The following is a 110,445-nucleotide window of genomic DNA, read 5'->3' on the forward strand; positions in this document are numbered from 1 at the left end:
GATGAATTAGAACGGAGACTGAGAGCCAGGCCTTCTCGTCCAACATCAGTGTGTGACCTCACAAATGCGCTTCTGGAAGAATGGTCAAAAATTCCCATAAACACACTCCTATACCTTGTGGACAGCCTTCCCAGAAGAGTTGAAGCTGTTATAGCTGCAAAGGGTGGACCGACGTCATATTGAACCCTATGGATTAGGAATGGGATGTCACTTAAGTTCATATGCGAGTCAAGGCAGGTGAGCGAATACTTTTGGCAATATAGTGTATATCAGGCTTGTGTCTGTGTTAGTTTTTGAGATATAAAGTGCCTTTAAGTGGCTTTATGTGCTACAGAATAAGTTATAAAGTTAGTGCAGTATAACTTATAAAATAAAAAATCAACAGTTGTATATTTGCTAATTTATGGCCTGCTAAATTTTGGAATAATGATAACAACAAACAAACAAACAAATAAATAAATAAATCTGATTTAGAACAAATTTGGCGCCCTTTATCTCCTGACTAAAGTATAAATATATATATATATATATATATATATATATATATATATATATATATATATATATATATATATATATATATATATATTTATTTATTATTATTATTTATTTATTTATTTTCATTTTTGTTTAACTGAAAGAACTCAAACCTCCTGAACTATAAGGTGTTAAAAAATATTTTTTGCCCTTGTATTCCAAGGTCTACTTTTATACCACTTGAAAAAGAATGTTTAAATTAGCAAATTCACAAAATACGGAGTTAGTGCCTTGAACCAAACTATGTTTATTATGATATTTATTAATTATACAATGGTTTACTATAAAACTACTAAATGAAAATCCAAAATAGTGCAAAATGTCCTGGTCAGTGTACCCTGGATGATAACCTTGTCCATTGCAGGGCACCACACACACACGCACGCACGCACGCGCACACACACCTATTCACACAGGGGCAATTTAGATTAACCATCTCCCATCATATTTATGGGAGCTATAGGAAAGTCCACAAAGCATCATTCATAATGATTCCACATGAATAATGAAAAAAGTTTGTTTTTAAAGCATGCATTTGAAGCTACACCAGTCTTAGACAAATAAAAGTAATCCCAGGTCAAAACTTTACGGACTTTGTCCGGTTTGGAGTATAAACAACAGTGGGAGCTTGAAGAGTCGGCTCATGATTTGGTGAGTCAAATGATGTCACATGACTCACTGAAGTGAGTCTTCGTCACTAGAACGACACACGCATTTTCACTTCAATTAAACTTTAAATAACTCCCTATGCGTGCACGAAAAATAAAGACATATACACTACCCACACACTGTTCTAGGTCTGTGTTTGCAGACTGCAAAATACAATTCGAGATTCGAGCAAATTCCTGTTCTTTCGTGGCAGCATTAGAAGCATGCGCCAAGCCACGCCCACTCAGCGAATCATTGGAATACTCTGTGGCTTGGTGGGCGTGTCCACTCGACACTTCACACGGCAGGATGTTGTGAAAACATAGATGCCATGTTTTTGTGCTCAGCTGTGATAAACACGACGTGCTAGGCTTTTGGCCATTTTTGTAGACATGAGAAGCGGAGAGCTATGGAGAGTGATGTGTGCTGTTTAAAAGACATCGAGGACGGGACAACAGACTCTGGTCGCCGTGTGCAGATTGAGAGGTAAAGCACAAACTTGGTGACGTTTCAGACGTGCAACTCCAGCTAGGTGGCTATGCTAAACTGGACCAGACCCACGTTAGTTACATTCTAAGGCATTTCATGAGTGCTATTTAATGCTCGACTATATTTACTAGATAAGCATCGACAGGTTGCATTAGCTCTCACATGCAGCTGTCACAAATCTCTTAAACTGATCAAGCTTCCACATACTGCAGCATGCCTGCTTTTATTATTAGGTGAAGGATCTCTACTGCATGCTTAATCGTATGATAACAGTCAATATTTTCAATTTCTTATTATTAACAATAATGTAAAAAGAAAATTATGTAAATTAAAAAAAAAAAAAAATATATATATATATATATATATAGAGAGAGAGAGAGAGAGAGAGAGAGAGAGATTAAGCCATAGTTTACGTAACAGTAAAACGTATTATGTAACAGGAAAAAAAACAAGTTTTCAAACTTGACTTCCGGTCCTGGATATTTGTTTATATTTTGATTGGCCTCTTTTCAAGCTTCACTTAAATGTAGTTGAACCTTTGTAAGTTTTGGGGGCGGAGCTTGGCAAAAGTTTTGGGACACCCCCCCCCAAATCATTGAGTTCAGGGGTTGGGCTCGGCCCCTTAGATCCACTTAAAGGAACTCTTAATGCTTCAGCTTCATACCAAGACATTTTGGACAATTTCATGCTCCCAACTTTGTGGGAACAGTTTGGGAATGTCCCCTTCCTGTTCCAACATGACTGCACACCAGTGACCAAAGCAAGGTCCATAAAGACATGGATGAGCGAGTTTGGTGTGGAGGAACTTCACAGAGTTCTGACCTCAACCTTTGGGATGAATTAAAGCAGAGACTGTGAGTCAGACCTTCTCGTCCAACATCGGTGCCTGACCTCACAAATGCGCTTCTAGTGGAATGGTCAAAGTAAACACACTCCTGAACCTTCCCAGAAGAGTTGAAGCTGTTATAGCTGCAAAGGGCAGGCCAACTTCATATTACATTCATGTGCATGTAAAAGCAGATGTCTCAGTTTTGGAATGGCTCAGATTAGGAGTGTGTTTATAGGTATTTTTGTAGAAGTGCATTTTTGAAGTCAGGCACTGATGTTGGACGAGAAGGTCTGGCTTGCCGTCTCTACTCTAATTCATCCCAAAGATGTTCTGTCAGTTTGAGGTCAGGACTCCGTGCAGGACAGTCAGGTTCCTCCAAACCAAACTCACTCATCCATGTCTTTATGGACTTTGCTTTGTGCACTGGTGCACAGTCATGTTGGAACAGGAAGGGATCATCCCCAAACTGTTCCCACAGAGTTGGGAGCATGAAATTGTCCAAAATGTCTTGGTATGAAGCTGAAGCATTAAGAGTTCCTTTCACTGGAACTAAGGGGCTAAGCCCAACCCCTGAAAAACAACACCTGAATTCAATGATTTGGAGGGGTGTCTCAAAACCTTTGGCAATATAGTCTAGATGGAAATAGGGGCAGGTTCAATAAGTAAAAAAACATTCAAAACATGTCCAACTCCATCTGTGTAACCTACAAAAATGTTGGTGAGTAAACTTGCTAGCTAACTTTGTATTGGAAAAGACCCTTGGAGAATGATTTTATTGTCCTCACTGAATTAATCGGACAAAAGAAACATTGAATATTCAAGTTTTGTTTCCTGATTCATCTGAGTCAGAACTGTCAGTGATGATCAAAAATAAAAACGTCCTGTTATTTTGCATGCAAGGGGAAGTATACAACTGATATTGAGCATGATCTAATACGCTCAGTAATGATATTCTATTAATCACTTAATCACCTTTATAAGCTTTGGTCACAATAACCTCCCATTTTTAACTTCAGCATGACTTATATTTGTTGTCAGCACTAGAGATTGCTTGTTACTTTGGTGTAAATATGCTAATTCGTATGAATTTAACATTTCTACAGGACCAAAACCTTGATCGAAGAGATCCGTGCTTTGATCAAGAGCAATGAGCCGGAGTATTGCTCCTTCTGGAGGCCTGTGCTACCCTGGGGTGGCGTATACACAATACGGGCTGGACAGAAGGCCATCTCTTGCATACCCCTATACGTTAAAATCAATCTGAAAAACACCTGCACCATCGATGGCTTCCTCATGCTCTTGTACGTCATCCTGCGGGATAATCAGACCATCCGACGGGAAGTGGGTTTGTTCTTAGGGAAGCGTTTTGTGGAGCACTTTCTCTATCTGATGGACTCCTACGATTACACCACGGTCAAGATTTTGTGGATCTGGGACAGGATGTCTAAGCGTCAGTACCGCTCCGAGATCCACCAGGCCGCTCTTGAGATCGACCTTTTCGGCAACGAGCACGAGAACTTTACCAAGAATCTGGAGAACCTGATGTCTACCATTCAGGAGAGTTATTGCACCAACTGGTGCTGTCCGTCTCGTTTCCAGGAGCTCCTTCAGAACACCATAAATATCAAGTGAGAATGGGATTGTCAACCTTCAGCAGTCTATGATGGATACAATCTTTATGTAGAACAGGCTCATTTTCGAGGGTGGAAAACACAACCCATGAAGTATATTCCTCAACGGGCAAAATATAATTTTAGTAAATCCACCAACACTAACAGTACTAGCATTAACAATAATAACTGCAACAAAAATGTAAAAAAGAAATAAAATGCATGGCAACAAATCGAGTGCAAATTGCTACCTGGCTTTTATCGAGTAGATTCTTTAGGTTTGTTTTACACAGCATCATAATGCTTCATACATCCATTGCTCTTTGTGCTCAGAGTGCTTAGAAGTCGATACAGAAGATTTAATCCAAAGGGAATGATTAGTGAGACAGATTGCAGCAGGCATTTAGTGCTTAGAGCAGCTGATGGCAAAAAACAAAAGTACAGGGAGACTTAGATTTCAAAGATGAAGACACTGGAGATCTAAACAAACACATTCACATTGGAGCTGTTAGCCATTAAAAAAAATAATAGCCATTGCAATTTTTGTCACTGGATTTAAGGCCAGATTAAAGTATTTGATATAGTCAGAGATTTCATTCCTATTTATGAAATTAAAATTAAATTATTTTAAAAAACAAGAAGTTTTCATTTCTCATTTCGACGGAGAAAGCTGAGATTAGAGTAAGCAAAACTATAATTGATATATATATATATATATATATATATATATATATATATATATATATATATATATATATATATATATACATATACACAGGTTACTTCGTAAAAACAACAAATTTCTTTAGCCACTAGCAGAATGTCTTGAACCTGGTGCTAAAGTTCTCTAAGAAGTCGTTGTTCTCACTAAAGCCTAATTAAGCATACAGTGGAAAATACATGACTGAAACCTACCATGGCTTCTTTCCAAAAATAAGCTCTCTACCAATAACACAGCCTTACTTCTCTGATGGTCTGTACTTCATCTTTCTGCGGTGGTTTTCATTTCTTCCCTTGATACCCTGTCTGATGAAAATAATCCTCAGCTGTCTAGTCCTGATACAAAAAAAAGACCTTAAGGTGGTCTTCTAATGGTCTGCTTTGGCTCCTCTTCATGCTGGTTGTTATATTGCTCTACCTTCCTGTTACTTGGTGTCTGAGGGTAAATGTCAGGAGCTTCGGGTGTTACAGGAACACATGACTAGACTTTTTTGTTGTCTGGCTACAAGCCTCGATGTCATGGAGGTGCTAACACTTAAGCTTAAAAGCTACCCTATACGTACAGTATAGGTAATTTGTATATGCCAGCAGTGTCAAGTGAGCCGTGATAAGATTTCCAGTGTGTTTATATGCTAACTTTCTCTCTCCACAGCCCTCCACACGAGCTTCCTGATGGAGATCCTATCCAGTCTGCAGTGGATGAGTTCTTCTGTCCGAAGATAGTCCTCTGCCAAGAATATGGGTAAAATATTATTATTGGTCTTCATAAAAAAAATGTAAACCCTTGTCCTAATTAGGGAAATAACTGAATAAATAGAAGACACCAACCGAGTAGAAAACAGCTTCATGAAACGTAGAAACCTTTTATCATCTTCTAACAATATATAGTGATTTCATTTCATTTCTTTTCTTTTCTTTTTTTTTTTTTTTTTTTTTTTGCTATTTTTCAGATGTAAAGGGCTTAGAGAGTTCTCGCAGAGAGAGTTCTGCCACGGTCCTCCTCCCTTCATCATCCTTAACATGCAGATGTGGAAATCGGAGGACCTTTCCTACGTTCCGTACCATTTGGCTTTGTCCGATCACAGGTGTTCATCCTGATTTTTTTTTTCCCCTAACTCAGTCGTTTTTAAAAAGATTAACGTAACACCGAGCAATGTTACGTTATGAAGAAACAGCAGCCTAAAATAAGTATTCAAATGCTAAGAAATATAGTAAAGTATAATACTTTAGAAGCATGAAAGCAAGATCCCGACTAACTGAGTCTACTAGCAGTCTAGATGCAGGTCTGAAATTACCCCCATTTTCTCCCTAATTTGGTCTTGTCCAGTTGCTATTAACATAATGATATTAAACATCTGTGACTTTTTTTCACAGTTAAGGCAGCAATGATCTCTGTGGTGATGAAAATGATACCAAATGTGTTTGGTTTAAGCGAAAAGATCCAGAAACAAAAAAAAAAGCAGAGTAACTCCTGGTATTTTGCTTCGTATGAATTGGAAGGTTTGTTTAATGGCTTCACCTGAGAGAATGTAAAATGTCTTATTCCATTCTCTCTCTCTCTCTCCCTCCCTCCCTCCCATTTTCACTCACTCTACTTATGTTAATATGATTACGTAGTTATTTATATTCTGAATGTAACAAAAGCTTTAACAGATAAGCCTACATAAGATTTAGATGAAGCATGTTTGACTAATTCAGTCTGAATGAGAGCTCATTATCAGCTGCACAGGTTCATTACTTTTGGTTACTGGGTATAATATGTACACTTGTGTAGTTTACTGGTAGGTAGTTTATGGACTATGGATAGTTCAAATTCAATTGTGTGTGTGTGTGTGTGTGCGTGTGCATGAAGAACCAAGTCCGATTGTTCCCGAGTTCTTGGTGTTCAACCGGTTGACGACCCAAATGGCCCGCGGGAAGAAGCTAATGTGAAGGAGAAAGCTGCACAGAGAATGTGGCAGATTAAAGCCCATACTGCAACACAGTGTGAAGTTCATGTCTGGAACTATATATATATACAGTATATGACTAGATGTGTGGCACAGGGTGGCAGACGAGATTTACACCTTCTAATCTTTTATTCTGCCTATTTATCTAGTTGATGTTAATTTTCATACCTGATAATAATGAGGCTCCCTTAAGAGTTTTATAGTGATACGAAGATCCAGAGGAGTAAACAATGATCCCAATCCTGTATAAATTGAGAGGGTCCGGACCCCGAACCGGAAGCAGCCAAAGGACAACATTGTAGTAACAATGAAGCCATCATTGTGGTTTTGTTTCTTCCACAGGTACTCTCTAGAGGGCGCCACTCTCTTCAACAGGGAGGAGCATCACTACTCTGCAGCCTTCCAGATCGACGGGTACTGGATGCACTACGATGGGCTTCGGAGCGACAACTTGATCTTGTTGAACAAACCCCCGGAGCTGCTGCTTCTTTCCTCGCTGGTGTATGTGCGTTCTCATGAAAAATGACCCGCACAACATCTAGAGCAGAATCGGAATATCTATCCAGTAGCAAATTCATTCCAGCTCAGGCGCCTCGTTTACTCAATTTGCCTCAGCTTACAGATGAGCTCTATCAGGTGCCGGTGTTGATCGCCTGGAATGGAAACCTACAGAGGAAAATACTGCTTCAGAAGGAGACTAGCTGGCTGGGAAGATCACCACAAAGTCTTTAAACTCTCCTCTTTTCCCTTCCCTGTCACATTAACCTTGTTAATGTCCTCTTGATGATATATTTAATCAGCCAGTTAACTCACCAGCACTTTTATTACAAAACAAACTCTCTATACAGTATTTTGCATAATATGAATATTATACTCGCTTTTCCGTAATTATACAGACGGCACGGGATAAATGGTAGCTCTTTAAAAAATAACGCTTTCTACTTTTGTAACAAATGCTCCAATTCGGCAAAGCCGGGTTAAACAGCTTCACTTTTTTTTAGGTTGTGCTTGGAATCCAAGAAAATGCAAATGGACTGTAATAGTTCTGGGCTTGTCTGTGAAACCTGTAACACAAAAATGAATTGTGCTTAAAAAAACAACAACAAATTGTTTAAGACAAACCCAAATGAACCAGATCCAGGACATTAGGAGACATTTCTACAATCCGGGATTGATTTAAAAGCTTGATATTTTGCTGATGCATATGACAGCAATATTTTTTGTAAGAAGTGTGACTGCTTAGAGCAAGTGATTAATCAACACCAGAAAGAGGCGTTAACTTGCAGTTTTATATAATCGGTGTTGTAGAAAGTGCCAAATCCATTCCTCAGGAAGCAAAGCGAGACAATTTTTTGTTTTCTCCCTTCATCATGATATAACAGTCCTGACCCATGTTGTAATCTATTATGTTTACTCTATTTCTGTAAGAATTTCACTTTCCTACCCCCGCATACTGAATTCAGATGTAACTTTTACTGTATGTTTGGTTTATTTGTTAGCATCGCTGATTAAAGGCATGTGATTATATTTTGCTTTTCTTATCATTCTTCTCCTCATATATTCCTCAAGGTTTCTTAAACACACGTGTGAACCCGTACAGTGATATAAATTCGATCAATCGACATTTTAAAATCGCAACTAATTCCAAACTTTTGTAATGGTTTCTCCTATCTGAATTTCCACCAAAATGACTATATTTGTAATTATGACCTAATTCATTTTGCACTTAATTTTTAATAAAAACGTTTTTCATAAAAATGACTTCGGCGCTTTGGTTTTGTTTGTTTTTGCATTAACCATTAAGGATCGTATGATTCTTAGTCTTGAATGCAATAAATGGCTTTTTAATAAAAAACATTCCAAGCATATCTCATGCCTTCTTCTCATGCTACATCATGGTGCCAGGTTTTCCACAGGAAAGCGAGACACACCCTCACCTGTTTGTAGAAGATCCTTAGGTCATTCTTCCGTGTGATCCAATCCAACAGACGAGCTACTGTCGCTCAGATTACTGAAGAAGTTAATGCTGGTTCTGATAGAAAGGTGTCAGGATACACAGTGCATGATCGGTCAGGGCTGTTTCGGGAGCAAAAGAGGGACCTACACAATAGTCATAATGTTATGCATGGTCAATGTATAATTTTCCCTTCACTGGAACTACAAGTCTGTTCCAGGTTGTTGTTGTTAAAGAACTCGAGTGTCCTGCACAGAACTCTGACCTCAACCCTATTGAACATTATGAATTGGAACACTGACCATGTGCCCAATTTCTTTCAGGATCTTGTGGCCAAATGAACAAAAAATCCCCACAGCCAATTTCCAAAATCTAGTGGAAATCCTTCCTAGAAAGCATCTAAATCCTTTCAGCCATATAGTGTGTGTTAGACTTCAGTGATCCACAATATTGCCCAAACCCCTCCAAATTATTGAATTCAGGTGTTGTTTTTCAGGGGTTGGGCTCAGCCTCTTAGTTCCAGTGAAAGGAACTTATAATGCTTCAGCATACCAAGACATTTTGGACAATTTCATGCTCCCAACTTTGGGGGAACAGTTTGGGGATGACCCCTTCCTGTTCCAACATGACTGCACACCAGTGCACAAAGCAAGCCCCATAAAGACATGGATGAGTGACACTGGTGTGGAGGAACTTGACTGGCCTGCACAGAGTCCTGACCTCAACCTGACAGAACACCTTTGGGATGAATTAGAGTGGAGACTGCGAGCCGGACCTCCTCGTCCATGTGCGCTTCTAGAGAAATGGTCAAAAATTCCCATAGACACACTAACCCTAATAAACCTTGTGGAAAGCCTTCCCAGAAGAGTTGAAGCTGTTATAGCTGCCAAGGGCGGGACAACTCCATATTACATGTAAAGGCAGACGTCCCAAAACCTTTGGCAATATAGTGTATCTTGGTGTCATATATTGTCTACAACGGTGTTCGGACTGATTGTAGTGGCATCTGGCTTTCAGATCTTCTGTGTTTCTAGCTTAAAAGAGCAATGCTGTAGCACTTCCATCACAGAGATCACTATCCTTGACAAGTCTTTGCTGTAACTGGAGAATAATAATAATTTAAAAAAAAATGATAAGAAAAACAATACACACAGCAGATTGCCTTGTGAGGCAGGCGTTTATTTTTCCACTGGGTACAACTGCACCACACAGCTAAAGAAACTGGCAGAAATGTGTGCTCTCTCTCTCTCTCTCTCTCTCTCTCCCTTGATGCTTGCTAAACTGAAAAATAAATACTGCATCTATTGATTAAGGGTTATCTTTTTTTTCTTTTTTTTTACTTCCAGTAACAATCCACAGGTACATAAAAAAAAAAAAAATAAATAAAAAAAATCAAGATAATCACCTCACTTCAGACAACAACCAGACACCTATGGGGAAAAGAAAGAAATGAAAGAAACAAACCGGGTGGTTAACATTGACATCAGTTTCACACAACGCTCTTTACACATTGGGATCAAGTCCAAAACTCACACACACACACACACCCCTCTGATTTCGTCCAGCTTTTCATAAAACAAGCACTTTGGTGAGAGTGGTGACAAGACAGGAGTTCAGAACGCTAACGACAAAACGTCACAAATATCCCTTCATTTTGCAGTTTTCACGTGTTCAGATTACATGAGATGCATATATGGCCGTCGGCGTTCCTTCTCTGAAGCCAGACAAACCGCCGTAAAGAAAGAAGCATGGTTAGAAAGGTTCGGAGTCATTACTGCATGCAACGGACAAGACGAGACGATTCATAAACACATGGCAAATGCAAGATCACGCCAGCGTGATATAGATATATATTTTTTTTTGTTGATCCCCCCCCCCCTTTCTAGCTTTTAATGCACAAACAATGTTAATGAGATGACGTTATTATGACATCAATAGTACATTTATTATTAGCAAATAGTACGTGGTTCATTTCAGGTCCATAAATAAGAACCGGTTTCTCTGGAACTCTCTCTTATGCCTTTTTCGATCAGCTAATCGTGAATGGTCAATCCGCCCTGAATAATATTTCCCTTCAAATGATACAAGAATGGATTTCTTTCAGGGAACCGAAGTCAGTATTACTCGTGAATGATCCGTAGAATTATTGCTGATGCAAAGACCGTGCTGATCTTTTCGATGCTTCTCTATTGACTTCCTCATTTAAAAAAAATAAAAAATAAAAATAAATAAATAAAAATCAATTCTGTCTTCAGGCAGCATCTGTTACAGGAGGAAAAGGTGTTTAAGGTGGCATTTTATTTTTCATTCCTCACAAAACGAACCACTTTGAAATTAATTTCACGCCTTTTTGCTTTGGTAGTCCAAACCCCAAATGTTCTGGTCATAATTACAGTAAAAAAAAAAAAAGAAAAAAAAAAAGGATATTTGAGTTGGAAAAATAAGTTCAAGCACTCCGTATGTCAGCAACAGGAATAAAGGCAAAATTCTCAGTGAATGAAATGTGGTGAAGAAAAAAATCCAGCAAAAAAAAAAAAACACACACCAAAAATCAAAAGAAAAGAAAGAAGTTCAGTCACAGCATTTTGTTTTTCAACAACAACAAAAATATATATGAAATGGTCTTATTGCATCATTTAAATGCCTTCAACTTAAAAGTATTACATAGGTATCACACAAAGTATTAAAGTGTTTGATAAGTGCAATGCAGAGCTCCATTTGTAAGCAAACCCGTGTGCAAAGGTTGCTCCGGGGGAAATATGTTTTTTTTGGGGGTTTTTTTTTACAATTTATACAAATTGATCTTATCAGGTTTATATAGCTCTGAATATATGTTATAGGCTTTCGGATGATTTGTAGCAAAATTTCGGGACTACGCAAGCGCTTCTATTACATTTAGTCTTAAAGGTGCATAAGGTATTACGGTTAAATGGATGGATCCTCAAAGCTCCGCCCACAAAACGCGGGCTTGGACATTCAGCTAACAACTCTATAAAACATTCGACTTCTCCACTCTCCATGATTTAAGGATGTGAAGCAGTGTTAGGGGCGTGTCTATTAAATGATTGACAGGAGAACAAGCTAAATCTAAATCTCTCCGCTAGTGGGCGGATCTCTAGCATTCTTTAGCTAGAGACAATACTAGAATCGTTATAGGAAAAATGTTGATCTTTAAAATGTTTTATGGATGATCACGGCGACATCCATGTGGGAAATTAAGACTTCAGTCACGTCGCTTCACATGAAGACACAGATATGGGATACGGGTCAGAAAGGTCGACACTGGTGTAGATTAGTTGCTGAAGGCTTTGAAATGTAATGGATGAAACGCGTTATGATTAATGAGGAGTTGTTCATTTACGTAAACGGTTTTCGGTCAGATTTGTTGTATTGAATTGAACTCTGTTGAACGTACAGGACATAAAAGAAGTCAGGATTTGGATCCGAAAGTTGCACTAGTTTCAGTCTGCGTGTTCGCGATATGAAATGGTAGAACTGTTAGTGAATGAGGTCGTTGTAGATACGCATGCGCAGACGCAATCCTGTGAGGGGGGGGGACCAATACGTTCCAGGTGCTGGGGGATAATTAATCAGAGTGATGTTATTGCACAGGGCTTGATGGAGCATTTGTAAATGTAACAATAACAGAATACGCGCAAATAAAAAGAAAATAATAATAATAATAATAATAATATCAAATACACTTTTGTGAAAAGACAGACAAAAGAAATAAATCCTGAATTATTAACTAGCACCAGTAGAATTTTACTTTTAACTCCAACACCTCTGCAATGGTTAAAAAAAATAATAATAATAAAATCACATTCAACACTTGAAAGAGAAAAGGTGTGAAATAAAAGACATGGCATGGCAAAATAATATGTTTCCAACAAAACAAACAAATGTTCTACAGCTACCAAGGAAGAGATGTGTAGAACTTGGAAGAATTCTTAAGAGACTGCAGTGAAACATGAATATATTCAGTCCACACTCATACTCTCTCTCACACACACACACACACACACACCAGTGCAGATAACATTTACAGGCAATGCACTGGAGGATATAACATATATTCTTTAGTCAAACTATATACACGTTGAAAGAAAGGCAGCCCTTTTTAAGTGTGAATAAAGTTTTTTCCACTTTTTTGTGAAGCACTACTTTAGATGCAGACGTTATGAGCTCAGCCGGTGATTTAACCCCGAGCCTGAGCGCTTGTCCTGCGCATACACACACACACTCACACACACACACACAAATAATTCATCCCTTCCGTGACATGCATACACATCATCTACAGGCACAGACCTGCAGACAAACAGAAATTAAAGGTGCTAGCTGCACCAGTAGCTAAGTTGAAAAGAGTGCTCAGAGAATAAATGGCATTACCACAGACAAATGCCACCCAAGAACCCCCAAAGTGACTGACGTCTCCTGCCATTCAGCGCTGTCCAGTCCCTCGCAGAGCCCGTACAGCTTTGGATTAGTTTCTTTGCTCAGACGTCGTCCGGATCCACTGCCTCTGCTTCTTTAAACCCCAGAACCCAGCAAAGAACGGTGCTCTCTTTTTTTTCCCCCCTGGACCAGTATCCACACAGCTGCAGCGACCTTCTGAGGAACACGGTTCCAAAGATGAATGGGGAGTAGATAAAAGAAATGCAAACAAATTTTTGTCTTTCTTGCAAAATAAGTACCCTATGACTGCCCCAGGGGTCAAAGGGCAGTAAGGCCAAAGTTACAGCGACAGTACATCATGCCGCTGGAGTCCAGCCAGCTGTCCGAGATGGGGTCATAGCGCTGCACTGTGTTCAGGTAAGATGACCCTGAATGACCCCCCACCACATAGAGGCAGTTGTCTACGATGGCTGAGCCGACTCCTGTGTTAAGAAAGGCACAACGGAATTAAAGGGCCGCTATATGTACTACTAAAAAGTTAAAAGCTGGGAATTTGTGTAATGTCTACCTTGTCCAGGAGATCTTCCCACTAAAAAAAAATACATGACAACAGTTTGTGGACACCTGACCATTACAACCATGTGCATCCTGTTCCAGATTAAGTCCCGCCTTTGCTGTTATAATAACCTCTATTCTTCTGGGAAGGCTTTCCACTAGACTTCGAAGTGTGGCTCTGGGGATTTGCCCGTTCAGCCACAAGAGCATTAGCGAGATCAGAGACTGATGGGCCTATTAGTTCCAGTGATGGGAATTTATAAAGCTGCAGCAAACAAATTCTACACACTCGTGTGCTTACAACATTGTGGTAAAAGTCTGAGGAAGGAACACATACGCGTGTGATGGTCAGGTGTGCACAAACCATTAGCCATATGGCCATAGAGAGAGACCTTATTTCTCACCTGTTCGCGGTTCGTTCATGGGTCGACACGCTGTCCACTGGTTCTGGTGAGGGTCGTATCTTTCAATGCTGGACAAATGTGACACGCCATTATGTCCACCGACGACAAATATAAACCCTAACATGACGCCCACTCCAAAGTTTATTCTCTTGTTAGCCATGGATGCTACCATTTCCCAGGAATCCTTGCTGGGGTCGTAGCGTTCCACACTGCACAGAAACAAAACATTAATTAGTTACAGAAGAGCTGATCTGTAAACTAGTTTAGTTGTGATAAGCCTAAGGGAACAAAAACATTAATAATCCAACCTACTCAGAATCGGTGTGGTACCATTACTACAACACACCAAGATAAAAATGTGTTCCTAGAAGCAATTCCCAACCTGCAGAGACAGCGTGCTCTATACGTCTCAACATTATCTCATGAGGGAAATCTTGGTCAAGGAGACAGCACAACAAAAGATCTCTCTAGTGAGTGAAGGGGTCACAGGTCTCAACTGGAAAAGTCTCAAGTTATTTCAGACATAGAACAATACAACATGTTCTACTTCTTACCTCGCATGCTCTAGGTGTTTATAAGAAAGGATTTGCCTCTGGTGGATTTGTCTTTAGTGATCTAAACACTGTGAAGCTACTAAAACCACTTGACAACCAGCTCCTTGAGATGATCCTATATACTATTGTCCACCTGTATTTCCTGTATGTTTTCCTCTTGAGTACACCTACAAAAACCAAAACTCACAGACTATCGGCTAGACAAAAATCTTTGGAATGGGCAGACGCCATTAAATTTTTTTTTATGTGATTTATCAACCACCTCTACTCATTTCACATTATCCTGTCCGCTATCATAATTAACCTATAGGAAGCAAAGTACGCTCACTGAGCACTTTATTAGGAACACAATTCTAACTAACACCGGTATACTAATGGGGCCATGATGACATGACTGAATGATTTTTTTCGGGTGCACTTTCATGCTTCGTGAATTTCTGTAGCCTTTCTGTCAGCTTGAACCAGTGTGATGTCTCTCATCAACAAGGCATTTCCATCCACAGAACTGCTGCTCACTGGATGTTTTTTTTTTTTTTTACTGCACTATGGTTAGTAAACTCTAGAAACTTTTGCGGGAAAACCCCAGGAGATCGGACGTTACAGAAATACTGTTGCACCAACAATCATGCTATGCTAAAGATCACTAAGATCACTGAGATCACCCCCCCCCATCCCCCCATCTTGATGGTTGATTACCTGAAACCAGTAATTGCATGATTTTATGCAATGTGCTGCTGCCACATGATTGGCTGATTACATAATGCATGAATGAGTAGCTCGTGTTCCTAATAAAATAATACATGAGTGCATATTCATGCTGGTATTTAAATAGTCACTTTATAGCCATTTTAAAATGAATATATAGATGAATCATATATCTATTAACCATATCTTACCTGTTCATATGAGCAGGACCGTATCCTCCGATAGCATAAATCATACCGTTCAGCACTGCGGTGGCAAAGCAACTGCGTGATTTGGTCATGGGTGCCACAGGCTGCCACTCTTTCACTTTGGGTACATATTTCTCCACTGACTGGAGGTAGTACTGACCATCATAGCCTCCAAGTGCATAAAGCTCCCCTGCTAACACCACAACCCCTAGAGTGCTCCTGCACTCGGCCATGTGCTCCACCGAGGACCAGGTGTTGCTGTCCGGATCCCATCTCTCCACAGTGCTCTCATGCCGCCTGTAGCTGATGCCCTGGCGCATGTGTGTGGCAATACCACCCACCACGTACACCTTCTGGTCCAGAACAGCGACGCCGAACTCACAGCGGGGCATGCTGAGTGGGGCCAGGCCAATCCACGAGTCTGTCTGAGGGAAGTACATCTCCATACTGCCAAAGAGTGAGCAACAAATCATAAAGATAAATCAGAGTGATAAACTTCAGCATCCAGTTACCACCTAACAACACAGTATGGGATGGACCCATGCCTATCCTTAAATCCGATAACAATAGTACTTAGGGCTGAAAATTTGAACACGCTCACTGAACGAATGTTTACTCTGCTCACCTTTCCAAAGTGGCAAAAAGTCCTGCTTTGCCTCCTACTGCAACAAGAACCTTTGGTGCACAGCGTGGTCTGGTGGACAGCACCGTCTGGTAGGAAAGCCTGTGCTCTGGCATGAAATGATACTTAAGAGCCTCGTTGAGAAGATGTTTGCACGCGTGGTCGTCCCGGACGAGGTGATTGGCTTCGTAGAGGCGCGTCAGAAACTTGACACTGAGCAAAGGCAGCCGCACGCTGTGCAGTAACTGGGCCAGGTATTGCTGCCTCTCACTCAGATCATACTTGATCCAAGACTCAAGCGCATAAAAGACCGTCTCCTCAGTGAGCACTTTGAGGCAATCGCTGGACACAATCTCCTCCAGCTCCTCCCTGGTCAGCTCGAAGAACTCCTCTGTCCGGCAGACCTCCTCAAAGTTCTCGCAGATAAACTTGGTGGCTGCCAGACAGAGGTCATGGCAGCCGTATGTCTCAGCAAAGCGCGAGATGCCAATGCAGTTTGCAGCATCCAGCTGGCTCTCCAGGAAGCTGCAGCACTCGTTTAGCACGAGTTTCACCTGGAGGAGATTGGCAGCTGGGAGGAGTGACTCCACTGTTTCCTGCGAGATGAAAACTGTCCCCGTGTATGCGTATTCCACGATGGCCTAAAACCCAAAACACCAACATTTAAGGACTACACACTTTATAATCAAGTAATGATGCTACATCTGCAGTTTGTGCGTTACCTGTAGTGCAGCTTCATCAATGCACTGAAACTCAACCTCTGAAGTCTCCTTCTCAGACAGATTGCCTGTAAACATGGCCTTGAAGTATGGGCTGATGCTGGCCAGGACCACTTTGTGTGCGTGGATCTTGGCATCGCCCACACGTAGCACAATGTCACACAGTTCGTGATCTTGCCGTAACAGCTGTAGGCCTTGCAGCAGCTGCTCCGAGTGAGGCCGTGTCAGACTGGCAAGCATATAGGACTGGGCCTGCTGGTCCATCTGTTAAGAAAAACATATGCACAGCAGTATTTATCAGCTTTTGAACTGCTCAGCAGCCTCGTCCACAGAAGTCGAATCATTTCCGTCGATAAGAGCTGAAAGCAGGAACAATCAGACTACGTGGTTTGTAATATTTGTCACTCATAATTCTGACTGTTGTGTCACAGAGACGTTGTGACAGAGGGCAAATGAGGTGTCACTAAGGCCGATAGCGCACATGACAGAGTATGGACTTTATTGATATCTTCCTCTTTTTCAGCTTCTAGAGATAATAATGACCCAAGAGCCTGCAGTACTGGCTGATAACCAAACACTGATATTCTGGTAATAAATGAGCCTCTCTACAAACTTCTGTTCCCAATTTAAACAAAACACTCGAAATGGTAGACTTCTATGATTATGATTTTCGTGCAGAAATAAAAATGGACAAGCAGTAGAACTGGAGGTATTGTGCAAAACAGTTGATATCATGCAGCGTTTGCAGTTCCAAACTCCATTTAGATTTCACATGCCAAATAACTGCGTATACCAATATTATTGTGTGTACATTTTGCTCTGTCCCTCCCATACACACAAAGGGTGGTGAACTGGATTCAGCAATCTGCTGTGCATTACAGAAGATGAATATGATTTCCTCATGGATTTTCATTGGCTGTCTCTCAATGCTGTTCTTGCTACTAGTCACAGATTCGATCGTTCACATCGAACAAACAGAACATTGAAGCCTTGACCAAATCAGACTGGGGAACTGTATAGGCTACATGAGAAATAGCTTGAGACTGGGAAATCAGGGCTAATATTGCCTTAACACATGTACACAACAAAACATGCCACACTTTGTACCAAAACTGAAATTAAAAAAAGATCTGTGCATCCTTTATCTAGCGTCATCATTATAACTGTATAAAAATAGCTTCATTTACATTTCACGTCATTTGGTTTCTTTTTTTTTCTTCCCCTATACAGTGATCACAATAGGTTCTAAGAGCCGAGAACATAATAGTATAGACAGTATTGTTCGTGTGCTCCTCCTTTACCCAGCCCTGTGTATCAACAATGAATACTGGTGCAACAAATAGCAGGTTATTCAAAGATAAGTACATAAGAAAAAATGGTGACAGAAGAAATTCACATAATATGAATAAATATTAATCACATGCCTTATCTCTGGGGCACTTTTTCTTGGATTTCACTAAGCATAAAGTTTGTTTTTCACTGGGAGATTATTCATTATTAAGGTACGATCTTGACCAGATTTTATAACAAAACTGGGTGATATCACGTGCTCTCCAGAAGGTTTGTTTATATCTGGATGGGCTTCTTGTCAGTCATTTGACAGACACGCCCCCCGACGTTTTGGGGGCGGGGGCTTCGTGTGGATGAGTACATGATATAAGTGGGCGTGGGACAACACCCGTTTCCACTCATGTACACAAAGCTACGCTCCAGGACTTACAGTGGTTTTACAGTTAGCATGAACAAAGGTTAGACATTCACTACTGGACATTTTAACGGCACGAAAGCCAAATTACATCTCAATAAACATGCACCTTCTACTCATAATGAATGATGAGCATGTTGGGGGGCGTGTCTATGAAATGACTGACGAAAAAGGGACAATCCAAATACTGACCAAAAGGCAGGTTTAAAAACACGGATTTTATCACCTATTCTGAGACAATGGCTTTCCCTACAGAAGTTTCCACATGATTTGTACTAATAGGAACGGAAACATATTAAAAAGGATGCGAGCACAAGTAGCTGCTGTGATGTCATCTAGAACTTAGGAAACGTAATTAAAGCTAGCTCAGAAAAATACCAGCATGATGCCAAACGCTGCAAGATCACAACGTTTATTAGCTAACACCTCAGTTCAAAGTCATCGTAATAGTAATAATAACAAACCAGTAGCTATCTGCGAAAATTCACCTGCCGGAATTCTGAGCATGACACCCAAGTTAACTTAAGCTAGGCGGCTAAAATTAGCAGGCTAACATGCTAGCTGTTAGTGACTACCGTCGGCTAGCTACAAACTGTTGCTAAAAATAAACACTGCTAGGCTACATCCTCTAGCCTTAGCAACAAAGCTAGCCGAGCACTGTTCTGTACCACGGTGGCGTTATAAATAGTAAAAAATAAAAATAAAAAAAGGAGTATATAAGGTGCTGGTGAGTACCTGTATCCAGGGCTGCTCTCGGACGTGTGAGTAAGCGAGAGGTTGTATTGCGATAGTGGAGGTCTTACACGGCACCAGTGGAAGAAGAAGCCTCCAGCGTCTATCTGCAAAACAAACACAAAAAGGAGGTTCGCTCTGCGTCACTTCCGGGACTACGGAGCTCAAAAAAAAAAAAAAAAAAAAAAAAAAAAACCTCACGCGCCTGACGAAAACATGAGAACAGGCACTATCATCTCTTAACACGTGTCTGTTACTGATATTGATTAAATGTTTGCAACACAGGTAATCTAAACGCTTTCGATTTGATCATTTCTGGATACTCAAAAACAACAACAATAATAATTAGGTTTACATGCATGGCATTTAACAGACTCCCTTATCCACAGTGGCTTACAGAAGTGATAGGAAGTCACTATCAATAACTAGGTCAGGGACTAAGAGCACTATTAGTCTTAAAACAAGCCAATAAATCTAGAGTGGTAGGAAAAACACACATATTTTCTTTCAGCTTGAAAATTACAAAAAGTATAAAATGGTTCCAAGTGCATAAGGTAAAGGTTTGTGACCAGTGTCTGGGTAATTAATTCATAAATCTGGGAGGGTGTCTAGCACATGAACACAGTGTTTAGTATCAAGAATTGCAGCCCTTTTCTACCCTGTCCATTGGTGTGAAGCAACCACCATATATACAGTACAGCTCTGGAAAAAAAATAAGAGACCACTGTCCAATCTCCAGATTTGAACCCTATTGAAAACCTCTGGAATGTCATCAAGTGGAAGATGGATGGTCACAAACCATCAAGCGAAGCTGAGCTGTTTGCTTTTTTGCAAAAAGAGTGGTATAGTTACCCAATAGCAATGTGAAAAAACTGGTGGAGAGCATGGAGCCAAAACGCACGCAAATCGGGGTTATTCCGCCAAATACTGATTTCTTAATGTTATTTAGCCAAAGCATTAACACAATTTGTTTACAAATTATTTGCATTTTGTTTTATTCGAGTTATTAAAGCTCTGCAAATACTGCATGATCTTGGGTTATTTTGATGTGTTGTCATTTCCTTGAAATATACACTCTAAATAACAATAGTTATATTTTGAATTTAGGAGAAATATTGTCAGCAGTTCACAAAAAAATGAAACAAAACCCTTCATCTCACCAATACATGCACCTGTAAGAAAAAAAACATCAGAAACTGATTATTTTGCAGTGGTCTCTTTTTTTTTCCCCAGAGCTGTATATATGACCACTGCTGACCAGATATGATCTGACTGGTGCAGCATTTTCTGCACAGAAGTGACACCGACATGGCAGTGATATTTCTGTCAGTTGTGCAATCAGTGTAAATGGATCAGTTCATTCCAGCACCTGGGTGCCAGTACAGAGAAGACTCTTGATGCGTGACTTTATTAAGTTGTGCTAGAGGCTTGAAGGGAACATGGTGTCTTCAGGTACGTAGGAACTGGTCTGTTCTTGTTAGTTATGTATCAGGGTTCCTACATCTGATGTGGACAGGCACAGGAGGCCAATGGAAAGAATCAAGTAGACTTGGAGTGGAGAACACAGGGAGGTTGAGAACAGACTGTAATTCGGGAATCAGTGGTTGCAGTGGTCAGATGGCATGCTCAATTCTAAACAGTTTGAGAAGGTGACTGAATAGTCACAAAAATGGTCTCCATGCAGAGAATTGCCCAAATACTCCTTTTCATTTCATAAAAGAGAGCCCTGACTGACTGATATGCTGAAATCTGTACAATGCTGCTGGGTCTGATTAAATTATACCAGCCTTACTGGTATCATGTCACCTCCGTGTGCTAAGAATGGTCCACCATCCATGAAAAATCCAAGATCTTTATTTGTATGTATATGTATGAATAGTCCTAGGTGTTGTCCTGGTTAAAGGTCCAATGGCCCATGAGGAAATACTTCTTACCATTCTCTCCATATTGGCTTTCAGGGCCTGAAAGCATTTCTCTGACCACAACAGAGAAAAGAGAGCATTTAATATGAGTTTTACTATTACTGTTTTTCACTAGAGTTATGTGTGCAGTTTTCCCTGAACGATTTTTGCTATACACCTGGACATACTGTATACCTGATAAAATAAATCATTATCTGTATGCAAGTTCCTTTCTGTCACTTTATCTTTCTGTCTTTTTCTTTTCCACTGATAGTTGGTCACTTCACACCTTTGCAGTACCACAGTGCAATACGTTTTCAATTCAATTCAATTCAATTTTATTTGTATAGCGCTTTCAACAATAGACATTGTCTCAAAGCATCTTTACAGAATATAAGAAACATAGTACAAAAGTCCTCGATGTTAGACAAAATCATCCAAGGCAAGGAAAAACTCCCTTAGATGGTATGAGGCAGACTCAAAAGGGAACCCATCCTCATTTAGATGACACTGGAGAATGTGATTATAAATTATTATTTTTGTATAATTGTGTGTATAAATTAGGAGGTTGTTGTCATCCTCAAAGTCCACACAGGGTTGCCATCTTTGCTTTGAATACCCAAAATCTTCACCAATCCAACTGGAGCTGGTCCATGTCTGGATGCCTCTAGATGCCTACATTCCTTGTGAGGGGTAGAAAATGGAAACAAGTGGAAAGGAATTAGCATAGCTGCAGTTCATAATATTAACAAGCACTAGATGATAATGTGCATTTCATCAGATGTACTGGAGCACAAGGTTATGGGATGTATTATGTGTATGTCTGGCTAAAGAGATATGTCTTTAATCTAAACTGTGAGACTGTGTCTGAGCCCCGAACACTGTCAGGAAGGCTATTCCAAAATTCAGGAGCTGAATATGAAAATGCTCTATCCCCTTTAGTGGACTTTGCTATTCTGGGAACTACCAGAAGTCCGGAGTTTTGTGATTTGAAGGAGCATGACAGACTGTAGCGTGTTAAAAGACTGGTTAAATATGCGGGAGCTAAACCATTTACAGCGTTGTACATAAGTAGCAATATCAATTCTAAACTTAACAGGTAGCCAGTGCAAGGATGATAATATTGGGGTTATATGTTCATATTTTCTTCACCTGGTAAGAACTCTGGCGGCTGCATTCTGGACTAACTGTAGCTTGTTTATTGAAGATGCAGGACAACCACCTAGTAATGAATGACAACAGTCCAGTCTGTAGGTCATGAACCGTAAAATGTTTCTAAGCTTAGCAATATTTCTAAGGTGGAAGAAGGGTGTTTTTGTAAGACTGTCAAAAGACAAGTTGCTGTCTAACATTACGCCCAGGTCTTTCACAGTTGAGCTAGTAGTAATAGTACATCCTTCTCAATGCAAGTTTCCTCATGTATGCCAAAAATGTTTCCTTTCTTTTCCGCCACTTGCTTTCCAATCCCAGCAACCCACACAGGACATGATGCCAGTCCATCTCAGGGAAACCTACACACTCTTATTCCCAGCTACAGTCAAAGTAGCCTACAATGCTACCTGCATGTTTTTGGGAGGAAACCAGAGAGGAACATGAGGAGAACATGCAAAACTCCACACAGTAACCTTTGGAGCTGTGAGGCAGCAATGCACCAATATGTATATTGTTACACTTTTTTTTTTTTTTTTACCTAAACCGTGTATGTTTCATCATACTGAGTAAATGATGCGTATGAACTGGATTTAAAGGCAAGACTGTTATTTCACAAAGTGCACGCCTTTGCTAAAAAAAAAAAAAAAAATCCTGCAGCTTCATACAAATCCCATAGTTCTTTGCAGGAGTTGCGCTCTCGTGCTTCCAAGACTTGGCGTCACCATGGAAGCAGTTGGTTTGTGACCATGCTGCGCCATTTTGATTCCAAACACAGCACCAAGAAGCGTCGCGAAAAAAATCAACCGTGGACGGCGAATAAAACTGCAAACAAAGTCTCCAGGCTTGAGCACCTCGAGTCTGGTATTAAAAGAAGTGGGGGAAAAAAAAAAACCCCTCCTCGTGAGCTGATTACAGTAGGAGACTGCGCTCTTAACGTACCGAGGCTAATTCATAGCGACGCTGGAATGTGATGTACTGTATATAGCGGAGTGCTTGTGCTTGCTCAAGTTAAGAATCGGTGACTAGACGGAAAACGCACATCTAGCTTCTGTAAAAAAAAAAAAAAAAAAAAAAAAAATGTTTATTTTTCTCGTTTTAAATGCATCGTCGTGATGATTGTTGTAGGCTTGGCAACATGGCTAGCCAAACTCGGTTCGTATGTCAGCTGTTTAGTTCTTTTCTCCTCATCCGTTCCAGCATGGTCCTGGATGGTCCTAAAGATGAACCAGTTAGCTGGTTAACCTGGTTCCAGTAACTAGCAGGTTGCGTTGAAATGTGCTAACAGTAACCAGAAGACCGCAGTGCCTTAACTACAGGTCTAGAGTCATATGAGCAAAAGCTACAGGTTGATTAGACATATTTACGTTTAGTTATTTTTGCCACCACTCAGTGGCAGAATGTCAGTGCGTTGTTGTCTCTCCTCTCAGCTGTACTCGATCAGGGTGTTGATGTATTTGGCTTTTTTCAGCAGCTTAACTTGAGAGTGTGTTTACACACATGCTCTCACATTAGACTTCTTTCTTGGTGACCACTTTTACAGAAGCGTGCTCACACAAACTCCTGTCAGGATGAGCTTTATAAAATCCCAACAAGTCTATAGGCTCTTAGAAATAACCCGCAGTCACTCGGTAAGCTCGGCCTTGGCCAGACTCTGACGAGCCCACTCAATGATGATTTATGGATTAATACCTCTGGAGTTACACGAACAACTCCTTGATCACGAGAACTACCAGAACCGAACAAATGGGGTAGAAGAACTGAAAACCGTCCTGTCTGAGCTGGACCTGAAAGCTGTTTCCTTTGACAGTATTGTGGAATTCATTTGCTTTTTACACAAACTCCTGGATGACCCCAACTTTAAAGTCTTGTATGGCACTTTACAGGTCCTGAACCTCCTTGTTCAAAAGCTGGACAATGATGTGCACCCATATTACAGACAGATCGTGCACATGGCTCTCAAAACCCTGGGGGACACGCGCGCTCTTCCGCGGAACGAATACATGAACGTTTTTCGGCAGCTCACGAGGATCATAGGGCCACAGAAAGTACTGGAGCTTGTAACCGGGCACTTGAAGCACAAAAACTCAAGAGTGAGAGAGGATGTCCTCAACATCATTACAGCTGCCATGCTCACTCATCCCAGGAAAGACTTCAACATCCCACATCTGTGTTCTCTGGTTGCTCCTTATCTCGCAGACAGCAAGAAGAGGGTGCGACATGCAGCCCTGGAGCTCTTCGCTGTTTTTGATTACTGCCTTGACATGGGCAAGAAGCAGCCGATCATGAAGGCCATAGACAGGGTGGAGCTCACCGGTGATGCCGAGGGTCTTATGGCTGCCGTACAGGCGCGAAGGGCCAGACACATCCTTCCTCGGCTATCTGCAGACGGTACGGTGGAATACGCACTGGTTATCCCCAAACCCGGCCAGCGACGCACGCCTCAGTTCGGCTCTGGCGCTGATCTGGATTGGATTCTTAATGGAGGGAGATCGAACAGCGCGAGGAGTCACAGGACGGACGCGGACTCGGAAGGGCCGACTGCCTACAGTAGTGTCGGATCCCTGACTGAGGAGATGCCATTACAGAGGAGGATAGTGAGTGCCGGAAAGGGCAAAAACAAGCTACCCTGGGAGAGGTCGAGCCTTCCATCTGCGGGAAATCAGGAGCCCTGCAGTGCACTGAATGGAAAATTGTCTGATAAGGTGAGGGATTAGCTCATGCCTTTAATGTTGCATAGAAATAGAAGCTTGGAACATCAAATAGGCTCTACTTTTTTGAAGTTTATATTTGTCTATTAGGTGGCTGGGTTTATTGCTTCAAACGCTGGCACCAGCCACACAGAAACTTGTGAACAATGATCACAGCTGCCCCCTTAAGCTATCAGTTGGTGGATCTTTAAGTTGCAGAAATTCCCCACATTTATGTTTTAGAGCAATCATGATCAAGCGCCCTTGAGGGTTTAAAAAACTCTTAAGCCAGCACTGTTTCGTTTTAATGTACAGGAAAATATGTTGACGAAATGTAAAGGCAGAGAACAATGGTCTGAATTGTCACGCTGATATTTCTTGCAATGGTTTAAGGTGCCGATATGATGGCAGGTCTGTGGTATTTCAGCTGTACGAGTTTCCATACAGACCGGTCTGTCTCCCACCGAGATATTCATCTGGTTGGGTGCAAATTAAATATGAGGGTTAGACATTGTCTGCCGTTTTATGAGTCATGTGCCTGTCTCTCCTGTAAAATGATCAGATTGAATATCGAAATGGCTATGTACGTTTTGTTTTTTATAGGTGTAGTCCAGGTTTTTTCCCTCAACGTGTCCTTGGGTGCTTTTTAAATTTCAGCTCAATGTGAACTCTCAGCATAATTTCCTAATTAGGCTAATCAAAGGTGTGTGTGAGGGTGAGGGTGAGTGTGAGTGATGCATCAGCTGGAGGTGACGCTTTGGCCAAATGGTGGGTGTCGCATTATCCTGCTAAGTGTTTCTACCAAATTTAGAGGTGTTGGGAATTAAGCCTTTAACGTTAGGTTCAGATTAAATGAAAAACGTCCAAAGATAAGCATTATCTTAAAATGGGCAAAATATATTTCGATGAAAATTGAAACTTTTTGGCATAATCCATAGTAATGGTTAAAGCATTTATTTCAATGAAACTTGTTTAAAGATCAGCATTACATAAAAAAGCATGCTTTTTGTTGAACCAGTTACCTTTAAATATACTACAAAACCTGAAAAAAATCTGTTTTTGTTGTGATACCCTCCTTCTCAGCCTACCACATCCCCTTCTTGACCCTTCCGTCTGCTGACTCATGGAATCTGGTTGCCATGTTGCCAAGATTGTTAACAGCTGCTAAGAACTTGAAAAGATTGCTCGGAAAGGGTCATCTGTCACAGAGAGAGAGAGACAGTGCAGTGATCTGGTTACAGGCTCCCACAACGGTGCTAAAAAGGCTCCAACATATTTTGTTCACCTCACCGTGCTTCATGATACCTGAGCCGAGCTCTAAGGGCTTTGGCAAAGGCCACAACGTGGATCGTTATCACAGTGATGACTTTTTTGGAAAGAAAACAAATAAATAAAATTCCACCTTCGAATTCTCTGAAGCTGATGTAATCCTTAGTTCTTAGTACACAGGCACATGAGTCTAAGCCATTTGAGCGCATTTAGCATCGATTCAAGTTCTCAATCAGTATAGAATTTCATTTAGTCTCCCTTTAAAACCATCATCATGAAGGATTTGGGATTTTTTTTATGTATATAATGATATAGTTAAGTAAAACAGTCTCGTTCATTACTGTTTAGATCAAGGTTATGGAAAAGAGGAAGAGCTTTTCTTCTTGTTCTCAAGGCAGCAATGTTGATCGAGAATCTCGGCGTTCCCTGCGATGGCGACTGGAGTCGAGTCTAATTAACCACTGAGCCTTTGGGGAAATGTTTCCTACTTTCCACCAAGTGCGTTTCCTCAAAACTTAGAGAAAGAGTTTCTAGCGACAGAGGAATTAATGATAGCTGGAATTTGTCAAGGAATGGCCATTTGCTTGCATTTTATTGCTAGTTTTTGAGGGAAAATGTTATAAATGAAATCTATTTATCGATTTCATTTCTTAAATATCTATTATTAATTAAAGGAAAAGGAAAAGTAGTAGAAAATGTAAGAGTTACTCTCTTAAAGGTGACAATAAATCTGGAGTTGATTTTATATTAGCAAAAATGTTGTTTTTTTCTTCCAGCTGTTGGAGCTTTTCTAATATAAGGCATAAAACTTCGCAAATTTTTATTACTCTCGGTATGTTTCTGTCGGGTTGAGCGTGGTGAAGGAAGTTAAAAAGTCTCTCTCTCTCTCTCTCTCTCTCTCCAGTGGTTTGGCACAGAAATGTGTCTAACAACCATGTCTGTGTCGTGGCTGGGTTGTGGAAATGGAGCCCATCCCAGATGTATTCTGTCTTTGCTTTTATAATAACAGCCACTCTTCTGGGAAGGCTTTCCACTAGATTTTGGAGCGTGGCTTTGGGGATTTATGTCCATTCAGCTGCAAGAGCATTAATGAGGTCATGTGCTGATGTTGGCTGAGGAGGCCTGGGGCTCAGTCGCTGTTCCAGTTCATCCCAAAAGTGTTAGGCTAGGCTAGACAATCTTGAAAATATTCCACTAGTGTACAGGGACATCTGCCCAACGGTTTAGGGAAGAAACATGTATAAGTGTGATGGTCAGGTGTCCACAAGCTGTTGGCCAGTAGTAGTGCACGCAGTAATACCAGATAAACATAGCTCCTGTGTCTAGTCTCGGAAAGATGGATGACTATTTTTCTTTCTTTGCTTTAGTCAAGCCTTGAAGATCTCACTACCTCCACGAGGCTGAATCAGGAAACTCATGTCACCCACTCTGGTAAGTCCATGTTACTAGATCTCTATTACTTCAATCTCCCTCTTTCTTTGTCTGTGTCTTCTGCAGTATGTTTCATCATAATTAATGATATTTTAGATAATGTTGGCTTATCTTCAAGGTTAAGCCATGACGAGTTCAGTTAAACTTGACTAAGCGTTCTTTAAGTCCCAGCCCACTCTTTCAGTGCCATAGTGTTACCAGGTTCATTATTTCCCCCTGTTCTGATGCATTTCAGCTTGTTAACACCTTGATAACACATGATTATCACATCCTTTTACAGTTTTGCCGGGATGGAGCAGGGGAATATTGAGTGCAAGAGCTAGTTAAGGGAGACTGGAGGTAAACTTCCAGTCTCCATGTAATCTAAGCACAGTGATACGAAAAAAAAGAGGGAGAAAATTGATGCTCTTTGTAAGGAGATGTTTGTTTAACATTTATGGATGGAGACTCCAGTGCCAGTAAGTCGGTGCCATCAGGGCAATGGTGCTTTAGGTTTTCTTGGCAAGTTGTGTGTTTTGTGTTTAACTTCCAGAGACCGACAAAAAAAGAAGCCTCTATAAGTGATGACAGGAAATGCTTAAAAAGTCTCCTTCATTTGTAGATGGCAACCTGTAACAAATTGCTGTGATATAAAAGACATCAAACATTTTAAGTGTCCCTTTTACAAGAAACCTCGGATTGATGATATTAACTTACCATGATAGTAAAACTCAGAAACTTTTACATAGAAAGTGTGTGCGTGAAATCACTCTAACATAAACTCGATTTAGATCCTGGCCAATTGTTGAGTTATTTCTGTGTAGAGATCGATGACCATCCACATGTTTTTGGTTATATGAAATGCTAGTTGCGAATCGGTACAATGGAATTATGTGAATTTAGTGAAGTAGATAGAATATGCAGTAGTACAATCCATAGCACCATTATCACCCTGGAAGGATTTAGCCTGCTTGTAAAATTCACTCAAGACGCCTTTGTAGACGAGGAAAATTTATATCAAATGCTGTATTCACACGGGAGATTAAGATTAGACTCGTCATCTCCCCAGTTTGAACAAACACTAGGTTGTATTCGGGTCTGTAATCAGCCTTATGCTCGACTGATGCTTAACTCGGTGGATGGATGTTTTTGTAGATGTAGAGTTTTCTTTAAATGCATCTAGGGTGTTTTCTAACAAGCCTTAAACATTCAAGTAAAAAAAAGACAAATGACAAATATAGATAAATTAATTTGATATTATACAAAGTTTTAAAAAAACATCTGGTAGTCAGCAAATATATTGGGTTTGAATGTTATGAATGGTCCCAGTCATAAGGCAGCTTTTACATGCCGCTCGTCCGCATAGGTAGCAGGGGAACTTTATGAAGGGGTCTTTGTGCCTCAGCCTCGCATTAATGAAGGCACTAATGCACCCCTGTTTGTGAAACCCCGAGAATAATCCCAGAGGTTCTTTAAATAGACCAGATGAGCGAATGGAAAGTCTGTGTTACGTAGTAGAGCACAAATGTCTGTTGAAGTGTGGTTTACAGTCCTGCTTGTAGTATCTTGTTTGTTAATTGGTAACTATACTGCAGCTCCTTTAGTTAAATACAGTACTAATGTAATGGTGACATAGTTTCTCTTTTATGCTATTTAGGATTAGGAGAACCACTTCAGTCCAACTCCTCAGGCCGGAAAAGGGAAACTGCAGTCAGACTTCGCCGGAGCGGCAGCCTTGACTCGAACCCAGACATTTTCAAAGCAGTCAGCTCCAGCGATGCAGAGAGAGGTGACTCCCTGACGTAAAAATATTGTTGTGGTCACAGTTAGTGTTGCAGACACGATTTGTAGCACGGTTCATACCATTGTGTGCTCTCTCCATTACAGGTGTTCCCAAGACGTCGCGGTTGCAAGGGTCTGGAAATCCCAATGTGGAGCGTACTTTTTCTCTCCCGTCCAATCCCACTCCTCCTGGCTCCTTTCTGCTGCCCTCCTACCCTCTGGCCACTCTGCCAGGGGTTCAGTTAACTCCCACACTGTCCCGCAGATGCCATGCTGACTCCTCACTCTCCATGTCCAACACATGGCCCAACAATCGAGAGCTGAGCCCACGACACAGGGAACCCAGTCCGTGGAGGAATAATAATTGTGAGGACATAATAGGAAATTCTTATGTTTTTTTTTACAAATGTCTAAAATACCATAATGTGAAAGTATCAGTATATTGCCGAAGTTGTTATTAGAGAATTTGCATATATCTGAAGTCACCACTAGACACTAGACTGGCATTAAAACGGACACGGTTATGTAGTATTCCGGTATACTCGGTGACAAATTCTACAAAATCTGTATTGATATGTTTGTGTATGGTCATAAAGAACCCTAGGCCTAGTATCTTGTGATAATCTTCACTGCAGAAAACATAAAGAATATAGAAATACAGAAAGATACTGGTGCATAAAAGAAAAGCAAAGTGTGATATTGTTGGCATACTGTCAGATAATCTGGCAATGTCACAATAAACTTTTGATAATTGTAAGGACAGCTTTACTTGCGCTGACATTAAGGCACCGATAATGGAACTCGCCGGTGACCTCGTAACATCTCGACTATTATTCAGACGAAAGATGTAACATGATTGTAAAGTGATGTGATCTACCTGCTAAAGAATTAATGCATTTTCATCAACATTGGACAAAGTGGAGAAATTATTTCAAAGGCTGAAAACGTTGCCACAGCTTTCAAATGATTTTAGACATCCAAATGGTTTTATAAATGAGGCTCATATGGGATCATTTTAAATGCAGTGTTGTACTCTAGGATCCCCCACCTTGTTTTAAGTTTGTCAGTAAAATGGTTGATGCTCTAGCTGTATAAAAAGTTGACCTTTTTGTTTCTTGGATAAAATAATTTGTGTACCATAATATTCCTACAGCATGAATTTTCCACTTTGTAATGGATTTTATCTTGACAAGGGCATTTCTAATACTCAGTGTTGTCTAGGGTTTTAGACTGATGAAGACCGGATGCAACCACTAACTGTTGTTCTTTTAACTGATAATCACTTCAGTAAATGCTTGGTCATTTGATGGGGATATGATTTAGTAGATCCAGTGTATTGACAACCATGGATCTTTAATCCCTGATGCAGGTGAGGCTGGCTCCACCAGGTGTTCTCCAATGCACCCTTCTCGGACTAGCATTGCATCCTCCTCATCGTTTCCTCAGGCTCTGAACACAGTCAGGTCTTCTCCACCCATCTCGCCCATCACACAGCTGTCTGCGCAGGATGCAGGTAACCAGAGAGATCAGCGTAGCAGGAATCTCCACCTCGACCTGACTGTCATGAGCCTGCAGGACCCGGATGAGGAGCCAGTGGATAAGGAAGAGGTGTGTGGGCAAAATTGTATATATTTACATTCTAGGATACACCATTCATTTTTGATTCAACATATGCTGATAATACAATTATAAAATTCTGTTATGGTAGTGGTATTATCTTATTCCTCCTGCACCCCATCAAAGTTGTTTGGATTGGATGTATTGGGCTCAATGTGTGTTTTTGCAGATGATGAACTCCCTGCGCTCCTTACGTAACAGTGCAGCTAAGAAGCGGGCAAAGGCAAGCATGAGCAGCTCAGAGCCGGATCCAGACAGTCCGGACTCGGCCGTCAAACTTGAGCCAAACCTGGACTCGTCCTCTCAGACCTCTCCATCTGTTACAAGCCCACTGAGTGAGAGCGGACTGTCCAGCCTCTATTCTCCAACCACTCCCACCATCAATGGCACCAAAAACAGGTGCTCATTTATTTATTTTCTTATTTGTTTGGCATAGGTTAGTTTTTTGTCGAAACTTGTGAAACCTTGTCCAGCCCTATAAGATTATCATCTATATGCAGTTTAATCACAGCATACAACATCAGTATTGAATAAGTGGAACACCAAATAAAATGTCACCTCATTGTCATCGTCACACTGCAGCTCTGGGAACTCAGCAGCAAAGACGCGTATCACTAGAGTGCCATCAGGGAAAAAGAAAACTCCTTCCTCCATGGAAGCCAGTCCTCAAGGTATATTTATATACAACAGCCCGCCAAAGACACTCTATATTTCCAGTATCTAGAATGGGTTGTGTGAACGCATTACTGATCTGTGTGTGAAATGTACTGCAGGTGTCCAACAGCAGGAAAAGCTTCTTTCAGACGCGAGTGTCAGTGTTATTGGTCAGAGAGTATCTTACTCTAATGGAGCAGCAGCAGAAGAGAAGCACAGAGAAGCAGCTTCACCTCCTCATGTTAGACCTGCAGGTCGTGAGCCGCTCAGAGCTTTAAGGCCTGCGAAAGGTAAAATTACTGTCTAGATTTTAGGTGCTCTGTGTAATTTGAATAAATGTGTTTGTAGACATAGCATATATGTATGACCGCCACCATTTGTCTTTTAGAATCTCAGATACACAGCAGGAAGGCCTCCCCTGTCACCGACATGTCTGAGGGAGTAGTCGGGAGAGGTCAGTGCAACCTGTCTGCTATTATAAAAAATTTATTGTCATTTTTTAAAAAAATCTTTCACTTTTGACACTAAAAATTGACATCTCCTTTTGGCAGGAGTTTTTGGCTCCATGGTACTTCCGAGCCGCCCTGAAGTGACCACATGTCCTGAGCAGGATGAGTCCATAAATAAAGCCTCATGGGAGCCACCCGCTGGAGTATATGGCCATGCTGTCTCTGGGAGTCACGTGGATTCTGATGAAAACCCAGAACCTGACGAGGCAATGGTGAGTGAATCTGTCTTGGCCAAATAATACAAAAAAAAACTCTACATAAACTGATTCACTGATGAGAAACTTTTGCTCAGAATACAATTTAGCTTGATTTAAAGCTTTTCATGGGACTGGCTGTAATTAGCTTGCACTGTCATGATACATGCATGAATTAAAGCTGTTTTGGTATTTCATCACTTGGCCCAAACAGCATTCAACAGATTGTATAAGCTAATTTGTCATTTGTTTTTTAATCGTTTTTTTTTTCTTCACAAGTATTTCTTCAGAGAGACAGTAACAAATTAATAACTCCCAATGTACAGTTGAAATACTTTTGGGACGAAATTATGTTTGTGTACGGTACAGGGAAACTGTTCTCCACTGTTTTTCCAGAGTGTCATAATACAAGCCTGCTCCTTTAGACTCTACTACTGCTAGATGTTTCATTCTTCAATTACAGGAGAGGGTGAAGCTGTCCAAGTTTGCTAGGGATAAGATGCGCCAACATTGGTTAGAACAGCAAGAAGCCCAGCCTACACCGCGAATAAGGCAGAACCTTAGACGTGTAACAGCTGAAGTGAGCTCAGATGATGCAGCATCTCTGAAAGGTAAGAGATTTGACTCTCTGAAAGCTCCTCATCATGCTTGCAGAAATTCTGGGTTCACCCTAACTTCTCGCCTGTTTCCAGAGTTGCAGCTGAACGGTAGCATCCTACACTCCATTAAGCCTGAAACCCTCATGAGGGAATCACCTACCAGCCCTACAAGTGCACCGGGACCCCAGAATCCCCCAAAATGTCTCAGTCCTCATCATCAGCCGAGCCCCCCTACGGGCCTCCCTAGCAGACACACGCTGCCACGGCGGAGAAGAGCTCCCAGTCTGACCAGAGTACAGCCGTCTCTCTCCAACAGCTGTGGTAATGCGCCAGTTTATTTTAAATATACTTGCTGTTTTTCTGATTTTTGATTTCCCTCGACTTTATTATAATATCCAGGTTTATTATAGGTTAATGGACCGTCTAACTGTAATGAAATAATTTCTAGCATTATATAATAATCTGATTATTTTTATAAACGGAGACATGAATGAGAAATATCTTTAATCTGTATTCTCTGTTTAGATGAAATCATGCCTGTTACCCCGAAGAAGGATCCCAATGAACAGGTGGAGTTGCGACCATTCTCCAGACCAGAGCTTGCCCTCACTCAGAGCTTCAGACTGCTTAGCTCAGATGACTGGTGAGTCCAGTGCCTACAGAATGTAGTGAACTAGTTTACATCTCATTCAAGAAATGTTTTTTTTTTTTCTTTAAATCAGGGTCGCCTAACTCCGGTCTGGAAGGCTTCAGTTCAGCATTGTACTAAAGTGCATTAATACAAATCCTGTGTCCTCCTACAGGGAGAAAAAAATCGAGGGGCTCATGTTCCTGCGCTGTTTGGCACGGTATCACACCGATGTGCTTAGTAGTAGGCTTCATGATGTCTGCCTTGCCCTCATTCAAGAGGTCAGTAAGTCCTTCCTTTACTTTGCACTACAGGTGTGCACGGGTATTTGAGCTCTGTTAAGTGATCGATCCATGTCCTGTTATTTGCTCTTGTGAAACATTAATTCTCCAGCAAATAATTTGTGTTTTGCAGAGAAAAAATATGTTAACATGCACATAACACTGCCTCTGTATGATTAAGTCTAGTGTTGATTGTATTCAAGTTATATTGGTATTCGCATAATTGGGCAGTCCAGTTTTTATTAACACTTTCTGTGCTGCAGGTTCGGAACCTGCGCTCGGGAGTGTCCCGCATTGCTGTGGTGACTCTAGGAGAGATGTACTCTGGCCTGCAGAAGGGAATGGACCAGGAGCTGGAAGCCACAGCCAAAGTTCTGCTACACAAAGCTGGAGAGTCCAATGCTTTCATTAGGCAGGATGTGGATGCAGCACTGGACAGCATGGTGCAGAACTGCACACCTACACGCAGCATGAACGCCCTACTCACCGGAGGACTCTGGTATATTTCAGGAAGCTGTCTCTATCTGTCAGGACAGGTTTATATTCTGATCTAGGCATGTTGTTACTCTGGTGTCCCATAAAATGTCTATTCAATTTATTACACACTTTTTATACACTATATTTTTGAATTAACTAGAAGAGAAGTGACATGGCAGTCAATTAGAGAAAAGATGTTCTTGCAAGATTTACAAAGAATCCCCACAGTCCAAAATCTGGTGGAAGTCCTTCTCTTAAAAATCAAAAGCAGGAATGAAATACTAAATGAGATGTTCAAAAATCACATATGGGAGTGATAGTCAGGTGTCCACATACTTTTGCCTACGTAGAGTAATATATGAACTGCATCATGGAAATGACCCTAGACTCTTTGCTTCATAACTTTCAGATTGTCCTTTATTTGCCCAAAATAAAACTATATTCACTATATATTAAAAGATTCATGTTCTCTTCATGTTCAGTTTCCCTTTCTTTTCTGGTTTCTGTTCCCAACAGTCACTTAAATGCAGTCGTAAGGAAGTGCACTGCTCAGCACTTGACTACTCTGGTTGAGAAGATCAGCGTTGCACGCTTATTGTCTGGAACTAAAGATCTCACTGACCGAATCTTACCTGCTGTCTCCAAACTGGCGCAAGACTCTTCACAAGAAACCAGGTTAGTCACCCAGCTCATTACTACTTGATTATTTCATAAGCTTGCAGCCTTATCAGATCATTATTTCTCTCAGATATTTTGGCCGGCAGATGCTGCTGTTCTTGTCGTCTCACCGGGACTTTGACAAAATGGCGGAAAAGTACATCCCTGCCAAAGACCTGGCAACCATCAAGGACACTGTCGCCACTCTGAAAACCAAGGTGTCAGTGCATGATTGTCCACAGTAGATCCATTTGTGTTAAGAACCACAGCTCTTGGTTGCTTTTTAAGCTTGACTTAATAATTGTGATCTTTAGGGACTGGGTGAAATGCCTCAGGACACTCCTTCAGCTCGAGGTAGGCGCTCCATTTCTGGCGGTGGAATGGTGCGTGCCTCATCTCTCACTCGCGAACCTCAGTTTTCCAGCAGGTAAATTTCTAAATGTTCGGAATTATAAAATAAAACAAGTTTTGACTTTGTTTTGTTTTTCTGGCCCTGTAGGATAGTTTTGTCTTAAACTTCAAATGTAATTTGCTGCACACACAACCATATAGAGTAGGACATGTAGTGAAATGCTTTCACTGTCCAGGTCATGGAAATGAAGAATACAAATATATATATATATAAAATATAATACTAATAGAATTTGACAAAAGGACAGTGGAATAGAAGTTACTATACAGGTGGGAAAGGAAAAATATAGAACTGTGTATGTGAATGCGGATCAGTGGGAGAAGAGCATGACTGCTGATGTGTGCAATTATGTGTGTATTCCAGCAAAGACAGCAGCAAAACTCCGTTCCACAGCATTGCAGATAAGACCGAGTATGTCAAGCAGCTCAAAGCCATGCTCGCTTCAAAAGACTTCCGAGAACGCATCAAGGGCATCGATCAGCTGGTGGCTGACTGTGAGGAAAACACATACATGGTCATGAGCAACATGTTTCCGGTAATTTCTTCAGGCATCTTCGAGTGATTTTTAGGCAGCTTTAAGAAGTGATCTATATATGAGAGGATAAATTGGGAGAATAAAATGATCCATAAGCTCTAGGCTTTCCAGATGGGAGATTTGTGTGATGGTGGCAGCTCAGGGGTTTTTGCAGCCCGACTTTTTATATCATCAAGAACTAAAGAAAGTTTACACTGTTTCTGTCTTTCACCCAGGTGTTCGATGCATTTAAAGAAAGGCTGCAGGAGTCAAACAGTAAAGTGAACCTCTACGCGCTGGAGGCCTTACAGAAGATAATCACCTTACTTAAAGACAACTTGGCCCAAGTGGTTTATATCCTTGTCCCAGCTATAGTGGACAACCACCTCAACTCGAAGAATAACAGCATCTACACGGCTGCAACGGGTGCCATACACGCTCTGATCGATAACCTTGGTGGGTTCCTTTCTCTCCTGGCCTTTCGATATAGCAACATGTCATAATTTATTTATTTTATATTTATTTATAGTTACATTTAATGTGGAGGAACATGTCCGCTCAACAGCCTCTTGTTTTTCCTTTCATAAAGCACTGACTACGTGCTACTACGTCTTCTATTAAATTTTATATAGATGTCTCATGGGAAATTTCACTATTTCAGCAGTTACAGACTTTTCACTGTTGAATAAAATCTACTTGATCTAGTGAAACTGCAACCACAGGATCCTTCTTTTAAACTGCTACTTATATGAAAGCTGTGTTTATGTAGGATGCACATGACTCGGAGGAGGCTTTGGCTGAATGGGCGTTGTGATGACCTCACACAACGTGTCTTGGCCCAGATCTGTGGAATATCTGATGTAATTTTGACCAATTTCAAGCGATCACAAAATCGTGAAGTCCGTGAGGGAATGGATTATGTATCGCATCTATGGGAATGAGCTGTTTAGCTATTGAAATGAATGATGTATTCGAACCTGCACATTAATCTACAATAATGCCAAAGCTGGTGTTATAAGAGTAAGCAGTATCTTTAGACAAATTACATTCAAGGATTCAGTGTTGCTATTTTCTCCAAAATGCAAAGAAAATCCTGGTCGGGCTCTCTGTCTACACACACTAATCAGGCATAACATTATGACCACCTGCCTAATATTGTATTGGTCTCCCTTTTCCTGCCAAAACACCCCTGACACATCAAGGCAACAGATCCTTTAATTCGTCTAAGTTGTGAGGTGGGGCCTCCATGGATCGGACTTGTTTGTTCAGCACATCCCACAGATGCTTGATTGGATTGAGATCTGGTGAATTTAGAGGCAACACCTCAAACTCGTTGTTGTGCTCATCAAACCATTCCTGAACCATTTTTCCTTTGTGGCACGGCATATTACAGGACTTCAAGGACACTGACAGAACTTTAAAGGATACTTTTGATAGAAACTGACCACTGCAGACCGGGAACACCCTACAAGAGCTGCAGTTTTGGAGACGCTCTGATCCGGTCTTTTAGCCCATCACAATTTGGCCCTTCTCAGACTCACTCAAATCCTTACACTTGCCCATTTTTCCTGTTTCTAACACATCAACTTTAAGCACGAAATGTTCACTTGCTGCCTCTAATATATCCCACCCACTAACAGGTGCCATGATGAGGAGATCATCAGTGTTATTGTTATTGTAATTGACGCTTTTGTCGTTTTTGCCATTTGAATACGTGATTGCCGTGTATGTTGTATGATTCATGCAGTCTAGGATTATTTTGTTTGTCCTATGTATACCGATTTTTTTTTTTTTTTGTATTTTCCAGACAACACCCTACTACTTCAGCCATTTTGCACAAAGGCACAGTTTCTCAGTGGGAAGGCTAAACTGGACCTTGTCGATAGAGTTGCAGGTATGTCCACGGTGCTCATAGTGTCTAAAGAGAAGATTCTGTATGTTCTGCCTGCCCCAGTCATGTCCTGACAGAAATCTTATTATTCCCATGGATGTTTCGCTTGGAAAGAAATGCTTTCTGGATCATCTGTAATGCTTAAAATGCGTAATAACAATATCGTATTGTGTTTGCAGTGTGAAATTTCTGGGGAAGACGTATGGAAAAAACGATGTGGAGAAATTTAACACAGCTGTGTTTGTAATACTTGTTAGCTGTTGCAATTCCTTATTACTTTATTGATTTAATTTATAGACTGGAATTACGTGTAACAAAATAAATAAAGCATGAAATAAATTCATGGAGGGGGGGGGTTGGAGAAATTTTGGCCTATTCTTCTGTACTATATTTCCTACAGTCCATGTTTGTCAGAATTTATTTATTTACACACAGCTCTTGGAAGTATCTCAGTGGGGTTGAGGTCAGGACTTTGACTCCTTGATTTTTTTTCTCCTGGCATTTGGCAGACGCTCTTATCCTTATCCATCTCAGTTTTATACAACTGAGCAACTGAGGGTTTGCTCAGGGGCCCAGCAGTAGCATCTTGGGATTCGAACTCACAACCTTCCAATTAGAAGTCTAACACCTTTAACCACTAAGCTACAACATCCCCATTTTTCTCCACGTCTGTATAACATATATTTGTGCACCCTGATTTGTCTGTTTCTCAGAGTTGGTCCGAGACCTGTATCCCCGCAAGCCACAGCTGGTTGAGCAGAAAGCCCTCCCTCTGCTTTGGCACCTCCTGGGCTCGTCCTGTAAGAGCGGCACCGTCCACGGCAGGAGCGGCACCATGAGAGGAGCCACTGCCAACCTGTGCCAAGCGCTGCACGCTCACATGGGCCCCATGCTGCTAAACCAAGCTGCTTCACAACCTTCCAACATCTTTAAGAGCCTGAATGAGATTTTGCAGACGCTCACACCCCTCTGAGATCCGAGAACCTTTACGCGTTACGACTTTTCCCCGGCTGAGAAAAAAAAAAAAAAAACTACTTGAAAATAGAGTTCTCACAGTGCCTGCACTTTAAGAAAAAAAAAAAAAGAATAAATAAAAATAGAAGAATAAAACTTTTATCACTTTCGAATGAGCAAAAAATGCTATGAGTCCTTAAAAAGTCCCGAACTAAAGGAAGATAGATTTTTAGCTTGTGGTAAATCAGGTTTAAGATTCCCTGGAGCTCTGCTCTTATGGCACTTTGTACTAGTAACACTATCATGATAATGGTTGTCATGGTGACTTTAGGTATATATATATATATATATATTGTTCTGTGATTGTTGCTGTTATATTTTCTCTTGGTGAGTTTTACAAAATGTCGACATATCCCGAGGCAACGATGCAGAATGTCATTTTTGTGACACGTGACTTTTCTATGAGGAGTCTTAAACGGTTGTTTTAAACCTTTTGTGCGTTTATGATTTACGAACACTTTTGTATTGTATGGCTATGAAGTGTAATGGCACAGTATTAGCTTTATGTCCACTCTGTCATATTGCAGTATGTAATGTGACGTGTGTGAGTGTGTGTTTAGATGAAAACTCTATGATTCACTGATAAGTTGGACCTGTCCTACTCTCCTTTTTTTTTTTTTTTTTTTTTTTGCATGACCAAATATAGAGGTGGAGTGAAAAAAGAATATATTTCTAGTACAAAAAACATATATTTTGATGTATACAGAAATGAACGCTGGTTGTAAGCAGCCATATTTTTGGTGAATGGTAACAGTTAAAACAAAATGTTTGATGCTTCAGACTAATAGCTATATTTGTAGTCTACACATGAATTTATGCCCAGGTTCTGTAATTCAGTATGGTGCCAGTCTTTAAATACTTTTTGGAGCTCTAATGTTAATTTATATTGAATATGTTTCTCAACACGGTGTATGACGAAGATTGATCTATATAATAAAATGTTTTATTTCAGTAAACCTGGGTTTGCTGAATACTGTGGCGCCCTCTTGTGGCTATCCGGTGATCTGCAGCCCCAAGATTAAGAGTCACTGGATTAAGAATAGTTGGGACAAAGATCCAGTGTGGGAATAGGATCAAGAAATGTAGATAAAGGCTTGCATCAAGGGCTTTTTTAATACCCCACCCACATACATACACACACACACAAATACCCGGAAATGTACCAGTAATTTATACACAGTTATGATTTAAGAGATCGTAACTGCAATAAAGGATGGGCTTTTAACTACTAATGGATATCTCATCTGAGAAAAAATAAATCCAATGATGTTCATACTCAAGATCCTTTCAACATAAGTCGCAATATTTGATGCTATATTATTAAAATGCTATATAAAGAAAAACAAATTGAATTAAGGGGAGGCAAAGATTTTTGTGAAAAATAGGATTTAGATCCTTTTGGGGTTTAATTTAGACTAAAAAAATGCAAAATGATAATTATTAAAAAGAAAATAAAATAGTGCACAAAGGAAGGTCCATGGATGAGCGAGTTTGGTGTGGAGGAACTTCACAGAGTCCTGACCTCAACCTGATAGAACACCTTTGGGATGAATTAGAGCAGAGACTGCGAGCCGGACCTTCTCATCCAACATCAGTGCCTGACCTCACAAATGACGCTTTTAGAGGAATGGTCAAAGATTCCCATAATCACACTCCTAAACCATGTGGAAAGCCTTCTCAGAAGATTTAAAGCAGGTTTAACTGCAAAGCAACGGACAACTCCGTATTACATTCGTGTGCATATAAAGGCAGATGTCCTAGTTTTAGAACGACTCGTAGTCTCCGCTCTAATGCATCCCAAAGGTGTTCTATCAGGTTGAGGTCAGGACTCTGTGCAGGCCAGTCAAGTTCCTCCACACCAAACTCACTCATCCATGTCTTCATGGACCTTGCTTTGTGCACTGGTCTGCAGTCATGTTGGAACAGGAAGGGGTCATCCCCAAACTGTTCCCACAAAGTTGGGAGCATGAAATTGTCCAAAATGTCTTGGTACGCTAAAGCATTAAGAGTTCCTTTCACTGGAACTAATGGGCCGAGCCCAACCCCTGAAAAACAAAGCCTGAATTCAATGATTTGGAGGGACTTTTGGCAGCTCAGATTCCGCCAAAGACTTCAGTATTTATTGGACAATGCCTGAAACAATAAAAGCAAGATAAAGGCAAAGTAGTGTAATGTTCTGCAACGGCCTAGTCAGTCATCAGACGTGAATCCAAACGAATTGCAATTTTACAAAACTGAAAGCAAAACACTGCAAGAACAAGCAGGAACTGGAGACAGCACAGTATCTGATGATGCCTATGGTCAGATAGTCTTCGGTCAGATAGGCACCTCTGAGGCCCAGGTCTGATTTCAGGGCAATATCAGGGTTGCATCAAGAAGTGCGACATGTAGCAGGTGAAGGATAAAAAACAACACAGAAAGGGGACAACATACTCTATGGATGTAGACATCATTAAAAGTGTTCATTTTAAGTCGAATATACTGTAGCAGACCGCTAGCAATAGTTTTCATTTAACTTTAATGCTAAACGATTTATATTGCTTTTACTCCAGGCCGGTAGGTGGCAATAAAGCCACCTTTCCTCTTGATAGCAAAACCGCCTTTAATGGAAGAGGAAGAGCGTCACATATGTCTGAGCGCCACATTTAACCGTATAACAGATCAGCAACACGAGCTAGCGAAAACAATTCATTTAACATCGTTGTGATGTTTATTATCGTTTATGTTATCGCGCTCTACTGTCGTTTATTTTAAAGAAAACACACGGCTGTTGAAGAGAAGACGGTTATTCAGATACGAGTAGCATTAGCATAACAGATGCAGTATGTCGGGAGGGGTATGAGTGCTAACATTGTATCTGTCTCCAGATGTGTTATGATGTTCATGTCACGCCTGCATCAGATGACAGACACCTAGTCTGCTTTCACATCCACGATTTGCTTTAAACTAAAGTCTCATGCTGAGATCAACAGAAAGTCAGCCTCGGCATTCAGCCTGCTGAGGGTTGATGACAGAAACAAAACCATGAGCAGTGCAAATCAGAAGACTTTATTTCAGACCTGGGGCTCAGCTATTCCTAAGACCCTTTCGAATAAAGACAGGGGGAAAAAGTTACCCCAGAGGCGAAGAGCAACCACAAACAGTCAGGTAAAGGTGAAGAGAAAGGACAATGCCGTGCCATCACTTTGGGCTGAAGTTGGCCAAGGTTCTGCAGTCCAACCAGCATCAAGGCAGGAACAGGAGATGGACGAAGTCGATGATGACCTGATCCTCGTAGCTGTATACGAGGCTGAAAAAAGTCTGGAAAACCAACCTTTGGATTCCGCAGCAGTTTGCGCAGATCTTCCAGGCTTTGACGGTTCCTCGGGACGGATATGGATCTATCCGACCAACTATCCTATCCGAGATTATCAGCTGAAGATCTCGGAAGCAGCCCTATTCCAAAACACGTTGGTGTGCCTACCCACCGGCCTGGGGAAAACCTTCATAGCGTCAGTGGTGATGTATAACTTCTACCGGTGGTATCCGTCTGGGAAAATAGTCTTCCTGGCTCCTACGAAGCCGTTGGTGGCTCAGCAGATCGAAGCATGTTACAGAGTGATGGGGATTCCTCAGGAGCACATGGCTGAGCTGACCGGTAGCTCCTCTTCTATAGTCTACGCTGTCGTATTGTTTGCTAAACGTTTACTTGATCCTCTGTTCTCTTTCAGGGAGTACTCTGGCTCCACAGAGGAGGGAGCTGTGGCGATCCAGGCGTGTTTTCTTTCTCACGCCGCAGGTCATGGTGAACGATTTGTCTCGAAACACGTGTCCTGCCCCTCAGATCAAGTGTGTGGTTATTGATGAAGCTCACAAGGCATCAGGGAATCATGCGTATTGTCAGGTACTTCTGTCCTGCATGGAGGGTTTAGAAGTGTTCTTAAAACATCAGGAGAGCTGTTGTATGAATCCGGCACTATGTCGATGTCCTGCAGGTGGTGCGGGAATTATGGAACCAGACCAAACAGTTCCGCGTCCTGGCTCTCAGTGCTACACCTGGTGCAGACATGAAGGTTTGTTACTCTTTCTCTCTTGATCTCTCGCACACTTTCACTCTCACTGTCTGTCTCTCTCTCTTTTTTTTCTCTCTTTCTCTCTCACTCTCTCTCTCTCTCTCTCATTCACTCGTTTGCTCACTTCACTCTCTCTCTTTTCTTTCTCTTTCTGTCTCTCTCTCTCATTCACTCACTTGTTCGCTCACTCTTGCTCTCTCTCTCACACAAACACACACACATTTAGCTCGTTCACTCTCTCTCTCTTCTCTCTCTCTCTCTCTCTCTCTCTCTCTCACGCTCTCTATCAAAAACATTCATTTGCTCACTCGTTCACTCACTCTTGCTCGCTTCTCTCTCGCTCTCTCTCTCTCACTCACTCACTCATTCGCTCACTCTTGCTCTCTTTCTCTCACATAAACACACACATTTGCTCACTCGTTCACTCTCTTTCTCTCTCTCTCTCTCTTTCAGAAACACACATACTCACTTGCTCACTTACTCACTCTCTCTTTCTTCTCTCTTTCTCTCTCTCACACGCGCACACACTCATTTGCTCACTCGTTCACTCACTCTTGCACTCTCTCTGTTTCTCTCTCCCTCTCTCTCTCTCTCTCTCTCTTACTCACTCTCCTCCTTCAAATTCCATAAAACACCATAAACCCAGTCTTCTGTCATGAACACGTAAAATCTTTCTTTACAGAAAGCGCCTCTGTATTTTTAAAATGTTCATACCGAACCTCCACCTTACAAGTGTAATTTGTTAATGGGGAAAAAAACAAAACGCTTACATAATAGAACAAGCTCATTATTATACAGAATGGAGCATTCGATTCGAGTGGCACTGTGGCAGCAGAGAACACTGCAGAATGTTCCAGAGTCAGCGTTCATGATATGGTTATGTGCTTTATTCATTCTCTCTGTATGTGTAGGCTGTACAGCAAGTCATCTCCAACCTGCTGATCTCTCACATCGAGCTGCGCTCAGAGGAGAGTCCAGACGTTCAGGCCCACTCCCATCAGCGGAGCGTAGAGAAGATTGTTGTCCCTTTAGGAGAGGCGCTCACTGGATACCAGTCCCGCTACTTACAGGTAGGATGCAGGTGATCCCCATGTGCAAATGTTTAAGCAGCCTTTAAGCAAATGTGCCTGCTCAGGTATCACTCAGAGCGCCGCTCACTTTAATAGGAACACCTGTGCTGCTGCTCAGATTCAAGACTGTTATTTGTACACATTTATACTTCTTATAAATAAGAAGTAAGATGTGGTAATGGTACAGAGTGAAAAGTGGTGTATTAAATGTGTAGTGTGTCATTCATACAGTAGTCAGCAGCAAAAAAACTCCTCCTTTATCTTTATCTGTTTAGTTTTAATTCAGTTTTTTAATTCAATTTATTTGCATAGCGCTTTTAACAATGGACATCGTCTCAAAGCAGCTTCACAGAAGTATAGAAACATAAAGTTAAGTTACTATTTATCCCTAATGAGCAAGCCTATGGTAAGGAAAAACTCCCTGAGATGATCTGAGCAAGAAACCTTGAGAGGAACCAGGCTCAGAAGGGAACCTCATCGTCATTTGGGTGACGCTGGACAGTAAATAAGCGCTCATTGTAGCCTCAGATTCATGTTCTATGCTGCCAGGACTCGAACCTGTTGTCGTCGTCGTCTTCTGCTGCTGTAAGATTCACCTGAAGTTTTTGTGAGGCTTTTCTGCTCATCACAGTTGTATGTGGTAACTTCCTGTCAGCTTAGACTTCATTTTAAGCTGGACATCAATCTGGTCATTCTCCTCTGAATTCTCTCTTCAACCAGAACTGCTGCTCGCCAGATGTATTTTTTGTTTTTCTTCACCATTCTGAATAAACTTGAGCATGAAAATATCAGGTGATCAGCAATTTCAGAAACAGTCCACTGGAATTCACCAGGCCTTCTCACCTGACATTAATGTCTGTCATTAATGCTCTGAAATCCCCAGTGTGTAGTCATGTTGGAACAGGAAGGGGTCATCCCCAAACTGTTCCCACAAAGGTGGGAGCATGAAATTGTCCAAAATGTCTTGGTATGCTGAAGCATTCAGAGTTCCTTTCACTGGATCTAAGGGGCCGAGCCCAACCCCTGAAAAACAACCCCACACCATAATCCCCCCTCCACCAAACTTTACACTTGGCACAATGCAGTCAGACAAGTACCGTTCTCCTGGCAACCGCCAAACCCAGACTCGTCCAGTAGATTTCCAGACAGAGAAGCTACTCATGAAAACCCATTCCATGAAGCTATCTATGCACTGTTCTTGAGGTAACCTGAAGGCCACACGAGGTTTTAAATTCACTGAGTTCCTGAGAGCGACCCATTCTTTCACAAATGTTTGTAAAAACAGTCTGCATGCCTAGGTGCTTGATTTTATACACCTGTGGCCATGGAAGTGATTGGAACACCTGATTCTGAATATTTGGATGGGTGAGCGAATACTTTTGGCAATATAGTGTATGTCTACCCCCCCCCACCCCCACCCCCACCCACATACTTGCTAGGACACTAACATAAGGTGGAACCTGTATACAGTTCTTCACAAAAAAATATCCCCTCTGCTGGGATCATAAAGGTTCTAAGGCTCTGTTTCATTAATGTGTGAATAGGTTTATATACAAAACCTCCAGTATTTGAGGGACCAGGCTAATTTAAGAGAACTAGACACCAGACTGTGCGTTCAAGTCCTTCATATTTACGGGTTGGAAAGTCGTAATTACGACATCAGGTGCCTTCAGGTCATTTTGGTTGGAGGCGTAATTTTTCTTAATTAACTACAAAAAGTACAGCAAGGGTTTGTGTCTAGTAAATGAAGAGAAAATGTCTGTAATAAATTTATGAAGCAACTGTGAACTTTTTCGATATGTATTATATCGAAATATTGTACAGTGCTGTATTTTGTACAGGGAATTAGCTTGTTTTATTGTAAATAATAATAATAATAATAATAATAATAATAATAAAAAGCCTGACAAAGACATGTCACTGCTAAATACCCATAAGTAGCAAGGAATTAGTTTACTTTTATTATCTCCTTAAAATGTTAACAAGTTTACTTGTACTTTGCCACAACACTTAGTATCTGAAATATTTCAGTCTAAATAATCAAAAATCAAATTAATCGTCTGAAATGAGGAAATATTCACGTTTAGCCAATTTACTGTCAGCTTCAGACGTTGCATGCATTGATTCAACTATTTTTTTACTCACTCGTCCCTATCTAGAAACTCTGAGGTCAAAGAAAATCCAGTGTTTCCCATTCGTAATTCCGACTTTGTGGTGGCCATCGAGTCGTAAATACGATCTTTCCGACATGACCTGAACTCCCCGTTAGACCACACAGACACAAGTTAGACTGAAGTAGCTGTTTTACTGGTATTAACTGGTTCAATATCTGTTTATATTACACTTTGATTGTACTGTTTATTTAATTAATACAGAGTTTAGAAATAACATCTAAACTCAATCTCATCATAAAAACCCATTCACTAAAGCTGCATCCCAAATGATACATAATCCAATACACATATGCACTCTAGTGTCTAGTGTATGAATTATAGAAGGGTCATATCGTCTCAACTGGACCATCAGGGAACAGGAAGTAGAAGCCGGTTTCCGATCGATGGCGAATGACGTCAAACCTTTTTAATTGGTCACATATACATTACAGCACAGTGAAGTTCTTTCTTCGCATATCCCATCCTTGGATATAAAATATTTTACTTCCATAGCATTCGCTTTAAAGCCCCAGGATGAGTGTAACTGAAGCACTTTTCTTGTATTAACCTTTTATGGTAGGACGTCTATCGTTTGTGGTGCAAGCGTGGAAGCTAAACCTATATTTAATTACACTTTAAGCTCTTCTTGTACTGAAGATTCATTTCTTCTAGCTTTCTAAGGAACAGCAGTAATGCCAAAACACAGACAGCATTAAAACTTAAACGTGTTTTTTATGTAGAAAATTTGGTTTTATAATGCTTGGAATAAAAGCTACAAGAAAACACAGGCAACAGATCAGGACAGAAAAAGATCGGTCAAAACTTTACACATAATTTTGTGTAAAGGAACTTTGCATTTTAACACCGGAGTATATTATCCAAAAAAAAAAAATGCACAAAGAAAAAACGAGTCGTCCCCACCCTTCTTTAAAAAAAAACAAAACATGAGCCAATCACCTAGAATGACCGACAATAAACAGGAAGTCCCACCCCCTTCCCCTTGCCTCACATTAGTATTTTTTTTTGCTGTGAAGTAAAATCAGCTAACATTTTACATCACAAATATGCAGATTTTTCAGAATAATGCATAAAATTGGAACACACAGGCCTGCAACAGAGTATACGATTATTATAAATGTTACATCTTCATGATGGTCAGCTTCATTTCACTCAGAGCAGTGTGTTTGTACAAGCTGTAGCCCGGGGATGAATAAGCAGGTGCAGGGACGGGTGTTTCCGCTGGAATACCCTTCACTGCCTCTGAATGAACCATATCTCATTAACCCGGTGTGTAGCTGCAGGGTTGGTGTAGCCAGCCACGATGAAGGCGCTGGTCACATACAGCTCAGGAGAGTCCAGAATTTCGGCCAGTGTGTTGATCTGAGTCATGATGGTCGTCTCGTTTGTAGCACCCGTGAAGTACCTGGGACACGGAAAGCACCGTGATTGACACAAAGATATTTAACAGAGGGGTTTTACATGCCACTGGAAAAATCTATTGGCTGTACAATCGGTCAGCATTGTCATGTCCTTAATGTGAATATTAGGCTTTGAAACTTTTTGAATTATGAATATGAACTACTGTCTATGGCTGTGACTGTAAATGACTTCTGAAATATCAAACTACCAAAAGCACCTGATTATTGCTTTGTCTTATTTTTATGATATTTTTAATTTCTAGGATACAGTTTGAAATTAAAAAAAATGGTGAGGTAGCCATGTCGCAGTAACAGATTGAAAGTTTTTATGTGTCTTGTTCTGGACGCTGAAGCTGACCTGCTGTAGACCGTAGTGGCTGGCCACTCCTCAATCACTATGTCCGGGTCAAGAGGCTGTGGTGGCTGGGCTTGGTGGTTTGAGGGCAGATAGTACGCCACGGTGACGGCACTAGAAAAGGAGGAGTGCGCCTCCTCTGTTCGCACCACGGTCAGGATGGGTATGGTCATGCCCATGTAAATGCCTATAATGCAAAGCACAAGACACTCAGCCAACTGCTCATGTGATTCGAAAACCCTGGTGAACAAATGTTGCTTTATTATGTAGTACATTGTTCATGTTACCTAAAGAATTCTGCTGGCAAATGTATTTCATGATCTTCATGAAGCCGTAACCGATGCTCTGTTCGTATGTGTCCCCTTTGATGGTGATGCAGGCCCACCGCGCTTTATCATAGGAGCGCTTCTCGTAAAGTACCTCTCCACACTGCAAGACAATTCACATGTTTTTACTTAATATCACACTCATTTCCTCACTTTGGAACCAGTTCAGAACCATCCGAACAACAGGCATTCCTGTTTATCACGGCAAAACATTTCAGCCCTCAAATGCTGCTGCAGATCTCTTAATGCACCTTGACCAATAGCTCTCTGTGGTTCCAAACACGGGTTCATTTGGGCAGTTCAACTCCCAACAGAAAAGCGGACTTTTGCATCATAAGGAGACGAGAATTCAAGTCGCAGTGATCTGGGATCAAGGGAGCAAAATGCTGTCTGGGTGGGTGCCATTACTTTTACTCCACTGGCAGTCATAGCGGCACTGAGTTTGTGATCGTGTGTATAGGGAAGAATTCTAATGCTTTAAATATTTTATTAATTAATAATGCATAATAAAACTATATATATATATATATATATATTTACAAATGTTTATATATGAGATTTAATTAGATAGACAGATAGATAGAAAAAGCCTTTAAAGGCACCATGATTCATGTATTCCTACCTTCTCCTTGCATGATATAAGTGTGAAGGGAACCTTTTCCCGCTGGTGTGTGCCATTATTATTGGTTGCCAGCTGCTGAATAGGTTCTGCCATATCTGTAAAGCCACGAGAAATGTGAGCCACATGAACGACATGTAAGAGAATACCACACACACTTAAACGAAACAGGAATCAAGGCTCGCGCTTTCCATTTCACTGCCCGATGATGAAAGAGTACCTTGCCTCCCAGTAAAGTAGGGATTTAGGTTACAGCGAGATGAGTTCACCTCGTAAATGCATTTTGCGAAATCAACTTTAGGCACTTCTATAGCATTTCAGGCACAGTATGACCAAATAGTTCAGTGCATTTTTGCTCACTCAGCAGAACGGTTCCCAAAGATGCCACGGCTGGATAAAGCGTTGGGTGTTGCCATGCCAACGCACAGACTGCCTGACGTCCCATAGTGACTGTAGTAATTGTTTCAACATAGCCAAATACTGCTAGAATTAGAATTTTAGGTAGCAAAAACAGAGAGAGAAACTGTAAAATGTGTCAACATTGTAATATTAAATATCAGCATTCCTGGAACATCGCTTGTCCAGTGAAATTAGTGGACCCCAGAACTAATCGCGGGTAGAACACTTTGTTTGTAGCTTATAAATTTACAGTTGAGTTTCTCTCCATCATTAAGAGATCATGAGTATAAATCCTGACAATGCAACAGCTATCTGCAGGAATAAACCTGGCCATGATGTCTGGGTGTAATGGGTGGGTTTCTCTCTCTCTCTCTCTCTCTCTCATCAGTCACAGCAAAACTAACCGATCATAGGTGTCGTATGTGGACAAGGGCAGACAGCAGCTCAAAAAGATGAATCTGGCATGTATTAATGATTTACATTGAAATCGCTGTCCTCTTGCTTGACCTTCCCTAATAATTTGCAAATAATCCAAAAAAAAGATCATGCAAATACTTTTATCTGACCGCTCACTGGTCCCATGCATGCCCATTTTAAAGAGATTCAGTGTATCTTGCATATTTGTTTAATGACCAGTGTACAGTAAGACTCAACACTGTGGATATTATTAGGACACAAACATTCATTATACCGCAAGGAATCTTTACGCATTAGAGTTGGGATAAAAACAAACAGTTCATTCTTCTCACCGCCCTGAGCCCTGACATCTGAAGCTAGAACCACACAGTGCTCATAGTTTGCTGTTTGTGGTGTGATCATCCCTCATGCTACATCATGATATGAGCTATGGCCTGAATTTCATTAAAGCTTTTTTTTGATTGGGGAGAGTACCAGACAGGCCAAACAAGCATTTCAAGAAGTTTATTTAAAACATTCGTTAAAATGCTTCCTTTGTTGGTTGTGTATGACTTGTTGGTTCATGCACCAGCCAGTATATTATTATACGTTTTTGTGATTCATACATATGTTGGGACTGCACTGTCACCTATCAACTGTTTGCAAGTTTATAATTAAGAAGCCATGCATACAACAAAGTCAAATCTGCATTATATCTGTGTTCATGGCATTATATACCATGGTCCAGGATGAAATTAAGAAGAACAGAGTAGGTTGGAGAAAGTTCAAGAATTCAGGCATGCTGCCACACTAGCGAGTCGACTCATGCTAGACACGGCTTCTTATATCTAGTCTACATTCCCTTCAGGTTCCACTCAGAGGTTGCACCCTTTCATTTGCTGCACCCCCTAGGCTACATTCCTCTGGCACTCGAAGTAGGTCGGCACAGTTCGGCCTCGATTGCCAGTCTGATAGCAGATCACACGCATGACCGAGTATAAAGAGACCGCAGAGCCTCCTGTTCCACACCCTCCTTGTCAGAAATAAAGCAAATGGGTGACTTCACTCCCTGCCTTCAGGTCTTATTTGCATTCATATCTGATTATAGGACACTGGTCCTGTTGAATATTATTTTCTGTTTTTAGCTTGAACACAAGGGGTATGTTTTATTGCATGCATGTCAGGGAAGCTGTAAAAATTTCACGATGAGAACTAATTGCTTGTGCGTGTGTGTAAACAAAACAGTTGATTATCAGAGCTCAAAACACCAAGGACGCTACGGATATACAGTATATAGCTCTTGTGAGGTTGGACAAGCCGATCACAAAGATTTCTGTTCCACTTATACAGACCTCCTCCTATTCAGCTTAAGGGTGAATACTTTTTGTGTGTCGACAAGAAAGAATGCATAAAATCGCACAGGGCTGGGCGAGATGAATACAACACTGACGTCGTCACAGTATGCTTTTCTGAGGTTTTTGTGGATATCGTTTTATACCATCATGACTGTATATACAATAATATAACACTACATTTGAAGTCCAGACCTTTGTGGACATTTGACCATAACACCTAGATGCTCTTGTTGAGCTTTGCATTACAGATTTAGTACATTTAGTCCCTGGGAAAGACTTTCCATTCGATTTTGGAGCGCAGCCATGTGGGGATTTGTGCTTATTTAGCCACAAGTAAGGTTAGGCAAGAAGGCCTGGTGTGCAGTCAGCGTTCTAGGTGTTCAGTGGGGTTGAGGTCAGGGCTCTGTGTTCTGTGATTCGTGTCCTTCCTCTCCGTCCTCATGAAGCTCGCTATGTGTAAAGGATCATTGTCATGCCGGAAAAGATTTGGACCTCACAGTTCCAGTGAATGAAAATCTTAAGGCCACAACATATAAACAATCATCTTGTACAATTTGTGTGCGTCTTTAAGAATCATATGATTTTCTGCTCATGTGGTCATCATGATGATCTCTGAGTGGACACATTATTTATGAGAAGACGTGATGCAGGATTTAAGAGGTAGAGAGAGTATGTGCTTTTAAAAAGTTTGACCGCCTCTGCAGTTGTCAAGAGTTTGTTGATGCATTGCAGATGTGATTTAAATAAACCCAAGTGTCTGCTACAGATGATCAGTTTACCTCTCGGCACGTCTATTAGGTGTCCTCTCGCCACTTCCTGCCAGTAACCGAGCAGTCTGTTCTGCTCTTCATCCTCCATCATCTCCCTCTCTTCAGAACCGCCTGTGCCGGAGTCTGAGAGCTGATCTTCGGAGAAAGACTCGAGATCTTCAAGCGTGATCATGCCATGCTGAGGTCCAGACCCCCGACCCTCACGTCCACCGCCGCCGTTTAAAGGACAGCCCCCACCGTCCATCAGAAATTCGGCGATATCGATCGATATGTACGCGTGCAGTTCAATACAGCGGCGGGTGTCCGAGTTAACTTGAGTTAACAGTCGCTGGGGCTTGAAAATGTTTTCAAAAATAAATAAATAAAAAAGAAAGCCCTTTTCACAAAGAGATCAACTTCTTATGGACGATCCGTCTCGCGAGCTGCTGAAATCCATATTTATAAGCGCGCGAGCCATATCGCGTAATCGGACATACCACGTGATCCGGGAAGCGCCGCGGCTTAGACAAACCACGAAAAAGTTTCCCTTGCTTAATTCATGTATTGTAAATGTACTTATTTTTTGAATGAATAACTAATTAAGCCATGGTTATTAATTATAAACGGTTTCATTATTCATAATCAAAATAAAGACACGTGATTTTACTTTTTTATATCAAAGCGCTGTTGAATGCTCGAATCTGATTGGTCGAAAGATGTGCGTCGACCAGCGCAGGTAGTTAGTTCCGGCTGTGACATGGCCGAATGTTTTAATATTAATGCGCTCGTTTTTATTGTGCTATTGTTTCCCAGGGGACTCCAGATAATCTAATAGCGCTGTGTAAATTAATATTTTAAGTTATTTATTCAGTCCAGGCTTTTATTTTCTTCCATTTCTGAACTTTCCACGATTAAATTGATCATTAGCTCCTAGTTCATAATTGTAATGTATTTGAACACAGTTACAGTGTTCCTGTTGTGTCCCTCAGTTGAGGCTTACATTACAGCCATGGCCATTACAAATGAAAAATGATTAGCCCATTTAATTATGCTTATGATAATCCCGTCATCACAGCGTAAGACGAGAGAGAGAGAGAGAGAGAGACAGAAGGATGGAGGATGATGGGTACTCAACTCATGCTGTATACTTTACCCAAGCTCATCCTGGTAGACACACAATAAATCCTGAGGAGATTAAAGCCAGTGTGTTGCACACGGCCAGCACTCCGTGTCCTTGGAAAAAAACCCCTCAAAACAGTTGCTAGGATTTATTATAATCTTGTCTCCTTATGTGCTGTGCACTGTGTAGTAGCTAACCAATTCAATGTGTATGTGAAATGAATTCATTTCTGAATTGTAAACGGAGTGGGGAAATGGACTTTCAGAGAGTTTCTCTTACGGACATGCACGTTGCTCATAGCAGGACTAAGTCACTCAGCTCATGTCACTGTTTGGTCTTCAAGTTACCAAGCACCGCTGACTCGATCCAGGCAATTTAAGCTCTGTATATGGGTGGCTATATTTAATCTTTCTTTGGATTTAGTCAATTTAAGATTTTAGTCAATTTTTTGAGGTGCTTGTTAAATTAAGAACATGTTTTTTTATACCGTATCCAGATTTAGTCGATGATGCAGCTTTATATATAAGCGGGCTATGGTCAGGTATGCAGTAATGTCTTGTACGTCCAGTGGTGTGCAGTGGAGTTGTATGTAAAATTGAGCCTTCTAACTTCTAACACCAATTGACTCCAAACTTCTTCATCCAACGTCAGTGCCTGGTCTCACTAGTATACTTGTAGCTGAATGGACACAAATCCCTTTAGCCATGCTCCAAAAATCTATTGGAACACCTTCCTAGAACTCCTAGATGCTCAAAAAGCACAATTGGGTGTGATGGTTAGGTGTCCACAATCTTTTAGTGAATGTAGTTGATTTCAGACATTATTGCCAAGTAAGTAAGTAAGTATTTAGTATTTGTTGGCCCTGAACCGAAAAATCAACAAGTCACATTGCCCATCCCTTTAAAAAATGCTCACAGCCTTGCTTAGAAAGTGATGCTGACACTTTTTTCCTTTCATTTATAGAAAATACTAAGTAAGGTTATTGTAGAGTCTAATCTGAAAAAACATAAATTTCACTGTTTGTTTAACCCATTTAGTAATTTGGGGTTCATTATCCAGATTAAAGCATTACAAAGGAAAATAACTTTCTTAGATGTGATCTGTGGAAAATCTTTGTCTGAAACAGTTTTTGTCTAACATTTCTACTATATTATGTTGTCTAACATCTAACTGCCCATGTTTGTTCTGTAAAGGTTTTGGAAAGGTTTACATCGCGTCTGACCATGATGAGTGTGCTTAACCAGCGTGACCTTCGCTCCCTCACGAAGTACCAGGTCATTCTGGCACGAGAGCAATTCAGACGCAACCCTCCATCGCATCTCATGGTACAGCAGTTTAAAGCTGATTCGCATTACTCATCATGAGCTCACCAAAGATTATTGTATGAAATAGTAATCAATATTTTTACACACGCTTACTTTTGTCATCTTCATCATATTAAATCACCTGACACCATGGTGCTAAAACGCGAACGCTGCATGTAATATTGGACTTTTGTGCCCTTGTTTTGCTGACAGGGAGCACAGCACGGTGCACTGGAGGGGGATTTCGCTCTGTGTATTAGCCTCTACCATGGTTACGAGCTCCTGCAGCAGATGGGCCTGAGATCTCTCTTCCTTTTCGCACAGAACATTATGTCAGGCTCTAAAGGTACCTGAGAGACTGGGACAGATTTTTGTTAAAATGCATCACTGCTTTCTGAACTCCTGTATATTTCTAGTTCATATTTAAAAGCTTTTATACCTGCTTAGTAGTAAAATGCTTAAGATAAGATAAACTCTGTCATTTGCATTCTCTTTCATTTGTATCTCAGAGACTTCACGGGCCAGAAATGAGCTGCAGCGCAGCCCTGTCTTCATGGACCTGTACAGGGAAATGGAGGCCATGTTTCTAAGCCCTTCCAAAGGTACTTTACTGGAAAATTTCTATTTTAAATTTCTATTCTTTCTAAAATTTTCCTTCTGTTATGACAAATGATCTGTCTGGTGGATTTGCTCCCTATTCACCATATACTGCACTGTTTATGATTTTGTTGCCATTATTTAGTTCATTATAGTACACTACTAATGATCACTTAATGTAAATGCAATTGTAAAATGCTATTTAATGACCAGTAAATCCTTCAGTACTACTTTTAATGTGTTTGTGTTGTCATGTTTTCTGGATACTAGGTAATTTGTAATATGCCACAATGCACTGATTAAAAATGGTGGGTTTAAATGATATATTTCTGGAGCCCTCAGTAGTGTGTGTTGCTTGACTTTGCTCTGGTTTCTCCTTCAGTGCTGCATCTGATCTAGATCAATCTATAGTGCAAATTGTGTACAAGTGAATGAAAGAGCAATTTCAGGCACAGTAAAAGACCTACCATCCTTGGATAGTGGTTCTACAGTAGTATAAGACAGAACCCCAGTCAGTAGGAAGGATGTGCAATAGGTGACAAAAAGCAGAACAGTTCTGTAAAGAAACTGAATACGAATGACATCCTTCCCACTCTGCATAAATGCGTGAAAACGACTAACCAATTCATTTTCCAGGGCCTGAGGAGCAATATTTCTACAGCCACCCGAAACTTCAGAAACTGGACCAGGTGATACAAGAGCATTTCAGTACCTGGGGGAAGAGATCAGGTAGAGGACATTCAATATGAACGTTGACCAGTAGAGACTTGTACGCAGAGTAAATGACCGAGACATTAGCAAATCACATGTTTAGCTCTTTCATTGTTGCTGCACTTATTTACTTCAAGAGTGGGGGGGATAAAGAGAAGCTGGTCAGGGAATGACTGTTTATAGCAGTTGTAATGTAAATTATAAGTGGAAATAAGCAATTTTAGATGTTCTATGACATTAAACTTAGCTGTACAATACATTTCTCACAATTGTTTGTGCGTGTACAGTTTCTTGCACTTAACAATTAGTTTATATCCATGTCCTTGTGGTCTCCAGGCTGAAATTAAATTCCTCTCTTGATTACCTTGGTCTAGGCAGTGCTGCAGACTCTGGGGACAAGGCAGAGAGTACAAGAGTGATGATCTTCTCATCATTTCGTGAGAGCGTGCAGGAGATCGCCGAGATGCTTAACCGCCACCAGCCCCTCGTCAAGGTCATGACATTTATGGGGCAAGCATCAGCTGGGAAAGGGGTACGAGGGTTTACTCAAAAGGAGCAGCTCGAGGTAAAACCCTAACCATGAGTCTAATGACTGCGGCTATTGTCTGCATGTACAGTGTACATGATCAGACTGTCTGCTATCGTGTCTTCATCTGAGTTTTCCACACAAACTGGCATGTTCATTAAAACAATATTTTGATATTTGATCTAAATCAGGTGGTGCGGCGCTTCCGAGAGGGTGGCTTCAACACCTTGGTCTCTACTTGTGTGGGTGAAGAGGGTCTTGACATTGGAGAAGTAGACTTAATAGTGTGCTTCGATGCTCAGAAAAGTCCTATCCGTCTGGTGCAGCGAATGGGCCGAACCGGGCGCCACAGGCAGGGGCGCATAGTGGTCATACTGGCTGAAGGACGAGAGGAGCGGGTCAGTCCATTAAACGTTTGTCTCATTTTCTCTCTCTCTTTTTTTATTTAAAAATCATCTCCCTAATGTTCATGCTGATCTCATCTACTCCACAGATCTATAACCAGAGCCAGAGTAACAGGCGCAGCGTGAATAAAAGCATCATGGGAAACAAGCAGAGCTTCTCTATGTTTCCCTACAGTCCCCGCATGCTGCCTGCTGGTGTCACTCCCACCTTGCACAAGATGCACATTACATGTGGTCAGTTCGAGGCCAAAGAGAGCAGCAGGCGTTCCAGCAACGGCCGCCAGTCACTCGGCATGAGGAGGATGTCTCTTCTCAACCCTAATGCCCAAGGTACGACCTGAACATCCTGAGGTGTCATTGCTACTTGCATATTACTTTCTTTTTTAAATAATAATTAAATAAAATGGTGAGAATGTTTGTGTCTTAGATTCTCGTATGTTTCCAGATCTATACATTTCATTGTTGATATTTATGCATTAAAATCACATAGTATGTGTCAAACCTGTGATTAAATTAAAATCAGCTTGCATGACTTTACTTCTGTTCTGTCCTTTTTTTTTTTTTTTTAATATAAAGTGGATGGTGTGCATGGGCGTGTGAAGGAGGATGGCTTTCTCACCCCTGATGAAGAGGTTGAGTGGTTGACTACCATGAAATTGGGTGAGAATGAACCCCAGCCCAGACTCAGGCGCTCCTCTTTCCTGTGCTTTAACACAGAGCCGCAGCAGCAGGTGCGTTCATCTCACTGAATATCACAAAGTTTAATACGATTTGATATATCGGCATGTCGAACAACACGGTTTGTCATAAGGTAAGGCACGATTTTGGCACTATATTGCCAAAAGTTTTGGGACACCCCTCCAAATCATTGAATTCAGGTGTTTCAATCACTTCCATGGCCACAGATGTATAAATCCAAGCGTTTAAGCGTGGTACTGTGATTGGTTGCTACCTGTGCAAGTCCATTTGTGAAATTTCCTCACTACTAAATATCCCATGGTCACCTGTTAGTGGTATTATAACAAAGTGCAAGCAATTGGGAACAGCAGCAACTCATCTACAAAGTGGTAGGCCACGTAATGTGACAGAGTGTGGTCAGCGCATCCTGAGGTGCTGAGTGTACAGACCTCCAAACTTTGTGTGGCCTTCAGATTAGCTCAAGAACAGTGCATAGAGAGCTTTTCATGGCCAAGCAACCGCATTCAAGCCTTACATCACTAAGTGCAATGCAAAGCGCCGGATGCAGTGGTGTGGTGGAGGGGGGGATTATGGTGTGGGGTTGTTTTTCAGGGTTTGGGCTTGGCCACTTAGTTCCAGTGAAAGGAACTCTTAATGCTTCAGCTTCATACCAAGACATTTTGGACAATTTCATGCTCCCAACTTTGTGGGAACATGACTGCAGACCAGTGCACAAAGCAAGGTCCATAAAGACATGGATGAGTGAGTTTGGTGTGGAGGAACTTGTCTGGCCTGCATTAAGGTTCATGTGCATGAAAAGGCAGAAGTTCCAAAACGTTTGGCAATATAGTGTCTTTTTGAGTTCAAAGATTTAAACCTAATCAAGCCCACACTTCCTCATATCAAAAAAAGTTTTCCTTTTTATTTTGGATAAGGAGAGACTCAAGGGATTTAAAATTCATTTCCTGTTTTTCTCAAGCTGCTTATACTATAACACACACACACACACACAAACACACACACTCTCTCTTTCTCTCTCTCTTCCTGGTGCTCCTTTAAGACAGCAGTACTGCACTGATTCAGTGACTGTTAAAGAAATCATCAAGGTTGAGCTAGATAATTTGCTAACAGCAGAAATAAAGCAAACTTTACTATAGACAGGTCAGCATGGTTGCCAGGGTTGTCATTTTTGCACCACACTGGGATAACAAATTAGGAAGCATGTGCATCACGATAAACTACTTTTGAGTTTCTTGGTCTAGGTTCAGATTTTTCTGCATACTTTTTGTAATATAGTTGCAGTGCACATAAGTTAACTTTCACTGTGAAGTATAATACACACAAATCGTTGCAATCTGGAGCTACACTATAGTGCCAAAAGTATTCGCTCACCCATCCAAATAATCAGAATCAGGTGTTCCAATCACTTCCATGGCCACAGGTGTATAAAATCAGGCACGTAGGCATGCAGACTGTTTTTACGAACATTTGTGAAAGAATGGGTCGCTCTCAGGAGCTCAGTGAATTCCAGCGTGGAACTGTGATAGGATGCCACCTGTGCAACAAATCCAGTCGTGAAATTTCCTCGCTCCTAAATATTCCACAGTCAACTGTCAGCTGTATTATAAGAACGTGGAAGTGTTTGGGAACGACAGCAACTCAGCCACGAAGTTGTAGGCCACGTAAACCGACGGAGCGGGGTCAGCGGATGCTGAGGCGCATAGTGCGAAGAGGTCGCCAACTTTCTGCAGAGTCAATCGCTACAGACCTCCAAACTTCATGTGGCCTTCAGATTAGCTCAAGAACAGTGCGCAGAGAGCTTCATGGAATGGGTTTCCATGGCCGAGCAGCTGCATCCAAGCCATACATCACCAAATGCAATGCAAAGCGTCGGATGCGGTGGTGTAAAGCACGCCGCCACTGGACTCTAGAGCAGTGGAGACGCGTTCTCTGGAGTGACGAATCACGCTTCTCCATCTGGCAATCTGATGGACGAGTCTGGGCTTGGCGGTTGCCAGGAGAACGGTACTTGTCTGACTGCATTGTGCCAAGTGTAAAGTTTGGTGGAGGGGGGATTATGGTGTGGGGTTGTTTTTCAGGAGCTGGGCTTGGCCCCTTAGTTCCAGTGAAAGGAACTCTGAATGCTTCAGCATACCAAGACATTTTGGACAATTCCATGCTCCCAACTTTGTAGGAACAGTTTGGAGCTGGCCCCTTCCTCTTCCAACATGACTGTGCACCAGTGCACAAAGCAAGGTCCATAAAGACATGGATGACAGAGTCTGGTGTGGATGAACTTGACTGGCCTGCACAGAGTCCTGACCTCAACCCGATAGAACACCTTTGGGATGAATTAGAGCGGAGACTGAGAGCCAGGCCTTCTCGTCCAACATCAGTGTGTGACCTCACAAATGCGCTTCTTGAAGAATGGTCAAAAATTCCCATAAACACACTCCTAAACCTTGTGGACAGCCTTCCCAGAAGAGTTGAAGCTGTTATAGCTGCAAAGGGTGGACCGATGTTATATTGAACCCTATGAATTAGGAATGGGATGTCACTTAAGTTCATATGCGAGTCAAGGCAGGTGAGCGAATACTTTTGGCAATATAGTGTATCTCATGCTCGCTATAAATTTGAAATCGATTGATTCCACACACATCAGCATGTATTGCTGCACCCTAGTAATGCAATGTTTAAACCTTTCCTCATGTAAATGAGTGTGTTGATGTTTGTATAGGAGGAGTGTGTGAATGGCCCAGTGAGAGACTTGTCTCTCTGGGAATGGAGACACTGGCAGAATCAGCCTCTTCCAACACACAGAGTGGACCACTCAAGCCGCTGCCTCCATTTCACCGCCATCATGGATCTCATTGACCAGATGAAACAAGAGGAAGAGGAAGAGGTGAGAGATGGGGGAAATCTGGGAGGCTGTTTTGTTCATATGCTGCTGTCTTCTGTTGCCATTTTGTCTGTATATATCTATTGGTTGCTCCATATCCAGACTAAAACATCTTAACAAATCACTGTGTGGTTATGTGATGGTCAGCACTGACGAGTTAAAGCTGCCGTTGATGTTTGCAGTACGAAATTTGACTGAGAGGATGAAATTAATGGTTACATTTAGTTAATTACAGTGGAACCTCGGCATACGAATTTAATTTGTGCTGAAGGTGAGTTCTTAAGGCGAAGATTTGTACTGTTAAACAATAACGAATAATGTAAATGCAGATAATCCGTTCCAGCCACCCAAAAATATGACCAATACGAAGCGTATGTAAACTGTACGGCTGCATACAAAGAACTGACCCAGGCCAAGCGTTCCATGTCAAGGGTCCTCACAGGAAGTCGTGCCACCAAGCTTGGGCTAAAATAGAACAGATCACCAACACCACCAATCTGCCAACAAAAAAACGCCCGAAAAATCACCTAGCTTTTGAACGCATGCTGAAGGCAAGGTTGGTATTGTGGGAACTCTTTCCAAACAGCTTTCGCTGACTGAAAAAATGTGTAAAATTCGCTTTGCTTGGCTTTCCACTGACATTTTGAACAGCTATCCGATGTACACGCAACTTTCGGTTTGTATGCCGATGCAAATTTCTTGCCAAATTTCAATTCTTAAGGCGTAGAGGATGGCACTAGTATGCTGAGGTTCTACTGTATCATATATATATACACACACAGCCTGTTAGATCTACAAATCTGCCTGCTCTAAATCATACACAAAGAGATAAAGCAGTATAATAAGATTGTATTAATTTGAATGTACTGTAATCTATAGCTATTAGAGAATGTGAAAAAGTTGCGCTTTGTGTGAATTACCTGCATCAGTCCAAAATTTGCATCAGTCCATCAGTCCAAAATTTGCATCAGTCCAATACCTGCATCAGTCCATCAGTCCAATACCTGCATCAGTCCATCAGTCCAATACCTGCATCTGTCCATCAGCCCAATACCTGCGTCAGTCCAAAATTTGCATCAGTCCATCAGTCCAATAGTGGAAAAAGTCTTTGAGTGTGTTAATTGCCCATTTAGTTGTCTGTCTTGTTTTATCTTCATCCTTGTCTTCTGTTGTGTTAATTCCTTGTGCCGTTTTTTCCCCATCACTTTTTTAATTTAAAGTTACAGTATCTTCTCCAGCTTGTCAAATTCTTCTTGTGCCTCGGCCCATTTAGATAAATCTCCCAGTTCACCGTATAAGTTAAATGACATGCTAAATTCATCCATTAATCTCAGATAGATCATTAGGAAATGTCTACAATAGTTGGCTCACTATTGTTACTATGGTTCCAATTGTTTGTAGGCAGTGCTTTAATTTCGAGCGATGGTTAAACTGACTGGAAGTACTTGAGCATGCAACGTACAATTTCCAGCTAATCAGAATCAAGTGCTCCTTACATAACTGGCAGCTTTATTTCCCTTTTTAATAAAATGCATTCATCATTTTCATTCTTTCATCATTTTTTTCTATTCCTTTTTCTTCGTATGTTATTTTTAAGCCTTAAGCTAAGCCTAAGTGACCTACTTAAGTGTCTGAACCATAATCAGGACATTTAATTTATTTATCACTGCTCATCTCATCCTGCCTCTAGAGGATGACCTGAAAAATCCATAAAAAAAAAAAAATTTCCTTTGTACCCTCCTGAGTGGTCACTTGGCTTTTTTTTAAAAGCCTGCCTGTTCCTTACCCAACACTTCTGAGAACAATTATATAAGTGCGGGAAGCTGGAAGTAGACCAAATGACTTAGCTGTATGCCAATGACTACAGGAGAGAAAAGGTGAGGATTAAAGTCTGAGAAACTAATTCCGGGATCAGCCTTACTCTCAACGGATCAAAACAAAGCCCATTTCATTTACTGGCCATTGCTTTTAAGTATCCACAAGCAACCAAGGAAGAGTTAATAGCATTAATCAGGGTTGCCAAGTTAAACTGACCACTGGAAAAGGGAGTTTTACTTCAGTTCCACTCTCACTAGGTTTAATAATAACAATAACTCTTTGGAGCTAAATGAGGCAGTGAGCATGAAAGAAGTTATCTCCTGTTATCACTTGCATTATACTAGATATAAACTAGTCAGTTCCTTAAATTAAGACCACATAGTTATATCTGATCTGCAGGTAGCTCTCGTAAAGTTGCAATTAAAATTTTTATTTTCTGGTCCAACAGAGTGGCTGCAGATATGAATCTGAGGTCGGAGCATATCTACATAAAGAGGATGTTGTTGGTTGTGAGGAGGATGGCACAATAGCAAAAGCTATTCTACAGCGGAAAAGATCTAAACCAAGACTTGTTAGTCGAGAAGCCAGCCGTTCTGTCTCGGTTAAGATTGACCAAGCAGGACCTTCTTCACGGACTTTATTAAAAGTGTCTTCCGAGTCTGACTGTAATGCCTCTACAGAAGGTTTAAGTGTGTTTCAGGGTGACAGTGATGCTGATGCTGATAATGTCATGCAGACTGATGCAAGTGAGCACTCTGAGACTAAACGCTCAAAGAAAGAGAATGACCAGCTACAAAGTTCTTCTGAACCCACAAAGAGTCTCAAGGCAAACCCTGATACTTCCCTTGAACCTCTTGAGGAAATGTTCTATTTACCCAAAAGGGAGGCCTGTCAAAAACTCTACAGTGTCAGTCAATCTGCTGGAAGTTTGGAAATGATTCTCTCCAATGTCAAACATCTTCTGTCTAGATCTCCACCGAAAAATTTTGATCTACATTGCTCATTAATCCTCAATGAACCTGCTCACTTTGATGAATCGGATGAGATCTGTAGTAGTCTAAGGGAAGAGGTGGATCATTTCCAGGTCAATTTTGATCTTGAAGAAGATGAGAATTCATTGGACTCTGACTCTCTGGACTGTAACATAGCAGGAACCCCTCCTGTATCTGAAACATTGCCTAGCGAGAACGTTTCTGCTGGTCCGGACAGTACTGCTCACAGTCCTAGCTGGGATGAGGTTTTTGATGACGTTGTGGATGATGGGGAAGATGAAAACACTAATCTACCTTTGGAGTCTAAAATCCAGCCCACTAACTTGGATGAAAGTGTTGACTTGTTTGGTGATGATGATGATGATGATGATGATGATGCTTTTCTTCAAATATCATTACCAAACATTGTTACCCCCAACAGGCAGGACACTGACCAAAGGAAGCAGGTTACACAAAATGTTGGGGATGCATCAAATAGTTCTGAAAATGCTGAAGCATCTTCTAAAAGCTCAGACCAAAAACCGCCATCACAGAAGAGGTCTGAAGCTTTCAATTATTCTCAGGACATGTATTCTGTGAACTTTGACCTTGGGTTTTCCTTTGACTCTGAAGAGGAGGAACCTACAGAACCAGCCTCGGACATGACCACAGAACCCACCACCGATAGACAGAACACATTCACCTCCCTAACCCTGAACAAACCCAATACATCTTCCAACAACTTCACTCTGGGGCATATGTCAACACCCAGGGTGTGTCCAATGGACAAAAAGCTACCGTCTCTCATAGCCAAGAGTAACGTGTCACCCATAATCACAGAGCGAGAGAGCTTGATACGACCAAACACTTCTACCCCAACTCTGGCATTTGTGTCTCCAAAAAGCAGAAATCTAGGACTCTTTCCTAAAGTATTGAGCTCACAAGCACAGCCACATGGAAGAGGGAACAGATTTTGTCGGAGGTCTCTGCTTGATGCACAGAAACCTATTTATGAAGACCATGCTTGTTCAGGTAAGTTCATGGTTTTCAATGTTTGAGTGTGTTTGTTAGTTTGAACTGTACTTGGGTGTGTAATAATAAAATAATATTTTCCCTAACCCACGAAACAGGTGGTGGGCGGTACTGTAGTTGTGGGGAAACAGGATGACTTGATGCAGAGTTTTCAACAAGGCCCAAGCTATGACATTGGATTTAGGTGTTTAAAAGCCAGCAGTGGATAGTCTTGGGGTTACTAGGTGGTTTGTAGGAATGGTCAAGTTTATAAGTACATTATCTTGTTGTTTTTTATTAGTTTTGCTTATATGGTGGAGTTAGTAAATTTAGGGTTGAGATGAATGAGCCGTTGGAAGGAATTCAGGTTAATTTCAATAATAAGGTGAATCTGGTAATCTGTTAATGAAACCAAGCTGGTTAAATAAGTTCAGCAGCAGTGCCTAAATAACTGAACTGGGACGTCTGCTTTTACATTCACATGAATGTGATATGGAGCTGGCCCGCCCTTTGCAGCTATAACAGCTTCAACTTTTCTGGGAAGGCTTTCCACAAGGTTTAGGAGAGTGTTTATGGGAATTTTTGACTATTCCTCTAAAAAAGACTGTGCAGGCCAGTCAAGTTCCTCCACACCAAACTCACTCATCCATGTCTTTATGGACCTTGCTTTGTGCACTGGTGTGCAGTCATGTTGGAACAGGAAGGGGTCATCCCCAAACAAAGTTGGGAGCATGAACTTGTCCAAAATGTCTTGGTATGAAGCTGAAGCATTAAGAGTTCCTTTCACTGGAAAGGTGGGTGGGTGTCTGTGAGGTTGTGTATGTAAAAGAGTGGATAGTGCTTTCATCTGGGTGTTGTTTGTTGCTCTGTGGTGCTGCCCGAGTCGTTTCAAGAATATTGTTTGCCATGGAAATGGATTATCCAAAGGAAATATATGTCAGTTTTGTTCACAGCAAATTTTGTGATTTTGATTTGTCCAGAACCAGTGAACAGTGATAGTGAAGAGGAAGCAGTCATTAGAAAACCAGGACATCGAGGAAGAGCAAATCCCCTGGCATCTCCAGAGGTATGACACACTACACAACTTGTCGTGCACAAAATAATATGAAATTAATCAATAAATAGATAAATTAATTAAGTAATAAAATGGAGACTTTTGACTTATTAGTCTGCTGAATAAATGAATATGAAATAAATTGATTATAAAAAATAAAGTAGTTTTAAATAACATGAAAATTTGATGATGATAAATATTTAAAAACATTATTTGTTTATGCATATTTATTGAATTTATTTATATGTCGAAAAAATGGATTAATTTCTGCAGCTGAAGGGTTTTTCTTGTTTTTACCCTCTTCAGTCATGTCACCATTTGAGTCACTGTATCTTTGAACTTTACGGTTTTGTTTTCCCCAGCAATCAAAAATCAGCGATGTTGAGTCTCCTGTCCAGGCGCCTAGAAAACGCGTCGCTCGATTGAATATGGTACGTCTGAATTTTTACAGAAAAGAATCTGATCCTGCTGAAGTTCATCATGAAGGAATGACCTTAGCTTTACTTTTTTAGTCAGAGGAGAGCGACGGGGAAGCCGTGTCAGACGATGACTTTCAGCAGAACTCGCTTTGTCGGCCCAGAGCGTTTCAGCCTTCCAAAGGTTCCCGTCCTCTTAAGGCAAAATCTAAGGTAAAGACGGCTCTCCTCCGCTGCATGCGGGTGAAGAAGGTTACTTTAAATGTCATGGAGGCCAGAAATGTCACACACGTTTATCCACTCTTTTATCTCCCAGAAATCCGAGCACAGAGCCGGGAGGCAGTTCCTGGATGAAGAGGCAGAGCTGTCTGAAGACGGAGACTCTGTCTCTTCTGACGAATGTGATGCAGAAGAACTGGACAAGTCTTTGGAAGGTTTTGTAGTGGACACCACTCAATTCTCTCAAGCCCTTAATGGTAAGGAAAAAAGTCTGCATCCAGTTTTCTATTCAATTTTTTAAAAAAAATAAGACATTCTGGAAATGACATTTTGTGCCTTCTTTAGCACGGTGCCCTAAAACACTATATTGTGTTTAACCTCCACCTTTTTAAAGTATCGTCTAATAAAGTTGCTAATTAGTATTGGGATTTCCTTTGAGACAAGGGGAGAGTCTCAAATCAGTTCCTTAGTTCAGTGGTCAGGGCAGGCTCTCTCTCTCTATCTATCTATCTCAATCGCAAAATCACTCCATTTTGCTCGGATCTTTAGCCTCTAAAACAAAAATCCCACAGATCCAGGGAACACCGATGCTCACTATGTTCCCTTACTGGAAACTTAACGGAATTTGCTAATTTTTTTAAGCTTCTCAGGTTGAAACAAATGTCGAGGATGAAATCTCAGCTGTCATTGTCTTGTTGCTGCTGCGGCTGTAATTGATTTCTTACGGTATTTGACTTAAGGGTTAATATTAGGGTTCTTTTGAGTCTTTTAAGTGTTTAATGATTTTTAAAAATCCACTACGATCCTACTTGAAGCACCATGACAGAAACCTTTTTTTATTTTTTTTTTAAACTTTATTTTTTCTTTCTTTCTTTCTTTCTTTCTTTCTTTCTTTCTTTCTTTCTTTCTTTCTTTCTTTCTTTCTTTCTTTCTTTCTTTCTTTCTTTCTTTCTTTCTTTCTTTCTTTCTTTCTTTCTTTCTTTCTTTCTTTCTTTCTTTCTTTCTGTCTGTCTGTCTGTCTGTCTGTCTGTCTGTCTGTCTGTCTTTCTCAGATTCTGAGATGCATGGAATTTATCTGAAATCTGTAAAGAGTCCTGCCATTCCAAGCAGATTTAAAATGATGCACAGGCCCGTGCGTAACATGAACGTCTTCTCACAGGTGAGTGGATGAGATACTTAAAGAAACGGGAATTAAATGGACAGTGGTAGTTGATGCAAAGATATAAAAATTGGCAAGAGTGGAACCAAGTTAAACAAGTCTGCTGAGTGTAACTAAAAAAGGACAAATATTAGTTTAAGCCCAAGATGTTTTCTGCAGGAGGATCATGAGAAAGCATGATATTTTGTCATGTGGTTGTTTTATGACAGTATTTATCATTGGCCGTAATGTATAATGTGTTTGTCACACAATGTAGTCTGTAAATATAAATAAATCTAATTAAAAAGCCTCTAAATATGATCATCTACGTAACTAACAGGAAACCCTTGTTCCTCTGTGAGCAGGTCCCTGAGCAGGACGAGACGTACGAGGAAGACAGTTTTGTCGTCAGTGGCAGTGAAGTCGAGGAAGACTTTGGTAGTGCATCGGATGAGGAAGAGGAGGCTGGACTCGCGATCATCCCTGAAGACTCGTACGTAGACGGGAGACGTCAGTATGCCACGCGGCGCGGGGTCCGTCTCAGACAAACTAGGACTGCTAGAGAGACGAAAAGCCTCCAACCCAGAAAAGCCAAACGCTCCAGAATCGTCCGAGTGGAGGATTCGAGTGAAGAGGAAGAGGACAAGGATGAGAAGAAAAGGAAGATGCTATACGCACCCGTTTCAGGTGATGCGGCCGGGACGGATTTTAATACATCGCCTCAGTCCTGTTTGCCTAAATCTGATCGTACACGAGGAGGTGGAGAGATGAGCAGACAGGAGACTGTGCAGCACAAACAGGAGAGATTTAATAACCAGGCCCTGCTGTCTGATCAGCTGGACTTTCAGGAACCTCTGTCCACCTCTAGTGTTAAAACACAGGTGAGAGTTAGAGAAGGACCTTTTTTTTGGATTAATTTGGCAAAAGGGAAAAATCTTTTAAATGATTAACATTATTTGCCCACATTTTGAATATCAAGTTGTGTGTAAATGTTTGTCTAAGCCAAACCAAGCTACAATTTTCTTTCACCTGGTTTCTATACAAAAAAACCCTATATTATAACTATAAATACTTGAGCAGTAAATCTTCCTAGCTGAGGCCCAGCAAGAGTGTCACAGTAAGAAATAAGATCTAAGTGAGGCTCCCAGTGTTTGTTTTAACTAGGTGTCTGTTTGTTATAAGTAAATGCCCTACACCGATCAGGCATAAAATTATGACCACCTGCTTAAGACTGTGTTAGTCCCCCTTTCGCTGCCAAAACACCCCTGACCCATCATGCACTGTGTATTCTGACCCCTTTCTATCAGAACCAGCATTAACTTCTTCAGCAATTTGAGCAACAGTAGCTCGTCTGTTGGATCGGATCACACGGGCCAGCCTTCTCTCCCCAGGTGCACCAATGGCCAGGGGCTGATATTGTCACATTGATAGCCTTGGCCACCCATGACACTGCCACCGGTTCACCACTGTTCCTTCTTTGGACTACTTTTGATAGATACTGACCACTGCAGACCGGGAACACCCCACAAGAGCTGCAGTTTTGGAGATGCTCTGATCCAGTGGTCTAGCCATCACAATCTGGCTCTTCGTCAAATTCGCTCAAATCCTTACGCTTGTCCGTTTTTCCTGCTTCAACTTTGAGGACAAAATGTTCACTTGCTGCCTAATATATCCCACCCACTAACAGGTGCCATGATGAGGAGATCTATTTCACTTCACCTGTGGTCATCATGCTATGGCTGATTGGTGTATGTAAAGTGTGCCAAGATATGATTTAATACATTTATCATTTCTCCTTCATGTATCCAGGCAGCCTGTAGTACCACTTCTCTGACCGTTTCCAGTGAATCTGTTGATTATGGCCCCACGACTAATCCCACAACCAACCCGATCCCGGCTCGCGCGTGCGTGCTAGTGGACAGCCGTTGCATCAGCGCTGGTGCGGATGTGGTGTCCGCCCTCAGACTCAAACATGGCGCAGCTGTGCACATCTGCTCTCTGGTCAGCTGCGATTTCATCGTGAGTAACCGCATGGCTGTAGAGTGGCAGAGCGAGTCGGAGTTAGCCAGTCCTCAGAGTCGCAAGCGGCTGCAGGAGAGGATGCAGAGCCTTCAGGGCTTATTTGACCGTGTGTGCCTCCTGGTGGAGAAAGACCGCACTAAACTGGGTAAGGACTGTATATAATACCTTTATGCTTACAATACACTGACTTTCAATGAATGCATGATTAGTATACTACATGATTAGTACTATATTTGATACGTAGCCTCATTAGTCATTTTATTATGTACATCAGATCTATTGGGTAAGCAGTTACTAACTGTTGTCTTCAACTGTACAGCAGCATACTGTATTGATTTATAATCCCACTATCCATAACTTTATTTTGTTAATGTTCCTTCGCAGGAGAGCCTCTGCGTGTGTTCCAGCGCAGCCGTTATTACGACAGCACCGTGGCTGCGCTGGTAAGAGCAGGAGTCAGAATCCTGTTCAGCGTTGGTCCGGATGACACCGCCACCCTGTTGGCCCAACTGGCACAGGTGGAGCAAAGGAAAGGCCAGGCCATCAGCGTCCCCGTGGAGGTGAAAGGTCGTCGCCAGCATGCGCTGCAGTTTTACCTCACGCTACCATGTGTGAGCTACGTCAACGCACTTTACATGTGTAATAGATTCTACTCTGTGGCACATCTGGTCAACAGGTATCATAAACAGTCGTACAGCTACGACACTGCCTTTCACATTTCGGTTGTTTAAGCGCTTTTGGAGGCTGCTGCATAGTTAAAGCACATTGGTTCTTCTTGCATTGTATCAGAAGGTGAAATCCATATTTTTTCTTGTTTCTTCTTCAGCTCTGTGGATACACTGCAGGCAGGGATACGCGTGAGCCGCTCCAGAGCCGAGGAGATATACCGTTGTCTGCGCTACTCATGTGACACCACACTGATGAAGAGCAGCACCTCAAAGAATAACCTTTAAAGAATGATTCTTGTCCATAAATGCACAAAAAAACCTCTTGCACTTTGTGTTCATTCTGAACTATTGCCTTTGTCGCAAATAAGTTGTTTACCTCATCGATACACTACTTGAATCATTTTCCTAATGTGTGTGTGTGAGAGAGAGAGAGAGAGAGAGAGAGAGAGAGAGACAGAAAGAGATGGAAATGTCTTTGAGGACCAAATAATGAACATTGTATATAACAAACAATAAAAATATATATATATATATATATTCCTAACTGTTTTGATTGGTGTGAAATGACGTAGAAACAGTCCTAACAGTAATATAAGCTGAACCGATCTGACTGACAACAAAGGTTGCCAGATCCCCTCTGCAGTTCCCAAAACCTATGGAAGATACCACATTACATGAAGACCGTAGTAAAGCTTGTGAAGAGTCTACCCCGGAAGATTTGTTTGATTTCTCAAGCTGAAGTTATTCAGGTAAATAAATTCCGTTATTTTTGTCTTTGTCAAGGTATAACGTTGATTGAATTCTGATCTTATGTCAATAACTGGAGCATCATTATAAAAATTAAAAAAAAAAAAACTTTATATGTTATACAGGAATCTGGAGACATCGTGCTGGTGAGTTATTTTAATTTCTTGTATATATCCTCATGCAGTAAAAAAAAAAAAAAAAAATCCTCGTTTCTTTTCTTTGTAAATGCTGAAGGTGGCGCCAAAGAGTACATGACCCCATTTCTAATTTTTTGTCAAACTCTTTTCTCACCAATTTCCTGATTGTAGCAACCGAACCTCCACACTTCCTCACAACTAATAAATACATTTAAAGCTTAAAATAGAATTCAATGTTATAGCTTAAAACACACTTTCAGCATTATTACAGTGGAATACCGTTTCATTAAGTGATTAGTAGTTAAAGTTAAAGGTTCTGGATTACTGATCAGGTCAAGGGTCCTTGAGCAAGACCCTTGACCTCCTTGTAGAAATCTATTTATGTCAGAAACTGCTATTCTTTCTTATAACTTTGTATAAGACTCTGTGAGGCAGAGTATAAATAATGTGCGTTTGTTTTCTATTTGAAAGTCTCTGGATAGTAACATAATAATACACTTAATTTCATTTACTGGCATATGTGCGTCCGTAGTCCTGTTTATGTAATGGAAGAAACTAAACACTGTGTGAAGCTGTGTGAAACTTCTTAGCCATTCCACAGACTGTATCATTAAGTAAGTTCAGAATGTATTACCTGGTCATTCGAACACAAATCATGCCTATGGACATGAATATATTTGTCTCTTACAATCACTGGCAAATAATATACTACCATAGTACTTTGTGTATGTTTTGCACGCACTGTTTTGTGCGAGACTATTGTGAGAAATTTTTTTTTACAAATCTTCTTAACTCAACACCAAAAGACCTACTGAGAATGGGGCCGACTTCCCGTTGTTTAAAACTCACATACATAGATAATTGTGACATGTCGCCGGTGCCAAAGACAAAATACACTGACCGTGGCAGTTGCTGCCATTATGAGGGACCATTTTTATCCTACAAAGACTTAATCATAGGGAGTTCTACAGATTTGTCACTCTAAATAAGGGCACTTTTCTTTTAACTTTGATAGATTACCCTTATTATGAAGAAAAATCCACAGAGGTACGGCATTCTAGCAATAAATGGAGCAGTAGTGAAAACTGCATTGACCAAATAAACCAGAGAATGAATTAAAAAAAAAAAACCCTTTGTCAGCTCTGAGCATCTAAATCTGAGTTTAACCTGGAAAAGCTGCATGCAAAGCAAACAAGGGCCTTCACATATTTAGTGAGTTGAGAGGAGACGGTGAAGGACATGGTTTTTTTTAAATTTTTTACACTGATCAGCCATAACATTATGACCACCTGCCTAATATTGTGTTGGTTCCCCTTTTGTTGCCAAAACAGCCCTGACCTGTCAAGGCATGGACTTCCACTAGATCCCTGAAGGTGTGCTGTGGTATCCGGCACCAAGATGTTAGCAGCAGATCCTTTAAGTCCTGTATGTTGCGATGTGGGGCCTCCATGGATCGGACTTGTTTGTCCAGCACGTCCCACAGATGCTTGATTGGATTGAGATCTGGGGAATTTGGAGGCCAAGTCAACACCTCAAACTGATTGTTGTGTTCATCAAACCATTCCTGAACCATTTCTGCTTTGTGGCACGGCGCATTATCCTGCTGAAAGAGGCCACAGCCATCAGGGAATACCGTTTCCATGAAATGGTGTACATGGTCAGCAACAATGCTTAGGTAGGTGGTACGTGTCAAAGTAACATCCACATGGATGGCAGGACCCAAGGTTTCCCAGCAGAACATTGCCCAAAGCATGGCACTGCCTATCCATAGTGCATTCTGGTGCCATGTGTTCCCCAGGTAAGCGACACACACGCATCCACGGGATGTAAAAGAAAATGTGATTCATCAGACCAGGCCATCTTCTTCCACTGCTTCTTGGTGCAGTTCTGATGCTCACATGCCCATTGTTGGTGCTTGCGGTGGTGCACAGGGGTCAGCATGAGCACCCTGACTGGTCTGCAGCTATGCAGCCCCATACCAACAAACTGCGATGTGCTGTGTATTGACACCTTTCTATCAGAACCAGCATTAACATTTTCAGCAATTTGAGCAACACTAGCTCGTCTGTTGGATCGGATCACAAAATGTTCACTTGCTGCCTAATATATCCCACCCACTAACAGGTGCCATGATGAGGAGACACTCAGTGTTATTCACTTCACCTGTCAGTGTTCATTTTCTCAATTTTTACAGAAAAAATTTACAGAAATATATATATATATATATATATATATATATATATATATATATATATATATATATATATATATAAAAAAAAGAAAATCTAAATGATGTTTAAAATTCAGTTTATATTTATCCATAATGAGCAAGCCTGAGTTAAAGCCCAGAGCCTGGAGGTGGAGGTCACTGCACCACTCTTTAAAAAATGCTGCCATTACTGATATAAAAGACCACTTACTTGGGTCCCCCATGCCTAATTTTGTGTCATTCTTGGTCCCTGCCACCTTTAAAGTTGATCTTAAAACACTGCTGACTCTAGTAAGACACTCGGTATAATTACACTGCATTATCATTAGGAATATCCGAGCCAGACGTGGCAAAAAGCCTGTAACACACCGGTGGGGTAAAAACAGAGGCATGAAGAAAGAGAAATACAGACTAACAAGGGCTAGGGAAACACCTGCAGAAGTCAAGGGGAGTGTTGATCTTACTGGGGATATTATTGAGCAATGGAATGGACACTGCTATTGTTTCCAGCAACCTTCTGGAGATTTTTTTTTTTAGCTAGTCATTTGGATTCTGTGGCTGAACGTACTACACTTGTTCATCGTTGCAACACCGATCAAGAGAGAAAGAATTAAGAATTGATCGGAAGTTTTAACGGCACCAGACAATAATGTTGTGTGGTTTAAAAAGCCTTTTTGAATGGCATAGACACCAGAGACTGCTCCTGTTCAAATAGACTCCAATTATAGGCCCTCCAGCCTTCCAGGAAAATCTATATATATATATATCAGAGTGCTGAAAAGGACACTCTGTCCAACCAGTGACCAGGAAGAATAATGCTTGCATTGCTTTGTGCAGGGTTATGAGAGTATGTCCAGTCCAATCGTTTGTGCATTTTGTGGATTTGGAGGATGTAGAAGTGTATATGAAGGTGTATCTTCAGTCTCTCTGTCTTACTGTTCAGGAGGATAGTAGGAGTCTGGTTCTATACACAACTTGACATTCAGGTCCATTTAATTGTCCTCAACAGCCATTAGTAAGAATGCTGGTTATATTTTTCCATAGTGGATTAGAAGTGTTTTTCTACTTCTAGATTAGAATTGTTTTCCAGCCACTGATTAAGTGTCTTTTCTTGCCATTGGCCTATTTGGCATCTGGTTTTTCAGATTCCTTTAAAGCGTATTACTATGTACTCATAATAATAATAATAATAATAATAATAACACACAGTGGTAATTCCATTACCCTTTACTTCATCAATAAATACCATTTTGTACAATCATGAAAGTAGAAATGGTTTTCACAATTTCATTTGCCATGTAACGTAAAAAGACAGACCAAAAAAAAATAAAAATAAAAGATGAAAAAATGAATTATAAACACGAATGTGTGAGACCTTTTATTAAAAATATTGAATTTATATTAAAAAAAATTTTAAATGTTGATTTTATTGCCTTAGTGTTAAACATAAAAAAAACAAAGATAAACAAAAATGCATCACTAACTACACGCCTGTAGGTAAATCACTGCAGAGCTTCTCTAAGGTAATTGAAACCAGACGTACTATTTAAAATGATCCTACAGCACTAAAATAATGCACCAGCAATTAAGAAGCTGGTAAACCGTATCCTAGAGTAATAAAAGGTAAGAGAGTAATTGATATTAATTAAGGTGCAGACATCAGACATTATCACTGAGCTTTAAAAAGAATATTGTTGAACTGTGTAATGATTTCGAGACGTGTTCCCTGTAACCAGTGCTGCTGAGAGCTGGGAGGTGTCTTTTTCTTCTCCTTTCTTTCTTTTTTTTTTTTTTTTATTTACTGCTGTACAAATTCAGCCAACGATCCATCTGATGCGATATTTTTAATACATTATATACATGACCTTTACACAGAGGAGGTTTGTCTTATTCCTGTTATTTACGTCTTCTCACTGAAAACCTACAGCGGTGTGTTGTACTGTACAGAAAATGCTGTAGGAATATTTACGCTTGCTTTGCTTTTGACATTTTCAAGATTTAACTGAATTGCGATTTTTAAGCTACAGTTTGATATGCTATGTTAAAAGCATTAAAGCTTACCGTCAAATCAGATTCCATTTTTTCTTTGGAATGCCGAGAGAGAGAGAGAGAGAGAGAGAGAGAGAGAGAGAGACGGACAAAGCAAAAATCCAAGTTGTTTCGAAGCTCAGCAGCACCGTTTTCTATATGGACTGAATTACTCCAGAGCAGATGCACTACATGGGCAAAAGTACGTGAATAGCAGGTCATCACTCCCTATTGTGGGGCTTTCCCAAATAGGTGCCACAATGATGGAAGCATATAGCTGTTGAAACTGTATGAAACTATATATGAAATCTGATGACCGGAGATGCATTCATAATGCCAGGTGTGGACGTCTATGGAGTCTCAGCTGTCCACTTCTGATCTGATCTACAGGCAGGATCTGTCTATGCATCTCAACTGTCCACTTACACCAATCAAGCATAACATTATGTCCAGTGAGAGGTGAAGTGAATAACACTGATGATCTCCTCATCATGGCACCTGTTAGTGGGTGGGATATATTAGGCAGCAAGTGAACATTTTGTCCTCAAAGTTGATGTGTTAGAAGCAGGAAAAAATGGACAAGAGGATGGATTTGAGCGAGTTTGACGAAGGGACAAATTGTGGTGGCTAGACCACTGGATCAGAGCATCTCCAAAACTGCAGCTCTTGTGGGGTGTTCCCGGTCTGCAGTGGTCAGTATCTATCAAAAGTGGTCCAAGGAAGGAACAGTGTTGAACCGGGCGACAGGGTCATGGACGGTCAAGGCTCATTGATGCACGTGGGAAGTGAAGGCTGGCCCGTGTGATCCGATCCAACAGACGAGCTACTGTTGCTCAAATTGCTGAAGAAGTTAATGCTGGTTCTGATAGAAAGGTGTCAGAATACACGTAGCATCGCAGTTTGTTGCGTACGAGACTGCAGGGTGCCCAGGTGGTCATAATGTTATGTCTGGTCGGTGTATGATCTAATCAACTATAGTTTGCAGAAGCTGGAGTAGAAACACTTGAGTGTCCTGCTCAGAGCTCTGATCTCAAACCAATTGAAAACCTTGTTGCCTGAATGAACACAAATCCCCAGAGTCAAAATCTAGTGAAAAGCCTACCTAGAAGAGTGAAAAAACGTGGACCAACTAAATATTAATGCTTGCTGTAAAGCTGGGATATTCAGCAAGCACATGTAGGTGTGATGGTCGGGTGTTCACATACTTTTGGCCATATGGTGTATGAGTGACCAGCACATTTTTTTAAAAACAGCTGGAGAGATTGTGTCATTTCTGCTGAAGAACTTGACGGAGTAATCCTATTTTTGGACCCATATCTTTCTGTCATTCTAATGAAATGGCCACCCCCTGCCCTTCCCCTTGACCTTCAGTCAGTTTAATACAGTTTAGCATTAACAATTTTGCTTGCACATATATTTCCCCACACCAACTTGATTTAATCCAAATTCCTGGATTATAACATACCTCCTGAGGACATTCAGTACAAAAACAAATCATAGCAGCATTAACCCTATCTCACTGTAGAGATAAACTTAGCAAAACACGCTTTGAGTTTCTTTCAGAAACTTGGGTCAAAAAAAAAAAAAAAAAAAAAAAATATTCCCACAGTGTTACTCTTTATAAATAAAACGTTAAAACCTGGTACAATTTTGCTGATAGTGTTTTCCAGTATAATTGATAAAAAGGGAAATAAAATTCCCAACAGGGTACGTACAGAGGGAAAAATACAGGCATTGTATAATAATTCTGTGTGAAGAGCCTGAATACGAGATCCAATCCCCTTCACTCACAGGCTTGTGGTCTGGAGCTGTGTTTGCTGTACAGACTGAGGCTCAGGCTCGCAGTCTTTTACACCGCCGTCATTTCGCATGTACATGAGGAACAGAGTCACTGTGGCGAACGTGGTGGCGTTGACGGGGAAAGCTCTGAGAAGAGTAGAGGTTAGACCTCGGGTAAAAACCCTCCAGCCCTCCCTCTGCCAGCTCTGGTGGACACAGTCCATAATTCCGTTGTATTTATGAACTCCGCCTATGCCATCTGCCTGGAGGCGGGACTTAATAACGTCCACTGGATAGGTAGATAACCAGGAGGTAATCCCAGACATGCCCCCTGCGAAGAGCAGCTTGGGAATGATGTAGAGGTCGTCTGCTTCACATCCCAGTGAACGCGTCAGGACGTCGTAGGACAGGAAATACACTCCGAATCCTGGTGTTTCGCGGATAATGGTGGTCAGCATGCCACGGTTGATGCCCCTAATGCCTTCTTTCTTGTAGATGCGAACTAAGCAGTCCAACGAGTTCTTGTACATCTTCCTGGAAGACTTCTTCTCTCCCGTGCCTTGCATCTGCATCCGAGTCTTGGCTAGCTCCATTGGGCAACAAATGACGCACTGAATAGCCCCAGCTGCTGCGCCTGCCAGAAACTGATTAAGAGGGGTATCTTTGCCAAGCATACGCATTGCGTTGCCCTGTACACCGAATACAATGGCGTTGATGAAAGTCAGGCCCATCATTGGGGAACCAATACCTTTGTAGAGCCCAAAAATCTGTAATAAAAGAGAGATTAAACAAACGGGAAATTAAGTGTGAGAAGATAAATATAACAGACCTGGACATGATCTTTTAACAACTCGCACAATCGGCCCTAATGAAACTAATTCAGCATGGCAACGGTTGGCCATATGGCTTTTTCTCATGTTTCAATCAGGTTAAGGCTTTTATCAAGCCTTATCTACCATAAAGAAACCACTAAAATATTAACGACAAACAAAGCAGACTTCATGATGCAGTTCTTTATTATCTGCATTCAATTCCTGCATCAAGATATTCCTCAGATCATCATTCCTCGGATCAGCGTGGCATGTTTATCCTGGAGAGTGAACAAGATAGCACGACATCAGAGCTTAAATTTAGCTCTCTGCATGTTGTCCTTGCTTACCCCTGCCTCCTAAAATATCAGCCGTAGCAATGTGCAAACCTCCGCTGCCAATGTCGGACCTTGCTGGAAGACTTTTCTCCAATTTAAATTCATAAATTCAAGTCATACTCACAGATTCTTGATGAACAATAGACTGGAAGCAGTGGTATGTTCCACGATACAGGGGCTTGTCCACATTTTGTACCTGAAGTCTCACCTAAGAGTTGGATTTTCACAATTATAACCAGACCTTAAGAGTGTTCATAACACACACACACTACACTGCTGAAATGTACAGACATGTAGCATATGAGCAACATTAAACTGAATCAAAAGGGGGGGGGGTGTGAAAAGAAAACAACAAAATACAACGCAACATTTTATACAGCATGAAATTTAAGAGTCTGCAGTGTAGTGAATAAAAACAGGGATTATTGAGTGCTATGTTGTAGCTGAGGGATGAAAATAAATCAGTGAAAACCCAAAAAAAAAAAAAAAGAAACACGCCATGTTTTCGAATGGAAATGAAGAAATTCACCTTGACTGTACTTACTAGGTAACCCATCCGTGCAGGGGTTGTAAATCCCTCACCCTCATCTACAACAAAGTAACACTTATGCCGTGAAAGACAGCCCCTGTAGCAGGGTTCACAATGAACACAGGATAAAAAGAAAAAAAGAAAAAAGAAAAGAAAAATAGGCAGCGGCTATGAAACACATTGTATCTCAAAGCTCTGAACCGAGTCTCTGCGACCTTTAGAATCTTCAACAGTTTCATTTCATGATAATCATCATAATACCGAGCTAACATCTTTATAAACACTCTTTTCAATAGATATCACACTATTTCCTGTATTTACTATCCAAACTGATATATGATTGATTGGCATGATCCTAGAATTAAGATCGAGCTTAAAATTCCAAGCTCAAGATTGTACTAATGTTAATTGTGCCCTAAAAAGGACACACACGCACACACACACGCACACACACACAAAGAAAATGGACCAGTGTACAGTTACTCTCTGAGCCAGAGCTGAGAGTCTTTCACGTATATGTTCGTGTGTGTGTGTGTTCATTTTCTTCTATGAGAAAGGTCATACTTTAGAGAGCATTCACAAAATGATCATGACATCTAATCTGTGGTTGGAACAAGCAATACGTTACTGTGAGAACACACTGCACAGCCAAAATATGAAAAGAGGTTCAGCTACTGCGTGCTTTTGCATGCGACACTGTAACCCGCAACCAGACCCTCGAGCCAACCTGTGTGATGGACAGGTTGTTTTGTTTTGTTTTAAATAAAGGAAACCCCAGAACAATGTTGACCTAGATTCAATACACGGTTTTGAACGCATCATTTTCTTGTTATAAGCTCATTCTGGAGCTTTGTTCAATTTTCTTCCATAACAAATAGTCGCATACATCAACTATACACATTATCAATTAAAAATACATATTTAACTCACCTTAACAGTATCAAAAGGATGTCCGACCAACACACCAGCAGCACCTGTAACAAGACTTAAGCAATGAATATTCTGCCCAAATAAAGAAAAAAATATAAAGTAAAGCTTTTCTGCCATATTACGTATATACCTGTGACCATATATAAGTCCATATACCTCTAACAAATGTCAGAATGCAATGAAATTAAAGAAGATCCCTCTCCTAACGGTACGGCCGGGCGTGATCAAATTGTCCTCTCTAGGTCCCGGGTCCCTGGGACATTTGAGACTTGCATGATGCTCCTCGTTCTGCCCTCTATGTCTAATGCTATTGACTATCAAACACATCCTACTGAACTGCAAAGCCTTTGATTACGATCACACAATGCTTCTATTCACAGACTTGTTTGTTGGAAAACTTTAGCCCCAGCTGAGCGTGTTTTGGAATTTCTGTCTTGTAAGAAGCTTTGGATGGTTTTGTAACACGTAGGCTTATATCTGGTCTCGCTGTGGAAAGCCTTGTTGCTTAAAAAGCAATAAATCAATCAATCAGGTTGTGCTGATAGAGGCTGGTGTTGGTGAGAATTACGCTTTGTCATCCCTCTCTGTGAAGAGAAAATACGTCGGTCATAAGAATTCGGTTGTGTACGATGGACTCGTCACTGATATCGTCATAATGACCAAGCCAGAGGGACAGTGGCGGTGAATCCTTGAGAGGAACAGAATTCACAAAGGGAACTCGTCCTCCTCCGTGTGAAACCCGATAACGGGATTATAAATCTTTCAACAGTTCGACACTATCAGGACAGCCGTACAGGACTGAATGTGTTAAAAGGATTTCAGTATTTATGTATACACTAAATAAACGATGCATCTTAAGCCACAATATTTACGATATCCATATGGGATGATATACAGTAATCTTTAGTATATCAAAGTTACGGTAAATTAGCTACACACTTAACAGAAATATCCAAAATGTTCGATTCGCTGCGCAACGCCAGGGTGTCCTTGGCTAACACAAACAAGTGAGTGTGTGGCAGTGTGAGCACACTTTAGGCTTCACAGTAGGCAGATAAAAGGACGGCATTTTGATTGGCTGGTTCGAGATCAGCAGAGAGAGAGAGAGGACAGATCTGTGTAAATCAGTGCTATTCAGTATATGATTCTTAAACCAGTGTCACAAGCATTTTTACACACCGGTATTTCTCTGGCATTTGTGCTCTGATCTACACATTTGAGAAGAAAAACATGATGATATTGCAGTAGGAGAGCATTAAGAGAGCATTCTGCTCAAGTGTGAACAAGTTGTAAAAATAGGTTGTGTTGTCCTGAGAAAGCGAGGGTGTCGAGGCATCCACGGATATTGTGGAAGAGACCTGAGGACCAAGTGTAGCTCATGAAATTTTCTTGCAAGCTTGGATATGTCAGTCCTGGGGGAAAAATTGACTATGTTGCAAAGAAAGTTGCATTCACAAATATCCACAATTTAATCCTGTTTCATCAGCAATATTTAATATATATATATATATATATATATATATATATATATATATATATATATGTATATATATATAATATATATATATATAATATAATATATATATATATATATATATATATATATATATATATATATATATATATATATATATAATGTCCATGTCATTACATTTCATAGCATTAAATAGAAGTCCAGCTGAAATGGAAAATAACCAGATGGCTTCATTTCACTGCTTTGCTGCTCTTTAATAGTTTGTGATTCACACTTCTGGGTTTTTAACACTTACCTCCGATACATCCTGCTGCAAAGTCCAATGCCATTCCTTAATTTCAGTTTCAAGTGACTGAAAAAAAATGGAAAACGATTTTTTAAGACTGAAATCTAGACGCAAACCGCACTGTTCTGGAGCTGAGTGATGATGTGTATAGTGGCTTGGCTAGCTAATTAGCCAGCTTCCTCTCTGGAGCCGTTCAGTAAACCTGTATGAAGTGTTTAAGTCTGTTTCACGATCTGTAACTTAACAATCAACTCTCTTTTCAACCCAAAGATGCTCGGACTTGCGTTTCATGCCTGTCTCAAGTAGCAGTCTATTCTAGTACTTTCTTGAATGGAGCTCTCACAGTGAGGAGCCGAGTCCATATTTAAGGAAGCGTTTGGACCAATAGACTCGAGTGAACGCAGACAACACCCCTACTGCCCACTGGCGCGTGCGCCCAGGGGTGTGTCTCAAACCGAGGGGCAAATATTTTCACACTGGGATTACAGCCATATGTTTTAAACGTGCTTTCACACCTATAGCATTACAGCAAAGCTGATTCTGTTGGGTTTTTTTTTTTTTTTTTTTTTTTTTTATTATTATTATAACAACAGATATGTTGGCTTGCATGTAGGACAGTTATCTTAACGTATTTTCTTGGTGTCAGAAAAAGGTAAACAAACCTTTGCCAAGTGCACACAGAAATCACAGTGTCCAAGCACAGAGAACACAGAACTGGACACTATATTGCCAAAGGTTTTGGGACACCCCTCCAAATCGTTGAATTCAGGCGTTGAGCTCGGCCCCTTAGTTCAAGTGAAAGGAACTCTGAATGCTTCAGCATACCAAGACATTTTGGACAATTTCATGCTCCCAACTTTGTGGGAACTGTTTGAGGATGACCCCTTCCTGTACCAGTGCACAAGGCAAGGTCATGGATGAGCGAGTTTGGTGTGGAGGAACTTGACTGGCCTGCACAGAGTCCTGACCTCAACCTGATAGAACACCTTTGGGATGAATTTCTGGTCCAACATCAGTGTCTGACCTTACAAATGGGCTTCTAGAGGAATGGTCAGAAATTCCTCTGAACTCACTCCTAAACCTTGTGGAAAGCCTTCCCAGAAGATTTGAAGCTGCAACAGATGGGCCAACTCCATACTAAATCCATGTGCATGTAAAGGCAGATGTCCCAGTTTTGGCCTGGTTCACAGTCTCCGCTCTAATTCATCCCAAAGGTGTTCTATCGGGTTGAGGTCAGGACTCTGTAAAGTTCCTCCACACCAAACTCACTCATCCATGTCTTTATGGACCTTGATTGGTGCACTGGTGTGCAGTCATGTTGGAACAGGAAGGGGTCATCCCCAAACTGTTCCCACAAAGTTGGGAGCATGAAATTGTCCAAAATGCCTTGGTATGCTGAAGCATTAAGAGTTCCTTTCACTGGAACTAAGGGTCCAAGCCCAACACCTGAATTCAATGATTTGGAGGGGTGTCCCAAAACATATAGTGGCAATATAGTGTCTAGAGTCTAACCTTTATTACATATTTATTATTATTTTTTATTGTATTATTATTTATTATTATAAATCATAATCACTGACTGGCTTTGGGGAAAACTGGTGATCAGGGATCGGTGAGTTGACTCTAAACTCGTATAACCAGCAGTTGCAATCCGTGTACATCAAATACATCCAGAAATATATTCATATGCTCATCACAGATGATCCCCAAACTCTGAGTCCAAAATTTTCACTCTTCTACACTACTCACATGATTTTGAACGTCACTGAAATATTAAATAAGAGCAAAGCTCTTATAGCATATTACATATTTGAGGAAGGGCCACATATGGATGTGGTGATCAGGTGTCCACAAACTTTTGGTTACACAGTGTAATTACACTGCCAGCGCCCTCGCATAATGTGTGCATTAGGATGTCCTAGTAGTCATTTAATCCCCAGTTAGTGCTCTATATGAAGAACAAGTGGTCAAATTGACACTCGCCCAGTTGTGTGCAAAGACGGAATGCGCGTTTGGCACCTGCCCACGCGCTTCAGCCCTGACCAGTGCGCTCGTGCTGCCAAAAGATCATTTAACACGTTTCATGGAAAAAGGAAGTTTACCAAAAACAAAGTCTTATTTGCTCCCACTTGTGGGGTGAAATAAAAGCTTTTATCCTGGTCACAACAATTTACAACAGTAACAACAACTACTACTACTACTGCTAACTAGTACTACTACTATTAATAATAATAATCATAATAATAATAATAATGATGATGATTATCATAATGCACATTGTTCTAGAGAGTTGACGGCTAAAGCACACGAAATACATTTATATTTACTTAATTTTAAGCCTTGGAATAAAATAAAACCTGGGGAAATATTGTGTGTCAATATTATAACACATGTTTCAGCAGCTGAACAACTTAAACATGGGGTACTAATAATAATAATAATAATAATAATATTATTATTATTATTATTATTATTATTATTATTATTATTATTAATAACACCAACAACAATAACTTAATAGACAATTCTTAGAAATAAAATCCTCAGATATTTCTGTGTGCCATTCAAGGTTTTGCTAGTTAGTCAGCTAGCTAGCTACAGTAGTGGTGCTAATGTATCTGTCTGTGAAGAGGAGATATGCGTGTAGCAGACTTCATTGCCGGCTCTGTTGGAGGTAAATTAATATTTTATACACGGCCTGCTTTATAGGTCATTTTTACGGAAATAATGTAAAAAATAATTTTAAAAAATGTTGTCGAGGCGGTGACAGTGTAATGGTTAGCATTTCCCTTACTGGACATTTATCTGGACTGTTTCCATTAGCTCCGCTAGCTTAGCGGTTTAGAAGATAACAATATGGCGATGGGCAAGCTGTTTGAAGTCATTTATATGTCTATAGATAAATGGGATTACTTGTCATTATATTTACATATATGTATATAAAATGTAACCCAAACGCGTGTGGTGTTTGTGTCCGTCATGCTTCTCTCCTGTTTTGTGGTGTTCAGGAGCTTTTGGGGTGGCAGTGGGTTATCCCCTGGACACCGTTAAGGTAATATTGAGTCCTTCTTTAAAATAATATCATCACTACATTACTGCTGCTTGATACTGTATTTTATTTTTTATTTTTTTTATTGTATTTTATTCAGGTCAGGATACAGACACAGAGGAAATTCGTTGGGGTTTGGCAGTGTATTCACACCACCTGCAAGAATGAAGGGGTATGAACGAGGTGTAAATAGGTTTTATTTCTTTTATACTGAGATATATAAGCCTTACTGTATATTCACAGGTGTATGGATTCTATAAAGGCATGTCCATGCCCATCACTACAGTCTCCATCAGCTCGTCTGTGTTGTTCGGCACATACAGGAATACACTTCAGGTGTTGCACCACCTGCGGGGTCAAAGGGCAGATGCCCCCAGTGCCAAACAGGATATCTTTCTAGCAGGCTTCGCCGGAGGGATTGCTCAGGTACCAGTTTATTTTTTGTCCTATCAGACACCCAGATTTGCATGATATTTCTATACTGACGGTTCTCACAAATCTGCAGTGTTGTGAATGAAGCATGAAATACAGGAGCTGTGCAATAATATTGCAGATTTTGTGATATTTTATATACCACGGGTATACATTTTCTGAACTCGTGAATTTGATTGGATTAATTTTCTGAAAGTAGCAGCAGTAGTTCTCGCTTTCATTCAGATCACAAGTTGTTTCTAATATGATATTGTTTGTATAATAACAGCTCGGTGTACGGTGAACACTAAACATAAACAAAACCAGTCAAGGAAACATGATTCCATTTGCATTATAAAGGTGAATAGGTTTTCTACCATGGGGAAAGTCTTCCTTTTTTTATTGTAGTACTAACTTCAAGAGAATGAAAAAAGAATTTCGGAGATGATTGTTCAGAGTTGATATGATTCGAGTTATAAGAGGTACAATTTTAGGATCGTTAAAATAAGAGGTCGCTTATTAGGAAATAAAAAATGTAATCATTGGCACATTGCTGTAATATGAGATGGTTAATATAATTCATGATGGCGTCCTTATTGAAAAATGATCATCATGCAATATCTTTCCATATAAAAACGTATGTACACTGTATTGCCAAAAGTTTTGGGAAATCTGCCTTTACATGCACATGAATGTTATATGGATTTGGCCCACCCTTTGCAGCTATAACAGCTTCAACTCTTCTGGGAAGGATTAGGAGTGTGTTTATGGGAATTTTTGACCATTCCTCTAGAAGCACATTTGTGAGGTCAGGCACTGATGTTGGACAAGAAGGCCTGGCTCACAGTCTCCGCTCTAATTCATCCCAAAGGCGTTCTATCAGGTTGAGGTCAGGCCAGTCAAGTTCCTCCACACCAAACTCGCTCATCTGTGTCATTATGGATCTTGCTTTGTGCACAAAAGGCTAGTTTTACATTTTGTGTGTTCCAGGTTTCAGTAATGTCTCCAGCAGACATTGTGAAAGTGCGTCTTCAGTGTCAGACCCAAATATATCAGGGATCTGACTTCAAATCCAGGCCTAAATACCACGGGCCTATACACTGTGTCTTAACCATCGCCCGTGAAGAAGGAGTGCTGGGCCTTTACAAGGGAGCCGGAGCCTTGGCACTAAGAGACGGCCCGTCTTTCGCCACATACTTCCTCGTCTACAACACTGTCTGTGATTGCCTGTCTCTGGACAAGAACTCTAAGCCAGGTAAAAGATTGCTGATTGTCTACTAATTGAAACTGTCGATAGTTTAGGGAGTCATTTGATACTTTAAGATTAGGAGGATTTGTATAATAGACCAGGTAATAGAAATAGTTATACCTTTAACATTTTACTAGTGTATATGACTGTGATGTAAGAAAACAGATTTTTTGCTTTATGATAAACAATTAAAGACTTTATTTATTAGGTTTATTTAGACAAACAGTTTATCCGCGTACTTAAACTGGTGTAAAAGTAATGTCATCTTCAAGAAACTATGTGGACACCTGACCATATGTGCTGTATGAACATCCCATTCCAGCTTTAGTCCTGTCTTTACTGATATCATCCACTCTTCTGGGAAGGCTTTCCACTAGATTTTGGAGTGTAGCTGTGGGGATTTGAGTTACTTTAGCCACAAGAGAATTCGTGAGGACAGGCAGTGATACTGGGAAGGAGGCTTGATGTTTCAGTTCATCCCAAAAGTGTTCAGAGGGATTGAAGTCAGGGCTCTGTGCAGGACACTCGAGTTCTTCCACTCCAACTTTATTTAAACATGTCTTCATGGAGCTTGATTTATGCACGTCATCCTGGAACATGTCCTTTAGTTCCAGTGAAGAAAAATCGTTTTCTTATACAATTGTGTTGTGCAACAGTTTGGGGAAGAACCAAAAATGGGTGTGGTGATCAGGTGTCCACAAACTTTTGGCCATATAGTATACCAACATATTTGCTTGTACAATTGAATAATAATAAATAATAGTGTCTAATACGGTACCATATTCCCAAACACATTGTTCCAGAATGGAAGGTGGTGATGCTCGCTGGAGGATTAGCAGGAATGTGTGCCTGGACCGTCGGGACCCCCATGGACGTGATAAAGGCCCGCTTACAGACTGACGGTGTGGGCCAGAAGCACTACAGAGGATTTTTTCACTGCATAACCGAAAGTGTCCGAACTGAGGGAACCTCTGTTCTTTTTAAAGGCCTTATGCTGAATTGTATACGTGCCTTTCCGGTCAACATGGCTGTTTTTGCCATGTATGAGCTGACCATCCGCTTCCTACAAACAAAGTCATAGGTTGTTCTGTTTATTATTATGTGTAAACAGTGCCATGGGTGAGAGTTTCAGGAAAATCATTCCTGTGTGAGAAAGCTGGTTTGGTGGTTTATTTAGTATGTTAACTAATTTGCATTGAATTGCAGTGACTACCTCTATTGAAAGTTTCATCGAATTTGATTCATATGTTTATTTGCATTTGTTATTCCACAGTGATCATTTCCTGGTGGAACTAACACTCTACAGCGTCATGTTGGACATTGTATTACATATCATAATTCATTTAAACACAGTTCATGTGACTCTTGAAAATGGGATCATGACTCTTGAAAATGGGATCATTCTTGTTTTAAGCTAATCTCTGTCTACAGAGTCTGTGCTTCGGTTAATACGGTGGTGGCGCGTTACTAAGGTTTATGTCTGATGAATACCACAGAGCCTTAGGGGAGAGTGAAGCAACCACAACAACCACTAGTGTTTTGGAAAGTTAAGACTGATCATGGTATGTTTAGGGAGCTCATGAGATGATGAGAAAGTAAATGTAAAAACTTCACTCAGATGATTCCAGCAATCAGGATAAAGGACAACAAATGTTTGTCCTCTTTGTGATTTAATAAGAAAGCAAATATATACACTGGTCAGGCATAACATTATGAACACTGACAGGTGACGTGAATAACACCGATGATCTCCTCATCATGGCACCTGCTAGTGGGTGGGATATATTAGACAGTAAGTGTACATTTTGTCCCCAAAGTTGATGTGTTTAGAAGCAGGAAAAATGGGCAAGCGTAAGGATTTGAGCGAGTTTGATGAAGGGCCAAATTGTGATGGCTAGATGACTGGATCAGAGCATCTCTAAAACTGCAGCTCTTGTAGGGTGTTCCCGGTCTGCAGTGGTCAGTATCTATCAAGGTATCCTTTAAGTTCTGTGAGTGTCCTTGAAGTCCTGTAATGCACCGTGCCACAAAGCAAAAATGTTTCAGGAATGGTTTGATGAGCACGAGCGAGTTTGAGGTCTCAATCCAATCGAGCATCTGTGGGGTGTGCTGGACAAACGAGGCCAGATACCACAGCACCCCTTCAGGGATCTAGCGGAGTCCATGCCTCGACAGGTCAGGGATGTTTTAGAGCAAAAGGGGGACCAATACAATATTAGATAGGTGGTCATAATGTTATGGCTGATCAGTGATACAGATAAACACACACACAAACACAGATGAAGTGGACGGAGATTACTAGTATTTCCTCTTTAACAAAGAACAGACTTCATTTCCTTGAAATGCTTAGTTTATTTTTAAATTAATATATAAATGATTAATCTGATCAGGTGTAATTGAGACAGTTGTAATAATTTTATGAAGCGCTTAACCTACCCAGGGTCACAAGGTGTCCAGCCGATAAGGATTGAGGCACAAGGCGGTGGACACTGCTTCACGGGGCATAACATTCACACACACAAGTGACAATGTAGAGATGCCAGTCAAGCTACAATACACCTCTTTGGAATGGGGAAGGAAACCGGAGTTCCCAGCGAGAAAATCCCATCATGACAACATAAAAATTCTGAGCAGATCTCTTGTATATCACGTTATAATATTTTTAATTGATTTATATTTATTCTACATCAAAATGTAAACATATGAACAATGTCTCTTGCATTTTTACAACCTAAGACCTGGACATACTGAATTATTGTACAGATCATTTAAATAAAATGGATTAAATTTGATGGTTAAATATCGGGTGAGTGCTGCTGTTATTCATCTGCCTTATTCGTGTGACTTCTTGCTGGAAAAAGCGTGATGCTTTTTGAAACATCATTGTATCGTATTGTCATCTTTGCTTTGATGAGAGTGGACCTGGTGTGTTGTGGATATTAAGGTGCTGTAAAAATGAGCCTGGACATAATTTATATCCTGACAGGTGACAGTTCCGTTTTATTCCTTCTACTAGAAACTGAAGTCTAGCTTGCGTGGAGTCATAAACTGCTCGACTACGTCGTCGGTGATTTGTTTGCGTCTCTCCTGGTGAGCTGCGATCATTGGCTGGAGGGTTTCGATTAGACATTTCTTTAGCTCGCCAGTCAGGAGTGCTCCACTGGAATAATCCTAAGAAGAAAAACAATAGTAGCAATGATTTGGCTTCTTAGAAAAGTTTGCTTTGTGCTAAGAAAGGGTTGGCTATGTGCAACGTTTACATACCTGTCGGATTTTCTCCAGCCGTTCGTCATCCTCAAGGAAGAAAGTCAAGTACATGAAAGACACGTCCACATCTGGATTTCCTCCGTATTTCCTGTGCTCCTCGATCGTGTCTTTCCCTCCTGAGAATGCATGCTTGTTGATCTGTGTGAAGCAGGTACAGGTTACGCATCAAGAGAGAGGTATGGTGTTTATTTGTTTCGATTATATATATATATATTTTTTTATTCTAGCCTAGACGATTAAATTTTTACTGTGATGAGACTTGTACGGTACCTTTGTTTTGATCTGTTTGGGAGTGTCTGTAAGGAAGATGGAGGAGTTCGGGTCGCTGGCGCTCATCTTGGTCTGAGCTCCTTGTAATGCGGGGAAGAACGTGGAGTGCATGAGAGCAGGTTTGGGGTAGCCTACTCGAGGAGCGACGTCTCGCGTCATGCGGAAGTATGGGTCCTGATTTAATTAAAAAAAAAAAAAAAAGGTTTATTTATATAACTCCTTTCCAGAGCTCAAGGACACTTTACATACCCAGCTCATAGACGTGGTGGAGAACAACAAGAAACGGACGAAAATGCCGAACGAAAACAAAACCAGAGCTAGAGATGAACTATCAGGCAGAAGCTCACTGACCTGGTCAATAGCGCATGGGATGAGGCACTGCAAATCCGTCCTGCCGTTGAAGATCTGTGGGAAAGAGCCGCTGAAGGAAGGAGCCGCCTGTATTGCGGGAAAACTGATCTTTCCTTCAGATAAATAGAACAGATGTGTTAGCAAACACATCTGAAATCTGACACAGTAGTAGTCCGGTTTTAGGATGGCTTACCGATGCAGTCACTGTCTGTGAATCCGAATATGCCTTTAACTTGGTTAAAAGTGACATGCTTCTGTATTTTCACCACGTTTCTATAGAATGATGGACTCGTGCTGCAAATCACAAACGTATATCATGATTATAGTCAAGATCTCAAAACTGTACTGTGGAACATACACATTCATTACTCAGCCTTTAAAAGAGAAAGACAGAGAGAATAATGGTTCTTTCAGAGCACACAGCATTACATAACCATCTTGTAAAAATTCCTGTTTCATGGATTTATAAGCCAAATCAATAAAAAGGTCTGTGAAAAGACTGGCCCCAAAAACCACAACAGCCAGGCAAAAAAATCTTCCACTCTTATACCTGTATCCCACTCTGTTATTTACCCCATATAGTCTAGATCGGAGAAAATGAAGGTCTTATTGACGTCGAATCCGCAGGCGATGATGTCCTTGGCGTTCTCCACGGCAAAGCGGTGGCACTGCTCCTGCGTCAGGTCCTTCCACAGATACTTCTCATCGTCGGTCAGCTGGACCACCAGAGGTACGTTAAAGACGTCCTGAAGCCACCTACAAGATGCGTGCGAATATTAGACCTGAACACTAAAGCAACGTATGAAACGTAAAGCCTTCTGTGACTGACGCAGTGGCTTGGACACTTTCTTCTCTATTAACTGCACATGTATGAATTCCTCTGACTGATGTATCAGGCAATGTGTTTACGGATAATTGGCCTCATGAGCAAACGTTCGAGTCTGACTAGAGAAAAATGTTGTCCTGGCTATTATTTGACAGTGTTTAAAAAACTACTTGATATTCAGTTGATTTGTGGGTCTTCATCAAGCAAAGATGGAGGATGGACATGACCAGATCCACCACCAGTGCCATAAATTACAGTAAACTTGATACACCATATAAATGACCATTTAGTATGAACACTGAATGAATGACTTATTTATCCAATCAGAAAAAAAAGGTCATTTAACATAATGATGTACAGATGCTGGAAGTGAAAAAAATCACAGCAACACAACAAACTCAACCTCAATAAATCTTGGCCTGAGATACTGGGGAAAAAAAAGCACCACCATGGTTGTAAGGTCCTGAGCTTGAACAATACTCACTTAGTGAAGATGAAGGGAATAAGGTGGCCCACATGCATCGCTTCTGATGAAGGCCCTCTGCCTGTGTAGAGAAAGAAGGACTTCTTGTTCTCATAGGCGTCCAGGACCTGATGCATGTCCCTAAAAAAAAACAAACATGAAAATATTGTAACCCTGCAGAAAGAAGACATTAATATTTATCACATTCAGACTTTTAGTCAAACCTGTGAGAGAAGAAGATTCCTCTGCGGAGGAAGCGGTGCGGTGTTTGCTCTGTGATTCTGCCTATCCTGTCGATCAGCTCCTGATCGATCTTACTGCTTCCGAACCTCACTGTGAACAGAAAAACGCCCTGTCATTTAAAGCTTTCCTAATGATCAGAGAGCTCTTAAAACTAATCAAACGACAGGATTGCGAGATTTCATTCCTACAGCAATTTGTCAGTGACTAAAATCTTTGAGTGTGTGATGTGTCACTTTAAACCACATCTAGTTACACGTAACGTTCTAGCTGATGGTCCATGAGACACACATCAGCTCCTGATATCGCTGTTAAGACTAAGTTGCAGCTTAAACCAAAAAATGCCTGCTTCTGGTATTTAAAAAAAATCTGAATCAAGATTTCAACAGTTTACAAGAATCTAACAAATGAATACGAATATTTAAAACAAAGCAGTGAGGTTTCTTTACATAGATCACCACAGAATCATCTACGCTTTAAGACTGGCACAGTATGAACACCAACCTATGAGCTTGTCATAATCCACTCCTTTAGCGCTGCTGGTGGACACGTTCCAGGGGTCCACCTGGTCGTCTCCGTCCTCTACAGCTGGTCCATTATTGCTTGATGAAACGTCCTCAGTGGGGGGACAAGCAGCATTGTATTCTTGCCCTGTCTTTTTTTTGTAGTGAGACTTCAGCTTCAGCAGCAGCTGTACAGCAGAATCAATCTCGGCCTGAACAGACACGATAGATTCTACAATTACCAAATCTTTAGCTAACTAAACAATGTGTTACCAGTAATAAAAACGTGACGCAAAGTTGACTATCGGAAACCGAAATTATCAGTTATTATTAAATTGTTTTACTTACTTTATCAGCCTTCTTTGACTTTAGGACTCGTACTTGGTCTCCTTGGAGATTCAACATCCCATAAAGCTCCATGGGGGTCAGGGTACAAGCTGTGTCTGCCATATTTGACCTTCGTCTGGTCAAGTAAAAGAAAAAAAACGCGTAATATTTAGTTTAACGTTGCAGGATAAGAAAAAGTCTCTATGGTCAACTAGTTATGGGAATTTTTCCAGATGTATTGGGGCCCCTGCCATTTTTTATTTTTTTTAAACCACCACTGGTCTAGATATTGGAAAGCGGACACTGTATTATGTTCATGTCAACAACACATGGGTGTTTATTTTATATATGCATGTACAATAATCCAAAACGAATACAAATAAAACAAAATATCCACAAAACAGGATTTACAAAAACACAATTACATTTTAAATCATCAAAAACTAAAATATTAATCCACGTGTGTGTGTGTGTGTGTGTGTCTGAATGTTTTCATATTGATTAATTAATTGTTGAATCTGCGTTTGCAAATCGTCACGTGGGTAAATATCTGTAAATTTTCCACGTTTGGGAAGCGGATTTTCAAAACATTAGTTTTTAAACACGTATATCCCCATACAAATGTGCGAGACAGCCCTACTCCAGCATTTCTATTTTCAGGCGAATGTATTTCTTTACGTCCTCAAAATAAAACGTGAATCATTAAATCAACATAGCAGCGTTAACCATGACGCCTGTGCTACAGTATGGTACACAATCTTACCCATGTGAATTCAGCATACAGCCATAAGGTCACCTACCTTAACTTACTGCTAGTCGGTTAGGTACAATAATCAGAATCACAATTAAAACTCTTTATAATGGAGTGCGGGATCGTTTCGTGTTTGATGAGCCGGCTTTTTCCGTCAATACATACCACTTGCATCAGATTTCCCAACGTGAGTGCGGACAGAAAAAGCTTCCGTGTGAAACATACAAAACCAACATAGTTCCGGACAAGCAGAACTAGACTAATAGCCAAAATTACATACGTTTGAGTGCATTTCGGATCTTAGTATTTCCATTGTATTCAATTGTTTCTAAATGTGACCGAGTCTAAATGAAAAACATAATGCGACTAATATTGTGTTGGTCCCCGCTTTTGCTGCCAAAACAGCCATGACCCGTCATGCACTGTGTATTCTGACACCTTTCAATCAGAACCAGCATTAAGGAATTCAGCAATTAGATCACACGGGTCAGCCTTCACTGCCCATGTGCATCAACTGAGCCTTGGCCGCCCATGACCCTGTCGCCGGTTCACCACTGTTCCTTCCTTGGACCACTTTTTGATAGATACTGGCCACTGCAGACTGGGAACACCCCACAGGAGCTGCAGTTTTGGAGACGCTCTGATCCAGTGGTTCTAGCCATCACAATTTGGTCCTTCGTCAGACTCGCTCAAATCCTTACGCTTGCCCATTTTTCCTGCTTCTAACACATCAACTTTGAGGACAAAATGTACACTTGCTGCCTAATATATCCCACCCACTAACAGGTGCCATGATGAGATCATCAGTGTTATTCACTTCACCTCTCACTGCTCACAATGTTATGCCTGATCTGTGTATTGTACACACTACTTATAATCACATGCTACAGTTTGAACATTCATGACTCACTGTATTCCCCTGAACACCCCTGTAAGGTGCTCAGTGAACCATTTTATATATTTTAACTAAGTGTTTTGCATTTGTTGTAAATCGTCCACATTTGAAAATGCACTTCTGAGAGCTGCATTTTATATCTATTGTTTCTCATGCTTCTATTGCTGTTCATCACCTGTATTTGATAAATTAAAGAAATTAAACATTCATTGAAATTTCATTGTTTTTTTTTTTGCTAGATTTGTGGTCTTTATTATAGTATATTTTGCTACACAAATTATAACATTATCACAAAAACAAATGTCAGTTTCATTGTTAAATGTGATCCAGTAACTACAAACCTTAATATACAAGTGTCATCTATACTGTTTTGGATTAAGATAAAGACAATATGTGTAAATGACTTCTTCCTCTTCTTTCGGCTTTTCCCTTCAGGGGTGGCCACAGCGAATCATCTCTCTCCACCTATCCCTATCTTCTGCATCCTCATCACCTGCACCCACTAGCTTCATATCCTCATTTATTCCATCCATATACCTCCTCTTTGGCCTTCCTCTTTGCCTCCTGCCTGGCAGCTCCATGTCCAACATTCTCCTACCGATATACTCACTCTCCCTCCTCTGAACATGTCCAAACCATCTTAATCTGGCCTCTCGAACTTTGTCCCCCAAACGTCCAACATGAGCTGTCCCTCTGATGTACTCGTTCCTAATCCTGTCCAACCTTGTCACTCCCAAAGAGAACCTCAGCTCTTCAGCTCTGCTACCTCCAGCTCTGATTCCTGTCTCTTCCTCAGTGAAAATGACATTTATGTATTTTATTCTGTAGTGCTTTAAAACCCCTAATATTGTCCCGTGTCAGTTTGACACTAACAGTACCAAAGGGCCCAATGAATGAACATAACAGAAGGGTTAACAATAAACAATGTTAACTATTTACACTATATGACTAAAACGTTCTGCCCCATCCTTTTGTGACAAATTTGGAAGCACATATTGATCTAACTTAAAAGTATTTTATTCATTTATTTAACTATTCACGCCCCACCCCATTCCCCTAACCCCAAAGCAGTCACGTCATTATGCGGCCCGCGCTACTTATTACGTCATTGGTCAAGTGTTTATGGCAGAACGGTACTTACTTGGTGTTTTTTAAATACAATTTTATCTTAAATATCTTCCTATCACACATTAAAACAAGAACGCTGGTAATATACCTATTATATTTATAATACTGTTGTTGTAATACTACTAATAATATAATGCTGTAATGTGTCGTCGGCAGCAATTTCACGCATGCGCAGAACAAAAAAAAACCTGAGTTGCGCAGTACAAATCGTGTTTCCGGTACGACTCGAGTTGTGACAGGTATAAAGTATGACGTCACTATACAAGAATACATGGTCATCTCTGCGAAATGGTCCCAGGTCCTCGTGTCCTATAGTTTAGGACACGAGGTATGAACGACTAACCAATCCGAGCACAGGAGGTCAGAATACGGGTGGGGAGTATAAAACGTACTGCACTGCAATCATATGGCTACTGCAGTCGAAACCACTCGCATTTTGCTACTTAAACCGAAATATAGCGTGTCCTAGACATGCATAAATATGCGCGGATGTACTTACGGGTCTTTGCAAATAGCTATAAACAAGCGGTTCGGTTTAATTATTGCTTTTTAAATCTGCAGCCGCAAATCCTCTTCATCTGACTTATTTTCTTGGGTGTTATACTGCATTCATGACCAAGCCGGAACTCGTAAATTCCCGACTGCGCAGGTTCTCCGTCTCGTAATTCCTTCTTGGGAGATGCTCGGAGAGCTACCTCCTTTCCTAGTTGCGATTCCGTGACGTCACTCCAACATGGCGGCGCCCATGATGAAAAGTAAGGACAAGAAATAACAGCGCGACTGTGGTTTTTAAGCAACCTTTGGGGGTATTAACCGTGAATTTAATGTAACAATAAATTTCGCACGCACTCTTTAATCCCTATAGTTTTTTTTATAGACGGCTTACAGTAATATTCCTTTATTTCCGATTTCCGAGTAGGAGCATTCCGCGTTCCCACTTGTTGTGCACGCAGCAGTATTGTAAATGAAACAGGAGCGTTCTTTTACATCGTCTCCAACAGATGGCGACATTCTCTGCGCGGAAACAAGACTTCTAACTGCACAGATTTAGTTGGCTGAATTGTATGTTCGTATCGCACCGCACCATGAATTCATTGGTGGATTATGACTGTGACAGTGAGGACAGTTTAGATCCAGAGGAGACCCTTCCAGAAAAGAGTGGCTGTTCAACTAAGACCGAAGAAACCATTAGAGCCATTCCATTGCCTGTAACTAGGCTGATTTCAGATCTCCATCACCACAAGTCAAAATCAGAAGAGTATAAAACCCCATCAGGTTCAAAGTGGCTTGAGTCAGCATGTCCTGTAGTACAAACATCTGTGGGTTCAAAAAGACCCCAGGATATTCCAGGTGGACTGAGACCGTATGTGTCAAAGAGACAGAGGATGTTCACGCAGTCCGAGTCAGCTGCACTGGAACACACAGAAAACTCACCTGACCTGCAGGCTACAAACTCGCGCCTTCTCTCAGAAGTGTCTGAGAGAGTGCAGCCATTCCTGGGCAGGAAAATGGTCAGAGGCGAGCTGCCCAAAAGTGTTCAACATCAGCTTCATGCTCATCAAGGGCCAGTGAACACGGTGCAGTGGTGTCCAGTGCCACATCTCAGTCACCTTCTGCTCTCAGCCTCCATGGACAAGACTTTTAAGGTGAGAGTCTTAAGGTGACTTTGCACTAATGAGGCTTGGGTTCAAGGCATCTATGATCCTTTTTTTAAGATCATTTTTAAGGTTTGACACAAATAAGTCTGTTTACACATTCATCTTTCCACTGTGGGACATTTTCTTGCCTAGTTTCCAGATACAACCTAACAATTTTCTGGTGTGAGTTCAATATACACTATATGAAAACAGAACACAGCTTATGGTATACTATCATGCCTCTGTTGTTTTAAGGAACTTAAATTTTGCATCAAGCTGGGGATCAGTATTAGGTTTTGTCTAAATACTCTTTATCTTATTAAAAATGTTACAGCTGTATCCATCCATCCATCCATTCCATATATACTTTTACTGCTGTATTGTCTAATTGATTTATTACTGTATTAATGTGTGTGTATATAGACTTTTTCAGGTAGCTTGTGCCTGAATGCAGGCAAATCCTTTCAATATGACCTAATTTCAACATTCCGCAGCCATCCATCATAGTCTGAGTATCTGTATGAGTACCCAAGCGATACCTCCACCCTGTGACCCCTTATTTATGTATGGTGCATAAACACCACAATGTGGGGTTTAATTAAAATGCAGGTTTGGTAGATGTGTGTGTGCGTATTTACATACAGCGTGTGTCCATGCATAGGCTATGCAAAGAGCCTAGAGGGTAAAAACAAGGCAACATATAGGCTAAAAAAAAAAAGATGCTTTATGTAGGATTGCATTCTTACTTCACCACTAATGAACTGAACGATTCAACTATGAAATTCATCACTGCTTTTTAGTGAAATGTAATTGTTGTTAAATACAAACAACCCGTTTGCGGTTCATCCTAAATCCTGTAAAAGGGTAAGAGTTTCAGTGTGTTGAAGAACGCGACATGTCTTGCTGATGATGTCGCACACGGTGCCTGAACATGGAGAATGTGTTCAAGGGACTAGACCGATTTCCTCGTCGCACAGACAGCTACTAATACATTTATAGCATCAGATGGGACAGGACCTGTTTATTTATAAATGAGGCCCTGGGAGTGTGAGTCTTGCTTGTGTTGAGTCTTACTCCTGCTTTTCAGGATGCACAGGGTCAGTGATGCAGGCTCACACTCTTTGGCATGCATTGCATCCTTTTTGTGGTTTAGAAAAAGTGCTGCGTGACCTTTTTGCGTAATTACAACTCGAAATATTCATGAGCATTTTTTCCCCCCAGTATTAGTATTACTCCCACAGCGCACATGTTCAGACAGCTGGCTGGGAACGAGAAGAGCAGATGGCGTGATTTATGTGCAAGGCGCTGGTGAGGTGCGAGATCATTTGCAGTCGGTGTGACTCCTCCGATTTCTTCTCTTTAATCATTTCAACTTCGAACTATATTAATTAGTTGTGCAGTCTGATTAGTCCTAAATTCCCAATCCCATGTTTCCTACTAATGGATTTAACACTATGTGCACACACAATACTGACTGAATATGACACACAGGAATTTTTATTTTATTTTAGCATTCTATCATCGTTGGTTCTCCGATGCAATTGTAATAGTTTGGAGTCAATTTAAAGTTGTTATGCTGATGTGTTCAATTACGTTAGGTCCAAATGACCAAGGCAAGGTCGGAGGTAACGGACAAGACTCGCGCCGATGAAGAATTATTTTCTGCATTTCCGTTAACGAGGTGCTGTAAGTCATCACGAATTCCATCATTAGAAACAGGAAGCATTACATTCACCATGGTTACAGAGGGTCCTTCATAATTGATGGGGGAAAAAACCCCTACTAATTTGCTTTCAACTACTTCAAACACATTAGCAAGCTGATGAAAGAGAGTGTAATGTACCCAAAGCTTTACCCAAGACCGTCCATGTGACCATGGAAGGACAAGAGGACAGTTCTCCATTTGGATGTGATGCTAAGGTTGGTCTGGGTTTCAACTACAAAAGGCTTTTCAGAGACCTGAAATATATATATATAATTTTGGAGTTTGCAGTTGTTAAGGCAACACTTTATGTTGGCCACAGAAGGGCAGTGTTCCTCCAGTGCACATTTATGGCTTGGTTTGAGCCACAGCCAGATGAAGGGTGAGGAAGGTTCAAGATGTCGATGAGTAGTGCTTTGTTACCTTACAGACCACCACTGCTGCAGAGGTAGAAAGTAAAGAAATTTTTTATTAATTGTAGAAAACTTATTCGGTCTAAATTCTTCTACCCGTCTCCATCTTGGTTACAGATTATACACTGACATCTGAGTGCTTATTATGTGAGCGTCATTTTGTTTGCTTTGCGTCTCAGATGCCATCAAGATCTCATTTGTTCCTGTCACTCTTGATATGAAGCTTGCCACACTCTATGAGGCTGCTTCTGTGCTGTGCAGTGTTCAGTAATGAAATTCGGGGGAAGAACTGGATCAGTCTCTTAGGGAGCTGCAGAGTCGCATTCTGCTTGTTAAACGAGTGCACATCATTAGATGGGCCTCTGTGTCTGACAATATGGCCCCGCCGGCCCGCGCCCTGCAAAAGGACTGGCAGGAGAAAATTGGCCCTCACTTCGCTAGCCGTTGTCCCTTGAGTGGTTTGGATACTGGGCTTTTTTTTTATTGGACTGCAGATAAACCCACTTGAAAGCCTCATGGTTAGCTCAGGCTTTAATCTCTTCTTTGTGTTTTACATTAGACTTCTCAAATACAGAGAAACTGCATCAGTAATTTGATAGTCATTGTATAGAAAGTTCATGCTTATGAAATTATTTGGAACTGGAAATCAGGCTGCATAGACTTTCCTCTTTAACGTACATGTTAATAATACCAACATTATAAACATTTATTAACCTATATGGCCAGAAGTTTTTGTAGACACGTCACCATCACATTCGCTTTTTTGAGTATCCCATATTAGATTTATTCCCTATTTGCTGTAACCCTCCACTAGGAAGGCTTTTCATTAGACATTGGAGTGTGGATGTGGAGATTTGCTCATTCAACCACAAGAGCATTAGTGAGATCAGGTGCTGATGTTGGGTGAGGAGGTTGCTGTTCCAGTTCAGTGGGGTTGAGGTCTAAGACTCTGGGCTGTTGATTGGAGGATCAGGGCTCAATTCCCAGCACTACCAAGCTGCCACTGTTGGGCCCTTAACTCTTACTGCTCCAGGGATGCTGTATCATGGCTGATCCTGCACTCTGGCCCTAACAACATTTGGGATATGTGACAAAATAATTTCACTGTTCTCTAATGTATATATGTGACAAATTGAGTTCCTCCACTCCGACTCTGGCAAACCATGTTTTCATGGTGCTCGCTTTGTGCACAAGGGCTTTGTCATGCTGGAACATGGGATATTTGTAGCTCAGTGATTCGGGCATGGGACTAATAAGGTTGTGAGTTCAAATCCCAGGACCACCAAGCTGCTACTGTTGGGCCCTTGAGCAAGGCCCTTAACCCTCAATTGCTTAGTTGTATGTGAGTTAAATGTACATTGCTCTGGAAAGGAGTGTCACTTCCAGCTAAGTGAAATTGTACGCTACAGCATACAAATACATATTATACAACTGTGTGATTCCATCTTGGTGGCAACAGTTTAGGGAAGAGCCGCATATTAGTGTCCACAAATCTTTTGCCATATAGTGTATGTACTTTGAGTGTTTAACACGGGTTAAAGAAACCTTTTTAACCATTTTGTCACTGAATAGTTTCAGCTCAGAAAGTCAAAAAACTGTTCAACTAGATCCCCAATATGGTCATTTGTCAGTTCCTACTTATCAGTGAGTCCTCAGCCCTCAGGGAGGGTTAAGGCTATCATTGGCTTCCTCAGAGATATACAAACCCCATCTTTTTGAACGGCTGCTTGTGCTACATCACCGAGCATCTGGACGAAATCTGAGCAAAACCTCTAACTGCCCTCTTCCGAATACATGAGCTGAGCTTGAGCGGAGGAACCAATTCTGGTAAACATTAAAAATAAGTATCAATAGCATAAATCCATATCTTGAGAATGGACTTTTACATATTTCTGGCATGCACAGGATTATATCATCGCCGTGTCAGCCCAGGTGATGAAAGAACTTAGATCTAGCCTGGCGCAGAACGAAACAGTGTAGTCATGGTAACCATTTACCTCAACAGTGGGAAAGCGGCTTTGTAGGTACACCTCTGTAACCGTGACAAACGTGCGCTTTGCTCATTTTTATGGAGTATTAGCAAATGAAATTGAAAATATGAATGAAGCAACACTGCCGCTACCCAGAATGTCCCTTCTCCATGAACATAAAGCATTTGTTCATTACAGCTGCCTAAATTGATCTCTGCTGCTCTACAGCACTTCTGTATTCTGTGTAAGAATAATGGATGAGGATTCTGTCAGAGAGCAAAATGATTTACGGTGTAGTTAGCCAGTTTGTCAGTGCAACCGATTGACAGGCAGAAAACAAGACTGCACTATTGTTGAAATTTTGAGATCTGTATTAAATTGATTGATGCAAATTTAGCTCTTAATTAGAAGCAAAACCTTTAGTTTGCATATCCAGAGGCATATCTCGTTATTTTTAAAGCATGATACGACTGTTTAGGACTGTGTAGGATACAGCCACAGGCCAGATTTGATGAAAACCCAGGAGCAATTGCCCATCAGTACAGCAACTCGCTTTGCTTAATCATCTCAGTGACCCAGCAGTCAGCATGCACTCAGCATCAGTCACGTCTGTCTGTGCCATGCGGGATTTGTGTTCAGGCTGTGCATAGAGATGTCTGATCCGACTCTCTTATTTGGTCCAGATGGGATGTACTGGACATGGGATGAACACACAGTACAGCCTACAAAAGTATTGGAACAGCAAGGCCAATACACTGGGTCAAAAGATGAATATGAACTGATGGATCCGAACTGAGCTTTCATTCACAACTTACAACTTGAGACCTTTTGTCAGAACCCACCCATTTTTTCACATGATCAAAAATATTGGAACATCAACTGCTTGAACAATAGCCCTGAATGTCTACTCTTGGTTTGAGCCCCGGGTTTCCCCTGTAAAGACTGCATTTGTTGTTTAAAAGAATTAAACCAACATGAAGAACAGAAAGCTGTCTATACGAGAAAAGCAAGCTAAGAAAAGAGGTCAATTGTAAGGGCAAAGCCATTACACAAGCATCGGGCTTAGCCAATACAACAGTCTGGAATGTCCTGAAAACAGAACAGGCAATGGGCCGGTTGTTCAAGACAAACAATAGCAGAAACAATGTGAAAGCTGTGACAAAAAAACACCACAACAAAACAACAATCAGTGTCATCACCAGCAACTTACACAGGGCAGAGGTGAAGGTGTCATAATCCACCACTCAATGAAGACGTACAAAAAGATTCACACCAATCAGAAGATTTGCATTCACAAATATATGCAGAAAAATTCTGAAAACAACCTGGAATATTAGCAGAATATAGTATGAATTCTGTAAATATACAAATTGACCAGTGTCTATATGATATAAGGACCCCACTTATTTTTTTGCTCTCATGAACGCAATGAAAAGCTTTTGGGTACCTAAATTTAGACAGAGAATAAGTTAAATCACTAATAGCAGTGCTTTATTCAAGATTCAATTATTATATTGTATACTGTTAAGTCACAGAATTCATGCTATATGAACGTGACTAGGGAAAGATCAGCAACATGTCACTTGATGAAAGACCTACACTGGCTATGGATGAGACAGCGAACAGAGCGTTCAGGTAACGTCTGATCTACTCTGACGTCTGGTTGAAGACAGGATGTTATATTCGGTACAGATCAACCCATTTTGGTGTGAAATAGGCTCAATATGTTGAAGTGCTGCAGACGCTGAGGAAATGCCTTGAACAAACGTGTCACATGTAGCAATTAAAAGCTGTGATGTTACCCTGGTCAGATAACATCCTGGCTATCAAACATCCTGCTGCAAAACAACACCGGATAAAATCAGAATCTAGCAGTACAAAGTCAATCGGTCGAGGACGTGGACAAATGTAGTATAAAACCAGATTGTCAGTCTCTTGGACACACTCTGAAGTGTGTGTAGAATATGTGAAGAGCAACGTGTATAAAATAGGTTGGAAGCAAATTTGGTCATAGAGCATTCAGCAAAAGAAGTCTGATGATTTACCGATGTGTCCCAAACAGGACGGTTCAAAAAGTCTGTACATGTATTGAATTTGTTGGATTATACACCGATCAGGCATAACATTATGAACACCTGCCTAATATTGTGTTGGTCCCACATTTGCAGCCCTGACCCATCGAGGCATGGACTCCCAGAAGGTGTGCTGTGGTATCTGACACCAAGATGTTAGCAGCATTTAGCAGTTGTGACACCGCAACTTACAGGACTTGAAGGACACCTAAAGGATACTTTTGATAGATACTGACCACAGACTGGGTACACCCAACAAGAGCTGCAGTTTTGGAGATGCTCTGATCCAGTGGTCTAGCCATCACAGTTTAGCCCTTGTCAAACTCGCTCAAATCCTTACGCTTGTCCATTTTTCCTGCTTCTAACACATCAGCTTTAAGGACAAAATGTTCACTTGCTGCCTCTAATATATCCCACCCACTAACAGGTGCCATGATGAGGAGATAATCAGTGTTATTCACTTCACCTCTCAGTGCTCATAGTGTTATGAAACGCTAGGTGAAACACTAATATAGGTCACCACAGACCTATTTCAGTCCAATTTGTGTGAGGGTTGACCCATAGGTGACAAATGTGACTAATTACTTATATCTGGGACGCATATCATTTATCAGCCACACAGAGCTTGTAAAATGTTACAGAATGTATCTAACTATTGTATCTCTGGGGTTGAAGGTTTGGGATGGTGCAGGCAGTGGGCGGTGTCTTCAGACTTACTCCACCCACCATGGGGCTGTACGAGATGCATGCTGGCTGCCATGTGGGCGACGCCTCCTTTCTGGCTCCTTTGACAACACGGCTTCTGTGACAGATTTGGAGACTGGTAAGTAATTTGAACTCCATGCTTTGAGAACTACTACAGTGACATTTTGACATTTTCTAGAGTCACTGAAAATTGCCTGGAAAAATTCACTCTTTAAAGCTGTTACAGTGAAGAATGTTATCCATTGTTCAAATGTATTAAAAGAAGAATCTCATAAAATATTAGCTAGTGATACAATTATGTGTATACAAATGGTTGAAGAGATACTCTATAAGTGGTATGATAATTTAGTCAAATCAACAATACCTTAATGTTTATGTACTATTTAATACTGACTGCTTGATTAGAATTTAATGCACAGTTTTCTGTGACTACTGAGAGGCCAAAGAATATGTACACAGAGGACGATGGCCCAGTTCTGGCCCACATTTATCACTTTCATCAAGATAGCATGATGCCATTAAAGGACATCTTAATAAATTAAATATCACCTACCTAAGTAAAGCAGTAAACTAAGTAGACTTAATTCAGTGTGTTTAACCTGCTGTATGTGTGTGTTAATGAAATTGCTCATTACTGAATAGCTTGTGATCAGTGGTCCTGAGTTGTGGGAGTTAAACTCACATTTCTTTACACAATGTATGCTGTAACAGTAGATTGTATTGATGCACCAGGCTTTTTATTGCGTCCCAGTCAGTGGATTACGGGCAGTCCTTATACATTTCCATTACTTCGAGCTGATGATTGTGCTGCAGGTCCAGTGTACTTCTTGTTGTGGGTATGATCATAATCATAGCATAAATGCCTCTGTTGTATAAACGCTCAAGGGTCCGAGTGATGGTGGTCTTATGGAAGGTCATGTCTCAAAGTGCTGGAAATAAAATCCCTGTTGTTGGGGAACTGTTTCCTGAACATGCTCAGCCAATTCTGAGGGTGGAATCCAGGCTCCAAGCATGATGATGGAGTGAAATCCTCTTGGTAGGTAGTACAAAGGATGTACAGTGATTTAAAGGGGCTTCCAGGTCCAAGGAGTAGTGCAGTAAAATGGCAGAGACTTCGGTGCACCAGTAGATATCAGCCAGAAGCATCCTATGGTAATTACAAGTGGCATAATATGGAGTATTTCTGATTTATAATCCCTTTGTCCCTTTGATTGTTACGCTACTAAATATAAAGTCGTTAAGAGAATGAAGGCACTGTATATGGATCCAGTGGATCTGAACAAAATGCTTATAAAAATTAAAAATGGAAAGACCTCAACCTCCTGTGTTTTGAGTTTCTAATTCCAGATTTAATTTCAATTCATCAATAGTACATATGTCTTGTTTGTCTCTACCTGATGAATATGTTAAGCAAACCTTGGCACATTAATGAAGTGTAATGTATTTCAGTCTGATCTGTTTCTTTATGGACTTTGTTTTCTGGGGTCAGTTTGTTTGCATGTATAATATAGTAGTCAGACTCAACATAGAAATATTCCCAATTGCATTGTGTTTTATTTTTGTTTTTAGGTCAGGCGGTTGCCAGGGTGGACAACCAATTCAAGGTCACTTGTCTGGCTTTTCAGCCCTCAGATCCTGCTCTCTTTCTGTGTGGGGGATTCAGCTCTGAGGTCAAGGCCTGGGACTTCCGAACCTGTAAGGTATGATTGATTTTTTTTTTTTAATTGTTATTTTGAGTAATTTAGTACTAATTTTAATAGTAGTGTTTGGCCTAAGAAATGAATATGACAGTAAATATGAGATATGAGATTCTATTGCCCCAGTTACATTTAGAAACCATGCGACGGCATAAAAGTCGCTCATTATCGTCGCCTTTTCTGTTGCCATATTCGGAAACGTGGTATTGCAGCACGGCTGATATGAATGTGTGAAAGACGTGTCATTATTCAGCTCATAGCTGCTTGGAAAAAATGCCAGACCTGTCTGCAGTTTCTTGTTGAAGTGTGCCCATGAGACAGATCAGCCACTTGTCACTCTTCAGAGCTCCTTAAAAACACGATCCCCGTTAATTAATAAATAACAGTCTATGCATAGAACTGTGTGTCTACTCACAAAACTAAGCCTGCACATAAATAGTTGATCAATGAAACCCCTGGGTGCTTCTGCTTAAGAAATGTTTAACAAGATTATGACTCCAAATCGTCCATGTAGCATACATCCAAATGGTTGCCGGAAAAAAAATGTTTGGTTTGTCATCTCAGGTTCCAGATTTGAACCCTATTGAACCAGATAGTGGTCTGAATTAATGATTACAGCCCACACACACAACCCTTTGAATAGAAATGATCTTGAAATCCAGTGTCCTTCAAAGCATGTATACAGTCAAAGCTTCAAAGCATGTATGCATATAATCCAGTAAGAATCCATATCTGATAAAGGTTAAAGGAATTGTATTATAAAATGTTCTATATTTCCCTGTATTTCATTTTTTCAGATGGTCCGAGTGTACAAAGCTGGGATTCAGCAGACACTGGACATCCTGTTTCTGGGTGAAGGGAAGGAATTTGTGTCCAGCAGTGATGTTGTCAGTCGAGACTCTGCGGATCGCACCCTTATTGCCTGGGACTTTCTGACGTCTGCCAAAATCTCCAACCAGATATTCCATGTAAGAAAGTATATATTATCATTATCGTTAATCTAACGTTAATGTGTTGATTTTTCCAGTCTCAGTGTTCTATTGTTGACAAGTGAAAACTCGACCAAAAACTAATTCATGATTAATCCTTTTACATCCATTTTTCAAGACTACCAACAAGAGCCTGATTTCCCCTATTGCTTCTGCTAATCCTTTGAACCTTCGTTTCAATTGTAGTTTACGTGTATTGCCGCTTTTATCTATGGACAATATGGTGGCTTCCTCCCCAATCATTCCCCATGCTTCAGTATTTTTACATAATCCTCCTTCCTGATGATGCTCTCTCTTCTCTGATGTCCCTTTTCTAGCAAGACACATCTACAATATGATGCAGCCGCCCCAATACTTAACAATTGGGACAATGTTCTTTAGCCTCTCACTTTTTTTTTCTCCATAGCTAGTGCAGATTATTAGAACCAGTCAGTTATTTTTTTAATCTGACCAGAGAACATTTCTGCTAAAATGCTATTTGTACATATCCTCATGGTCCATTCACTAGTTCCTAAAGAGGAACTGGACTCGCAGAAGCCCACAGATAATTTTTTTTCTGAAGCCTTTGCTGAGTCGCTTGGATTTTCATCATGGCACACTCGGAAATCCAAACTGACCCCTAATTATGATCACTGGCCAATCGGATGTTTCAGTACATCAATTTCTGGAATCTTCCAGACTGATTAAAGAGACAACCTTTTGAGCCTACTGAATTCTGTTGTAGTCAGTTAAAGCTGAAATAAATCTGTTTCTGAAATAATTTGTTTTACAATGATCTCTGATGCGATGCCTGAGTAGATGCCCTAACTGAACTACCATAAAGAATGTATGGAGATGTGAGTTGTGTGAGTTGAAAAATCTGTAGCCTTGGTGTGCGTCATCTTCACCTTGGCCACAACTATATACTTATTATTATTATTATTATTAGTGGTGGTAGTAGTAGTAGTATTTTAAGAACAATAGCCGTGTCCCAATTGACTTACTAAACACTATACACTAAGATGTATTGTAAGATTGTAAGATGCCTTGTCCACCTTAGTGTCGCCGGATATCTTGAAATTTTTTCCTAATCCAGTGCCAGTGCTTGGTAGCCCCACCCCCTCTTCTTGTAAAAGTTGCATTACAGTAATCCCCCATTATATCGCGGTTCATATATCACAGTCCCGGTGTATCGCGGATTTTTATTTGGAACATTTTTGGAAAAATTTTTATGTGGATTTTCCTGGTATATCGCGGTATCTGCAAACCTTATAGTGAATTGTTTTTATGTTGAAATAAGGTAATTTATTAATAGAAATATAATTATCAATTTCAAAATATCAACATTAATTAAAAGAAAGTAACATGTTGATAATATATGTAATTATGTACATCGTAGCGTTGGTTAGGAAAGCGCGGTGCGGGGACGCTGAAAATCAAAATACAGTACGGCTGGAGGAACGAGTCTGGCCAATCGGAATGCCCTATTAATTTAATCACGGTTGTGATTGGCTGCTGGCTATGCGTGCAGTTTGGGGAAAGGGAAGCAGAATTCTCCAGCATCCCAGTTCTTCGCGTGTCACTGTCCAGAGTGTTTTGTTTTGTTCTGTGTACGCTGTATTTTTAAGTTTTTTTCTGCAAGCTCTATTATGTCGCCCAAACGCTCTGCACCTTCTAAGGCTCCTGGCAAGGAACATACATACATACATACATACAGTTCTCACTATAAATGTGATATTTCTACGAATTTACCCCAAATCCATCTCGCTATATGCCTGCAAATGATTTCTGTGTGTGTTTAAAGAGTGTGGGAGGCTTAAACGATAAAAAAAGTATTTTGGGGTGGCGTCCGTGTATCGCGGATTTCCGTTTATCGTGGGTGGTTTTGGAACGTAACCCCTGCGATAAATAGGGGATTACTGTATTTGTACTACACCCTCATGTAGCATAGTCCGTAAGTATGTGATCAGGGACACGCCTCATATATTAAGCCAAAAATAAACCTCAAATCTAGAGGTATTTGAATAAATTCTTTTCTTTTATGGTGCAGGAGAGATACACCTGTCCTAGTCTGGCCATGCATCCACAGGAAGACTCCTTTGTTGCTCAGACCAATGGAAATTACATAGCACTCTTCTCAACCCAGAAGCCATACCGGATGAACAAGACGAAGAGATATGAAGGACACAAGGTTAATAAGTTCTCAGTTTTTTTTCTTTTAATATCAGTAATTCATTGATATTGTTTAGTCTGTATCTGTTTTTAAGCAAGTCAACCTTTTTTTTTTAACGCTTTAGGTGGAAGGTTACGCAGTGCAATGTGAGTGCTCTACAGACGGCACCATACTGGCGACTGGTAGTTCTACAGGCTCTGTGCACTTCTATGAGTTTCAGAGCACACGAAGCTTGCTAACCCTCCGTGCTCATCAGCAGGCCTGTATGTGTGTGTCCTACCATCCTGTAATACCTGCCATGCTTGCCACATGTGACTGGGGAGGAGAAATCAAGATATGGATCTGACAACCTTAACCACTTCCCTTTGTATCCCAAGACTTTTTTAAAAAGACAATAAATTGGTGAGCATGTACATATAATACTTTTCCTTTTTTCTGTGGCCTCTGGCTTGGAATCTAGATCCACATCTGGATTTCTGTACAGCTGCTTTGTGATACTGTCTTGTTAAAAACGGTGTGAATTAAAATTGACTTAACTGTTACAAAATGCACAGCTTCCCACTTTATTTTTCTACAAAATTGGTTATTAATTTTATTAGTTAGGACAAAAAAAAAGATTAAATGTGTGGAAAATGAAGTAGTAGTAGGTGCACTGCTAGCCATTGACTTTAGCTGCTGGTTTGGGGAGTAAAACAGCCAGAGTGGAGGTAGTAACTCTTGAGATTCTATAACATTTTTGAGGGTCAGTTGTAAAAACCATAATATTGTGTCATACAAACCATAGCAGCTCATCGGTCAAGCATAGTGGAGGTAGTGTCATGGCTTGGGATTGCATGACTGCTTCTGGAACAGGCTCGCTAATCATTATTGATTTTGTAACTCGTGATGGTAGCAGCAGAAGGAGTTCAGATGTCTAGAGAAACATTCTGACTGCATCCGATCTAATTGGGAGAAACTTCATCATACAGCAAGACAATGACCTGAAACACACTGCCAACACAACAAAGGACCTCATCAGGGGAAAATGGTGGAAGGTTTTAGACTGGCCAAGTTAATCACGAGATCTTGACCCAACTGAGCAGAATTTCACCTCCTGAAGAGGAGACTGAACGGAGAAATCCCTCAAAGCAAAAAACAACTGAAAGAACTGTGGTGCAAGACTGGGATATTATCTCAAAAGGTGAAGATGTGTGTGAGTATCTAAGTATGCAAGTAAATTAAGCAAAGTTTAATAAAATAAGTTAAATTAGTTTAATTAAGTAAGTTAATTTAAGTCTTTTAAATTAGTTTAAGTTAGTTAAGTATGTAAAGTAGGTTAAATTAGTTTAAATGAGTAAAGTTAATTAAAGTAAGTATGTTGAATTAGTTTAAGTAAGTAACGTAAGTGAGTGAAGTAAAATTAGTTAGCTTAAGTAAGTTAAGTTAAATAAAGTAAGTGACTTAAGTTAAATAATATTAAGTTAATAATAAGAAGCAGTTTGTTCTATTAAAAAAATCACACTAATAAATATTAATCCTTTTATTCCAACCTGTAAAAAGATCTGGAGAGGGCTTTTTTAAGGCATTTCCTCTGGTCATGCCTACAGTATTTCCTACTAACAATTCCAGTAATAATTTCCAGAATTGTTTTTTTTTTTTGACAATAAATCAGACTTGAGCATTGAAATACAGAGCAGACTTGACATGGAAGGATCTGGCAACTATCCTTACCAATTATTGTAAGTGTAAAGAATGAACTGTTCAACACATTTTAAAACATTCTAACGAGTTAACTTATTTATTCATTTTATTTAGTTCTCGTAAGAACTTTAAACGATCTACATGATGAAGCTTTATGGTCAGGTATTCCTGAATGTTTTGAACTTGGGAATAACTTAAGAACCCTTACAATAGGACATATGGCATGGTAATCATTATGTATTGGTAAATCCCAACAGTCCTGCATTGAATGTTTTGTTTTTTGAGAGTTTAGTTCAGTTTAATTATGTCATTAACTTGCAGAAATCTTATTTGGAAATCTCCAAACGATTATTAGGATAGACAAATTATAATATCAACAGGAATAAAACAAGTCAGTCTTTGGCCTTTTACAGGGTTCTTATTTTTTAAAAACTTTACTGGGAAGATATCTTGATAAATGCTGCCTTAACCGACCCACTGGAAAAATATAATGCTATGTTGATGAACATTACAAAATAAATATATTAATAGGTCTACATCGTAAATACCTTTATGTAAAAGACTGTAGAGAAAGTCGCTGCAGAGGTGGGTGGCCAGTTTGGACACTTTGGAGCTTGAAGGTGAAGAATCACACCCTGCCATCTTCAAGATGCTTGTCTGGGAGCTCACCTGTCAACCTTTATGCACTTTATGCACTGGTACCACTCAAAAATATGTCCAGTGGATGAAAACCTACTGTATGTTTGACTTGGTTAACATTCATCCATCCATCCATTTTCTGTACTCCTTCTATGACACAGGGTCAGGAACCTGGGGTCTATCCCAGGGGTGTCAGGGCACAAGGCAAGGGACAGTCTGGATGGGGTGCCAACCCAATCCAGGGCACAATCGCACACACACACTCACACACACTAAGGACTATTTTGAGATCCCAACATCTCTTCTTGTATTGAGGAAACCCTCAAAGCACTGGGAGAACATCCGAACTCCACACACAGGGTGGATGCAGGAACCTAAC

General features: G+C 40.7%; 9 protein-coding genes across 20 annotated transcripts; 5 read left to right on the forward strand and 4 right to left on the reverse strand.

The window, feature by feature from the left end:
• The first annotated feature begins 1,467 nt into the window (after positions 1–1,467).
• On the forward strand, positions 1,468–8,534 carry lg09h14orf28 (linkage group 09 C14orf28 homolog). 2 transcript variants are annotated; one of them, XM_058399799.1, is made up of 5 exons: positions 1,469–1,671; positions 3,607–4,131; positions 5,486–5,575; positions 5,784–5,918; positions 7,125–8,534. In XM_058399799.1, the coding sequence occupies exons 1-5, from the start codon at positions 1,595–1,597 to the stop codon at positions 7,306–7,308; spliced, it is 1,011 nt and encodes a 336-aa protein (XP_058255782.1). In that variant the 5' UTR covers positions 1,469–1,594; the 3' UTR covers positions 7,309–8,534. The 2 variants fall into 2 exon arrangements, with proteins under 2 accessions (XP_058255783.1, XP_058255782.1); XM_058399800.1 differs by lacking the exon at positions 5,784–5,918 and having other exon boundaries at positions 1,468–1,671.
• A 1,377-nt stretch (positions 8,535–9,911) lies between these two features.
• Positions 9,912–19,444, reverse strand: LOC131359734 (kelch-like protein 28). Of its 2 annotated transcripts, XM_058399810.1 has the most exons (7): positions 19,322–19,444; positions 16,885–17,145; positions 16,166–16,803; positions 15,544–15,987; positions 14,094–14,302; positions 13,434–13,616; positions 9,912–13,350 (listed from the first exon to the last, which is right to left on the reverse strand). In XM_058399810.1, the coding sequence occupies exons 2-6, from the start codon at positions 17,143–17,145 to the stop codon at positions 13,453–13,455; spliced, it is 1,716 nt and encodes a 571-aa protein (XP_058255793.1). In that variant the 5' UTR covers positions 19,322–19,444; the 3' UTR covers positions 9,912–13,350; positions 13,434–13,452. The 2 variants fall into 2 exon arrangements, with proteins under 2 accessions (XP_058255793.1, XP_058255792.1); XM_058399809.1 differs by having other exon boundaries at positions 9,912–13,616.
• Positions 19,445–23,092: 3,648 nt separating this feature from the next.
• On the forward strand, positions 23,093–39,259 carry LOC131359759 (TOG array regulator of axonemal microtubules protein 1). The gene is made up of 22 exons (XM_058399844.1): positions 23,093–25,073; positions 27,695–27,758; positions 29,395–29,526; positions 29,625–29,885; positions 30,889–31,127; positions 31,306–31,535; positions 31,719–31,807; positions 31,910–32,080; positions 32,179–32,244; positions 32,342–32,511; positions 32,957–33,104; positions 33,186–33,413; positions 33,618–33,735; positions 33,896–34,001; positions 34,265–34,500; positions 34,995–35,153; positions 35,227–35,353; positions 35,450–35,562; positions 35,911–36,082; positions 36,298–36,517; positions 37,869–37,955; positions 38,666–39,259. Exons 1-22 carry the CDS (start codon positions 24,039–24,041, stop codon positions 38,923–38,925), a joined length of 4,431 nt encoding a protein of 1,476 aa, XP_058255827.1. The 5' UTR covers positions 23,093–24,038; the 3' UTR covers positions 38,926–39,259.
• A 2,319-nt stretch (positions 39,260–41,578) lies between these two features.
• Positions 41,579–69,906, forward strand: fancm (FA complementation group M). The gene is made up of 23 exons (XM_058399645.1): positions 41,579–42,603; positions 42,677–42,849; positions 42,941–43,018; positions 43,930–44,088; positions 54,172–54,303; positions 54,496–54,628; positions 54,792–54,884; positions 55,516–55,608; positions 55,965–56,155; positions 56,308–56,514; positions 56,610–56,850; positions 57,097–57,251; positions 59,936–60,100; positions 62,364–63,918; positions 64,878–64,963; positions 65,314–65,382; positions 65,464–65,580; positions 65,684–65,843; positions 66,639–66,745; positions 67,090–67,605; positions 68,534–68,891; positions 69,131–69,422; positions 69,573–69,906. Exons 1-23 carry the CDS (start codon positions 41,991–41,993, stop codon positions 69,697–69,699), a joined length of 5,820 nt encoding a protein of 1,939 aa, XP_058255628.1. The 5' UTR covers positions 41,579–41,990; the 3' UTR covers positions 69,700–69,906.
• soul3 (heme-binding protein soul3) lies at positions 46,458–52,385 on the reverse strand. Its single transcript, XM_058399660.1, has 5 exons — positions 51,889–52,385; positions 48,963–49,057; positions 48,302–48,443; positions 48,018–48,201; positions 46,458–47,664 (listed from the first exon to the last, which is right to left on the reverse strand). The coding sequence occupies exons 1-5, from the start codon at positions 52,121–52,123 to the stop codon at positions 47,493–47,495; spliced, it is 828 nt and encodes a 275-aa protein (XP_058255643.1). The 5' UTR covers positions 52,124–52,385; the 3' UTR covers positions 46,458–47,492.
• Positions 69,907–70,022: 116 nt separating the features above from the next.
• slc25a47b (solute carrier family 25 member 47b) lies at positions 70,023–86,681 on the forward strand. Of its 2 annotated transcripts, none has more exons than XM_058399659.1 (6): positions 70,023–70,163; positions 70,287–70,307; positions 83,689–83,732; positions 83,830–84,155; positions 85,131–85,395; positions 86,193–86,681. In XM_058399659.1, the coding sequence occupies exons 4-6, from the start codon at positions 83,994–83,996 to the stop codon at positions 86,468–86,470; spliced, it is 705 nt and encodes a 234-aa protein (XP_058255642.1). In that variant the 5' UTR covers positions 70,023–70,163; positions 70,287–70,307; positions 83,689–83,732; positions 83,830–83,993; the 3' UTR covers positions 86,471–86,681. The 2 variants fall into 2 exon arrangements, with proteins under 2 accessions (XP_058255642.1, XP_058255641.1); XM_058399658.1 differs by lacking the exons at positions 70,023–70,163; positions 70,287–70,307 and adding an exon at positions 83,219–83,354 and having other exon boundaries at positions 83,830–83,901; positions 83,973–84,155.
• LOC131359642 (mitochondrial basic amino acids transporter) lies at positions 73,720–81,066 on the reverse strand. 7 transcript variants are annotated; one of them, XM_058399655.1, is made up of 5 exons: positions 80,690–81,066; positions 78,921–78,964; positions 78,006–78,049; positions 77,586–77,669; positions 73,720–77,081 (listed from the first exon to the last, which is right to left on the reverse strand). In XM_058399655.1, the coding sequence occupies exons 3-5, from the start codon at positions 78,015–78,017 to the stop codon at positions 76,323–76,325; spliced, it is 855 nt and encodes a 284-aa protein (XP_058255638.1). In that variant the 5' UTR covers positions 78,018–78,049; positions 78,921–78,964; positions 80,690–81,066; the 3' UTR covers positions 73,720–76,322. The 7 variants fall into 7 exon arrangements, with proteins under 7 accessions (XP_058255638.1, XP_058255635.1, XP_058255637.1 ...); XM_058399652.1 differs by having other exon boundaries at positions 77,991–78,049; XM_058399654.1 differs by lacking the exon at positions 80,690–81,066 and adding an exon at positions 79,077–80,384 and having other exon boundaries at positions 77,991–78,049.
• Positions 86,682–88,401: 1,720 nt separating the features above from the next.
• Positions 88,402–95,050, reverse strand: LOC131359640 (tryptophan--tRNA ligase, cytoplasmic). Of its 3 annotated transcripts, none has more exons than XM_058399648.1 (11): positions 94,910–95,050; positions 91,658–91,772; positions 91,311–91,521; positions 90,791–90,899; positions 90,588–90,707; positions 89,851–90,033; positions 89,471–89,571; positions 89,278–89,390; positions 88,927–89,100; positions 88,654–88,794; positions 88,402–88,560 (listed from the first exon to the last, which is right to left on the reverse strand). In XM_058399648.1, the coding sequence occupies exons 2-11, from the start codon at positions 91,757–91,759 to the stop codon at positions 88,402–88,404; spliced, it is 1,413 nt and encodes a 470-aa protein (XP_058255631.1). In that variant the 5' UTR covers positions 91,760–91,772; positions 94,910–95,050. The 3 variants fall into 3 exon arrangements, with proteins under 3 accessions (XP_058255631.1, XP_058255630.1, XP_058255629.1); XM_058399647.1 differs by lacking the exon at positions 94,910–95,050 and adding an exon at positions 92,553–92,600; XM_058399646.1 differs by lacking the exon at positions 94,910–95,050 and adding an exon at positions 92,437–92,595.
• Positions 95,051–95,358: 308 nt separating this feature from the next.
• Positions 95,359–108,271, forward strand: wdr25 (WD repeat domain 25). Its single transcript, XM_058399649.1, has 6 exons — positions 95,359–96,056; positions 102,880–103,027; positions 104,479–104,609; positions 105,404–105,574; positions 107,625–107,765; positions 107,872–108,271. The coding sequence occupies exons 1-6, from the start codon at positions 95,475–95,477 to the stop codon at positions 108,091–108,093; spliced, it is 1,395 nt and encodes a 464-aa protein (XP_058255632.1). The 5' UTR covers positions 95,359–95,474; the 3' UTR covers positions 108,094–108,271.
• Positions 108,272–110,445: the final 2,174 nt, after the last annotated feature.

This window comes from Hemibagrus wyckioides, linkage group LG09 (assembly GCF_019097595.1).
Source record: "Hemibagrus wyckioides isolate EC202008001 linkage group LG09, SWU_Hwy_1.0, whole genome shotgun sequence".
Taxonomy (NCBI): domain Eukaryota; kingdom Metazoa; phylum Chordata; class Actinopteri; order Siluriformes; family Bagridae; genus Hemibagrus; species Hemibagrus wyckioides.

What these genes read in the sequence shown, in the direction of transcription:
- lg09h14orf28 (XM_058399799.1), top strand. Translation starts at nt 1,595, where the DNA reads ATGGAGAGTGATGTGTGCTGTTTAAAAGACATCGAGGACGGGACAACA. An exon ending in CGCCGTGTGCAGATTGAGAG is followed by an intron (nt 1,672 to 3,606) that starts GTAAAGCACAAA and finishes ACATTTCTACAG; the next exon opens with GACCAAAACCTTGATCGAAG. An exon ending in GTCCTCTGCCAAGAATATGG is followed by an intron (nt 5,576 to 5,783) that starts GTAAAATATTAT and finishes GCTATTTTTCAG; the next exon opens with ATGTAAAGGGCTTAGAGAGT.
- LOC131359734 (XM_058399810.1), bottom strand. Translation starts at nt 17,145, where the DNA reads ATGGACCAGCAGGCCCAGTCCTATATGCTTGCCAGTCTGACACGGCCT. An exon ending in TTGATGAAGCTGCACTACAG is followed by an intron (nt 16,804 to 16,884) that starts GTAACGCACAAA and finishes TTTGGGTTTTAG; the next exon opens with GCCATCGTGGAATACGCATA. An exon ending in CTTTTTGCCACTTTGGAAAG is followed by an intron (nt 15,988 to 16,165) that starts GTGAGCAGAGTA and finishes ACTCTTTGGCAG; the next exon opens with TATGGAGATGTACTTCCCTC.
- LOC131359759 (XM_058399844.1), top strand. Translation starts at nt 24,039, where the DNA reads ATGATGATTTATGGATTAATACCTCTGGAGTTACACGAACAACTCCTT. An exon ending in AGCCAGTGGATAAGGAAGAG is followed by an intron (nt 31,128 to 31,305) that starts GTGTGTGGGCAA and finishes GTGTTTTTGCAG; the next exon opens with ATGATGAACTCCCTGCGCTC. An exon ending in GAACCTCAGTTTTCCAGCAG is followed by an intron (nt 35,563 to 35,910) that starts GTAAATTTCTAA and finishes TGTGTATTCCAG; the next exon opens with CAAAGACAGCAGCAAAACTC.
- fancm (XM_058399645.1), top strand. Translation starts at nt 41,991, where the DNA reads ATGAGCAGTGCAAATCAGAAGACTTTATTTCAGACCTGGGGCTCAGCT. An exon ending in ACCAGTCCCGCTACTTACAG is followed by an intron (nt 44,089 to 54,171) that starts GTAGGATGCAGG and finishes TGTTCTGTAAAG; the next exon opens with GTTTTGGAAAGGTTTACATC. An exon ending in TACCTGGGGGAAGAGATCAG is followed by an intron (nt 55,609 to 55,964) that starts GTAGAGGACATT and finishes ACCTTGGTCTAG; the next exon opens with GCAGTGCTGCAGACTCTGGG.
- soul3 (XM_058399660.1), bottom strand. Translation starts at nt 52,123, where the DNA reads ATGGACGGTGGGGGCTGTCCTTTAAACGGCGGCGGTGGACGTGAGGGT. An exon ending in TTGCCAGCAGAATTCTTTAG is followed by an intron (nt 48,202 to 48,301) that starts GTAACATGAACA and finishes TTTGCATTATAG; the next exon opens with GCATTTACATGGGCATGACC. An exon ending in GCCACTACGGTCTACAGCAG is followed by an intron (nt 47,665 to 48,017) that starts GTCAGCTTCAGC and finishes TCCGTGTCCCAG; the next exon opens with GTACTTCACGGGTGCTACAA.
- LOC131359642 (XM_058399650.1), bottom strand. Translation starts at nt 80,723, where the DNA reads ATGGCATTGGACTTTGCAGCAGGATGTATCGGAG. An exon ending in TGCAGCAGGATGTATCGGAG is followed by an intron (nt 78,965 to 80,689) that starts GTAAGTGTTAAA and finishes GTCTTGTTACAG; the next exon opens with GTGCTGCTGGTGTGTTGGTC. An exon ending in CTATTGTTCATCAAGAATCT is followed by an intron (nt 77,082 to 77,585) that starts GTGAGTATGACT and finishes CTTTTATTACAG; the next exon opens with ATTTTTGGGCTCTACAAAGG.
- slc25a47b (XM_058399658.1), top strand. Translation starts at nt 83,318, where the DNA reads ATGCGTGTAGCAGACTTCATTGCCGGCTCTGTTGGAG. An exon ending in ATCCCCTGGACACCGTTAAG is followed by an intron (nt 83,733 to 83,829) that starts GTAATATTGAGT and finishes TATTTTATTCAG; the next exon opens with GTCAGGATACAGACACAGAG. An exon ending in TCGCCGGAGGGATTGCTCAG is followed by an intron (nt 84,156 to 85,130) that starts GTACCAGTTTAT and finishes TGTGTGTTCCAG; the next exon opens with GTTTCAGTAATGTCTCCAGC.
- LOC131359640 (XM_058399648.1), bottom strand. Translation starts at nt 91,759, where the DNA reads ATGGCAGACACAGCTTGTACCCTGACCCCCATGGAGCTTTATGGGATG. An exon ending in GGATTATGACAAGCTCATAG is followed by an intron (nt 90,900 to 91,310) that starts GTTGGTGTTCAT and finishes TTCTGTTCACAG; the next exon opens with TGAGGTTCGGAAGCAGTAAG. An exon ending in TCCCATGCGCTATTGACCAG is followed by an intron (nt 89,101 to 89,277) that starts GTCAGTGAGCTT and finishes TAATTAAATCAG; the next exon opens with GACCCATACTTCCGCATGAC.
- wdr25 (XM_058399649.1), top strand. Translation starts at nt 95,475, where the DNA reads ATGTTCGTATCGCACCGCACCATGAATTCATTGGTGGATTATGACTGT. An exon ending in CCATGGACAAGACTTTTAAG is followed by an intron (nt 96,057 to 102,879) that starts GTGAGAGTCTTA and finishes CTGGGGTTGAAG; the next exon opens with GTTTGGGATGGTGCAGGCAG. An exon ending in AGAGATATGAAGGACACAAG is followed by an intron (nt 107,766 to 107,871) that starts GTTAATAAGTTC and finishes TTAACGCTTTAG; the next exon opens with GTGGAAGGTTACGCAGTGCA.